The sequence below is a fragment of the Platalea leucorodia genome, assembly GCF_965183815.1.
Source record: "Platalea leucorodia genome assembly, chromosome: 11".
Classification (NCBI taxonomy): Eukaryota; Metazoa; Chordata; class Aves; order Pelecaniformes; family Threskiornithidae; genus Platalea; species Platalea leucorodia.
In genome coordinates this window covers 15,581,049-15,696,970 of record NC_138833.1, presented here as the reverse complement: position 1 = coordinate 15,696,970, position 115,922 = coordinate 15,581,049, and the positions used below count along the sequence as shown (strand labels likewise).

Here is a 115,922-nt window from a genome sequence, read left to right as displayed (position 1 = left end):
TCCAGTGGAAGTAGAAATTAGATCCTCGGGTATTTTCACATCAGTTTAAGGGTGCTATATGGGTTGTTATGAACATTTTATTCAGTGTTTTCCTTCTTATTAGGGTAGAATTTAGTCATTCATAAATTGCTTGATAGACACAATTTGAGTATCATTCAGTGATAAAACGCTGTCCTCTTTGCACTGCCCTCAGGCCCTTCATGAAAGATTTTATTTTTACACTGTGAAAAAAATACCTGATAAACCTTGGAAGTTCAATCAATGACTACATTTGTCAGAGAGGTCTGCGAAAGGCTTGCTAAGCTAAAGCTTCTTTGTTTTTCAGAGTTTAAGGTAGAATTCAGCCGCTCTATAGATGGATGGGTTTTTCTATGTGACAGCCTAAAAATCTCTCCCCATACAACTCTGCTTGCTAGAGCAGGGGCATCTCTCTTGGTTGAATACACCTCACCTTGACAAGTTGCTCAGCATATCATTGTGCACTTTCTGCTTTATTCCTGACAGGCATAGCTTGGCTTTTGAAGTGATTTCATGACATTCATGTGGCACTTATGACCCCCTAAACCAGCAGCATCTTCTTGTAGAACCAACCAAATGTTTGTGGAGTCCCCAGCATGACTGCTTGACTGCTGGCCCCTCTGTTATTTGGTAGTTACGCGGGCTACCTCTCCATTTCGAGCCAGAATATGTTTCACTGCATGATTAACTATTCAACAAGGATATGTGACCTGTAACTGGGAAAGTGCTGGGAATTAGAGTTTTCACTCATCCATCAGTCATGCCTAATTTACCGTCTAGAAAGGGCACGTTTGGAAACGCTAATCCAGTACATTGGTGGAATGGCGTCTGAAGAAGACGAAGCTAACAGTCAGACATTTTTTGGCTGAAGGCATAGATTAAAAGGGCATCTGAAGTCTGGGAAGGTAATTATTTGGTACGAGTACAAATTATTAAGCTGCAAGAAGTTTTAATAAGGGTTTGTTTGGCAGGTCCCTACTTCATATAGAAAGCTCTTGAGAAAAGTATTAAGTGAAATTCTGTTGCATTCACATGCCTTTGGGTGAAGGGAGGTCTGTAATACATTTATATTACAAAGACGCCTCTCCTCATATTCCTGCATAACGCAGAGCTGACCTTTATCAATAGCCAGTTCTCAGTGGAGTCCACGCGGTGCCCGTTCCCCTCCCCGGTCCCTTCTCCTGACGCCTGAGTCCCTGGACGTCCCCCGGAGCCAGACCGTGTGCCAGAGCTGGGCACGGCGCAGCTACGAGCAAGGGGGGACCCGGAGCAAGGCAGCCAAGTGGCAGAGGGGACTCATAGCTAACCAGCCCGAAGACGTCCTTCCTTTATACGCGAGAAAGTGCAGCTCCCCATATTGCTCACTGAAGTAGCAAACTCCTATATGATGAAAAGTTCATTTTGAAGTAACATTCATCAAGTTCAGAAATACTTCTTGCAGCTTGCTTACCCAGAGGTTCCAGATGGATGACCTCTCTGAAAGAGCTTTTATTGCACTGACATCTAACGTAGCAAACATGAAATTTCAAACTCCAGTTAATTTTATCACCTGAGAATTTAAATACTTCTATCATTAAGGCAAGGAAAATATTTTTATAGTCCCTCTGTTTCAACTCACGGTGGTTACCCAAGGCACAAGATCTTTCTCTTTCAGTGTAGCTGCTGTTGGAAATATTTTAAATTAATGTACATAGATGTTTCATAGGATGCACTTTTTAATCCATAAAAGCACCCATATTTAATTTTTAAAAAGAAAGTGGGAATCTAAGTTCCTTGGCTGCAGAGCGGAACAATCAATAACACCCTTTTAGACCATTTGAGAACAGTTTAATACAGACATTTGACATTTAAAAGTAGCCTTAAGCACCAAACTAAATGTTACCTTGTGGGTTGGGTTTCAGATTCAGTGGCTCACGGTTTGTCTTTGAAACTCATTTGTTATGAATATTCAGTTGTATGTTCTAAGGCTGGTTGTTCCTCTTAGTATTTGTGATTGGAAACGGTCCCTGGAAGCGATGCTGATCACATGAATTCAAAATTCTTGTGGGAGTAAAGACTCCAAGCAATGTTTCATGGCATTTGTGCACTTTCCCCTCCCAGTAGTCAGCATTTCTCAGAGTATAACCTCTTTTCCTTTCTTACATTAATCAGTAGTCCTTGACAGTTTCATCTTAATTTCCATTTCCATTGCTTAAATGAGTCCTTTCTGGTGCCTTCCTAACCTAATGGGATTCATGTACAACAGATTTGTAAGGGTTTCAGTTTATTTCTTTACTTAATAGTTAAAAAAATCCAAAATATCCAAAACCCCAACATCCTGTGAAAACAGTTAATTTTGAAACTCATTCTTTGGATTAAGTCCAGGCAAATCTCAACCCTATGGCAGATATAACTGCAGGTTTCCAAAGGATTACTTAATTTATAAGCTTTGCAGGATCTCTCAGATCTCAGTTATTATTTTGGCTTTTGAAAGTTCTTTGGCGGATGCCCAAGTGTTGGGAGCTCCCATTCTGAATTCTGTTGAATTCGGTTTTTTGTCTAAGTAATTTCTAAAAAGTTTATCTCGTGGATCTAAGCGTCCCACAGAGAAAAATCCAGCTGAAATCATTAGGATAATGAAAGAAATCTCGTTGGTGCAGTAGAATTTTTTGTTCTGTAATCACCTTCAGGTGGAGCAGACTGCTGCCTCCCAAGGCTTTCTAGCTTTGTAGGATTGCTACGGAGAAAACTGTAAGCAAGAAGCTGTACTGTGCAAGGTCAGTTCTATCTGTGTTTCTCTTAAACACTGTGCAGCAGACGCAGATTCCCAGTAAGGACCAAGGTAAATCCTTTGTCTTTGTAAAATATATTCACAGGGTAAAAAGCAGCAGGGCCTGACCCAAAATGCAGCTTATTCTTATGTTCTGGCAAATACCTATGAGATGATTTCTACACATTATTCTAATCCTTGCTCATCAGACCAGCCATTTACCAGAACTTCATAGGGCTGGGGTTTTGCAACCCACTGAACAGCAAGGATAAATCCATACCTCACAAACATCGCAGACTAAACACAAGATAAGAGCCGGCGGATGGATTTCCCAAGGGGGAACACCGGGAAGCAATGACCAGCGTGGTCAGCTCATGTCGGAGCACAGCAGCAGCCTGCTCTTGATAACGGGCAACTTCAAGGAAGGCTGTGGAGAAGGACAAGGCAGCTCGTCGGGGTTCATGGAAAGCTCACAAAATGTTCCATCATACTGTGTACAAACAAAACACAGTCTTTTTATATTCCCTGCTTCCTACCAATGTTGCTGAAAAATGAATTGGCTCCGTGTTCACCCCATTCTCAGTCCCACTTTCCATCTCAGGCGGCAGAGCAAACAGATGAGCAAGTGCCTGTTAGCTTGGGTCTAATCCTACTCCCAGCCTCTAATCCCCAGACTGAGACTAACCCAATGACGAGCCCGGACAGCACAAAGTGGGCAGGTGGGGACCCTGCCACCGCCGGGGCCATCCTGCTGCCCGGCCACCGCCAGCTGCCGCACTGGATGAGATGCTTGGTTCCTTTTCATCTCACCCGTGAGGTTGCAAGCCTGGAATATATTGACCTGATGCAAGGAGCTGGTCTGTTTGCTTTGGGGGTGCATGACCTCCTCCTGATGGCTTCAGCTGCCGCCCTGGCGCTGACAGCGAGGGCAGGATTAACCCCGGCTCTTCCTCTACATGAGCTGTAACCTCTTCGCAGGCACGGCAATGTGACTGATGAGCAGCAGTTGAGAAAATAAGAAGAAATATTAGCATAATATTGTAAGCAGAAGATGAGATTACAAGTGATCTGCTTTTTCTGTAAGGCTAATTGTTCCCATTATGGGATTAAATTGATTGATTTCCCGTCAGAAACGGTGCCTGGAAGAACAAAGTCAAAACCTCTGGTATAATGTGAGTCACTTCACCGAGCAGCTAAACACTGGGCTTTTGTATTTTTTTCTTGTGAAATCATGACAGATGTCAGCTGTTGGTATATTCTGCAAACAAATTTGGTACATTTTTAGTATCATTATTTCATACAGTAAAAACCAAGCAATTGTACCTATTCAGCAGAGGAGGTCCCCAGCCTTTCTTCAGGATTTCAGGGTTTATCACCCTAACTCTTGACTCCGTTGATAGCGATGCTTCCTTTTTTGGGTGTTGTACAGCTCCAGAATGCAGACAACTGGAGAAAATTAAGCTGAATGTTCCCAATTTATGCAGGTCAAGGAAAGTTTGCCTTTTATCGTTCAGAGATAAGTGCAGCAAACTAACTGTTCTTGAAAGGCTGAGTTCCACAGATGCCAGTATTAAGCCTCAGTAATCACCAAGGTTTCTGTAGGTGGGTTTCATCGAAGCTTCCCCATTCATTTCAGAATGTCCCACAGCCTTACACTGATAGGGACAGAGGGACAAACAGTATGCTAAAAAATGGGGGGATAAGCCTTGTGATATCTTATCCCTGTGCATTCTGCCAGAATTCATTCAGCCCAATTCATCAGCTGCTGTCTCGCCCCATGCTAAGGCATTCACGCTGTGCCGAGGGTACCCGATACGCTGCCCCAGGGAGAATCCAGGGAGAAGTTCTCATCCAGTGTCAAAGGCTGCACTCTGCAACGTGTAAACTGCATTCATGGCAAGGGCAAAGCAATGCCGATAAAATTGCTTAGGGCGCGAGGACAGGACGTAAGGCACGCCGTTCAGCTCAGTACTTAGCGTAGATGCTTTCTCCGTCCACTCAGGCTGTTCTTCATTTACAGGACCTTTGCAGAAGTTATCTGTAGAGGCACAAGCATCTTCACACCACAGGTGAAAACCACTAATACACAGTCAATCACAACGTCACTTTTTATTGCCTTGGGGGAACTGAAGGAAACATCCCCTAGAATTAAATGGAAAATGCAGAGCATACTTGGTGGTGTTTATCCTGGATGTGAGAGGCGTGTTTAACAATTTGAACTCTCCCAATTTCCTGAGTTCATCGGATTGCTGGAGGAGGATTTCCAAAAATCTTCTGAAAAATATTTTGCTTGAACTTTGAGGTAAAATGCTACGAGGTCCTCAAGCTAGACAGCAGAATAAGCATTCATCATCCATGAGCATTAAATGAAGAAACTCAGTAACAGTAACACTACATGAAGAAACTCCCCACTGATATCATGGGCTTTAGCTGAGCCCTGACTTTTTCGTTATTGTAAAGAGACAAACGGACTAAGCCCTCCTCTCACTACCAGGCCTTGCAGGCCAGAATTAAGACACTTTGGTATTCAAATCCTGCCATTTCTGGGAATTAATCTCTGGGCACCAAGCGAGACCAAAAGCAGTCAAATAACGTGCAAATATAATTTTCAAGATTGCTGTAAAATTTCAAGATTGGTCTTTTGAATTACTGTGTCTCTTATTTCTCTCTTAATATCCCCCAAATTCATATTTGTGCACCCAGATTACACAAATGTAACAGCACAAATTCTGAAACCCTGAATACAGGCAGTAACTTTACTGAGTGGGCAAAAAATAAAAGTAATAGCCAATATTTGTATTCTAGCACATAAGCAGGAATTCATAAATGCTTGCAGGAATGTAACATATCAACCTCCTTAAACAGCCGTATCCTGTTTCTTTTGTTTCCTTCTCTGCTTTTGCAGTGACTGTTGCTACAACACCATCCATCACAGCTCCTTTCATCTGTCAGGTCCACCAGCGGCCCGCCTACAGCTCCGTACCTGCTCCCTCAGGTCTGAGCTGTCTGGATTTCCCCTGTGTTTGTCATTTTAGGGTGTAGATGCCCATCCTTTTCAGCTGGAGCTGTGTGGGCGATGAAGTTATCCCCTCCGGTTCCTCAGCACCCTTCCCGTACCTGCTCAGCTGGTTGCATGAATAGGTTTCAGTCAAACAAGATCAGGTTTTGTCGTAGGGCATTCTTACTGGGGACTGAAATGGTGGTTAAGATGGGCATGGTCTAGAGACCGAGAACATGATGGCTGCAGCCAGAGGGCAATGCACATCGACATCCCTGTTCAGAGAAGTTCAAGCACATCTTCATCCATCCCTTTCCTCTGGTATCATTAGGGTCTTGACACATAATTAGGTGGCTAATAAGCTGCAGGCTCCTGCCACTGAAGATGGTGATCTTCTCCTCTGATCTCTTCAGAGCATTGTGCTGGGTTACCTTCTGGAGCATATGCCTTGAAGAAACTAATTCTGCACAAATGGTAATTTAATTTTCTTTTTCCCCTTATTCCAAGCATGAAGTTACTCGGATGTGGAAAAGCTGAGCCTGAAAGAAAGTTTAAAGTATTTTGAAGGATTTGTCATTACTCAGAGAAATAGTTCTGACATTTACTGGAGCGCAAGGAAGTGGAGAGAAAGAAATGTGTTACTCAGAAACTGCCTCGGCCAGGCCAAAGTTCTGCTTTCGGCTGCATCTGGGCAACTCATTTAGGTTGACAGAGCTGCGTTGCATGATTTGGAGTAGAATTTGCCCTCAGAGTTTAAATAAAACAAATGATATTTAAGAACCTGAAAGGCTGTTTTAGGTGATATTGTACAAAAACGTGTCTAACAGCATTGAAAACTTTGATCCAATATTCAGTGACGTCAATAGAAAAGCTCCCACCAGTGATGGTGGGAATGTCATTTCTATGAGCAGCTTGGCCGTTATCCCGAGTGTTTAGTGGGCGTTAGGATAATCAGCGATTCCACCTAATAAAGGGTCTGATCTCACTATTTCTTTTTTAACACATGCAGCCCCTTATGTTCTTCAGCCTTTTTCAGGCTTTCTTAGGAAAGAGTATGACCTGGCTATGGAGAAAAGATGCCTTACGTTCTGAAAAAGTAACAAAAAACACTTAAAATTCAAGGAGCATGGAAAGTAATGTTACGAACATTTGAAGTATTTGTCTGCTTCAAGCACAGTACTACATTATGGTAATGAATCTATATCTGAACTTTATTATTAAGAAAATAACTCCCATCTGCTTCTCTAACCGAGGTATTTAAAGGCCTTTTGCAAACATTATCTCCAAATTTGTCCTCACAGACAGGATAAATAATGTTTCTAACAAATGAGTGAGACTGTGGCATCAAATGGTTAAATAACCAGTTCCAAGACAAACAGGCAGCTTGTGCTAGAAATCGTACCCGATCTTCTAATTCACTCTCCTGTGGTTTAAGCAAAAGATGGATGTGTCGGAAAAACCCATGCGGGACTGAGGGTTCTCTTCTGTCCCATCGTTTGCCCCGAGGTCCCACCTGGATACGCCGACAGTTAGCAGGGGAAGCTAACGGGGTCCCACCAAAAGGAAACAATTGCATCTTTTAAAGATATCATACAAAGTAACACTTGGTTGCCAAAGAATGTGGTATTTTTATGGATGTTTAGGAATGTAAGGTGAGGTGTCACAAGATCAAACAAATCCTAGCAATTCTGGGGGCTCATAAAATGTGCAGGAAGGATGATTTGTTCAGCCTTTTTAATTCCTCTGTGACTCTTTGAAGATTTAATATGGTTTTTTGGTTGGCTTTAAACCTTAATGGTGCTCTAAAGCTCGTTATTTTTTCTCAGCAGCAGTAGTGTCAATCTGTTGATGGTTCTGCTGAGTGTGGCCAGTGGCTGCTCCCAGGCCGGCTGCCCCTGCCGTGCGGCTGCACAGCACCCTGGCACTGCCTCTGCTTGCCTGCTTTCAGAACAACTCCTCAGGCCCAAGCTGCGTAATTTTTTTTTAGTTTGCCCCAAGAACCATTCACTGCTGCTTTCAATATCTTAATTTCAGCCCTACTTTTAAAGCAATCAGCGTCACTGCCGAGGGAGAGAGAATACAAATACTTGGCACAGGTTGATATTTACTTTTCTGTTTTCATGGATGCAGAGTCAATTGTGCCTGTTCGGAATGTCTCGGGAGAAGCATGAATAGTTTAAACATGTGTTCAAGGAAGCTTTTTAGTTTATGGATCCCCAGGTATTTTTCCAAGTTGTGCTTTTGTAGAATTTCTTAAATAGGTGTACTATTGTTCTTCTAAAAGAGACTGAAAAAATAATTCTGGAGAGAAGAATAGACCATACTTTAGACCATACTTTGTGAAGGAAATGAAATTGCTGAGTTAGTGCTAGGGGCAGCCCAGCACCACTCCAGCCCCTCGCCCACCTTCCCGGGGCTCCCACGCGTGGCCCCTGCGCCCGGCTCCCGTGGGAGGCACAGCCTGGCCACGCGGCGGCCATGGGGAGCATCCACCTGGGACAGCATGGCCAAACTCTTCACGCCTTTCAGGTATGTGTCAAGTGAGTACTTCTCAAATCCTCTTCACCAGAGGTCAATGTAACCTTCTGGGGGAAATAAAAATTCATTGGATTTCTTGTGTAGCATTGGAGCAATGGTTTTAATTTACAGCCAAACAAAGAGGTTACTTTGGGGGTTGTTTTTCCCCCTCTTTCACTTGTATGCAGAAACATGTGTGTATGGGTTTGGGTGGGTTTTGGCAGCAGTTTCGCACATTGCTTTGGGATGCCTCCAGTGGTCGGTGGCCCAAAGGTGGCGAAGCAGCAGAGTAAGGAATGGGGAGCGCTGCGATGCACCCTGCCCAGGAACGGCTGCTTCTGGCCCTGCTCCACTCATCCCCAATGGATGCTCATCATGAAGGCTTGATTAGAGAAAGATTTTACAGTTACACTGTTGGCTAACTCAGTCTGGGAGTGTAGTGCAGATGTAGCTGTGGGAGCCCAGGCTGTGGCTTTTGTATGTGCTACAAGCTTTACCTACACTCGCCTTTCAGAAACACGCTCGTTAGCTAATGCTGGCCAGCATGCACTAACAAAGCACCTTGAAGAATCACAGGGCATGTGAGGCTGGACTGGAGCTCCAGAGGTCAACGGACCCGAGCTCCAGCTCAAAGCAGGGCCATCTCTGTAGTTAGATCCCCTTTCCGAGTCAGATGGGGTCTGATGAGCTGAAGAAGGAGAGATGTGTAGTGCTCTTGAAATGCCACAGAAACCTCAAGCGTATTGATGGCTCCTGAACGAAAGCTGGGAAGGAGCAGGCACGTAGCTGAGTTCAACAGCAGAGAGGTTTCTCCGCATCTCACAGTCACTGAGCATCAACTGCTGATGACTCATTTGGAAATGATTTGTTGGCAGCGTGTCCCCATCCAGCACGCAGCCTCCATCCAACTGTTCCTGCAGACCCCCGTGCTGTACACGCCGTGTCCGTGCTGTTGGGCAGGGATGAAATCCAGCTGACAACAACAGATACCAGGGGAAAAAAATCCCTAAGAGTTTCTGATCCTGTAAGGGATTTGACAAAGGAAATAGTGGAAGTCCTTTTGCTGAACCTGGCAAAAAAAGTTTGGACAGTGCTGTCAGGAAAATATTCTTCACTGAATGAGTGAGGCAGCTTATTAGGTCTTTTCTCTATTTCTGTGACTATGAAGACAGAATTAATGAGTAAGAGGCCGTTACGGCCAGTGTCCAACTGAATAGTTACAACATGCTTAGGGAAGCACACTTTTTCTTTCCTTTTGGACAATCAAACATGGTATTTTTAGCCCCAGACAGAGCTTTCTGCTCTGTAATGATGTAAGGTTCCTGTTAGCTCATCAGATTGGGTTGCCCACTGCAAAAAGCTAAAAAGAGACGAAATTGCACACCCCATTAGGTCTGAGCATCAGCTCGAGGCGGGACGACGGGGAGAGACTTTCCGCTGCTGAATCGCACCCAAGCGGTGGAGCGGGCAGGATGCAGAAGCCCAAACAAACCGCAAAGCCTGATTCTGGTTTGAACTGAGCTCTTGTTAATTTATCTCCATTTATGGAGCTATTTTATGTCAGACAGAATATTATGCTACTTTACCGCGGCTTCATTTGAGACAAAATATGTGATGACCTAAACAAGTACCAAAATCCACAAATTATACCCAGGTGGCAAATTTATTGTTCGTGTTTTTAAAAGCCTTTTTTATATAATCCTCCTCGTGGGCGGCTAATCAGCGAGGCTGGATCTCTGGCTGGTGTCAGTCTGCGTAGCTGTATCCAAGTGTATCATCTCTGCTGCTTTATGCCAGCTAACAGTTTGCCTCATATATTTTCATGTTCTTACACTGAGAAAACTCTTAACTTAGTTGTGATGCAGAAAAAAAGGGCTTAACAAAGCCAGAATGGTTGTTGTAAGTGGTAAAGAAATATCTTAATTTTGTAGGGGTGTTGGTTTGTGACAGGGGCAAGGAGGCTGTCCAGATCGGAGCTGGCTGGGGGCACAGCAGTCCCCGGTGGCTTTTCGGTGGCCGAGACCTTCCAGACCACAGCGGCTCCGGTCCTGCAGCTGCTCAGCAGAGCCTCGTCCGTGGCTGGAGTGGATCCAGCCCTTCGCGTCTCCCCTCTCCCGCATCCCAGCATCTCGCTGCTTTGGACACGGTTCCTCTGTAGCTGGAGGTCTCTGCTTCTCCCAGCTCGCACCCCCAGGGTTGTGTAACTCCGCTATAAAGCGTTCTCAGGAGAGTTTTTTTCTGTCTCCTGTTTTTTCCTCTCGTAGGCAGTCAAATCACATTCACCTAAAGCTTTCTATGCAAGAAACTAAAGTAATTTCCTTTGAACATTCATTTGAGGCTTATTAGTTTATAAAGAAATCTGGTTCTCTTCCATCGCCCTTCCCAGGCACTTCCTCCACATTCCTGGCCTGCCTGTCAGTAGGAAACGCAGGTGCCTTAACCTTCGGCTGCTGGCACCCGTCACCGTGGGAGAACAAAAGTGCGAAGCCGTGTGCCTGAAATCCTCAGCCTGATGATTTCCTAAATCCTTCCAGCATGGAAATTTTGCAGCTCCTACTGATAGATCCTTAGCACTCTCAAAAAAAAGTTTTCCCAGAAATCTATAAAATATATAGGGTCAACTCCTCACGGTCTGTGAATCAGTGTAGCCTTGGGGACTTGAACGAATGGCTGCTGTGCCCTGTCATGCATGGGGATGCTTCCACGGTGCTCTGTATAAAACTTGGGCTTTCCTTGTTGGGCGCGTGGTCCCTCCTCGGCCGACCCACTCACTGAAAGCAACGGGAGACTTTGGGTGGATGGATGCGGACAGACACGAGTTCCAGGTGATATGTCACGCATAGATGCTCAAAAATGATTTCTGGGTGTAGAAAAGGCCTTTCTGGCTCATTGGAGGTGCCTGAAGGGGAAGTTTCTGAGTGAGGCTGGAGCCTAAACGGGATTTACTTTTGCTGAATGCACTAAGGGGCCCCTAAACATTTTGTGTATTGGCTCTGATCCAACCCACGTGAGCCTTCCCGTCAATGTGGCTTTTCGGAGCAGGCCAGAAGAAGGAATGGATTGCTTGTGATATTTCCCAGGCATTTGCTTTATAGGCACTGAAGACAAAATGTATTTGGTTTCTAATGAAAGAGGGATGTTTCTAAACATAATGAAGTTCTAGCCTTTGTTTTGCTTTTCCTAGCCCACCATTATGTGACACATAAAACCACCCCATTTGTTTTCCATTGCCTGTAAGTAAATTCCCCCACAAGACCACCACTGAGCAGATACTATCGAGGAGGCCAGCCCTGCTCCCACAGTCCCGTCTCCCCGGCCCCATCTCACCTCACCGCAGAGCGTTAACCACTGGGTGATGCTGGGTACGTTCATGCAGCACCCGCCCCGTGCAAGCACGGTGTGTGCTTCCTAGCATGGTGTAGCCCATACAGGCACAAGGCTCATCTCTGTCATGAACGTGTCACTGTTGTGCCACAGCACATGTCTGGTCCTAATTTCCACGGGCCTTTTTCAGCCAGATACGCCCCGTACTCCATCCTGCAGTACGGCTGGACCAATAAATGCATTTAATATTTTTGAGTGAGTGCAAACGCCTGTGCTTTGTTGAGAACGGTGCCCTGTCTCTTCCAGAAGTAAAAACACACCTGTGTCATAAAACATGATCGTAGTGAATAAAATCGTGTGGTGGATGTGAGTAGGATATTGTGGTTTTGGCCTTTTGGTGTAAGGAGAAGTTTCTGTGGCAGTAATTTCTGTTTCTATAGCATCGTCCATCTGCGGGTCCACCAGCAGAGCTGTTTTGGCACCAGGGCAGCTCTGTGGCTCCTGGCTGGTGGCTCCCCTGACCCCCCTGGTGTGTCCCTTTGAGCTGGCCTTGGCCCTGCTCTGTCCTCCTGCCCTCCTGCAACTGCAGGTGGGGGTAAAACCAGCCAGCATGACCTGGCACCGGGTAGGAGCTGATATATCCCCCTTCTTGGTATTGCCAGGGCTAATGGATGGGGGCTGGAAATCTTGCTGTGAGTTGGAGTGAGGGAAGAGCTTTTTTTTAGGTTGCAAAGCTGAGACATGCAGAAATGAAGTGACCTTACAGAGCCCTGTGGGAACAAAAGCACAGTCCGTGTCTTTCAAATTGCAATCCCATGAATTCATACAAACGCAGCCTTTCTGCTCCCCTCTGGCTGGCTGTAGGTGCACCCCGGTCGCTCGGGGAGCCGGCACCGCTCCTGGAGGAGCAGCAGCATGGGAGCAGCGGGCAGCAGAAGCCAGCCTGGGGCTGTCACGCCTGGAGGGGCCCGCGGCTCCTCTCCCCGGCACTCGCTGCTCTCCCGGTTGGGTATTTTGAAAGCATGTGGAGAATCAAGCACGCCACAGTGGATGTTTTCCACGTGAAGTCTGCTTGCCAGAGCTTATGGGCTGCGCTGGGTCTTCATTTCCTTCAGTGTCTGGAAGTCACGTTAGGAGCACCTGCTTCTCTTCATGGACAATAACTAACACACAGTCCTATATTTCTTCTGCATTTAATGAAGAATTTACTCCCTAAAGGACTCAGTACAAAATTCCTGTGTTGTTAAAGATGTGCCAACATTTCCTTCACAAATCTTTGGTTCCCACCGAAGTTAGTGGAAAGACGTCTTTTAACTTGCTGTGGCTGGGTTGGGGCCCTAAATTGAGTTCACTTCAGGATAACCCTGAGGAAACCTGTTGTTTTCCAAATGTGGAAGAAATCATGTATTCCACTTGCTGTGATTGCCAAGGAAAAAAATATAAAGATTTATTTTTTAGCTTTAGGCTTCTTGCTTTTATGCTCTAGGACCACGTGCTCACGAGTGCACGTATGCTGATCTACGCCGTTAGTATAATGCTAGTATTAATTACAACGTGACCAGAAAAATAATTTCATCCTGTTAAGAAAATATGTTCCCACAACTCTCAGTGTATCTTGTGTATCTTGAGTTGAACTCAGCCAATCTTGATTAGTTTGAGTTTGACTACTGAATATGCTGTTGTAATTGAATTCAGGGCAGCAGTAATGCTTTACAGAATCTGGGTTTCTAATTAATTTGAATAAATGTTTCATTAAAGTGAATGGATCTTCTGCTTGGATGTATCAGCTCTTCCTTGTCACAGTGCTTAGTGAAGGAGAATATAAAGCTGCTGAAATCCAACATACATTTGCAATTAATGCCACAGATAACTTCTTGTGAATGTGACATTTTTCAGGATACTCTCTCTGCAATCAGTTTATAAACCAACTAATTTATAAATCAGCTTATTAGTAATCAGAGGTGAAATCTTTGGATGAGGGACACGTAATGAATGTCAGCTTCTCCTGTGCTGAGCATCAGCCAATTCCACACGTGAAGAAAACCAACCTCCCTTCAGCCTTCCCCATTTCAGAACAACAGCAGTAATCCATTCTCCTTGACTTATTAAAATGACAGAGGGGGACAGCCCTGAGTTGACAGTTGAGTATCTGCATGGTCTGGGTTGGCAATCAGTGCAGCCCCGGGTATCGCAGGCTGGGACCCGAGAGCATCTGCTCCGGTCCTGGCTCTGCTGGTGCGGGAGCCGCACGAGCCCCGCACTCCTCCGGTCCTCCTGTAAACCAGGGAAATGTCTCCGGCTTTTGCTGGAAAACACTTGGAGATCCACAGGGAGGGAGCAGCATCTTAGACTGTTGCTATTGCTCTGGGCATAAAAACCCTCTGAAATAGCCTCTTTCTTTTGGAGTCTGCCCCCCCCAATAAACTGCAGTATTCTGGATTATTAGCTCATTTAGAAACTCCAAAAGACACTATGCTTCAGAGAAGTTTTAAAATAAATTGTTTTTTTTTTTTTTTTAAATAGGCTCTGAGGTTCATAAGGATTTGCTCTTTACTTATTCCTTGAGCCCAACCTACAGTTTTTTGCCCTTTTTCTATGTGACAGTAGCCAAAACAGCCATTACAAATCTCAGACTGAAGCGTTTTGTGAGCCAATGTCTGCTTTTACAGCAGAAGGCAAGCGAGGGTTACCATTGGGGTTGTTTATATGGAATCACATTAATTAATTGCTGAAGATATGCTTTGGGTTTACATCAGTTCATTGTTATTGGGCTGTGCTCATCCTGGCTAAACACGGTTTGCTTTCAGCTGCTGCCCTCTCCTTCCCTTCCAGCTGTTCGCGTCGCCGTGCCCCGGCGTGAAATACATGGAGGCGTTTTAGCCAGAAACCCCAAATTCCTGTCACCACCTTCACGGTGGTTGCAGCTGTGAGTCCTGGCTTGGGAGAACAACTCCAAGAGGCTGGAGCCAGCGGTGCCGGCCACGGCTGCCCAAACTCCGGGGAGCAGCGCGGGGAGCAGCTCCCCTGCTGCCCTTCCCTGCGGCTGGAAAGTGCCATTCAAATTAGTTACTCACACAACTACTGTAAGCAGCTCGCTCAGGCTCTGTTTGCTTTAAAGTCTGGAGATTGTCTCTGCAAATGAAGCTTTTCCAATTTGTCTCAGCTAAGCTTCTGGCCCCATGCGTTGATTGACTCGTTGCTAATTATCTATTTGGGGAAAACAGCAGCAGTGCTTAAATGTGGATTATAACTGGCAAAGACAGCACAGGAGTCTGGATTCTTGACTGTATCCATTTTACCCAGAAACTCTGACACGGCAGAGAGGGCAGGCCTGGCCAAGCACCACGATCAGTGAAGATGTCCATTTGCGTGGAAAACAAGCAGGTGTCTAAAAGGAGCCCGCTGGGTGCACCAACGGGGACGGGATGGGCTGGGGAAGGCAGAGGTGCAGCCAGCCCCGGCTGCTTGCCGTGAGAGAGCAGGGAAACATGCCCTCCCTCGTCACCGCTCCCCTCCAGGGTTAGCATCTCGTGTCTGAACGGCGTTTGGTTACCAGCTCCACTGCAAACATCCCCTTCTACAAACAGCTCTATGTAGCCGGGCTGCTCCGTGTTGTGCCAAGTGCAGGGTGGTAGGGCAGGAGCTGGGCCAGATCACAGCCCTTTGCCCTGCCTCCTCCTCCTCCTCCCTGTCCCTGTGGGACACAGGGCTTCTTCCTCATCCTCATCCTCATCCTCATCCTCTGCAGGAGCAGGGCGAGGGCTCCCTTGCCTCACCTCTGCACCCTGGTAATTCCCAGCGGCTCTTCTTGGGGCCGCTCCCTGCCTCATTTTGCAAACTTCTCTTTCATCAAGTCAGGAGGATTTACAGAGGCAGAAATGCACTCGACTCTCCCTCTAGACTCAACACCACACAGAATTCGGAGGGCTGGGGCCATATTTCTGGTCTCTGAGGTAGACAGCAGATGTGAGCGGGGACTGCAAGCTCTCCTGATAATTTAGCGTAATAATGCTGTTAGTAAGGGCCAAATTGCTAACTTGATTGTGAATGAAACTAATTACCCTGCCAGAGCATTGCCACGAATACTTTAAGACCAATGAAAACAGACTGGCCCAGAATGAAATCCACTCATTGTATCAAAATGACCATAACATCTTGTGCATATTTATTGCCAAGTATGTTGGCTTTTGGGTTATTTGACAAAATACGGCCTCAGCTGCTCTCTTCTGTTTGGCACCGTGTCAGGAGACCATGGAAAACAGGGAATCCTACTCCACAGGCTTTTAGGAAGGAGGTGAAAAAAGGAAAAGAAAGTCAACATAGGGTATCTTTTACAACAATGTCTTAATTACGCAAGCGAGCAATTTGATGGGTTTTGTGTGATTTTTATTTCCTGGCTACAAAGACAGGACTTTTTTTGTGGGGGAGGGTGTTCATAAAGCCTCTCCGCTATTTATCCCTTTGACCTCTGCATTACCCCAGCTGTGGCCGGGATGACAGATGTACATCCATGCACTCGGAGTAGTGAGGTTAAAAGAAAAAGTGACTCATCCAGTATGAAACCCCCAGGAAAAAAAAAAATCCCTTTGGGTGGAGAGAGGTGTTAGACCAGCAGCTTAACGGCCACTCGCCGCCTTCTCGCTGGACTGACTTACGGGTTAGTCCTGTACAACCACAGCTGCTTTGGGGGGACTTTCTGGACTAACTCCTTAGAAGCACGGGTGCTCGGGCGCGGGGTTTGTCTGGCCGTAGGTGTCAGCATCTGCATGTAGGTCACCCAGGAATAGCCTTTCTCCAGTGTAAGGGGGGAACAGAAAAACCCTCCAGTCTTCAGTGCCCTTATCAAAAGGCAATGCAGTAGGTGCTGTCCTGGCTTCTGCCAAGGGCAGGCAGCCTCTTTATCGGAGCTGGTGAAGACACAAAGCTAAAAGAGGCTGCAAATATATTAGAGAGCAACATCTGACATAGGTGAGATCCAGCTCAGTGGGGACACATACCAAGTAGAGAAACCGCATAGCTGCAAAGCGAGGAACAACCAGTCACTTCTGTTGAGAATGGGGGCGGAGGCAAATAAATCACCGGCTCCAGATGAGTCCCGCTGGGACACACAGCACCACGCTGGAGCACAAGCAGGAGAGCTTTATGCGAGACGAATGAAGGAACCCTTCTGCTGTGCCTGCTGCGGGACAGGCCCCAGGTGGTGTGGCTGTGCATCGTGCTCCAGCGTCCTTTTCTGCAGCAGAGCCATGAAGTAAATGACCTTTCTTCAACAATTCCACTTTTTGGCATGCTGAGTGTGATCTCGCAATGTTGGTGGGTTGTAACTGAGGTTCGAAATCAGACTTTTCCCCCTTGTGCTTTTGATTTTAAAAAAATCTCCCTTTATTTAAGGAGCAAATGTGGCATTTACAGATCTCTGTGTGTAAATCAGAGCTTTACTATAACCACTCTGAGGACAGCTTCATCCTGTGGGTCACAGTCCTGTGCTGGGAATGTGTCATGTAATAACCCATCCGCAAAGATTCCCATGGTGGAGGAAGCAGCTAGAACCACGTAACTATCCCAGGGCAGGGATCTGGAGAACTTTTGATGCTGTTAATGGACTGGAAACAGAGCTCTAACAATACAGCTGACCACCATCACTCATCCCCGGTTTACACCCTTTAACTCCATTGATTTCTGAGCTGCACTGATGTCTGGCAGTTCTCAGCTGCCTTAGCAGTCTGGGGTGACTTTGGGCTTCAGAGCCGCACGGGCTCTGCCTTTCTGCTTCAGCTTGGTGTCTGGATGTTACCACCATCATGTTGGATTTCTCTCAAGTGGAGCCTCTAATTTGTTGCTCTGTTTGCTCCAACACTTCCAGAAGTACTTGCCTGCCCACGTGCTTGGATCCCCTTGGCGGTCATGGGGCCCTCCATCCCCGGACAGAGGGGAAATTGCATGATCGTATGGAAAATACCAATAATGTTGTTGAGTTTTGTTGCCATGGGAATGGGAGCTCAAGCCAGAAATAAGGCACATCAGATGGCGGAAGGCTGCCTGTTGTGGAGGATGCCCAGAGTTCTGTCTTTAAACAATGACATAGCAAAAGAATGAGGCACAAAAGGCCAAGAGCTGCTCTGCGGGTTAGTCTTCCATTTCTTTTGACCTTTAACTATAAATTGTCCCTCTTATGACTGTCTCATAATATAATCTTATATTGTACATGATTTTTCAGGCACTTGCATTAATAAATGGGATTATGTATTCCCCCCTTTCTCTCTTTGTGTGACTTTCTGTAAGTAAAATACTTCATCGAGAAATGAAAGACTCTATTCACCTTCAGCCCACATAAATATCTTATGCTCACATACAAATGCATGAGACCTTCTGCGGTCTGTACCCAGATGTTAGATGTAATGGCTGTTCATCTTTCAGTCTTATCACTAGGTTGCTTTTATTTAGGAATGAGTAGGATTCAAAGAGCTGAACACTTCTGTGGTTAGTGAGCACATCTGCAGCTATAAAAACGCCAGGCCATGGAGGAGTAGGAAGGTCAAACTGCCCCACACGTGTCCTGCAGACAGCAGGACCTGCCGAGCTCCCCGGTGCTGATGGAGGTGCTGTAAATAGCCGGGGCTGGTTCCCACCGATGCGGGCAGAACGGAGCTCAGCACCACACCTAGCTCCAGCCCCAACTTCCTCTGTCCCCAAAGTCCTTTCCAACCAGCATCTACTGGGATCTGCCCTGTACTGATGTATAGCTGGCCTGATGTGATTAGAGCCAAACTATGGACTTCTGCAGCTTTGCAGTGAAGCCATGGCAAGGAGCCAGCTCCCATCATTTCTTCTTTGGGTCATTTCCACCTGCACAAACACAGGGCAGGCGAGTGCAAGGCAGTGATGCTCCAGTTTGGCCACCGCCCCACCTGCATCAAGGCACCGAAAACACCCAGTGAGAAGTGGGGTCCCAATAGCCCCTGCGGACACTCAAAATTAACTGTTCCTTCAAAGCTGGTGGGAATTCGGTCTTCTGCTGGCTTACAACATCCACATCTGTGATGCATCACCGAAACGCACAGCCAAACATCATATCAACAGAGGAGGAGGACTAAAGAGCTTGAGCTAGCGTGGAGGAGCAATTTTCACATGGCAGGGTGGGGTGATCACGCCACGACTCCCTCGGCTTTGAGCCGGAGGCCCATGACGGCGGCGCTGAGCAAGACCTCGGCTGGCTGAGTCAGCCTTATCGGCCGGGGCCGTGCAGGAGGGAGCGGGGTTATGGATGGGCTGTCAGGCCCTCCTGGCGGGGCCTGCCTTTATTAGGCAGCGTCACAGCTGCTGGCCACTTCCCACAGGAGTTTTAAAAATGCTTTTAAAAAATCTTGTAGGGAGGGTGTACTAACGCTGTACTGCAGAGAGAACCAGACCCAGCTGACAGGAGTGTCTGCTCAGGACGGGCTAAATTCCTGCTGTATTTTTAACATATTCATTGCCCTTTGCACTACGTGCCTGTGTTAGCTTTCAGGAGTTGTGTTAAATTTCTTTTTTACATTCTCTCAAGAAGGATTTCAGCCCCGGCTCCTCTGCCCTCTCCCAAGGGGTGAAGGTTACATGTGGAGTGTGTGTGTGTGTTGGGCTCTGCTTGTGCCAAGCAAGCAGCCGAGGGTGGCCACGCTCCGGGCAGCCACAGGGAGGGGAGGGAAGGTCTGACCCAGGGCGGTGGGCAGTGGGTCCCCCCGGCTCAGCCGTGCTCCAGGATGCACGCAGAGGGTTTGCAGGTGACTCCATCCCTTCTCCCTCTGCATGATTCCTCTCTGCTTCCTTCACACCCTCCTCCTGCAGCCACCCCAAAACCAAGGCCAGGAGGGCACAGGGCACTGCCGCGGTGGCTCTGAGCCCTTTGCTGGCGATGGCTCCATCGGGGTCGCCAGGCGTGCGCAGGCCACGCTGCACAGCTGTACAGAGCTGGGACCAGCAGCGCCTGGCCGCAGGGAGAGGAGCTGGTGCTCATCTCACTGTCGAAAGAGGGGCAGGAATGCAGGGTAAAGTCCAAGCAGTAATACGGTGAACTTTGGTGTCAATTCACTTTGCCTTCCTTGAGAAAGTGTCTCTAAGACCATGCAAAGAAATAGTCCTGCTGTGTCTCAATTGCTTTTTCAGCCAGTGGAGTCTGTGATGCAACTCCTGGCTGGCCAGGTCAGATGCAGAGCAGCTAACGTTGGCTTCCCGCTCACCTGAGTTCCCACCCAGCAAGTGACTGTGCCAATTTAAGTAAATTAATTTAGAAACAGGCCCTTTCAGGCCACACAGTTTCTGTAGGTCCCTGGCGGGGGGAGTGCCAAAGGGGAGCTCAGTCTTTCCTGCTCGCTCGTTTCCCGGCAGCCCTGGCGAAGCGCTGACAAAGGCTGCATTTAGCAGGAGCTGCGGCAGCGGCTGATGCCATCTGGACATTGCTCTGCTTGTGCCAGTGATGCACAGAGGCCGTCACAAACCATCTTCCCTTCCTAGCCAGCTTGGGCTCCTGCACTGACAGCCTGGCGGGGGCAGATTTCCCCTTCAGCTGAATCAGATTAATCCAAAGTAATTCGGTCGAGATGAGGAGAGTAACTGTGGCATTACCCATCCCGGGGTGACCGCGAGCCTATTGATCCCACTAATTCTGTGTTTGGCTATCAAGCTGCTGAGTCTGTATTTGGGTACATTTAATGTTTTTAAAGACCAGGTCAGGATCCTTGGGTTTTGCAGAACATACTTCCATTCTTTTACTTTAAAAGAAGCATGGTACACATCCTAAATACAGAAATACCCATTGTTTTCCAGTTGGGTTATAACAGAACCGTTGGAGCCATTAAATTTACTTTCTGAAGTTTGTGCCAGAGTTACTTCGTTAGTACCCAAAATATGGTATGGTAGAAGCTGGTATCATGTTAAAAATTATTTGTGTGATGCATAGTGAAATATATTGCTTACATATGTAGCCACAACATGTTGGCAAAATGTGAATTTATATTTAAGCTTGATGGGAGGTAACAAGTAGTTGTATATTATCCAGTTCTGCCTCCTTGACTAGCCGAGACTCTTCCCTTCGGGGACAGTAACTGTTTCAGCATGGCCATGCTGAGCCAGCACAACTGTTGGGGAGGAATGGATTTGTTCCGAGCACCTACAGCAAGAAAAATGCTCATTATTTCAATGTTCAGTTTCAGCTGTGGAAGTTTTTAGATTGGAAATGGATGCATAGAAATGTAGAGGTAGACAAGGCATCCAGTCCCTCACCCTGCTCCAGAGGGTGAAAGATCTGGTTGATCAGGGATCTGGTTGATCCTGCTCTTTCCTGAAGATGCCAGCCCAAGCTCCTGTGAAAGCTGGCTGGCAGACTGCCCGTCCTGCCCGCAGACCTGCTTGCGGGAGTTGCAGCCCCAGCAGCTTGATAATAAAATAATAATTTCAACCTTCATTTCTTCCGCTGCAAATTAAACCTGATGCTATTTATGCCCCCCCCCCCCCCCCCCCAGCCTTGTGAGGGGAGCCCTTCAGCCCAAGCCTTTGCTCTCCCCCGATGCCCGGCTGTGTGCAGCTCGCCGGGGCAGCCGAGCCCCCCCGCGTCCGTGACCGCCGCGGCCCCTCTGGGTCGCCGCCGGCCGCCGGCCGCCCTGCGGTGAGGGGCCGGGGCCGCCGCCCGCCCCGCGGCCCGAGCTCGGCGTGCTCCCTCCCGGCCGCTCCGGGAATCGCAGCCTGGCAGCCGCCGCAGCATCCCGGGCCGGGCCGGGCCCGCCTCCCGGCGGGCAGCAGCCCCTGGCTCTGCCCGCACAGCCCGGAGGGCACCGGCAGCCAAAGCAGCGGGCTTCAGAATGGCCTTGACTGAAGCATCGCTGCTCTCCAGGGGCCGAAGCATCCTCTCGCCCCTCTCGGGCATCGCTGCTCGCCAGGGGCCAAAGCATCCTCTCGCCCCTCTCAGGCATCGCTGCTCGCCAGGGGCCGAAGCATCCTCTCGCCCCTCTCAGGCATCGCTGCTCGCCAGGGGCCGAAGCATCCTCTCGCCCCTCTCAGGCATCGCTGCTCGCCAGGGGCCAAAGCATCCTCTCGCCCCTCTCGGGCATCGCTGCTCGCCAGGGGCCGAAGCATCCTCTCGCCCCTCTCGGGCATCGCTGCTCGCCAGGGGCCGAAGCATCCTCTCGCCCCTCTCGGGCATCGCTGCTCGCCAAGGGCCGAAGCATCCTCTCGCCCCTCTCGGGCATCGCTGCTCGCCAGGGGCCGAAGCATCCTCTCGCCCCTCTCAGGCATCGCTGCTCGCCAGGGGCCGAAGCATCCTCTCGCCCCTCTCGGGCATCGCTGCTTGCCAGGGGCCGAAGCATCCTCTCGCCCCTCTCGGGCATCGCTGCTCGCCAGGGGCCGAAGCATCCTCTCGCCCCTCTCGGGCATCGCTGCTCGCCAAGGGCCGAAGCATCCTCTCGCCCCTCTCGGGCATCGCTGCTCGCCAAGGGCCGAAGCATCCTCTCGCCCCTCTCGGGCATCGCTGCTCGCCAGGGGCCGAAGCATCCTCTCGCCCCTCTCGGGCATCGCTGCTTGCCAAGGGCCGAAGCATCCTCTCGCCCCTCTCGGGCATCGCTGCTCGCTATGGGTGGGTGCTCACCGAGGTGCTCTGTGGCTTGTCTGAGGTCATTAATTGTAAGGGAGGACAAACCTGACTTGGAATTTAGTGAATTAGTCAGAGGACGTGGCCTGCCGGAGGGAAAAGGGAGGGCAACGGGGAGCAGCAGGAGGTAGGGTGGTTCTCCGGCGCGTGTGGTGTCCTGTAGCAGCGTGAATATGTTTTTCAGTAACCCTGGCTACGGTGAGAGCTAATGGGTCCCCAGAAGAACGTAAAGCTGAGCTGTTCGTGGCCCTGGGGGTGAAGATTAGTGCCAGCTTTTACTGAGATGCAGTTCAGCGAGGTACAACTAATGAGGAGCTAATAAAGTATTAGGAACCACATTTAATTCTGCATCATGAAAAAAGAGGTGTTTTTGCCCTCCTGGGAGAGGGCTGGTAGGCTGCCTTGGCCAGAAGCCAGGGCCTGGGGGGAGAACAGCTGTAACACCTTCCTCCACAGGAGCAAACGCAGCCGGAGCCCTTGGCCAGCAGTGACGTTTTAAGGACATTTCCCAGGGGTCCTGCTGAGACCTGGGCGGCAACGCGGGGCCAGCGCTACGCTGAGCTCGCATTAGAAACTACAGCACTGCCTTGAGGTGGCTGCCATGAAATAAACAGGTAATACTGCCACAGCAAGGCATGAAAAGTCGCTTTGCCCAGCCAAACGGCTCTAAGGGAACTTTCCAATAGCCCGAGAGCATCCTTTAATTTCCTGCAGCAAAATGATCCCTAAAAGTGATGTGGGAAGGGCAGATCCCAGCATGCAAGGCCCTGCCGCGAGTCAGGCAGCCGTGGCCGCGTTCCCGGGGCTGCCCTTCGCTGCCGGCTGCCCATCCGGCAGCGTGCGTGCTGGCGCGTAAAACCACAGCTGCAAAGCTGTGCCACAGGCTGCACCCTTCAAGAAAACCTAACGCAAATACTAGGTTTGCCCAGGGTGATTTGTTTAATTTTCGGCTTCTCAAAATCATTACAGGGAGAGCATGTTAGGCCACAATACCAGGGTCTGATCCACAGCTCATTAAAAATAGCTTCGTTTCACAGGGCTTGAAACTTTGCTAATTAAAGAACAGTCATTCTCCTGAAATTAGTAGGGTTTTACAATTTATACTAGCTGAAGGTTTGTCTGTAGGGCCAAAATTATTTTTCTCATGATAAGTTTCCACTGTCACACCCATACATGCAATAGACGCCATATTCGGCAGACTGGAAAGGTGAATGAAGATTTATTTTACAGTATTTTAATGTGTTTCTTGAATTAGAAATGAGAAAATGTAATTTCATTTTCTTTTGAATTTCCATCCAGCCCTAGAGAAAAAAAAGCCAAGGGACATTTTTTATGTTTACAGTAGATATTGTTACTTAGCCTCTTAGTTGCATTCATACACATTTTCCAAACATGTTATTTTTCTGCGTTAACCATGGAGCTTAAATCTTAAATCATTAACTAGAATGCCTCAGCTCAGTAATTGCTAAATAGAGCTGAAGTAAGACATATGTAACAAAGAGCAGACTAGGAAATAAACACACACAGTTATATCATCACAATTATATCAGAAGTTACAAAAATGCCTATAAAGAACCCTTGAATCTGCTCAAATGTCAGAAATTGTTAAATGGATATACTCTTTACAGCTATGGAATTACATTTCTTGCAGTTGCAGTTTAAACCCTTTGCCTGTTTACTTTCTTTCTCTTTTTGTTGAGGATTTTATAATACAAGGGAAGAACACACCCCATCCTGATTTAAGCTCTTTGGTTTACTCGAACATGCTTAGAAAACGAGGAGCTGAATGGTGCTTCCACCACACACCATTTGCCGTAGAACCAGGCACCACGGGGGAAGGCTCTGCCTCCCGCACTTCCCCTGGATCACTCCAGAAACGAACCGCCTTGTGTGTCCTGTCACAGCCAGAGCAGGGACAAGTATTCGCTCTGAAATAACCCGAGCAAGTGCACGGTGCGAATTTACATATGGAACTGGAGCATGGGTATATGTAGAAGATGTGCTTTTCCCTTCCAGCAGCTGAAGTCAAAGGAATTCCCTGCCTTATTTAATACCTCTACATGAATGTCCATGCTCAGGCATTCACTGTTTACTTATGCTGAGTATACAGTGCACACACTGTACTTCTTCTTCTGCCTGGGAAGGAATAAAGATCTACTGTTCAAGTCAGCCAAATATTTTTAAAATCAAGTGATGTGCCAGAAAGGATTTGTGGAACTCCACAAGTTAACAATTCCACTGCTGCATTTTGCTGTGCAGATGTTGCTGCCCAGAGGAAGGATCAGGACTCACAATGTCAGCGTTGCCCTGCTTCAACACTGAAGTGGGAATTCAGAAAAGACCTTTTGCTGGAGCAGCTCCTGATCGGACAGCAGAGGAGAGACCTCTGGGAAGAGGACTGACCCTAGCACCTTCTGGCCTGGGAGGCTGCACATGAGCCACGAAGGAGACGGAACACAAATGAAGGGATGTCACATGTGAGAATGATGAGAAGCTGAAGGACTCAGTGCTCTGCAGATGGAGGAAAGATACGTTCCCTTTGCTTGCTTATTGCTGGCAGGCCTGGAGATCGTGGGTGAACGTTGCTCCGTCAGAGTGGAACTTACTTACACCTGTGATCAATCAAATATAGGAAGGATGCTGTCATCCTCCCTAGGGTTTTAATTCTGAGACCTGAGATTTCAGAATCTCAGCACAAAGCTAACGAGTCCCCTGCATGAGCATTTTTCATCAGCTGGGTTTCCCTTCTAAGGTGTCTGTAAAATATGTTGCGTGCGAAGCAGGGATGTGACAAGCCAGCACAGGCTGACGTGGAATGAGTAAGGACACAGAGCTGATAGTCAGCACTGGCGCTAGTCAGCAGTGAAACCCAGAGCCTGCTAGCAGCGTTTGGCTGGGCTGCTCTCTCTAGTACGAAAAGAGAGATGTGGTGACCTTTTCCTCATTTATGGAATCTCTTCTGGATAAATATATCTCAGTTCCATGCAGAAACCCACACACATAGAAGGAGCTATGCCCGGGAGATGATAGCCACCTAAAGCACAGTGACTGCAAATTATCCGCTCTCTGGAGAGAAATGTTTCGTACTGATATGACTTCAGCCTGGCTCAATATGTCGTTTTTAAGGTCTGGCTTTTCATCCACTAATTAGCAGCTTAAATAAAATACAGGTTGAGATTTTTTTTTTTTTCCCCATGATCTTGTAATGTCTTTTACCCACATTTCTTAACTACATCTTTCCCTAAACCTAAAAGGAATAATGTGACCGGCTGGCCTTTCCTATTTCTGGATTTGATTTATGCTGGAGTCCGTGAAAGAATGACTCACAGAGCCTGCTTTACATTGGCCGCTCAATCTTCCACAAAATCTGTGTTAAACTCCAGGGCATGCAGGGAGGAAGGTCTGCAGAGCGCAGCGCGGGATGAGCCAAGTCCTCTTCCACGCTCCCTCTTGGACTTTCTCTATTCTGTGTCAAAATGTGCTTCTCCTCCACAAACCTCTACATTAAAGGTGTGGCACGGCTAAATCTCTGGCAGGTTGCTTGCTGAGCTTCAGCCGGGGTGGTCTGGTTGCCTTACATCAAAGCCTTTGTTTCCTTCAGTGGTTAACAGTGAAAATTACTGCTATGCGGTGAACATAGAGGTCAGATGGGCAACGCGCAGCAGCTGCGTGCTTGCCAGCTGCCCAGGTACATTCCACATCGCTTACACCCCAGGGTGCAGTGACACGGGGAGATGGGAATGTGTCTTTCTGCCACAGCTGGGGCTGCTGCTGAACCTTCCTGCAGCTATCGGCATCTTCCCGTGGGCTCCCACGTCTTGCGGTATTCTCCCCTTAGTTCAAACAGGGAACACAGGGTGATTCATCGTTCCTGCTAGCCAAGTTTACAGAAGAGCTTACTCATTTGCTGAGGAGGGGGCCAAACTTTGATTAAAAAGCATAAAACATGGATATGATTTTAAAAAAGTTTCAGCCTGGACAGGCCCTCCTATGCATGTAAACAATCGGGGCTGCAGTTGCTCGGTGCTTTCACAGAGCTGCCCGCCTTAAGTGCCCACAGACAGATTTTGGAGCAGAATATCAACATCATTTATAAAAGCTGTCTCACTCCCTGCAAGCCCCTCCAATGCCTAGCAAGGGCTACGATTTGCATCCCTGCATCCCCTGGTTCTTTTGGGCATCCCTGGACAATTTGGAAAATCTAATTAAAACATGGGCAGTGTCTTTTTAAATAAGATAAGAAGGGAAGAGTATGTGTCTTTTCCCTTCCCTGTAGTCAGACACCTCTAATTCTGTATGGGTCCACGCAAACAGTTTTAAATAAGCTAGTCAGGCAACTGCTAGTTATTTCTATGTTTGCAGATGTTTAAATGACCTTGTGAACGTGCAGCTGGGCACGGTTCAGAGCGCTGCCAGACCAGCCTCGGCTGTACCATAATTACGTTAAATAGGAACATGGGCTGTCGGATTCCTCCCCGGGCTCGTCTTCCCGATGGTCCCGGTGTATCCAGCTTTAGTTTCCCAAAACTGGCACAGAGACAGCTGGAGCTACCGCTCTGTATGACAGACCTTTTCCATCTGCACACTCTGTGTTTATCTCACGTTAACTCTCGTCTAGCTTTTCTGCAGCAGAATTTAACAAATAAATCCCATCCTTTAATTTCTCTTGGTTGCACTTTGGTGTCCTCAAGGGGTGCAATCTTGAATAACACTGACTGCTGCCTGCAGCTTCCCCAGTCCGCTCAGCTCGGAAATTTTACGCCGGTCTGTTCGTAGCGAGGTGTGTATGTCCGGCCGTGTAGACTTTTTCCCGTGTTTGGCCAATGCCGCATCTTAGTCACACCTTTTCCTGGTGATGGACCATGTTTCTCTAATGCTCAGGGGTTCTGATTCAGGGTGGCTTCCTGACAAATGCTCAGGAATTTTGATATTAGCAAGCGCTCCATGATTTTGCTGTCAGCTGGGTACCAGACAGTGACTGAGTAAAACCAGTGCTGAGCCCACAGTGCAGGAGACTCATTCGAGTCCTGTACCCACCCGCTCCCTCACTTCAGAAGTCCCCCCGCTTCTGCCCATCATCAACAACGGGGTTTGTATTTCCTTTGGTGCACCAAATTCTCAGCTTGTAAGATCCATCTGTGCACACACTAAAGGAAGACTAATAATTAGATGATACTTCAGCAGACACCACTTCCGTAGCGTAGGATGATCTTCTAGCTATGGTAGAAGTAAAGACACTGGTCAGACTTTTGGCTGAATTTTTGAACAGCACAGAAAGGATGTTGGCATGCCTTGTTTTTTGGCTTCCATTCTTGCTCTTCTAGGATCTGCTGTGATTATTTTTTCATTTGTAAAAAACAAGAGAAGAACAACAGACACACAGCTAAATTTAGAATTATTCGTGTACGAGGTCTTTTTACATATGTGCTTTTTAGCCACAGTTTTAGGGAGAAACCTGAGCTACACTGAGGTCAGAAAGAGTTCTGTCATCCAGACATATCCCTGCCTCCTCCGTTCTGACTCAATGCATCGTTTTATGGGAAATACTATACTGCACTACACAAGTACTCTTAGATAGTTTTAGTATTTCCTCTGCTAAGGTCTTGGACAAAAACCTTGTAATAGGAGAGACGAGGGGGCATCCAAAAATACTTGTGTGTGCATCTGGCAGCCAAGCTCTCTGCAAAGGGATTTTGACTCCACTTTTAAGGAAGGTAAGGGCTTGAAACACTCACAGGATGCTTGATTCTCCTGGTTTTAAACCAGATCTCCATGTCATAGCTCTTTAGGTGCCAGCTGGGGTTGTGCTGAAGGGACATCAACTTGGACTGGTAGAATCAGATGTTAAAAAACCACCTCCAGCCACTGCCCCCTCCTCTCCCTGGACCATGGCTTAGTGAGCAGTGTCTCCTCCTCCTTCTCTTCTACCAGAAATCTTCGTTCCAGGGGCAGAAGCAAAGGAGCTGTTTTTAACCTGAGACATGCTCCTGGTGCCAGCCAGGGCCACTCTGCAAGCTCAGCAGCTTCATGTAAAAGAATTTCAAAGCCAATATAGCTAAAGCAAAACTAGTACTTTATAAGGATAACACTTAATATAGTATTTAGAAACCTTAAACAGTCAAGGCTCTTTGCGCTAATACTACATCGTATGGTCTGTATATACAGCCAAAAGGACTGCACAGCTGGTTATTCACATGAGCAAAGACAGAGTCATGTGTTCTTATGTTCCCTCTACAAGCGCGCTTTTAGTCCTTTCCACTAAAACACAGAAAAAAAATTCTCCATAACATAAGAGCAAAAAGACTATCATAAAAATAGCTTAAAAAAGCAGCACCAGAACTGAGTAAGAACTGGTTCTGGATCACATAATTGTCTCTGAAGACTAACGTTGTTTTTACTGTCTCTAAAATGTACTAATATCTTTAGTGCTGTCACAGACTTACAGATTGCTTCTTTCATTGACAGTAATGCAATTTTTCCTAAATAAAAGGTGGACATTAACTTCACCCAAATAAATGTTCATGTACAAACTCTATGTATGTACAGCATATGGAGCTCTGTTAGGATATTCTGGTGCCAGGACAGCAGGACCCTTTTATTATGGTTTACGATATTAGCAGTTGCTAAAAGCTTCAGTGAAATTGCACCCTTATGTTAGATATTTATTTCCCTATTTTCCACTTTCTTTATGGATTCTGATATGGTGAGTCATCTCCCAAAACCTTGCTTTTTCAGTCACATTTCGCTAGATCTCTGTTCAGTGAATGGACTTGTGATGGTGGGGCGAATCTGGAAAACAAGAGGTAGCTTTTTCTTGGTGTCTTGTATGGTCCGATTCGGTTTCTGACTCTAGTATTGAAAAGATGTTATTTTTGGCTAAGGTAATCATTACGATGATTGGTAATGATGACAGTCGCTCTGAATGGGTGTGAATACTCATTTGGGTAGGGGAAAGAAAGTAAATTAGACGTTCCCGGTGAGCTGGGGAAATTATCTTCTCTGGCTTTGTTTCAGCTCCGTCCATGCCTCAGTTGTTGAGTCCGTCCTGGCTCAGAAGTGTGCCGTGACGCCACGAGCCGCAGCGGGGGCTCCTTGGCGGGGCCCAGGCCGCCCGTGCCGACACGGAGACCGGCCGTTCCGCCTTGGCCCGTCACAGCCTGCTCGTCTGTGCTGGTCACGTTCTGGTACGGAGATCATCTTCTCATTTCCCTATTAAATGTAATTTTCCTTCTCCTTATGAGACTACCAGCTGCCTAAGGCTTATGAGGATATGTTGGGCCATGGAGATACCCCAACTCATGACGGCTCGGTGGCAGCGCAGGCGGTGGCTGCAGGAACAGCGAGCCCGCAGGGAAGGCTTTCGGAGTTGGGCAGGCAGTTTTTAGAAAGCAAGCAGGATTTACAGGCGGTGTTTAATTTCTCTGTGGAACCCGCTTTTAACCGGAGACCACCCGGGTCCCAGGCCAGGCCTGGCCCGGCGGCCGCGCCTCAAGGGCCTGAGGTGATCGCGGGCGGGGCGGGAGGGGGCTGAGGGGCTGTGCGCCGCTACTCGCGGCATTACGGCAGGAGGGGCGGGGCTGTGGGCGGGGCTTCAAACGTGGCGGCGCCTCAATAGGAGCGGCGGCGGGGGCGGGGCGGGCGGCGGCGCGGCTGGAAGGGCCGGGGCGGTTCTAGAAGCGCGGCGAGAGGCGCTGCCTGCTGCCGGGTGAGCGGGGCGGGGGGCGCGGGCGGGCGCCGGCGCCTCCGGGCTGGCAGGCGGCGGCGCGGCAGCAGGTGAAGCCGCCCCCCGGCGCTGAGGGGCCGTGGGGTGGCGGCGGCGGCAGCAGCTCGCCCCGGGTGGACGAGCCGCGCCCGCTGCCGCAGCCCCCTCAGGGCTCGCAGCCCCCCGGGGCTCCCGGGAGTCCCTCCGGGGGGCCCGGCGCGGCAGCGGGCAGCCGCCTGCGGCGCTCCCGAGGGACGGCGGGAGGAGAGCGGCGGGAGCGGGGCGGCCCGGGGGTCAGGGCGGGTGCGGGTTTGGGCAGCCGGCTGGGAGCCGGCTGGAAACGGGGATCCAGCTTCGCAGTGCCGCGGTTCGGATGCTCGGGCGGCCCCGAAGGACGCGGTGTCCGCGGGTCCGGGCGGCTGCCCCGGGGCAGCACCCGCAGCTGAGCGCCTCCTTACGGGGTCAGCAAATGGCAGCCTCCGGCCCCTGCCCGGCCTCCCTGCCGCTGGCCTCTGCCGGGGAATTGCAGCTGGGCTGGGGGAAAAAAAAAAGCCGAAAATGACACTTCAAAAAAAAAAAATCACTGTTTTTTGTAAACATGTTAGAAGTGTCATCATTACAACAAAACCCGTGGAAGGGCTGATTCCTCTTTTCCTTGCCCTTTGGCTTCAGATAGGACTGGCATTACCACTTAGAAAGGTTACTGTGTGTCAGCTGCGTTAACTGGCTGTACGTGCGCTTCCAGCCTGCCGTAGGCTCAAGACAGAGCGAATGATGTCTTAAGCTTCATAAAAGTGTTCAAAACCCACTTGTTCTACTCCTGTCTCATTTTGTTTTAACCTGAGATTTGTTTTCCAAAAAATGCTTGTCCTTATTTTTGTCAAAGCACAGGGACGTGCAGCTGAGCTGTGGATAAGCCTGGAGAGCACAGGCAGTCGTGCCTGACTGGTACGATGCGGTAATCAAAGCCTTGGTGGAAAAGGGTTGTGCAAACGCAGTGGAGGGCAGGCTGGTGTGAAAGCTAAAGGCACTGCCTAGGGTGTTCTCACAGCTCAGCTGGGGGACAGTGACTTGCTGTGTTGTAGTAATGCAAAACATGCTTTTGACCAGACAGGAATAATTTTATTTCAAGCAGCAAAGAATGTCCTTATAATCTGGGAGCAAGGAGGAAAGAGGATGTGTAAATAAAGACTATGTTTGGAGCTGTCTGGCTTTGTGGTGTTTGGTATTCCTAGCCAGTAATCATCTCTGTTCCTCAATAATAAGTACTGAAGGTAGGGTTTCCCAGAAGACGCTTTTGTAACAAAACCTCTTGCCCCTTAATTTTATAGGTGCTCTGTGAGGGTGAAGCTGAGCTGAAAGGCCACCACAGCTGTCTTCATCAGGGTAATACTTCAGCTTTCTGGCTTTAAGGACCTAGGCAATAATCCCACAGGTATGTTGTGAATATATATAGCAACCAATAACTGCCAGTTATATTTTACAGGCAAAATGTTATTCTACAGTTGTAAATTGGCATTGCTGTGACACTAACAGACAAGAATTTTGCTTCTTGCTTATGCCATAATTTCTTGAGATCCATTTTTTTTTAATGTAGCTCTTCCCAGTGCAGGAAGTATGAACCCAGAGTATTATTATGTATTTCAAAGACAGTAACAGCAGAGGGAGCATGATTTACCATTTAGTATAAGAAGTTTTTCATTCTAGGTTTAAGTCAGGAATCCGGTCTGCTTATGATTTCCATGCTGTGCATATTGGCAAACTTCCAAAGAAGCAAGCTGTAAACATAGATATTTTTCCTATGACTACTTCTGATTTTTATGTATGATTTTCTGTATGTCTGAGAAGTGAGAATGCGGACTATGGTAGGGGCATGTTCAAGGGTGATCTTAGAATAGAATCAACCCCCACACCTCTGAGACAATGTCTGATTTTAATTAAGTTGCTGATATTAATTGAAAGAAGCAGTTCACTGATGGTAGACCATTTTTATATAAAAGCCACCTTCTTTCTGAACAGGAAGTTTTTTTGATACTGTACGAGCATATGGAAGGTTATGTTAAATATCATGATATACTAAAATTATGGGCTTTGCACAGTAAAATGCGGTCTGAATTTTAATGCTGAAAAATAAGCTTTAGTGGAAAAAGAGCATGCAATCTTGCTGTCTTCACTAACCATGGGACTTGACTCCAGTCTGCTTCATATGGGATGAACTTGCAGATGCTGCAGAGTAAGATGCAAGCAGATTTGCTGTGCCTTAGCATGAATTTTTTGCCTGCTGGAGTGTGGAAGAAGTATTCTTTGCTATGGTTTAAAAAAAAGCTGTTGGGAGCTAATCAAAATGCTTATAGTTTCTAAGGTTATTATAATGAAGGATAACATGAGCCATTCTATATTAGCAGAAATGCATGCAGTTTTGCGTGAATGTACTGTATCCTTGTTAATGCATGCAAATGAACAGCTTTTCCTCCTTTTCTTTTGGCTTGCCTTGAAAAATACAAGGCATTCATGTTGCATTATTTGCTAGTAAATTATAATTGTTTTCAGATGCACATTAAGCCCTTTGGCAAGGAAGGTAGTGGTGTTGGCATAAGCTGTTCTGAGCAGTAAATGCAACGTGTACTGGAGGAAGGAGCTAGGAAGCAGATAAAGAGAACTCACTTGTGAGGAGGCACCTAATGTTGAAATGGAGCAATGCCTTTCGTGTCTCCCTGGGTGTGATGGAGATACTTGTAGCAAGGTAACTAACTGCATGCTGCACTGTCATGAATTCTGCCGTGAGGTTCAAGATATGGCAGTGTGGTCTGGGTGGGGCGCTGACAGGCGTTTGAATCCAAAGTTCTTTGGGCCAGAGGAGTGGTTGAACATTGGACCATCTGAGTTCATGTGGATTATGAATTTTGGCCCTGAATTACTTGTTTCAAGGTCCTCAGCCAATGGTGAAGGTTTGCTTTCTTAGGATAAAATTAATGTGTTTCCTTACTATTTAATCATTCTGAAATAATTTTATAGCTGCTATAATGTACCAGGCATCTCCTGGCTAATGTGTCAGGCTAATCTACAAGACTTGAAATACTGGTACAAGCTGGATGTTTTTTATGGCTGCTTTTCTTATAGAGGTATTGCGAGAAGCTCTTCCTTGGCAACATCCTGAAAATCTGTTTACAGTTCAGCCCATCTTTGCACTCTAAATAAGTATGTTAAGCAATCTTGCAGTTTTTTGTTTGTACTATTTTCCACTTAAATATAATTAGCCTTATCTACAGCCGTCAATACTGATAGCAAGCTGCTGCCTGCTTTCCAAGCGCCATTGTTTGTGGCGGGGAAAGGGAATGAAGCCAGCTGCACAGCCAGTTCAGTACTTCTTGCTGTATCTGCAAGCAATAAGACAGTGGGTGGAAGGCACTGGCATTTGGAGAAACCCCAAACAAACCTGTTTCATCCAGCAGTCCAACCTCCAGTTGCTGTTCGAGGGTGGACCGTTCTTCAGCGCCTGGCATGTGGGCCTCAACTGTATGTGCACCAAGAACCCACCTGTGGCCTGAGGTGACTTTGAAGTAGTGATTTGCTTGTTAGATTTCACCATGATATTTTAAATGTAGATACAGTGTGGAAGCAGCTATTTTAGCAGTGATTTTCTAGGTGTCTTTAATAGCATAGGCAAGCACAGAAGAGGACCCTTATTTGTGTCATCAGCTTGTAAGTTGTGGCGTTGTGATGGTTCAGAAAAATGGTATATTAGTCAGATTTTGGCATACCTAGTTATGATACTTTGTCTCACAAACTTTATTCCCCTGTAGGAAAGTGTGGGTATAGGTCTGTAAGAATGGAACCAAACCAGGGAATAGTCTGTCCTAATTGCTTGGAAGAAACCATTGCTGTATGCTCGGGGGGGGAACCAAATGAAAAACCTGGAAGAAATAGAAAACTAGATCTGTTAGGAGTAATTAAAATTTGTCATGAAGGAAACACGTTGCAGTGAATGTCTGATGACCTAAGATACTGACAGAGCAGTGACTTCAGCTGTGATCTGTGCTCAGTATTGATAACATTCGGAAGCAGTGAGTTGACAGTTTGCTGACTAGTGATGGTACGCAGGTTTTTGACTGTAATTTCGTATGGATCAATGCAGTATGGCACACTTAGTGCTTTCTCTTCACTTTTGAGCTGCTATACCTGTTTTAGCTGTTATCCAACTGCATCACTATCTTGAATGTGAACTACCTTGAAGTGGCTATGAGGTAATGTCATCTGAGTTTTGTGGACTGGAGACTGAAATATAGACTTAAAAAGAAATGCATTCACAGGGGCTGAAATTAACCCTGTGAAACTTTTTCCCCCTGCCTAGTCCTTCGAAAGAGAGATGACTTTGCCAGTAGCAGTTTGGAGCAGCTAAATCACACCCCAGTTCCATACCTCCCCTGGAGAAGGCTGATGGCAAAGGGAGTGCTCTCATGTCTAAGTGGTGGAGTGGAAGAATACTGTGGGGTTTTATTCTGGAGTTCATGTGATCAAAATGAGAGTTCACAATACAGGAAGAGTCACGCTCTGGCCTGATTTGCCAAAATAAGCAACAATAAAGGGTGTGACTTTTAGTCCTTAAGTTATATGGACTGGTCTTATGTCGGTTCCACTTAGTTTAATTCTTCTACATAAGAAGTCTGTACAAATTTGGAGCCTGGATGAAGGACTCCCTTTTCTTAGTCCCTGTTTTTTAGTTAGGCTGTCAGGCAATTGAAGGGTTTCTTCTGACTTGTTTTGTTCTTCTGAGCACAGCCTTATCTGGGAATGAAAACTGACATCAGGAGCAAACGATCAGCCATGAGACAGTGCAACTCTCATCTCCAGTTACCTATCGTGTGTGCTACTACTATTACATTTTTTTAAAAAAAGCTGCAGAATGCATATCAAGTTCCCTTATACACCATTGTGCCAACTGAATGGTACTTGCTGAGGCTCTTTTGTGGGGTGAAGGGGGACAGAGGGGTTCATGTTTTTTTTAATCCCTCTAGCTTCAGCATAGTGGGTGGATGTGCTGCCTCCTGCCTAAAGGAAGGCTCTGCAAGGGTCATGCTCTTGTTCTGTGGCGTACAAAGGAGACTGCAACCTATCAGTTTGATCAGAAGTGGGAGCCCTAAAGGAAGTAGATGAGTAATAGGTATTTGTTTCTTCTTCTGACCTGAAAAAAGTCTTCCCTTAGGCTTGTGTGGGAGCTGGCTTGAATCCCCCGTGACGGGATATGAAATTCAGAGTGGGTGAGAAACTGATAACCCCGGTCGATGTGCAGTAACTTTTCTTTTATAGGTCAGGTCCATGTTTTTATATCTTCTTGATTAAGAATTTTTAGAAAGCTTATTAAATAAAGAATTCAGTCTAACTTGCGGAGAAGAATTCCATCTTGGTCTATTTTGTCTAGAAGAACCTTTTTTATCCCTTCTGCCAGTGCTCTCTGAAGTCTGACAGTACTCTTTCCAGTGGGAGCAATGATTCACTGAGGTATTACACTCCTAAAGAAGGGTTTGTACAATATCCATTTTGTTGGCTGGCTGGGCACGTTTAAGGGAAGGAAAGGAGCAAAACATTAAGTATCTGTTACTTTATGCAGAGTAGTTTAGCTCTATCAGTGTTGCTGGAACAGCTTCTTGCTACAGTGAGAACAGTCCCTCAGGTAAGGCAGTTGTGTAAGTGCTCATCTGTGAGGAACCCGTGGCTTCAGGATCCCTGTGCCGATGGCACTCAAGGCAGCCTGACCGGCCAGGGCAGTGCGGCCAGGGCAGTGCGGCCAGGGCAGTGCGGCCAGGGCAGTGCGGCCAGGGCAGTACGCTTGTTGTCCTGGGCCGTCTTACAGCCCTAGCTCGGGGCAGCCTGAACTGCCTGCTTGGCTCCTGCATGGGGGGTTCTTGTAGCCCAAGGCTGAGCTGAGCTCAGTGGCTCTGCTCAAGCCTTCTCAGTTTGTTGCAGAGGACTGTTGTAGTTCTCACTTAAGTAAAAGGAGATCCTAAATTCACCTGTCCAGCATGATGTCTTTGCCATTTGAAGATGCTGTTGAAAAAAAGCCAGGAACATAGGCAGTATTTGTCCTACACAGACTTCTTATCTGGCATTTCTATGCAACTAAGTTCTTCCCTTCTCTTTTGAATAAAACTCATTATAAACCTTTGTCTCGATTTAGTTGTTGAGGTAGGAGGTGCTAATGTCCCTTCTGCCTCTGGTACCCTCTTTGTTGGCAGATGGTTTAGCTGTGGTGGGGTGGACATGCATACGTGTGTGTATGCACACATGCTCATGCTGTCCAAGAATGTGGTTATAACATTATGCTCAGCCTCCTGTAATTCATTATTTGTGCTGGTTTTCTGAGTAACAGCTGTGAAAAGAATGTGTACAAACAATTTGAAAACCCTGCAGCCAGGTGTCCTGCTTGTTCAAGCAAGAGCCGATTTCTCTGTTTACTGAGGTTTCTGTTTATTGACTCAAGTAAATCTGAGTAGGATGGCAAAGCTGTTAAAGATCTGCTATAAAGACAAGCTGCTAGCTGTAGCAAGTGTTCTTCTTGGCAGATATCCTCAGCCATGAGAGAACATGGTGCGGAGGTGCAGGGCGGAGAATGTAGAGCTGTGTTGTTTTAACTGGAAAATTCCCTTGTAATTGTTTTGCCAGGCTTTGTGTAGTGCATCCAAAAAACCACTCCATGAAATGATGACAGACTATGCAGGTGGACAGTTGTGCCTTAATATATCCAAATTAATGTACTTCCCAAGTGCTCTTGACTTGCTGTGCTTTCTGCTACATCACTTATTGTGGCTTTTAGTATTGGCAGACCTCTGCATGGTACCATTCATTCAGCTTTACTCAGTTCTCAGATTACCCATGTACTAGTTCTGGACTAACTTAAACAAGCAGTTTGGGAATATGTGGTTTGCAGGGGGGTGAGAAACAGAAGAGGGAAAAGCAAAGACCTATTATGATGCTGTGAGACGTTTTCCTGCTTACTCATGCTTGCAAACTGTTGTGGTAAATGTTTCTGATTCCTCATGGAGTCTTTTAAAGCAATGAAAAGAATAATTTAAAAACATCTTGCCATGTGATAATACATAGCAGAGAACAAAGCTATTTCTCATGTTCTTCGTGATGGTAGTGTCACTGACAGTGTGTTTGGTGTTTGTCCATGGCACCGGTGAGCTCAGCTGAGGGTGAGGGTTTCTGTCGTGCTGTGGGCTTGAAAAACTCTGCTCAGGCTCGCTTTCCCTTCCATGCCCTCGGTGGGCTGTGCTCTTAGAAATCTAACAGTCTGCTTTCAGCCTCTGTCTTGAGGGGCTGGGTTTCTAAGCTGGCCCAGCCTTTGAAATACAGAAGTCATAAGGGCTGTGCCCAGAGGCCAATATGCTGGGATGATGCATCTTGAATAAGCAGAGTTGGAAATTTCACTTTCAACTTTTCCAACCATTGCTGCCACTTTCACGCTACAAAAAGCTATACTTCTCTATTTGGCTTTCTCACTATTTGTATTTCTGGACAGTTTTTATATAACTGAGTTTCACAGCATGCTACAAGTCTGACCATTTAATTTAGACTTTTATTATTATTGGAATATAATATATACTTTGCATACTCTCCTATTTTCCAGCTATAATTATGCATGACGTGGAAGGCATTGAGCTGCCTTTGCAGAAGATCTTGTTCTCGCTGTCTCTGTGGACAAATATATTGCTTCCATTAATTCTGTCATGTGGGCCTTCCATGGACTGCAGTGTCTTCCATGTAAATCCCAAAGAGTATACCATATAGCATTTGATACTGTTAAGGGACAGCTCCTGTGGTTAAAGACAACTGTTTTTAAACTTTACTGATTAGAATTCAGTCTTTCAAGGACATAAGTAATTTTCATGAGGGTGAAATGACTGAAGATGAAGATTAATGCTTTGGGGGTTTTTTGTCACAAATAAGTTAATAATTTTTACTCCTCCTTTTGCTTTTAATTTGTTACAGGTTTGAGCTATCTGGAAGATGAAGCCCTGGCTGCAGTTGGTGTTCTTTACCTGTATTTTTTTGATCTGGCACACGGAAGCAGAGTTCTTCACCTCCATAGGTATGGAAAGAACCAATGCATGATGTTGTGATGTAGGTAATGTGGTTGCCAAAACCGTTGAAGTTTACAGTTGAAGCATATGGCTTTCTTCGTATGGCCCTATCAAACACTGTCCGTGTTAGGAAAAGCAACTCTTCTGCATCCTTGATGCTGTTCTGCATTGCAAGTCTTGCATCAGTGCAATTTGTTTGCAGTTGGGTTAACTTAGCACATTGTGACCAACAGGATACAAGTTTCTCTGGGGACTGTCAGTAAAATAAGACAGTGCCTGTGTTTTGTTAAGAATTGTGCACCTGTTGTCATCTTGAACACAGCACAAACCCTGTGCTAAAAAGCTTAGTCCTGAACTTGACTGATGAATATGTGAAATTTTCTTTCACAGAACCTGAAATCTCCTGTCTTCTCAAAAAGATGGGATTAGATGTCAGAAGGAAAAATTAATATCCCCTTTACCTGATGTGTGTTTTGTAAAACCTGAGTAAATCCTGAAGAATTCACATTGTTATAAATCCTGAAAATAGATTCATTTTTATGACAATTTAGTTCTTGTGTTCTAATAGCTGCGATACAACCATGTGTGATTGTGGTAGACCCTAAAAATAAGGACAAACTGAGTTTTCTGCTGTGACTTGGTCTGACTTTTTCTGGTGAAATAGTGTGGGGAATTTACCCCCATAAGGATAACAGACTGATTAACTACAACTGGCTGTTCTCCAGAATATGCTTTGAGCTCAGTGGAGCTATGTTTCTGAATGGTAAAACTCAAAACTCCTGGTGGTTTATTTTGCACCACTGTGTGGAACTGCTCAGCCAGAGCAAGGCAGAGTGGTGTTTCACTACCAACCCCCAGCACATGCTCCTGGGCTCTGGACTTGGCTAAACAGTATTTAACTATGTCTGTGTTACTTGGTTCTATTTTTTCCTAAGATAAGCAACTTTTTGTACAAAGTTACTATAAAGGATCACCTTTTCTTTACACTTACTTATTCCTGAACCTTTCCGAACTCTGAAAATAGCACAGCCTGCTGACTTCCATCTGCTTAATCATGCCTCATTAATAATTACTTTGGAATGCTGAAACTAAAGCTGTGGCTGCATTTACAAATCTCATCTGGTCTTTTAGCGTTTGGTCTTTGAAAAGCAAAGTTTGTCATAGCAATTAGGATTGACATGCTAGCAATTTCCACTAATGCTAATCAGGAGAGAGTATGTGTGTCTAGAAACATTAGCCTGAAATTCCTCTGCACTTAATATTAGGTTGTGTTTCCACAGTTACCCATATTGAAAAGCTGTAATTTTAAGTGATGCCAATGGTTAGACTAATAATTTATTAGTGTGACCTAATCTGTATCCATATGTAGAACAGATGCTTTGGCAACTATTTGAATCTTTTATTGCTTTCGCTCAATAACTGTATTAATGTCAAACCTTTCTTTTGATTGTCTTGCATACAATTGTAATACTAAAAGTAATTCAGAGGCAGCGGAAGGGTCACAGCAAAGCTACATGAGCCATTGAAGTTGGGATTTTAAAAGCCCCTTGAAGCATTTGAATGCCAGACCTGTATGTATAATAGCTTTTGTGGTTTACAGGCATTGAAGTGTGCACCCTTAATTTGTCTGTTCTTTGTGGTGGTTTTAATAGCCCTAGAGCATCTAAGGTCTGTCTTCTGTGCTGCTGGAAATCGTTACTTTTTTTAGGTCTGATTAACATTTGCTTGTACTCTGTTTTTAGGTCAAATGACGGACCTGATTTATGCGGAGAAAGACCTGGTACAGTCTTTAAAGGAATATATCCGAGCAGAAGAGAACAAGCTCTCTCAGATTAAAAGGTAGGGGGAGAGGTTTGCATAATGAAGGGTGACAAAATAGCTCATCTGTGTTCAATTACACGACACCTTTCTGTCACCACTCTTTGCTGCTGGATCTTGTTAGTATTTCCTCAGTAGGTAATCACAGTGAGACCATAGGTACTAACTTGGTTGTAATTTATTCCCATAAACCTGCAGAGAGGGGGCCCTGCTTCAGATATTGTTTAGACTTCGCTTGTTTAGAAACTGTTGTCTGCTGGGCTCTTCCCACTTTTCCCTGTCCTTGTACCATCACGGTGCTCCTGGGGAGAAGACACTACTCATGTCAGAGGAGCCTTGTCCATGCGAGTTAAATGCCTGTGGGTGCCAGTGCTCTGTGCTACCTGTTGTTTCACAGTGTCAGCACTGCTTACAATGGCAAGTGTGCTGGTTGTGTTGTTTAGGGGAGCACACACCGAATCCCTGGCTTCCTTCCCGTGTTGGCTTTGCTCTCAGGGACAGCCCTCCTGCCTTGTTCTCTTCAGGCGCAGACCTGGCTACAGCACATCTCGGACATTATCCTATTTGCTTAGATGACTTGAAAGGCTCTTGCTGACAACTGGTATTTTCTGTGTCCCTTAGGAAAACTGTTAATACTTATGTAGCTGAAAGTGATATCTAACGGGGCGTGACGCTAGAACAGGTCCAGGTTCAGAAGAGCTGAGTGCCTCTAAATGGAGCCATGCTTTCCAAAGGTTTTCTAAACTCCAGGCTATATGTGGCAGTTTGATCTCCCTTTGGGGGTGTAGGGTGGGGACGGGGCAATGGAGTAAGTGAAATGAGATGAATTCCTTGTCACTTGTGTACACAAATGTTCCTTTCTTGAAAAGCTGCCCTTCTGAGGAAAAGCAGTCTCCCCTTCGAGTGTTGTTAGAGAATGTCAATTCAATCTATGTATAAACTGGTCTTTTTTTCAGAAAAAGAAGTCTCTTCATGAGATATGTTTGTTTCAAAAGCACATTGTGATGTGAATAGAGAGACTAGAACTTGACAGTATTTACTTCTTTGCAAAATAAATATTAGAAATAATGGAAGTCTAAATGAAAAAGAGAGTGCAGGTGAGACTGGTCTTAATATATGTTGTTAATCTGATATCCCTGCACAGGATCTTCGGAAAAAACATCTTTTGTTCTGTTGTAACATCACAGTCTAGAAAAGAAGCCAGGTAGTCTGACTATTTACCAGTGTTTATGTAAAATTGTTTGTGACCATAGTTCATTCAGGCTTACTGAGTTTGAGATTAGAGGCTCAAAGGGGGTCTCTTATTTTCAGTTATTAGCTTATCTCAGCAGAGTGTTTTCCTATTGAGTACTGAGAGGGCAGCACACAGCTGGGCCAGATGTTTGTGTTAAGGGATAATATGAAGAGCAACAGAAGAAATTGTCACTGTAGCATCAGCAATGTAGTTGGCAGTTCAAATGTACTAAACACAGAGGGTGAAGTTTCCCACTACTGCTTTGAAGCTGACCAACAGTGCAATCTAAGTGACTGACAGCACTGCCGCTGTACTGTCCGAGGGTTTCCAGTCTGAAAATCAAAGCTTACGGTTTAGTTTCCATAAGGCTAAAAAGCTCTTGAGGTTTTATTCTTGTGTTTTTACTAAATAGGTAGGTGACACTCACAGTGATGGTGTGTGATACCTCATTTTTTTCTGAAGTGCAGTGTGCTGAAAATTGATGGCTAAGACTCATTGCAGTGAGATGCATGCTCACTGTAGCAAGGTTTAAAATAGTAAGCAGGGAAATAAATTCCTTTTAAAAGAAAAAGACTATTGTAATTAAAAAGATCAGTTGTACTTCACGTTATCCTTGTGAAGCTGAAGGCTTGAAAGCTGGTTATGATGGTGAAAGCAGCAATAAATTGATTCTAGCTGTGTAATTAGGATGACTTAAGAAGGAAGACATGCATTCATAAATTGTTCTCAGACTGAGGCACACACTTCTTGTTCCAGCTGGGCTGAAAAAATGGATGCACTGACTAGTAAATCAGCCTCTGATCCAGAAGGGTATCTGGCACATCCTGTAAATGCATATAAGCTGGTGAAGCGTTTAAATACTGACTGGCTGGAATTGGAAAACCTGGTTCTTCAGGATACAACAAATGGTAAGTAGTTACAGGGGAGAAGATATCAGTAGGAGGTAGCCTTATGACGCAGTTGCTTATCCTCCTTGTATTCTGGAAAGCTGCAAACTCAGCTGTGGCTTAAATATTATTGCCAAGTTTGTTTGGAACTTAAACTAATGACTGGCCTCCTGTTTACTGGTTACCTAAGTGAGTGAAACTTGCCACTGAAACACATCTGTCAAGGGTCAAAGAAGCTGTTATCTGTCTTAGGCCTGTTAACATTTTGTTTGGCTTGTGCTGTTTCAGGCAAAGGGGAGAATAGGATATACTAAAGTGGTCAGCTGTATTGGCAACTCTTGTTTTATGCCTAGTCTTGAGCTTTATGTTCCTTCTATATAAAGACTTGCTCATCTGCTTTCCCAGTCTGCCGCTTTTCTTGGTGATCACTGTTTTTTGACCATGTTCATGAGTAGATAAGATTTAAGAATCAAAACATGAGACCTGTACTGAATTGGGGAAGGAATTCGGATCAGCCCCAGCATTAACAGTTGGCAGATGTTGTAGTCAGTCTTATAACAGGATAATATACAATTACTATCTGTGAATCTATCCTTCTAGTATCAAATGTTTCCAGTACTAATCTTTGCTTTTGCATCATATTGTCAAAGTGTCTGCCTGAATTTTCTTCCATAGCTTTTTTTTTATGCAGGTTTATTTTTACTGGACTCCTTAAAAGTAAGGGAGAAGAGACTATGTTTTTCAGGCAGAACACTGCATGGTTTCCCTTTCTACTCTGCATATGCTAAAGTTTAGGTACTTGGAAGTTTGTTTTCCAGCCAAGATTTTTATTGCCTTTTGGAATAGTCATCCTAGATGGAAATAAAATACTCAACTCTATTGAGTACTTCTGTCATTAATTCTTTTTCTAAAGGCTTCCAGTTCTGCTTGCTGCATGACTAGAAATGGCTGGGTTGTTTTCCTTCAGTTGATTGCCCCCACTTCTGCCCAACCAACCTGCTGTACAGCCTTGATACATTTATGTAGTGCATTTAATTTTATTTCTAAATGTCACCTGTTTTTACTTGTCAGGTTTAAAAGCCTCTCGCTGAGTAAGGCCCTACCCCTACTTAGGGGATCCTGGGTCAGGGTCTCTGTCTCTTGAGCTGAGATTTGAAAAGCTCTCATGGCTTTACAGGTTGGAGTAGAGAGTCTGAAATCATTGTCCAGTACTGTGATCTGCAGTTGTCTCTGGATATTGCAAGAGAACTGATGAAAGCTACTATGTTTTCATGCTAGAAGGAGACGTTACAGGAGAATGAAGATCATTAGATTCATGTTGTACTTTAGTAATTGTGTGGCACAAGAAAACGGAGGGGTTTAGTTATTTATCCTTTATCTCTTGCTTGTGAGCTGTATTTCTTAAAATGAGACAAAAAATAATGGTTTTGTAACTTGACAGCCTAATAAGAGGCTTTAAACCTGGATTATTTGAATCTCAATTCCCAAAACAAAGCAGATGTTTCCTCTTTCGTGTTGATCTAGTCCTGATATTTATTTAAACTCTGGAAGTAACATCTTTCCCTTTTACTGCAAAGGCTTTATTGCAAATCTTACAATTCAGCGTCAGTTTTTTCCAACTGAAGAAGATGAGACTGGAGCTGCAAAGGCTTTGATGCGCCTGCAGGACACCTACAAACTGGATCCTGAAACTCTCTCTCGAGGAAACTTACCAGGTAGGTGCAGAGAGGTCTCCCCTGCTTTAAAAGGAACGAACTAGTAACATCCTTAACCTCTCTCCAAAAGTCATTTTTCAGTAGTGAGGAAGAACCATGGTGGTGAAAGTCCACGTGGCTTAGATGCTTGCAGACGTATCTACTTCAGCACTTTGAGAACAACCTTCAGGTTGTTCCCACCTGAGCCAAGGCGCCATGGTCTGCAGTGACTAGCTCAAGTAGCATCTTTTTAATTAGCATTACTTTAAAAGAAAAAGCTGATTTTTATAATTGCTATACCAGAACAACAAAGGACGACATAATTTCTTGTGCTGGTTGCTGTGTAGGCAAATACCACAGGTACTTCCTGTCCCCAGTAACTTATGAACCGAGGGAAGGAGCTGCTCCATAATTCATTGCCCTGATGGCTCTTACAAAGCTTGGCTCTGTTCTTGTTTGCTACGGTCTTCCAGTGAGGCTTTGGTTGAATCACTTTGCTCCTGTTCTTTCTGTGAAATGGGGACTAACAGTTTTTACCACAGAGAGATGTTTTTGGTAAGTACCTAAGTATGTTGGGATGCTTCTGTGTTTTGGCAGCTGAGTCCTGATAAATGTTTTTTGCTGCTGCTTATGAGAGACCTACTGAAACAGGTTATGGTTGCTAGCAACACACTGTTTACAAACTGGTTAGGCTTCATTAGAGTGTGGGTAGATGAGTTGACAAAGCAGTTTTAGTTAATGTAGGTTATTAACAATGAACTTTAAAATTAAACCATATCTATGCATCTGCTGAGCTGGAGCAACTGGAAATCTGCACAGTTACTGTCAAAATGATACCCAGTTTGTCTGAATAGCAATCAGCTTGCTTATGCACAAATATACGTCTCCAGTAAAGAGCAAACAAGCTAGGTCTGCATATAGTCAGGCTTCTCTGATCATCTAACAGTGTTAATTTGTAGGTTCAGTAAAATCTGTTAAGCTGTTAGTCTGCTCTGCCTTTGCCTACAACAGAAAACAAATAGCTTAACACTAATTTCTGTTAAACTTCTCTTGGTTTCCAAAGGAATTAATGCCACAGAATTATGATAGAATATAATCTTTAATTCTGAAGGTTATAAATTTGGTACATAACCTAAAATATTGTCAAAGCATTGTCTTTTAGAAGCCTGTTTGGATGATAAAAGTGTATTTACAGATATTCCTCAATGTGCACCATGTATTTGAAGGCAAAGATGCTTCTGTGTGGATTGCTTAAACTATCTTTTTGTTTTTAGGAACAAAATATAGATCCTATTTGACAGTAGGTGACTGCTTTGGTATGGGGAAAACTGCTTACAATGATGGAGACTACTATCACACAGTACTCTGGATGGAACAAGCCTTAAAACAACACGATGAGGGGGAGGATACAACAGTCAGCAAAGTGGAGATCCTAGATTACCTCAGCTATGCTGTTTTCCAGTTTGGGGATTTACACAGAGCCATGGAGCTTACCAGACGTCTGATATCCCTTGGTAAGAACAAAAAAACCTACTATTCTAGCGTTGGGGAGTGTTGCCAGCAACAAGGCCAAGAACAGTCATGGCCCATACATATTGGTGAGCTGACTGGAGGGATATCCTGCCAGATGACTTGTAATAAACATAGGTCCTCGGGAAAAAAAAAAAGTCTACTTATACATGAAGTATCTTTAACAAGCTACCTTATAGTCCATGCTGTTATTACCCAAAGACCAAACGTGTGTCTGACTGCAGTACCTGTGTGCTTTGCTTCAGTGTACTGAGATGTTGTGTTTGGTAACGGTTAAAGCCTGGGTTGTCTCAAGTGGCAATCAAAGCTACCACAGATTTAGGTAGAGTGATGTATCTTCTGTGAAGTCCTACTGACTTCACGTATTCCTCTTTCTTCCTCAGTGCAGGTACTCTTTGATGCCAGAAGAACGCTTTGCCTGAGATCTTAAAGTATTTATTTCTGAATATTCAGAACAGATTGAGTTTCTTAAAACCTCTTTATCTCTAGTCTGTTTGTAGTTTTCTCTTGAGTAAGCAACTAAGCATTGCTTCCTATACAAGTTTGCCTACTTCCTGCATTGGAAGGGTTTATCCTCTCCAATTAAAATTAACATCTACTGTGTTATGTATTTGTATGTTTTTTTAATCATCTGTGTTTCTTAATTTAGATGTTAACTGCATCCTGAGAGCGGGTGAAGCCTTTCTATTGGAAAATATGTATCAGTCTAATTTCTGCGGACACTGGAATTCATAGATTAAAATTTACAAGAATATGACTATGTATTGAATCTGTCTCCCTCTGCAATAATAGGGTTTAGCACTGACAGAATACAAATCCTTATCAGCACCAAACAGTGGAACAGCCTTGGCAGTCCCCTCTGGGAGCAGCACCTTCCTCTGCTCTGGGCTCAACTTCCTTATCTGGCTGCTATTAGCCTATGCTGTAATGAGTGGTTACTTTTGTGGCCTTCTGAGTGAATTAAATAGCATAAACAGAATAAGCTTGGGAAGGTCAGAAGGGAAAGAAACTGTTCTAGGTGCTAGTGTCCAGAAGGACTTCATGGTGAACAGGGAATTGTTCCTTCTTAGTTATGCTGGGTAAAGATCTATCGATGTTGATTGATTCATACCAACATCATTAATAAATCACTAATGATAGGTCTAATGATGCTAGTGATCCAGGATCTCTCTCATATAAACCTGTTACAAACATCTAGAAATGGATGCTGTAGGTGGGCTTTAAAGCATGCTTATGCAGTGCAGATGAGAAACATTGTGGAGAGGAGGGGTGCAACAAGTAGACTAGCTTGATCTCTGCTGATGAGCTCTATGATCTGCTTATCTTCGGTAGAACTGGGCAGAAAAATTGAGAGAAAAGGAGGGATGTGAAGACCAAAAACTCCTACTCTTTTTTTCATGAAATACAAGTTTTGTGATAGGTCCTTCCAGAAATGATTCTTACACAGACTATGCCTATCTTCCCTCTGCAAAGACAGAAGCTTCCCAGCACTGGTTTTCAGTGCAGACTGGAGCCAATGCCTTTGGTTGCCTGATAATGCTTTAAGAAGGGGAGAATTATTGCTGTCTTGATATGAAGACTTGTTTGTATTAAGAGTTCCTGAGACTGTGTAAATCACTGGTTCTGTCTGTTTTTCTCCCAATTAAGACAGTACTCATGAGAGAGCAGGCAGTAATCTGCGGTACTTTGAGAAGTTGCTGGAGAAGGAGAGGGAGGAGAAGTCAAACAAGACCATGACAACGACAGAACCAGTGGTGCAGAGTGGTGCCTATGAGAGGCCTCTTGACTACTTGCCAGAGCGTGATATCTATGAGGCCCTTTGCAGAGGTGAAGGGGTAAAAATGGTAAGAGAAAGGCAAGAATTCCCTGACTATGCTGCCTTTGCGTAAAGGTGATCAAGCTTGGTGGGACATGTGAAGTTTTTCTTTCTGTGAAGCTGTTGTTTTTTTTTTTTTTGAGGAAAAAATTAAATGTAGTTCTGTCCAGGCTGAGATTTTTACCTTATGTCTTGGCCTCTATATTTAGCTGTTAGTCCTAGACAGAAAAACAGCTCTCAACTGCTCCTCTTGATTGTTGAAAGATTGTTGAAAATTGATTTTCCTCACTCTGTCTACTCAGCCATTTCAAATGCCAGCTGTACAGATATACTAGGAGTTTTTTTCCACTGGGAGCTGGTTATGCATTGCCATGCTTAACGGAATCACATTATTCCTTCCCTTTTGCATCTTAAAGACTTGTCCTTCTGGGGTGACTATTCTGACCAACCAGTCTCCAGTACCTCTCAACAAACATGGCTTTAACTCTCAGTACAGGAAAAGGAATCAATTTATTCCATCTGCATAGCCTTAATTATAAGAATCAGACTTTTTTACAGCTTGCTGTTTGTGTAGTTATTTGCTTAATCTGTAACCTCTTATGATTTAATTCTACCAAAGGTTAGCGTTTCAGATGTTGCTCAATGGTATCTTGGATGGCATATGTTGTTTTTTATTTGCAGTAAATTGCAGAATTGTTCATGCTTATCTCTTAAATTTGCTCGTCAGCTGATGGCTTTTACAGTGTTTGTGGAATGAAGCTCATTTTCTTTTGTCTTGCCTGTTTTAAATTCATGAGAAGTGGTTAAGCAAACAATGTTTTCTTTGGCATTTTGTTTCAGACGCCTCGAAGACAGAAAAGGCTGTTTTGTAGGTACCATGATGGAAACAGAAACCCTCATCTGCTCATAGCACCCTTTAAGGAGGAAGATGAATGGGATAGCCCTCATATTGTGCGATACTATGATGTCATGTCTGATGAAGAAATTGAGAAAATTAAACAACTAGCTAAGCCAAGGGTAAGTTTCCCCTCTTCCATCTCATTAATGACTGCGAATTCCATGCTTTAATCTCTGTTAGCAAAGACTAGGCAAAGGATTTGAAAGATCTGGCTTCATACTACAGATGATACACTGCAGCTGTGAGCCTAAGGGGAATGATTTCGAAAATGCCTGGTGATGTAGGACCATAAAGCCTAGGCTTCTGAAGGTATTTATGCATTGTTGCATTTAATTATGCAAAGTTCTTGGTAAACAGCTTAGAAACTTTTTAGGAAGCTAGGGACTAGACCTGAAAAGGTAGATGACTGACTGGCTTACAGTGATAGGAGTAGGTGTCCAATATACCTTAAGTCTGCCTTTTGAAATGGAGCCAAACTTCAAAAAAAAATTAAAAAAGCCCAAATCCCAACAAGTGGGAAGAAATAAGGGGTTTGGTTTTTTTAAGTTGTGCTAGAAGAATATCTAGAGGTTTGTTTTTTTTGCTTTGGGTAACCTGGAATCCACTGCTTCTGTTTTAAACCATAGTCTAGACCTGCACAGAGGCAGGCACTTTAGATGCCATGGCGCATCCATGAGCAGAACTGTGGTGTTCTCCTGAAGCCACACACGGCTCACTGGGAATAATGTGATACAGTTAGCAGAGTGAAAAAATCATTTGTGCTTTTAATTAATTCCCACTCCAGGACTTGGGAAGGACGGAGTACTTGTAAGGATGAATGCACAATGCAGTCATTCTCCCAGAGCACTTTAGATCTGACTTTTCCACGTAAATAGCTGTCTGTTGGGCAGCAGAGAAACAGATGCGACAGCTTCAGTATGCTAAGTGTAGATCCAGCTCAAAGGCAGCAGCTTTGAGTGGGAACCCCAGTTCTGGTGCAAAACCTGTTACCCATGGTGTGAATTCTAGTGACTCTGCATGCAATAAAAAAGCAGCTACCGAATGTAAAGCTAGTAATTATCTTGTCTGATTTTTCTGGAGGTGGAATTTCCTGTCTGTTTCCTTTCTGGCAAAAAAAGTATGGTAGTGTGAGGTCAGTAGCAGATGCTACACCTTACTTTTCTGTCAGGTCTGACAAGCATGTAAAACTAAACGCTTCTATTTTTACAGATGAATGGTTCATTTTAGCATTCTTCTAGCTACTGCTATGAAACATGGTACTAAAATTCCAGTCAAGAGTAACCCTTCTGTATGCATTTCTAAATGTAAACATAAATGGTTAGAAACAGTTTGAGAAACTGATGCTTCCTGAGAACATTAATAATTTGGGATGTTTGTGAAGCTGGACTTCTATGACTACCAGCCAGCTATGGGAGTGTTGGCAGAACACTCCTGTCTCGGAGAGGACTCTCGCCTCCATAAATGGAGACTTTTTTCCTATTACATCATACTATAAAACTTCAGGAGCTTCAGATAAAATGGAAGCATTCAAATAGAGTGTATCACTTAATCCATTTTATCAAATTAAGCACACATCCTAAATAAGGCAGTTATTAATTTTTTTGTTTGGTTTTCCCTTTTTGTTCAAAGCTTTATGGAAAGTCTTAAGTCTTGCTCACTGAGTTTTGCTTATATTACTAATGTCAGAGGAGTTCTTCATCTAATCTGTGTTGTGTAGAACTGGGATCAGTCCCTGTGAGTAGGTAAATATTGTAGTCTTAAGATTCAGGTGAAAGTTTTCAATTAAAAAAGAAAAGCAACCTTTTTCTTATAACTTGTTTTTTCTAAATCTGTCTATAGCTCAGTTGCAGGAGTAGCTTTAAATTCTGCAGTACTACTGAAAGAATGGAAAATGCAAGTCCTGCAATGAGATGGTCCTTAATAAATGTAACTTAATTTCAGCCAGGAAATTTTAGTTAGTAATCATGGAAGCTTTCAGACCGAACTCTGAAGTAGTATGTTAGTTTTGGGCTCAGAAAGATGAGCACTTCCTTTGTTCTAAAATGCATTTGCAAGAAACTTCTACTTTTGGGTCCAAGTGCTTTAACATCATCTGCAGTTTACACTTGCCAATATTTTTTGTTTTGTAGAGAAACAACATCTGTACATGATTGAGAGTAGCTGTATTCAAGTTGGTTTTCATGCTTGTTTTGCAAAAATGTAATCATTTTTACTCCATTTCCAAAAAGTAGTTTCAACTTTTCAGGCAATATATGAGAGCTGACTGGGAAGGGTCAAGAAAATTCATAACTATTGGTGTGGATAGCATTGGGACAGATCTGCCATGAAAGTATGAGAACCTTATTCCCAAAAACTCTGGGTGTTACCTGCAATACAGGCATGCCTGAACAGGCAGAAGTATGGCATGGAGGGGGACACATGAATATCTTTGAACTCAGTGCTATAGGATTTCACAAATACACAGAATTTCAGAAGGAAAAGCCAATGGAGTGCATGCTAAACTAAACACAGACTCGAAGAGGAAGACTGGATGAAGCCTCTGACCAATCCAGTGTTATGATGATTCTTCAAAGCCCAGCAAATGCCTATTGTAAGGCTGCTTTCTCCACCCTGAGAGAGGAAGCCTCACATTTATCAGTTGATTATACCAAGTGAGGTATAGATTGTACGTCTTAAATGAAGAAGTCTGCCTATCAGAAAGAGAAGTGTTCTGTTGTCATACAGAGGAGATACGGAATAATATGAATGTAGTCAGGCTTATTTTAGTTCAGATTTATTTAGATCAAATGCTAGACGCAGAAATCAATCAAGCATATACAAGCTTGAAAATGGCAGTGGAATGAAAAGTTTGGGAAGCTAAATTATATCCTAAAAGCTATGCTCCATTATACAAGTGAAGAACAACATTCAGTCAGCCTGGCTTTTCTGTTATGATTTATGCAGGAGAAATCTGGAACAAAATAACAGTGACTCAGAATTACAGGAACAGCTGTGCCAAGAACTCTTGTATAGGGACAAGACAGCTGACATGGATTGTAAAGCTGGCTGGAGACTTATTTGAGGAAAAATGAAGGAAATAATGACTGCATGCTCTGAAGAAAATGCAAATAAAAAGGCTTTCTGTGACCTATAATTAAGTGGAAGGAAGGAGGCATGACTTAAAGTGTTTGTGGTTTGCAGGAGTTAAATTTAAATGTGGTCTGAGTTTACAGTCAAAGAAAGGAGTGTCCCAGTTCTTGTTCTCAGCTGCAAGTATAAAACCAAAGTGACCTGTTGTGTTATGCTAGCCATAGTCTATCGTTTTGACACCACAGCAAATCTGATCAGTTTTGCCAAGTTCCAAATCTTTCCTACAAATATGGTGATATGGCCTAATGGTGAGGATGTATTACTTGCTGTTTAAAATGTGTGGGTGAGCTGCGCTTTTGCAGAGTTACCTTCATAATGCAGTAACATTATCTCAAACTGTCTCTGTGAATTAGATGTTCCAGGCGTCTTCCAACTGGGAAATCTGAGCACGGTAATGTTGAGAGTTACCCTCAAGGGTTTTCTGCCATTGTGGATTTGCCTGCCCCATGACTTGTAACTCACTCCATAGAAGTTTTCACTTGTTATTTTTCAGCTAAGAATGAGGTTGTCTGGGGTTTTTTTTTTTTTTTTTTTCAGTCAACACAAGGAGCAGGCTGATTAAATTTATGGAGTATCCAATGATTTTCTCTTGCCAAGAACTTGGGCTTCATATGTTGTTAACTTTTGTTGTTGTTCTCTCTTGCTAATATTGACTCCAGCTGTTTTAAAAAGTACCTTCAAAACCTGTTCAGCAAGCAGTACTTGTGGATTTAATGAATATCATGGCTTGGGCAGTCAGGCAAATACTTTTTGCAGGATCAAATGCAGGTGATGGGTTGCACTTGTGTTCTGCATGTATTGTTCTAGCGTGAAATTGGAACCAGCTCGACGTTGGAGCTATAACTTTCATCCAGTGATATACTGAAGTTGGACAAATCAGGTATTGATTTTGGTTAAGATGAGAATTTTTTTCTAACCTGTAGTTGATGCGTTTCTTCCCCCTTGGGATTTTTTTTGACACAGCTGGCACGCGCCACAGTACGTGATCCCAAAACTGGTGTCCTTACAGTGGCTAGCTACAGGGTATCAAAAAGGTAAGCAGAGAAGAGTTTAGCTTTAAGGTTTTTGTGCTTAACAGCTGTCATCTGCTACCTGCAGCTGAAAACTTGAAGTGCTTTGCATGTAGCAAAAGCTTGCACAACAAATGCATGGTAAATGGCTCTTTTAGCCATCTGACTACAGGCTACCTGCCTTGGGAAATGGGTTTTTGTGGTTGGTATTCCAAACTAACATGTTTCAATCCTTCCCTTTTCCTAGCTCATGGTTGGAAGAAGATGATGATCCTGTTGTGGCCAAGGTGAATCAACGAATGCAGCAGATCACAGGGTTAACAGTGAAAACAGCTGAACTATTGCAGGTTGGTACACTTCTCTTGTCAGACTTCACCCTGTTAAAATTAGCTGCTGGTCAGGGTGATCGGGTGCTTATGCAGATATAAACATAGGCTGGCTCTTATCCAGTCCCTCTTAGGGGTTCTGTTGTCTGCTGACTAAGCACATGGAGTAGGTAAGGTGTTTATGGTGTGTGGGATGTTCCCAGCTGCTGCTAGCTGTAGGGACCTGGCAGGTAGATGTTTTCCCTTTGTATGCCAGGCAGAGACGGGTGGAGATATCAAATAGAAGATTACTTTGTGCAGGAATCTGTGACTTACCGGTTTGTTTTGAGGGAAATGCCTGCCACTTATTTTCAAGTCTGCAAAAGCTGAACCTCCTTCCTAGCGGAACCTTTCAGAGACCCAAATATTTTTCATAGTCCTGCTATATTCTCATATAACGTCTGATCTTTGGCTGTCTGTTGGGGAGAGGAAGGAGAGTAGGAGTGGTACAGCACTGCCAGAATAGCTGTACCTTAGCCTGTTTACTGCTTCTCTTCCTCCATGCTCCTTGAATTCCTGTTTTAGAGCCTGATTGAAGTGCTGTTGATTACTGGCTATCTGCAGAAACCAGGTAATTGTGTAGTGATGTGGGGGGCATGTTAAATGCAGCCTGAGAGTAACTAAATCATAAATTATATGATCTTCAGATAAAGTAAGCAAAGTGGTGCTTTTAAGCTACTTTGAGCCTTCTGTGTTATTGGATGGGCATGTGTATGTAATGGATCATACATGTGTGACACAATCTAATTCTAGGCTGTGTATCTCCTAGTTTGGACACACTTACTAGGGAAATACATGCACTCAGCTCCCTCCTCTTCGGAGTAGGGAGCAAGAGAGTGGTAAAACTATTGCTGCACATTCATGTTAAACGTGCTGTTGTAGTGATAACTAAAGAGTGCTGCCATTGAAAAACATTTGGTACCGAGAAATATTCTCAGTGAAACCCTTAAACTAGAAAGGGAAAGAGCACTTAAGTTGTTTCTCATCTGTGTACCGCGTTTCTGGCAAACTAAACAGAAATTAAGTGTGCTATAGATAACAATCTTGTCACAAAGCGCTGTTTCTGAAAGCATGTTTTGGATCTCTTGAGAGCAAACGCTATCTTCTGCAGCAGTTACTTGCAGTTCAATGGATGTTTTTGCTTCCTTCTTCCATGCTGTAGGTTGCCAACTATGGAATGGGAGGGCAGTATGAGCCACACTTTGATTTCTCTAGGGTAAGATCACACTTTCGGTTATTTTAATGGGGCAGGGAGGGGGGAACAGTTTGTTTTGAGAGAAAACTGTCGAAATGGTTTTCTGTTAAAACAATGTATAGCCCTGCTGCATGGATGGATTATGACTTTTGAAAAGCCTTTGCTCTGCCTTCACTGATGCTGAAAGTTCAAGAGAACATTGAACAAATCTGCCTGCTTATCTTTGTCACCTTGGTTCCTTGCACAGTGTAGAGATATTAAGATAGTCATGGAGCACTTGAACGTGCTCTTTCCATTGCTCTATTCGGAAACTGAGGTCTGCAAGCCCTGGGTTGTGAGTCCACGTTGTTCCATTAGGCTTCCGAGTTCAGCAAGGTTGTCCGAGTCCTCCTTTGGTGGATATTTTAAAGCACTTTGCAGGAGCTGGCTGAGGAGGAGACATCCTCCTACCTCCCTTCAGAAAAGTAGCCATTATGGAAATCTTCATGTCCTTCTGGCAAAACCCTTAGTGTGGCTGCAGCTATAGGGTCTGAAAAGGGTTTGTCAGGTTGATGTTCAGGAGGTCAGTGCCACAGCGAGCAGATGAACTTGCAGCTGGTCGGTGCCAGATCCGCAGTAGGCACTAGAGGGCTCTACCTGGCAGATAACAGCTCTGGTTTGCTGCAAGTTGGGGGGAGAAAAGAACAGAAATTCTTAATTGTTACCCTAGAACAGTTTATGAACATGCTAGTCATACTGAAGAGCTATGGCGACTGGTCATTTCAAATATAAAATCCATCTGATGCCTTCGTTTCCAGTAGAACTGTGGCATTTCAGTGGAATCTGGCTTAATTCAGGCTGTCCCAAGTGGTTTTACCTGGTAGAAGGATTGCTGCAGCCAGAACGCAACCCGATAATTGAGTGCAGAATTAAAGCCGCCCAGCTTAGCACTGTTTAAAAAAAATAAAAATAAAAAAAATCTTGAACTACAACACTGTGGAAGCTCATATTCGTTAGCTTTGGCCTGTTGAGAGAATTTTCCTGTTAACTTTAAGACTGCTTTGTTTCCTGAGTCAAGCAAATGCTCTTATTCTCTTCAAAGCCCTTGAACTCAAGGACCTCAGCCATCAAATTGGCCGGTGTGGACTCTACTGTTGGATTAGGCAGCTAGGGCAGAGCTGCACTTGGAACATAACCTTGGCTGCAGTCATCAGTTAAGGCAAGGCAATCGCAGAATTTGCCATAGTTTTGGACTGGTCCTCCAGGCTCTCTGTGCATCACAGATTTCTGTGTTGAAATACAGAGATACTGCTGTGTCTCCCCATCTCCTGATCAGCCTTGCAGCTTTTTGTTCCCCTTGCAGTTCTCAAATAGGGACATGTTAATAGTTGCATATGACAATTTTGAGGTTTTATTGGCTGCTCAAAAGTTAAGAGGAAATCTTTTGATATTGAAGTTCAGAAATGCATGGCTGGACCTGTATTTGGCAGCAGTGGCAGAAACCAGGGAATCCCCTATATCTCAATGCTCTTATGTTGGCTCTTAGATGGAACTTGCATATGCAGATGCAAAAGTCTTTTTTTTTTTTTTTTTTTATGAACCTATTTCAGGAAAGACCTTTTATTTCTTGAAATATACTTCAAGCAGACTGAACTCTTAACATCTTAAAGATGGTGGCTGTGGCTTTCTGTGCTGTTTGTTTTTTCTAGTACTGATTTCTGGTTCTCTTTAAATGTACAAGATTATTGTTTTTTGTGTTGAAGAGTGCACCTTAATGTCTCCTGGCTGAAATGACTTTTAATTGCCTTTTTTTGAGGGGAGGAGAGACATTTTGGTATTCTAGATGTTCTTTCCGCTTCTAAACTGGCACCAACGTGATCTCATGCTTCAACAAACGAAACTCAGTGTTTCCTACAGAGTAAAGACAATTTGATCTTTTTGATGTGGTCCTTAATCCTAGACAGGCAACCACCTGAAAGAAGTTCATTATTGCTATTTTGCAATTTTGCCTACTGGCAAAAAATGCATTTTATCTTCTCATGACAGTATTTCTTTGAGTCGCTACTACATTTACGAGACTCTAGTGTGATCCCTAAAGCCCACTGAAGATGAGGTTTTTTTCATATTCACCTCAGTTGTTGACTTTGGATCAGTGTCCAGTACAGTAACGGCCTGTTTTAACTTTAACTTTACTTGAATAACATCTGTGCCACAGGCCCTGGAAACATTGCTTCTACTCTGCCCTAAGAATTGCTTCAGTGCTACTTATCCTTATAGCATCTGAGCGCTACGTGCATGCATTTATGCACCCTGGCTGCAATTTGTAATGGCTTTAATGTTGCCCTGTATCAATTGTCCCCTTTTTATTCCAACTCTTTTTAAATTGGGCTTAAGGATCTCTCTGCAGAGCTACACATATGTAACACTAGTGTGAGCCTGTGTGGAACTTGGGTTAAAGTTGTTGTCTGTTACAGCGACCCTTTGACAGCACACTCAAATCGGAAGGAAATAGGCTAGCGACGTTTCTTAACTATGTAAGTACCTCTGTTTGTCTGCTGTCTGTGAGCTTGAAGTTTGCAGTTATTCTCATTTAATTTTATAGAAAGATGAGCCAGATGCTTTCAAGCGGTTAGGGACTGGAAATCGCGTGGCCACTTTTTTAAACTATGTAAGTATAATGATCCTTTATGCATTGAGTGTAACTTCAGCAGCATCTTGTTTACAGCTTGTGCAGTTGGTTATTTGTAGAGATTCCCTGGCATCTGGAAGTAGGGACTTCATTATTCTTGCAGCATCAGGTGCTGTCCCATCTGAGTTGATAGTATTCCGGTGGTATTTAACCTCAGAGCAGAAAATTTGAATACAGGGCCCAGCTTCCCCTTTTGGCCACTCTACTATGAAATCTTTGGACTTCGTTGTATTCCTGTTGGTGGGAGAGGAGAATCTGGCTTATTTCTCAAAGGCGGGTGCTTGGGGTACTCATGTGGTATGCTGTTTGAGAACTTGACTATCAGCCATTTGCTGTGAGACAGTCATGTTCTTCCACCACTGTTTGACAGCACTTGATGTTGTGGGCTGTCGGCCTCCATTTTAGCTGTTTGTCAAAGCTAGGGTTACTCTGGCATAGCTGTCGCTTCAGCAAATGGAGGAGACGTAGCTAATAAACTCAGTGCAACTGGGTTACAAATGCAGAATTGAAAAGATTCATTAGTTGCATGCATTATACAGCCTGCAGACCATGTACACTGGAATCATAACTGCCACTGATACTAGTGGCCTAATGTTTTCACAGTAGTCTTCTGACAGTATTTTATCAACCTATACTTACTGTACCAGTAATCAGGATCTACTACGTCTAACTTTTGAGTGATAACTTCAAATTTAAAATTCTGTGATGAAATATTTATGGCTGAGCTGGTATTTTAAGTGTGAAATGCAGCTCAAAACAGAACCAGAAATACTTTCAACTTGATATGGCAGGGGAGGAAATAATCTCTGAAACAAGAATGAAAATAAGATAAGTAGCTGTGAAATAATCTGCTGCTAAGAGGCTTTAATTTTAAATTGTCTCTATCTGTATTTTGTTTACTTCTCAGACTTTTGGACAAGCCTTCATTTAGAGTGAATGATATGTACCTTATTGTCTGCCAGTTGTACATGGTCAAAGGTGATTTACCCTTGTATGTCTGACGTACACCGTATCATACACGTGCCAACACCCTTACTAAAAAGAGTGGTTGTCTTGCTAAGATGTAGGTATTAACTTGCAAAGTTGCATGCACGTGCTTTCTAGTTGGAAGGGGCAAAAACCTGTGCACCTATGGCATCTTATGCCCTTTTATTGTAGGTACCAAGCAGGAGGACACCAGAGTGGTAATAACATCTGCTTTAAACAGAAATCCAAGTTACAATAGAGAACGTGGGGACCTGGCGAGTGCATTAATAGTAGTTCTGCTGTTTAGATTTGGTGGGAGCTGAATCCGACTCATTTGTTTCTTTTAATTAGAATATGATCAAAAACTCACTGAAATGAGTGGAACGATTTTCTGTTTTTAATGGGAGTATTTCCAGGAACTTCAGTGGGTTTTGTATCACGTCTAGAATTTATAGTGAATCCATCATTACTGATGAATTCAATAGGGTTAAATTCATTCCAGTGTAGAAGGGCGAAGCATAAAGGTATATGCTTTTCTTTTGAGTTGCATAGCTGTAGGTATTAAAGCTCAAGATGCAGAAAGCGCTTGCAGTGGCATAACATCAGTGGTGAACAACATAGAAACAGTGCAGAAAGTGAGGTTTTCTAATAGTTTGTATAGTTTTTGAAGCGGTTGACCAAGATGCATAAACTAAATTATGAAAATCGGTTCCAAAGACATGGTTTCAATTTATGAGGAAACGTGGTTAAACGCACTTACTTGTTTTCCTAATTGGATCATAAACTGGAATGAAATTCTTGAAACTGATTTGCTCTGAAGTCCTCTCCCTTGTTGTAGAGTACTAGCGTATTAACACTGCAGGTACACAACTCTCTATGGCTAACTGCTTGTGCAATAGATTACGTATAGTCTAGATGAAGTGCTGAACAAAAGCCTTTAGCTGAAATAAAAGCCTTCAATAGCAGGTACTGTTACTTTTGCAGTTCGTGCTGGTTGAAGTGCATCCTTTCCTCATCAGTGCCTCTCAGAGGTGCAAGTAGCAATCTCTGTTAGGGCTTGGGGCACTTTAGTTTGTGGGACTGCATGTACAAAAAGCATTGTAAATGGACAGAGTTTGCGGACTTTGTTTTCTCAGATGAGTGATGTAGAAGCTGGAGGAGCTACAGTTTTCCCAGATTTTGGGGCAGCAATATGGCCCAAGAAGGTAAATTCTATTTGATTTCTCCTCTCCTGTTGCTGTCTCTTCCTTAGTACAGTCCTGCATCCATTTAAAAGTCAGCTAACGTGACAAAGTGCTGTTCACTGCAACTTGATCGACAGGCTGCTGTGTATCAAGGCAGTTGTAGCTGATCTTGTAGACTGCAGGGCTGCTTCCTTTGTTTTACAATGTATAATGTGAACAGTTTCTGTGTAAAGCTGTAATTAACAAAAAACCCCTTGTGTTCAGGTAGAACTCCTCTCTACTCTGAATGTGGCTGAATTAATAGAGTGGGACTAAGGGGGTTTTTTGTATGCCATCAGTGGTGGCCTATGTTAAAGTGCTTCATAAGAGCCTGCAGCTGAATTCATAGGTGTTTTTCCCCCTCCTTACTGTAACCTGAATAATTATATTGACTAGGTTCTGACTAATCCAGATCTGATTTCACTTTTCAGGGAACAGCAGTGTTTTGGTACAATCTTTTCAGAAGTGGCGAGGGTGATTACAGAACAAGGCATGCAGCTTGTCCAGTACTAGTAGGGTGTAAATGGGGTAAGTAATACTCCTTTAGGAACAAAACCTGAAGGAAGGCCTATGTGTATGCAAAGCTGGTGATATACTGAGCCCTTGTAACAGCATTTAATAACCCGGGGGTTGCCATTTTAACTACTGGAGTCATTTGGCCATAATGAAAACTGGAGCCATCAACAGCATGTAGTATTAAGCAGCTACATTGTTCAGCTGTAGCTTTTCTAGTGAGTTTATTTTGTGTTAAGGACAGCACAAAATGTCTAAGAATGTCACTGGATTTGCATAATGTATCAGCATCAGGACAACTTGAATTATCGCTTGACTAGAATCAGGTCTGTTCCTGCAAAGACTTGTGCATACTTTTAACTGCAAAAGGAGGAGAGCTCCTTGTAAGGTAAATGTGAATGTCTGGACACTGGGAATTTCTGCTAACTGCTGAAAGCTTCCCAAGCTTCATGTCATCCATTCCCATACCCACCTCCCCCAGCCTCCAAGGTATTCCCCTGGAGTGCCAGAGCATACTGATCTATAAGTGATCCCAGACCCAGAATACGCTGCTTTGTTACTGTTGGCCCCAGAATTGTGCAATTGGAAAGATCCTTTCTTCCCCACTCCTTTGCATCTTCCTATGTCTTTCCCATTGGATGGGTAAAGTAGTATAAGTAGGGATCCTCAGACTGAGAGATGAGATTTTACTTGAAGTAACCATCTGGGTTGCGGTGATACACACACTGGGTACATGGTGGTAACTAATTTCACATCCTTGTTCCACAGTTTCAAACAAATGGTTTCACGAAAGAGGAAACGAGTTCTTAAGACCTTGTGGGAGAACAGAGGTTGACTGAAACCCAACCTGCTGCAGGCCTTTGTTTCTCTGTCTCCTTTTCTACTGTTGTTTGTTCCAGTTCATTTCTAAGAAATGATCCATCTTTTTCTCAAAGAGTCCTGGCACTTTACCAAAAAAGGACAACAAAATATGTAACACCTGTGAAAGAAAGTAAATGGCATTGTACACATACTTGTGTTTTGGTTGCTGTTATTTCCATGTTCCCCCTGCCATCCTCCTTTGACCTGCCTTCTGCCCTCCCAACTTCCCCTGTACTAGTGGTGCAAACAGTGCTGTGGGCGATTCAGTACCTTTGGGTGCCTGGTCTTGTGCCTTTTGTACCTCAGAAGATTTAGATGTTAAATATTTCTTTGAACCAAAGGGGTTTTTTTTAAAGTTTTGTGTACATGTTGATTTTATTGTATTTCTATGGATCACAAGTTTTGAAACAAAAATAAATGTTCTTTCCATAAAGTGATTCTCTATTTTGTGTCCTTAATAGGTATATCAGTGCTTGGTTTTAGGGAGCAGTGGGCCTTTACTTTTTCCTTTATTGAGGGCCTGTTGCTCTGTGGCCCTCTTTCTGTAGAAAATATGTCCATGGTTTTGGACAGTGTTTTATTTAAGGCTCCAGCACCTTCTGCTGAAGCTGGAAAGGTTTAATTTGTGTATTGAAACTGGGAGCAGGCAGGCTGCACATTTTGGGCCAATGGCAACTGTGATCTCCGTTTTATTACACTTATGAGAAGCCTTTCTCTGTGATAACTTTTCTCTTGTGGGGTACTATCTGTTTTTGATGCAAGCAGTTATAAAAATCTGAAGCCTTTCAAGACTTTCAACAGTCTTGACAATTCTTGATTCTAAAAGTAGGCATCTCTGCTGATGAAACACTGCATTTTTACTGCAGGAACACCTGATCCAGCAGAGCTCAACACCTATTGAAGTCAGCAGGACGGCTTGCAAGCAAATCTTAATCTACTTTTGTAGACTGGAGCAGGGTTTTGTCTTGCCCTTCAGGCAGGCTGGGAATAATCAATGCCCTTCAAACACAAGGATTCAGAGTCTCCTTTGCCTTTTTGCTTTGTTAGCATGTGTGTAATGGCCACAAGCCAACGCATGGAGGACAGTGTTGTCCACAATAGAAAGGAAATCCCATTTCTGACTTATAATTCAGAAGAAATGACAGTTGATTGCTTAAAAAAAAAAAAAAGAGCGAAGTTGTGGAGAAATAGGCAGATGTTCCAGAAATGTAGAAACTTGCTGTTGGTACCAGGCTGTTTTATCGATATGCCACTGCAGGGTGGATGGACTGCAGATCTCTCACTGGCCATTTCTGGTATGGGCATGACTTCATGGGAATATGGATGACTGCAGGTGAACTTAAAGCCAAAAATGGTAATGGCTTTACAACTGGAAGTTACTGCTTAAAGACTAGCTTGGGCAATTGTTAATATACCAACATATGAAAACGGCCTCAGAAAGTGAAAGAAATTTCAATGACACTGAAACATCCAGTTGCAGTCATGATTGCCATGTGACAGACATTGGTTTCCTTTCGTACTTCTCCGTTGCCCTGTGTTGTGCAAAGACTGAATGAGCTAGAGTGAGGTAATGCTTAAAACAACTGTCGGGCAGGATCAGAAGCAATGCACCTGCTGTCCTCCTAGGAGAGACTTGTGGAACAGAAGGGGTTTACATGGTGGGTATAACAGATGACATCCATTTATTGTATTGGTAATAAATTGTGACTTAGCAATATATGTTCATGTGCCCCTGAATTTTACATGTGAGGAATTTAAGAACTTAATGGTTATTGCTTTGTTTAGTCATTTAGATGCAGCATGTAAGTACATGTATTCACTAGAGTGTTAATTTTTCTGTTAACCGTACACAACTGGTAGAGAGAGGTCTTTGCCCAGGCAGAGATGTGTTGAGTTAATGACACTGAAATGAGAAGAGTATCTAGTCTTGTAAATAAGCTTTTTGTGAACAGTTATAGCAGGTAGCTATAGGAATTGCAAGATTTTCGCCTAAAAGCTTTAATGACCTAGCACAGCATAGCTCGATAGTTGCTCTCCAGCCTCTCACAGTGCTGCTTCACTTGCCATGAATGTTGTGGTTGTTGGCTGGCTGTTCAGAATATTTCATTGCTGACCTCTAGTTTTCTTAGTAAAATCTCTCAGCACAGCATAAACTTAGGAAATCAGTTTTGCTTTATAACAAAGCATTCAACATATGGCAGCCTCAGAGATGTGAAGAAGAACTGATGAGGAGCCAAACCCACAATCTCTGGTTGGAACACTTTGGATTTCAGGGGGAGGAAGAGGAATCTACTTAGACTTTCTGTCAGTGTGGTATGTTGACAGATAAAGTTCACATCAGGACTCTGGCCAAAAATCTGCACATCCCACTTCTGAAATAGTGTAGTTGGCTGGGAAATACCATTGTTAACTGTATTATACTGAACTTTTTAAGCTAATTTTACTCGTTTGTTTTCTCTGGGGAAAAACTCTATCCTATTCTGAGTTGCTTTCCACCTTGCTTCAGTCTGTCCATTGAAGTAGGATGTGATGAGTGGATGCAGAACTGCTCAAATGCTAAGCTTGCTTTTGTGCTGTGCGCAGGATTTGCTTACTGCTAAGCTGATCTGAAGAATAATAGCTGTTTTAGAGAAAACGGTGTATGTGACTCATGGGCATTCCGTAACCTCCCAGGCATATTTGTGTAGTCTGGCAGATTATGTTGCTTGTTCTGTCTCCTATCATTCTAGAAGATGAACAGAATATGGCAATTATCCTAAAATTAAGCCTAAGGGATAGTTTTTAGACCTAAAAGAGGAGATTCATATGCTGGAATAAATAAGCCTTCCTCCATCTAGGCATAGGGAGCTTCTGCCTATGTATCACTGGTATGGTAAGTACTTAAGTCGTGTTTAGACTGAAGTGGTTTTTCTCCTGACGTACTGCTGACTCTTCTTTATTTCACAGCATTTAAGTACTTTGTACAGATATTTATACACACTACAAAGGCTTACTGTGGACAAGTGGCTGCCAGACACTTTGAAGTGCTTTGGGAACCTTTCAGGTCACATCTGTTAGCGTTAGCTTGCTGATGTGGTCTTTAAGGCGCTGCTCTACATAACAGGTACTGATGAAAGCAGATACCATGTGAACTGTCATGGAAAGATGGTCTCTTATCGTGGCTTATGTAGTCATAAGAAGAACAACCACCCCCAGCCCGTGCCAGTAATCCACATCCAGTTTGAGCGTGTGGTTTCTTAACTCCTGGCCTGAATGCTACTGTGTGGACATAGGCTGTGTCACTGAGCAATTATGCAGCCCTCCAGCTGGGTTAGGAAATCACCTAAAGCATCAATGTTCAGCTGTGTAGGCTCAGTGAAGTACTTACCTTTTCTGCATTAGAAGTTACTTCTCTTTCCTGTTACAGTGGAAAAACATGTGAAAATCATCTATCTAATCACTTCAGAGGGGGAAAACTGGCAGCCAGCCCAAAATGCGTAGTGTGAGCGGAGAAAGGGTTTGGCTGTGATGGACAAGGGAAGCCGTGCAAGCTATGGCAGAGAGAAATGGGGGTGTTCTGTGGGGAGGGGGACCGTACTTGTATAATACAAGAGTTGTGTACCTCAGCTGAGCTATAAAATCTCTAATGTGAGAAGAGAAAGGGTCTTTTTTCAATGATGCCAAGTTTTATTTGAGATGAGGATGGGGGTTGTGTGTGTGTAAAGGGCAGCCTAGGATATAGCTGCCCCCCTAGCCTCTTCCTTTTGTTCTTCCTTTAAGCAGTGGTGATGCTGGGGTACAGGTCAGCATAGTGTGTGCTCCTTCCTTTCTGAATGAGAGGAATCCCTGTCAGGGACTCTGAAAAGTGCCAAAACCTGACACCTGTGAGCTCTAGGTGATGGGAATTTAAAGATACCAATTTCACATGTTTAGTCCTGAATCTGTCTCATCCTGCAGGGAAAAGACTACATAGACTGTGTGTGGTGAGGATGTGTTTATTTAACCAGAGGTCAGCGCTTGTCCTCTGTAGTGATTCTGATAATCCCTTCCTAAATGCTCATGTGGTTACTCCTCTGTGCTGCCCTTTGGGGATGGTTGCCTCCTGTCCCTCTGAGGGGAAGGTGAACCAGAAAAGGAGGATGGTTCCAGTTAAGTGCTTCCAGACCAGTGCAGCCCCAGGAACCCTTACGTTTGATCTGATTCCAGCTTCTCTGACTCCTGTCTTGGCCTTCCTTCTCCTTCTCGTCTACAACATCGCCTTACCTCTGGAGAGGCATCTGCGTGGCACTGCCAGCAGCACAAGGGCAAAGGTGGATACCTAATCCTCCGCATACCTTGCGGTGATAGGCAGCGCCCAGGTCAGGAGTTTTCTGGGGACTGTCGTGGGACGCGCTGCCCAGAAAGCGAGCATGTTGTTCTGGTGTCTTTGGACAGGAGTGTGACGATCATATGAAATAATAGTAATGCTAGGACGTGGTTAACCCACGGGTACCTTGCACCTCGGTGATGTATGCGGGTGGCTGGCTGATGGCTCTCGCATCCCATAACAAACAATAGGTTTTCAATGATTGTAGGGTAACCCCTGCTTGGCTACAAGTTTTGATCATCCATAGCTGGGAAGCGCTCAGGTGTTTACCTGCTGTGTGAAGAGAGTGAGTAAAGCACATTAAGAAAGAAGAATGAAAGTGAGAATCTTCGTAACGAGCATGGGAGAGATGCTGGATATCTTGGACTGCCTGAAGACACCCAGCGCTTTGCACATACCTTCTGAGATGCTTGTGCAGGCAAGAGGAGAATCTCTCCTACCCTCTGCAGTGCCGCTTAGAAGCTGACCTTTCAGCAAAGCCAGGCAGTCCACATCCCATCACTTACCTCTGCTTACTGTTTTGCACACAGAATCGCCTCAAAGACAGGCTTTGTTTGCAAAGCCCTGGGAGAAACGGCCTCCCAGGCGTTCTCCAGCTTTCAGAGACAGCCTTTGGCTCGAGCATGCACTTTGGGACGTTTCTTCTGAAATTTCTAGTGAGTCCTTGAAAGAAAGTCAAGGATAAAACCAAGTTGTTCACCTGATGTTAAGCATCAACTGGGTCAAAACTCATTACACAGCTGAAGAATTATTTTTCCTTGAAATCTGGTTTTCTGCTATGCTCCAAGGGCTCACAACTGCATCAGCAACTTATATGGGAAACCAGGGTTCCGGTGACCCGAGTCCTTGCAGCGTGTTGCTGTGTGTGGGCAGGCGTAACCAGAGCACAAACCAGCACCCAGCTCTCTGGGAGGAAGGAGCGTGGTTGCAGTTTTAGCCTCCAGCTGCTGGGGCAGGTGGGCAGCAGCAGCAGCAGGGATGTGATATCGGCTGCAGCACGGGGGTGGGCAGCCCCATGGCCACAGCTCACATCTCTGATTAAACTCTTGCCCCCAGTGTTCTCTGCTGTGAATCTTCATGCAGCCCAGATACTGAAAACAAAGCTGTGTGGGGCTGTTTGCTAGCAAATGAGATCATGGGTGAAGCTGTTTTGCAACATGTTTTGAGCTAGAAATACACTTTGCCAGGTGTTTCGGGTCAAGATGTGGGTCGGAAATGGCAGACCTGAGTGTGCCCTCAGTGTAACCCGGCGTGTTTCTAACTCCCTTGTTTGTTCTGGGGCACCTCTGAGTCAAATTTATGAAATGATCCTGTTTTTACCCTCCTGTGACCTGAAAAGGGCAGAGCGCTGCCCCTTCCCTCGAGCTGCGATAAAGGACAGGCTTCAGGTGGGGCTGTGCTGCTGGCTTGGCTGAGCTCTCGCTCAGAAGGTCCTCCTGCTTCCCGGTGCTTCTGCTCCCAGGAGATGAAGACAACCAGAGGAATTTCACTGCACTGGCATTTTGGTATGCTTTTATTGAAAAAATAGAATAGCCAAACATAGGAGGGGTCACCTCTTTGACCCCACGCTGGGGGGGTGGTTTCTTGCTGCATCAGGCCCCTACCTGCAAAATAGGGCCTGGATTCAAATATGCCCTTTCAGCCTCCAGTGTGGAGGTGAGAGCCCTGCAACATCTGAAGCCTGATGGTGATGTAAAATAATATAGGAGCGAGCTGAACAAACACCAACAGCCCCTTGTGGGGCTGCTAATCTTTTCAGGCCTTGGGGCACTTTGTCATTCCTTATAGCTGCAGTGCTATTGCTGTTGGTGTCTGTAGTCTGTATCTGCAAAGATGATGGAAGATTGGATGTACAATACTGCACAACCAGACTACCAGACAACAGACCTCGTGGGACCTGATGAACTTTTTGAATCTTCTCTGCTTGTCTGGGCCGGGGTGGAGTGACTCACGCAGCCCTGGTCTCCCGCGGTTCAGCAGACCTCTACCCGTGTCCGGCTGTAGACTGGGACAGAGCCTCCGAGTGACTCAGCACCTGGAAGAGGAGCTGGAGTAGTGGCTGATGCTGGCACTTACCCTGTCTTCTGGAGAAGATGAGTTGAGCCCGTGGGACTGCTTGTTCCTTTGGCTGTGGAGCACTTGCCTGTGATTTCGTTGGAGCATGGCAGCCGCACTCAGCTGGTGAGCATCAAACACCTGCGGTCCGGGTGCTCAGCTGCCCACGGGGCATTGCTGAGCCCCTGCAGGGGCTGCTGCACCTCAGGCGTGCTGGCAGCGAGATCTCTCCCAGGTCCTACCACAATATAATGTTTTCACTTGGTTCTGCATTGCTTTCCTCTGCTTTAATGTTCTTGAATGAAGGCAGACAAATGAAACATTTCTGACTCAGTGAGGTATATGAATTTGTAAGCGCTAATACCACATGGCAGCCTTAGGCTGTCACTTCCTAAAAAGTGTTAATTTATTCATGCTCTCTGGTCTCGCTTTACCTCCACACATGTATTTTGGTGGGAGGAATACTGTAAAATGTGCAACACGCCTGTGTCAGTGGGAGGGAGGGAGGTGATGGCTGTGGCTGTCCCCTGCCTGCTACAGCCCTCGCCCTGGGAGAAGCGCGGGCCGCACGTGGCTGCGGGATGTGACCCTGTCAATAACGAGCCAAGTCTGACTCTTGCAGGTGTCCTCCTTTACCATGCAAAGGTTTCATCTGCTTCCAGCATGGCTTTCCCCAGTTCCTCCAGCTGGGAACACGTGTTCTTTCTCTGGACAAGCTGGTCGCAGTTGGATCCCAGCTTCTCTGCAGCTCAGCCTCTCACGTGGGCTGCTCCGGCTCTGGGTTAGGAGGGAGGGAGCTGTTTCAAATTAGCAGACAAAGCCGCTGGGGTCATTGAGCTCTTATTCACGTAGTTTTACCCTTGCCAAAATAAATTATGGAAATCTCCTACTGAGTCCATCGGCCCAGCCAAGGCTCTGCTTGCTGACCAAACTCCCCCATGAACTCTGCTTGAAAAATCCGCACGCTTGCCCATGCAGCTGGATCCTGCTCATGCCCCTGGGGCAGGGAGCACCCTGGCTTGTGCACATGGCAGGGGGCAAGGGCCTGCTGGGTGCTCCTGGCTCAGCGCAGCCCCTTAGCGACAGCGCTGGGTTCGCAGGAGCCGGTGAAGGGCACTAGCGGGTCTGGGAGGGCTGGTGCTCAGCGCAGAGGACGCGGACATTAAGGGAACTGGTCTCGTATAGCACAGGGCGCAGCTGAGCAGAGCAGCGAGTCAGCAGGAGCAACATCGCTGCTGATGTCTCCCAATGGCCATCACAGTTCATGTTTTTTTGTCGAAGGTGCAGGCGTTGGGTTCGCTGTTCCCGTGGGATGCTGAGTCCTGCAGGCAGTTGGGCGGGCTGCCCTGTGCCCCCGGCCATGCACCTTCCCCATGCTCGCTCCCAAAGCTGCCGAAGACGCAGCCGAGCTGCTTTTCCATGGTTTGAAAAGGCACCCTAAGGAGGAAGGCTGCCAGAGGCGACGGGCCGCGGGCTCTCCTGTGTGTAAGTGCATTGCCAGAGTATTTTTGGCGTTTGGGGCTGTGAGCAGAGGAGGGCAGAAAGGCGGGGGGCTGCGTGGGTGGGAGCTCGCCCCGGGGAGCTGCGAGGCGGCTTCGCGTCCCCGGCAGGAAGAGATCTCATGCTCCTGCTGCGGGGGAGACCTCCGTAAGATCGTCAGCTTTCACATGCAAACAGCACGGATGAAAGTCTGCATTTTACTCTCATTTGGGGCAACATTATGGACGCCAAATAAGCAACAGAGTGCATCAATGGGGCACAAGCACCTGTTGGATTTATCTGAAAAAAATTTTTAAGAACGTTAATGAGAATTGCTCCTGTAAATAAGGAGAGGCTGAGAAAGCATTGGTACAAAGGCTCGAAACCTTTTCTTATTTGACCAGGTCTTTTAACAATAGCAATAGTTTCTGTTTAACTGAGTCTGCTCAGCTCAGAATGAAATATCTGTCTCTCTGTGGAAAACGTTATATTTGAAAGGCCGTATCTTGCTACCTATCTGTTTAACATAGTTTTAGTATAATTCACATCCAGTAGAGTTTTACTTGCCATCCCTGGGGACTGGGAGGATACAGGGGAGCTCAGGGACACTGCGTATGTAGAGAAGAGCCATCCAGGTACGGCAGCGTGGTCTGATATGCTTTTGGGCACTGTCGCTGGGTGGAAATGTCCTACTATGTCGTATTCAAGCAAGAAAGACTTTATACATCATGTCAATCATTAAAAAGAAATCATTTCTGCATTAACATGTTGCATAGAAATTCAGATTGCTCAATGACTCAGAATTGTAACTGAGTAAGACTGGAGCATCTAAATTGTTACGTGCTCCCATCTTTGAATGCTCCTTCCCGGAAGAGCTCACTGGCGACTGCATTGCCCGTGAGAGAAAAGCAGCCGGGGCCCCCGGCACTTTTAGTCAGAAGCTTTGTACAGGTTGTATCGCTGTGGTTTTTCATCTGTGTGTTTTGCTCTGAGTAAATGATAACTTGGATTTTCTAGATAACTAGCATGGTTTTACTCACAGGAAAGAGGAAATGGCAAGCTGTAGTTGATTTCGAAGTGGTACACAAGAAGCATTTGTACAACTTTGGGTGCATTTAAGGGTGGAGGACATCAGCCGAAGGCTGTAGGCTGTGCTCGCCCCACCTGCCTCCTTGGCGAGTAGAGCAGAGCCGCGTCTTATAGCCCTGGGTAAGCTAAGAGCAGCACGCCGTGCGTGTGCAGCCCCTGGGCTGCTGGGGACTGACCGGGCACCCCTCGCCGGCACTTCCCGGGGAGGGAGCTGGTGCCAGCGGGTGCTTTTACATGAGTTCAGAGTAATATTTCCATCCTTATTAGTTTTGATTTGACCCGATAGCCACAGACAGCAAAACCAAAGGCTGGGGCAGCATGCTGGTCCCCAGCTGCATCTAATGAGCAACAGGGTGACGGCAGGGGTCGGTGGCAGGAGCGGTACCAGGTGCGCAACAGCGCGGTTAATCCTTTAACAGCTCGCTGGGAGACTTGAGGAGTGCAAGAGCAGCATTAACTGACGATGTGGGGATGGTCTGCTTCTGTGAGATAGACTTCTGCTTCGAGCCACTAGATCTTACTGTCAAATCTTTTTTTTTTTTTTTTTTAAACAAGTAAGATGAGTAAAAATGTTCGTAGCTGAATAGCTGTCCAAAAGCAAGTGAAAGCGTCACGGAGAATCACCCCTGTGAGTACCAGACCTTTGGTTCTGCAATTATTCAGTTAGGAGAATAAGTCGGCACGTGCTCACCCGACTCTCCGTTCCCCATTGCCTGTGCCGGCCTCAACGGCTGCTGCCAGCGCCGGTTGTGCTTGTCCCCTCTTGGGCTCCGAGCTACTACAGCCGATTTTGTTTCTAGCGATTTAGTGAGCCGCTTGCAAAAGCAGGGGGAGAGAAAGCGTTTAAATTATGACACTGATTCTGCAAATAAAAACAAGAAATCCAGGGCCTGACAGCAGCATTTCCCTTCTCGGTTGAAACACAGAAGGGGGGAGCTGTAAGACACAGCCTTGACAAACAGAGGTGGTGTTCAAGGTATTTGCACGCCCAGCTTACCCAAAATATGCAGCCAGGCCATTCAAGTGGAATGATGCTGGCCTTTGCAGTGCACCAGCATCAGGAATCAAACTGTACCCAGTTCTTACCAGATGCTCTCTGAAACACTGGGACACAAGCCCACCCCAGTGCCTTCAGCAGTGGGATTTCTCTTGTTGGGAATCCATGTTATTTTTGTCCTATTCAGTCCTTACCCTGCAAACCCTTGTGAACTTGCCAAACCGATGAGCAGATCCAAGGTTTGCATAAGTGTTTGCATGATGAAGTTTTGCCTTTGTTGGTCAATAAAAGAACTGGAGAACAATTAGGAGGAAATGATTTAATGATTAAAAGCCATTTTTAGCTCATACCTGGGAAACCACAAACTTGAAGCTTCACACAGATCAGAAGCTGCTTACTAACCATCTTGCAATCAGTGCCTCTTTTTTCACACTTGACATTCAGCTCCTGCCAAGGCACTGCTCTGTCTGTGGTTGCACTTTCATGTCTTTCAGAAACAGCAGCGCCAAGTTCAGAAAGTCAGAAGCATGTCTTATACTCAATTGGGAGGCTGGATTTTAAAACCCCAAGCCTGTTGAACCCCACTCCCTGCTGCCTGGAGCAGGGCTGGTGCTCCTGGGCGTTCTCCTCTTCCCTCAGCTCTCCTGGTTATTTTAGTACGAGGTATGGCTTCCCTTTCCAGCACTGCCTGGCTTGTGCCAGCCTGGTGGGATGCTGCCGGGGGGGAATCGTCTCACCTAGGGCCCACTGCCTCCTTACAGCCAGAGGAGGAAAGCGGGCACTGCTGGGCATGGGGCGGGTGTGCGTCTGCCATTGGAGGTGGCCATGTCCTGGCAATGTCTGCCTCTCTCTTGGCTACAGAGGAGTCTGGGCAACAAGTCCTGGAGCCAGCGCATTGGCTTCAGAGTCAAGGCATGGATTCAAGGCTGAGATGGGGGCAGAGCTCCTGACTTGAATGGCAGGGCTCGCTCCCATTGCGTTTCTGGGAGCAATGGAACATCCCCATCACAGGAGGCGTCAGCTCTGCCATCGCTCGCTCCCTTGTCGCAGGCTTGCGACCCAGCTACGGCAGCTGGTGCCTCCCAGGGGCCTCTGAGCAGCTTCCAGCAGAGCAGACAACTCCCAGCTCTCGCTGGAGTCAACACCACAGGATGGGCTGAATCCAACCCTTCCTTGCGATAGAGAAGCTGTAGGAAACAGCAAATAACTTATAAAATACCCTTCCCTCTGTTGGATGAGAAATGACACCATCAGGCTGGGGTGAACAAGTGCATAATGTTCTACCTAACCTGTGAATAAATCATTTCCTCCATTTCCACGGCTATTCAGTGATAGCTGTCTGGTTTTTACTGAACTAGCACAAAAATTATCGCAAGAGCTGAAAACAGATAAAACGGGTGAGGAAGCTTTTTGTCTCTAAGAAATATTGCCTGAAGGCAGGTCAACGTGAGATGTGGTTGTTCACAACAACCACCAATAGGCACCATATGTTGTCTAAGAAACGCCCCAGCACAGGTCTTGGGCTTGATATACAGATATAGGCAACCGCATCTCCCAGCCATATCAGTTAAAGGTGGGAAAACTCAGTGTTTCTCGGTATCGGGATCCAGGTGTGCGGAGCCGAGTGTGCAAACAGAACGATTGGGGGGTTCGATAACTCCTGTGACCCAGCACCCAGCCCAGAGGGGCTGAGCAGCTTCACCGCACCGTTTGGAAGGAGTCAGAGGCTCAGTCCTGTAAATGCGCCCAGAGTTACCCCAGCAGTGCTGTGCTGAGTCCACTTTTCTTCTAAATATTTGCCAGATCAAATCCCTCATGTGTCTTAGAGCGCATAGATGGCCAAGAAATCTCTTTGCTCAAAATAAGGATTTATCCAACCATGCTAGTGTCATAAGAAAAACTTCCTGGGCTGTTAATACATAAAGTAACAACCCCTGTTAGCTGAACACTTGACCCATCTATCTTCTGTATGTAAAGTCACAACCAGTTTGCAATTTGGGTTTAATTCTTTGGGAAATTTTAATTTGGGAAATTCTTCAAAGCCAGCACTGTCAAACACTTCCCTTTGCCCAGGTTTGACTGCAGCCAGCTTTGAAGCAAGCCTTGCCCGTGGGATGTCCCCTTCTCGGGGCCCTCTGTAAGCACAAGTGCCACCGACCTGTGTTGGGGTGCCACGTAAACACAAGCACTGCTCAAAAGCCTTGCAGGGAGTGGCGAGGCTGATTGCATCCAGCTGGGTGAGATGTTGGCCGGAGCATTGGCTGCAGATTGCAGCTCAAATAATGTGAGAAAGAGCATTCAGTGCTTGGGAGGGAGGAATTAATAAAATAGTTCAGTTGGAAGGGACCTGCGGCAATCATCTAGTCCAACTGCCTGACCCCATCAGGGCTGAACTGCTTCCTAGAAACCAGCTTTCCTTTATTTAAAGTACTTTTATTTAACAACAACAAAAAAACTTTAAAATACACCAAGTTTCATTAAAAACGCATTCCTTGTTACTAAAATCCTGACTTCTTACCTGTGCCTGATGCTCATCCCTTAACTGCCTTTGCGGGGCCAGTGCAGTGCTCGGGAGTGGGAGCAGCGGGTCAATGTGCCGTGGTGCCCGTGAGCCACGGCCAGGGTAAAAGGACACGGTGACAGTTGTGACTTGCACAGCAGAACAAATGTTTTCCATAGGACAAGCCAAAGCATCCAATAATTACGCTCTGCCTACATGGTAAGTTGATGCAATATCCTTTTGGAGGGGGGAGGAATAGATATGACCTTGTCTCCTTGGCACGTTACCTGTAGTAAAGATAAGACATTTTGCCCACTTCTAGCAGCTTTTATAACTCACAGTAGGATTGCCCTGAGCTGGAAAGGCTGTGGGGTGTGATCTGAGCCATCCTACGGTGGAAACACACCTGAAACCTGCGTCGTTCAGCACATCAAAACAAGACAGATCCCAGTCTGACTTTTAACGTTTTCCCCTGAGAGCATCGCTGACCTTAAGCCCTGCCTGGTTTCGGTGTTCCTGGAATACAGGGGCAACGAGGACCTTGCAGTTGCGTTGGCTTGTTACCAACAAAATGCTGCTTCACGCTTCTGACAAAACTCAATCGTTAAGAGGCAAGGTGGCCCCGTGCAGCCAGGGCAAAGGGACGGCGGATGGTGTAGGAGATTTCTGTGGGGCTGCCGAGGCCGTGGCAGAGGAAACTCCGCTCTTTTCCAGGGGCTTAGTCCTGCCCTTTCCCAGCAGCTGCACTCCTGCTGTTTGCTGCAGGCCTGCAGCTGAATTTCTAAGCCTGGCTGAGATTTACATGTAGAAATTGATACTAAAATTCCATTAAAATGGAGTGGAAATTAAAATGGGATTTTACTATCAAGAGCTATTGTTTTGTTAGTGTAAAAGAGATCTGTGCCAGCTGCAAAACAGTGCTTGCAGAAACTTGGAACCAGCTACAATGCTTGTTAAAACCGTGTCTTAGAGTAGCGGTGTGTTATGGTAGAGCAGCCCTTGCTTCTGCGAGTGTCAGTCATGAGCAAAGCTTTTCACATGCTGTGCATTGCTTGTAGATGTGTAATTGCCCAATGTGCTGCACTATTAAATTCATCAACTAAACAGCTTTGCAAATAAATAATACTGACTATTGTGCAAATAGTCAGTACCTAACATTGCATTTTAATGCATTTTAAATAAAGAGATGCTATTGTAACTGGAAAGCTGCAGAAGCAGAAGAGCTGTTCTGCAGAACCAAGAAGCTCAGTGAGTAACAACTGGATAAAGGATGTTTCTGATGATTGATTTGAATCCTGGCAAGATCGCAGAACTGAAAACTCATTTGAACTTCTGGAAATTGCATTATACATTCTGCTGGATTGCCAGTCTGCAGACCAGACCTGATGCTACAGGACCAACCCCTCCCCTGTGTCAGCAGCCCGGCGGAGGACGAGGACCAGGTGGGCGCGGCAGCGTGGTTTGGGAAGGGGGTGGAAGGCAGGACCCATCCCTGGGATGCAGAATTCCTCATCCAGGGTTATCCATCCCCAACCTTTCAGCAGCACTGCATTCATCTCAGAAACTGAAGTAAGTTCATTTTAATTTCATTTTATGACACTTTTCCGGGAATGAAGACTGGACGGCACAGGAAGCTGAGGCACAGCAATGACCACTGCCTGTGCTCTCAGCTCCTGCTGCTCTTCAACCACAACCTTATCTCATGCTTCTATCTGAGGGAGGTCTCTCTGTGTATCACACCTCTTTCTTTTTTTTTTTATTTTCTAGCTAATAAGCCTTCCTTTATAACTTCTCAAAAGCTAAAATACTTTTTAAACCTCTCCCAGCATAGGCTGTGTTTTTAAGTAAATGATCACAAGTGACTCTGTTCTGTGTGGCATCTTGTCAACAAAACTGAAGCAAAACGGTAAGCTTATTTCCATGATATAATTTGGAGATTGCTAGATAGATCCAGTAGCCGCGTGGCCACTGGGAAAACGATTTGCACCTGTGGCTCTAGCTGTTGAATTTTTTCACAATTTATTTGAAATGTGCAACTTCTTGAAGGTAATATTTAAACTGAGGAAGAGCAACCATTATTTTGATACGTTTGAAATTGCAAGCAGGTGCTGTGGGGACTGTGGCTTTTCAAGGATAATGTGTCTGGATTTATTGGGAGTGGATGGAAGTTACCTGCGTCCGAAGGTGTGGGTTAGTGCTGACTTAGCAGCAAGTTCGGTAGGATGGGCCTCGTGCTTATCGGAGAGGGGGATTGCTGGCAGCCCAGGTCGGAGAGATAACGCAGATGATGCTTTTACAGATAGCTGAGGGGGAAGGAGGCAGGGACGGGACTTTCCCGTTATTTCTGTTTTATTTGTTTGCTCATGGTAGGTGGTTCAAACTGCACTCAGTCGAGGAGGTTGTTGCTGAGTTCTGTTCTCCACCAAAAGTTTAGACCCTGTCGTGAGGACAGAGTAGGAACATTTAATTGCAAGGAATAAAAATTAAAAAACCTTGCATGTGAAGTGTATCACAGATAAAATATGCTTCAAGACATGAGAGCCCAGTACTTGGGGAAGTTGTTAGAATGAAGATTGTGCTGCTGCCAAGAATATCAGATCCAGATTTCTTTTTTTTTTTTTTCCCATTGCCTTTGAGAATACTCAGAGCATTGTACTTAAAAAACCTCAAAGTCTGGATGAAGATTCAAATAACTTAAGAAAGTGTTTGTAGAGAATTGGGGTTGATTCAGGACTGTTTCTGACCAGAATTAGATTGGGTTTCTGTAGATCTCAAGGCTTTGGGAAATAAATTCTTTTATACCTTTTACGTGAGGTTACTGTTGATGGTAACCGTACTTCTAGTCTATGGATTACTGATGGGCCGTTAGCTCAAATGAATTATTTAATACTTGCCGTTTCTTCCACTGACTTTTTTTTTAATATGGTATTTTAAAATTATTTTTCCATTCTGTCCCGCAGTTAGTGCTATTATTTTTAGAGAAGGGTTTGGCTTCTTTTAATAAGAATATATTCTTTGTCCACTACAGCTCATGGCATTTGTGACTCAAGGATGTGGCTAACAGCTCTGTGTATCTTTTAAAAAAAAAAAAAAAAAAAAAAAAAGAAAACAGCTTAAATATTTCAGCTATGATAAACAGGTACTGTAACCTCAGTGTTTGTTGTATTTCCCCACTCTTTGATAAAGTCATGGGAAGAAATAATTTACATGTTGAAGTTATCTGACTGTGTTTCCTTTGGGTCAAATCCTGTGGGCTAGACTTGTGCGAGTCTTCTCTCTCATATAACCGAGAGCAGGAGGCTTCGACAAGCAATTTCAGATTGCTGAATGGTATCAATAATCATCCTAAATTATGCCTCTTCCTTTTTCTGTAGAAGCATTGACATTAAATATAAGTTGCATCAGAGTCTTTATTTTTAAAGACTTTGCCCAGCTTTTGTTGTTTTATCATGATACATACTCTGATGTCTTAAAAGATGCCGAGGCACTGTGGTAGTATTAATTTTTTGCTTATTTGCTAAGTTTTGCTTGGTTGTTTCACCCTGTAGAAGCATGAGGAGTAGCTGAGTATGGCTTTGATCTTGAGGAGTTTGTGGATGACTTGAGCCTTGTAGGACATGGCCATCTCCGCCCCAGCATCGGGAACGGTGAAGCTGTTGCAAACCTTCCCGTTACCCCATACGTGAGCTGTGCAGTTTAACTGGCACAAACTATGGGCAGGCTCAGAGGAAGTCTTTCTTACCTGGTTATCATTTACCTGATCTTTTGAGGCGATGTGAGAAAGCTTAAAGTAAAGGAAGGCCCAGTTGTCCTGCTAGTTGCCATGTTTTGCGATGTTCATCCAGCAAGCATTGGAAGTGCAGGAACTGAAGATTGATTTATAATTTGCACCCAAATTCTGATTCATCTATCAGAACAGAAACTTGTGATGTTGTTTGTTTCCAGTTAAAACCTCCTGCGATGTTTTCTGAATATGATATTCCAGTCTCGTTTCAGCTGCTGTTGCTTTGCTCGTGCTTGTAAGGGTTGGCAATGCAAGGCAGCGGCTGGCTGCGTGTGGACAGGGAGGGAAGTGCCGGGTCAATGCTCTGCTGTCCGCAGGCACCCGATGAGCGTGTTGGAGCTGGGGGGTGTGTGACAGTATGTCCTGTTCCCCCGGGACCCCAAACCAGTGTACCACAGCATGGCAAATGGGGGGTAGTAGGGGATATCAGCGGGGCTTCCATTTGAGTAATGGAAACTTCTCGCATGTGATCTGGAAACCTCTGGAAAGAAAGTGGTGATGAAACAGAATGTGAAACTGTTTGCAAGTAAGTGGAGAGATCACCTTACATTTCTCCTTTGCAATTCTGACAAGTATCTTATTAGTTTGCAAGTTGAGGTTAAGTTATTGAGTGTTTTATCTATAAGCAAGCCTTGTGTAATCAGCTGGGATTCAATTTTCCCTATCCAGAGTGGGGGAGCTCTTCTGTGCACTGTAGCCATGGTGGTCTAAAAGCAAAACTAAGGCCCAGTTTTCAGAAAGAGATAGTATTTTTTATTACACAAATAATTTGAGATCGTGGGGGAAGACAACTGGGTAAACAAACGTTGACTATCATGATCTGGACTTATCTTAGGTCCTGCCAGTGCTGGCAGAGGTGGCCTGGCCTTACTTGCTGCTGTGAAAGGAAAACGTGTGTGTACAGGAAACACATATGGGAAATGCTGTACATTCAAAATAAATGCATACATAAAGTTGGTGAGGGAAGTGCCACTACCTGCCTAATTTGAATGGTCAAGATTTGATTCTGAGTTGGTTTCCTTTTCTGCATTTGTTTGATGCAAGTTCTGCAAGTAGGTGTATTGAAAAGTAAATAGCCACACAGGGGTAACGACCTAGAGTTAAGAGTGGGTACAGTAGGAGTGAGAGTAGGTAGTTGGGTTTTTTTCCCCTCTTTAGGAACTTAAAATAACGAATGTGAATCATGCTGGGGGTGCTACAGGACTTTCTGATCAAGTCAATGAGATACCACAGTTTCCGAACCCAAGCATCATGTTCAGAATTTTAAAAGTTAAATTCAATTACATTAAAATTAATACCTTGGAGGAGCTGCTGGTGCAGGCTCGGCGCTCAGCAGAAAAACCCAAACGTATCTCAGCAAACCCAACCACAGGAGGTAATAAAAAGACATTTTCCATGAAGAACTCCTTAAAATCATGGACTCCTGCAGAATAAATGTCTTTCTGATGATAACATTACTCTTCTGTCAACCACCCCAGTTCATACACTGACTGGTGTAGTTGTCTCCGGTTTTGTGAGATTCTGCGAATACTGATCAGCCCTTAAGGTGTGTGTTTGGACAGGCCAGCTCCAGAAAATTTTGTGGTTTGATCTGTTTTTTCTCATAGGGTTAGACAGGACCACTTTTGTTCATCTCTAGGGTTTGCAAAGCTAAACTAAGTGCTCTTGAATTGCTTTCTGGTTTTTAAACTGAATTGTTCTTTGAAATGGCTGGGCTGGGCAGGTGATGGAGCTGCATCCCCTCAAGTAAAACCCTGGGACTAAGGTAAAATTACAGATAAGTTACATTAAACAGTGGCTTCAAGAATGAAAAATATTGGAAGATAGCCAGTTTAAAAGTGGTTTGTTTTAAGCCTGGTGCTTTTTAAAGTCTTCTGGAAGGTGAGGTGGAACTGAGTATATGAGCAAATTCAGGTATTACTCAGCAGCTGCTCTGAGTGGAAGGTTGGTAGTTGGTTGCATTTACTGTATGTGCTGTGCATAATTCAAGTAGAGTAATTCAGCAGGTTTGTTTCTTTGGGTAGGTCACATCCTTTCATGCGCAACCACAGAAACTCATCCTTTACCTGGTTGTTGGAATATGGCACTTCAGAACCCTGCTGCAATTCAAATCATGTTGGTACTTCAAATGTTTAGAGAGGCTTTGAGCTTTGTCAATTTATTATTTCATTTCAATTTGCAAAGATCACTGGGATGTGGGTATTTCCAAAGCGCTCATCTTGCATGGGGTGCAGAAAGATGCAGACAGCTAAACTGAGACCTGTACCACCCCATCTCTGCTGCTCTTTTAACCTGGAGATGCCTGATGGTTTGGGGCCTTCTGAGCATGCTAGAAAACTATTGATATTTGGAGTGAAGCATGAAAACAGGACAGTTTTTTTCTCCACGGGACTTATAAATGCTGTGTCTCTTTTTCCGTCTTACCACATTTTAGTCAGCTGCAAAAATCAGTTCTGACAGCCCGCTCTAGACTGAGTATTGGTTAGTGATTAAGGCATTACGAGAAATGGTGCAAACCTTCTGGTTTGTGTGTATATATGAATTATACCTGGTTTTATATGTGTGATAAATCCTACTTTCATGACAAGTGATTTCCATGATTGTTGGTGACTTCAGCACAAATCCTTGTCCAGAACCCATAGGTGCTAAGTAGGCTGTGAGTACGAGTGGTGAAGCGTGTTCAGTGGCAGCAAAGGTCTAAGCACCAAGATAAGATTTATCTTGCAAACAGGTATCTGCAGTATTTCTAAGTTAGAAGACCATTTGATGACTCCATCATGTTTTATCACACTAGTTTCAAATTCCTGTCTCAGCCTTTTGCTGGGCTTGGAAGAACTATGGATTTTTAACTGATACCAGCTAGATTCATGATGGTACATGACAATTGTCTTTTGGCTCACTTTTATGGCAAACTATCTTTCTGTCTGTATTTAGAGACGTCAGGGGTCTGGGTTCCCCCATCTTCTCTAAGTCTTGAGGACAGAACCCTTGAAATCTGTGGTGCCTGCGTATCCCACTATATCGCTGCTGCCTGTATGCATGGAAACAGGCGTCAGGCAAGCAACCCTTGGGAGACCCATCATCCGTGACCTCTTATGTCTGATACCTTGGTATTGTTATTGCAGACTGGGAGTACTGGTATTGCTATGACCAGAATTGCTCTTAACCACTAGTTTGCATTTCTTATAGAACTTTTTCCTTTTTATGTCTCTGCCTAAGACTTGACTGTTTTGCAAAGATAAAAATATGTATCAGAAAAGCGGCATCTGGCACTTGGTTTGTACTGATTTACGCAGAGGTATGCGAGGTCTCATGCAAGAAATATTACGCTCCATCTTTTTTAAAGCATGTGATTCAGTATCAGTTTGGATCTAGTCATAAACTGTATAAATGCTGTATACTGAAAAAATCTGAAAAATTCAAAGCAAAACCTATTCATTTTGCTGGGAGAAGATGCTGCGACCGAAGTGGCGGGCACATGAAACCTCAACATGTATTTGGTCAGGCTTACGTCAAAGCTCATCGTAAACCAGTAGAAATGAAAAGCAATGATTTTAGTGCTGGGGGGTTAAAGCCGATGGTGAGAATGGTGGGTGTCCTGTCTCTTCCCTCCCCGGGGGTTGCTCTGCAGGGTTGTGCTGGGTCCCATAAATCCCCACTGAACGTCCTGACCCTCGAGCCACCCTGCAGAAACCCTTTCCTGACCCCAGTCCCCAAAGCATTTGAATGGTCTCATGGTCTGTGGGTTCAGGGTTGGGTTTTCTTGCCCTTCATACAAAAAACCCACAAACTTCAAGCCTTACTATGTATCTCTGGTGACATAACAACATTTCATATTCAATAACCGTGCGTGACATAAATGACGATACTTAGCCATGCTTGTTACATAAGGTTTTAATTGCTGTGTACAGTTTTAATTCACTTACTTGCATTAACACTTAGACAAGACTCTGATTTGCAACAGCCATTTCTTCCCCCGCTTCCCACCCACCCTCCTCGCTGCCCAGCAGGCTCTTCCCTAGAGCAAGCCTTTGCCGTATTTCCACGGGTGAGGGCAGATGCATTTGCCATCTGGATACAAAGCCGACTCACTTGTCATGATCTTCCTGCACAACTCCTTCTGGTTGACCCATTTCAAGAATTCTTCCAGACTCTCTTTAAATTCTGAGAAATCTGTTTCTTCTATTTTTGAGCAGCTTTTGTCATTACATGATGATTTCTGAGAGAAAAGAGTAAATACTGATACATGAGTTACGGAGGAATTCCACCCAAATGCTGCACATTCTCCACAGCTTCCTCAGCTCACTGGGATGGCGGATGAAGCCAGCTAGCTGCCCTTCACCAGCCCCAAACCATTTCACCCAATTCTTACAAATCATTAGTCAAATAAGATCTTGCTATTTGTCTTTGACTTTCATGGTACTGCAGATTTTTCTGGGCTGTTTTTTGGGGCGGGGGAGTTATCTGCCAAACTGGAAGAAGGAAAGTCAGGTCAAAACATTTCTGTCATAATATCCAAATCCTGGGGACAGAGAGGGAGTGCGGGATGCACTGTGGGATCCCAGCAACATCACACCACGCTCGTTCTTAGCGCTGAGCAGAAGAGGCTCCAGTTGCAGTAGCGGGGAGCTCAGCATGCATTTGGTTAGGTGACAGATTGTAGACGTGGTTTCTTCTGCAGCCTGCAGTAATTAGCAAATTGATGCAAATCTGGTTTTCTCCCTAAAGCCTGCTTCTCTGTTCAAGGGAAATGTCTAAGCACAGTCATTGCTGCAAGTACAGCCACTGGCAGAACACATGCAAACCCCATTTTCTATTCCCTTATTTTTTCTGTCTTTCTCTCTTTTGTATTCAAAAGGCAGATTCCTTTCTCTGTAGTATTCCTGATCTGTATCTTTTCTGCTATTAATTGCCTTGTTCTTCCTGAAGGATAAGCTGTACAGGTCATTATTAATTGCACCTGATAAATAATCTTCATTACTGGATAATGAAGTGAATGATTACCCCAATCATTCATGGGTCTAAATGAATTATATTAATATAGTCCATATAAGAATGAATTTGTGCATGATAGACAGACTTCAAGACCCTTCCTTGAGGCTGCAGCTGGTCCAAAATTAAAAAGGAGGAACAACTTCTTTCTTTGCTAACAAATCTCAAAACTTTGAATTAGAATTTACCAAAAAGTGAGCAAGAAGTTAGGTGACAGGTGAAGTCTTGCTGAACAGCTTCCACTGATGTTTCTTTGGGGAAATGAACTTTCAGGGAAGCTTGGTGGTTTCTTTTAAATCATAATGACAGCTCCTTATATTTTTTCAGCATATCTATAGATTCAATTAAAGAATCATGTCTTATCCTCCATCCTACGCAAAAATGAAGGTGAAGGCGTTGGTGCAGTCCAGTGACTGCAGCAGCGTTGCCCAGCTGGAGAAGGGGCCGTGGCTTTCCAGCTGCTGGATTGCTTGGCATGGGTCTGAGTGAGCTAGCAGGCATTTGAACAGGTGTAAAAAACATGGATAAATGGATAACTACCAAAAGAATTTGAAACTCAAATCAAATAAGTAGTAAAAGCTTACCTTCAAAATGGAACAGTCTCTTTCTAATTTTTCCATATCTTTTTCAACTTTCCTGATACACTTACATGGGGGTATCTTTTTTAGTTCGTCAATAAATGTTTTGGCGTTACAATGTGCGCAACTTTCGTTCTAGGAAAAAAAGGGAAAGCAAATAGTGTTCTAGTTTACAAGCAGAAAGCTTTTCTTTCTCAGAAGAACTGTTGATAAATCATATTGAATATACCAACTGTTATTTTTCTCTGGAAATCTTAACTTCTTTTATCTGATTTCCTTTTTATGCCTTCTTTTAAGAAGTCATGTTATAAGTACATTCTTCACAACTATTATAACTATATAGGAAACAACAGCTTTTTACCTTTATGTGCAGCGGTTTGATGAAGTGCTCCTGAAAACGACAGAAATACGTTAGTTACAAATTGGAAATCATCTCAAAATGCAAATCTGGGGTGGGGGAAGTGGAAAATTATTTACCTTAATGTGCCCTTTTTCAGCTTCAAGTAAGCAAAGCATTTCGTCGATTATAGACGTGTTCTGCAGATGCAGCATTTTCTTCAGAGGCAGAAAGTAACTGGATACCCCAGAGCTAAACAGTAGCAACAACAAGTGAAGATGCATTTTGAAGGTGTTATATTTGGGAGCTCGACTCTTTTTATCTGAAATGGGCTTTGAATTTAAGCTCGTCTCTCTTGGTAGATACTAAGCACGCTTATATAGAGAAGTTGGGTAAGTGCAGGATATGACTACTCTCTTATCTCATTCATAAATCATTAAAATAGGAAAGCAACAACAGCTTGAGCGGTCGAATTAGTGGCGTATCTGATTTGAGAAACATTTATGATTAACGTTCTGGTAAACTTCCTAGAGCCTCTAACTCCAGAGCAACACTTCAATGCAAGCAAGAGCAATGTGCAAGGGCACTAATGATATACGAGATATTGTAAAAGAACGTACTAATATCTGAGGAAGTTATTCTACTTGTAGTAACACAGACATGGATCTGGTTGTTTCCCATCAGATGAGACTGTATCCTATATTGCTGTAAATTATTGCAGTTTAAAGATATCAGCACCTCTGGAGCTAATATCAGCCAAAGGTGGAGCCCATAGGACCTAATCAATCATCTACATCTCTACAGCGTGACTTGGGCAGGCATGTGGGTGCACAGACATGTATAACAACCTGGCAAAACTGACGACTTTTCTATGGCAAATATATTTTCTTTGACCTGAAAAGAAAACAAAAGGTTGTTTGTTCATTGTAATTAGTAAGTGTGAGGGCTGGATCTTACCCTGACATAATTAATTTTTATGACAGTGCTGTGCAAATCTTCAATCTCAGCTGTCAGCTGCAGCTTCTGATTCTCAGGGGAAATGTTCGTCGCTTCGTTAGTGATACTTGGGCCCTTATGTAGCACTTCACAAAGGTAATTAGGTGCTTTGTGTTATATGCGTGTGGGAACATGTAAGTGAGGGGGGAGAAGGGCTGAAACGACAGCGGAGCATTGTACAGCAGCGCGGTCAGGGGGTGCTTTAGGGTGGGACCCTGGCATGGCCGCAGGAGGGGAGCCAGGTTTTCCCTGGCTTTTGGAGGACTGCAACTCTCCTCGACGTGATCAGCTAAGAGCAGAGTAAACACACGAGGGAGCTCACTTCCAGATAACTCTATTTGAAGAGTGAAATTGCCAGAGCGATTGCAGAGCCAGGGCTTAGATAACTCCTAAGATAATGCAGCTCTAAAGAAAAAAAGTCTGATTTGTGCCATGATGGGTGGCAATTAATATTACAGTTGATAAAAGGAGTGTCATCAAGGGAGCTCTCAGTGAGGAATTATTTCTGGCCACCAAGAAATCACTAAGCGGCACCACTAGTGCCAACCGCACCTGGCAGCGTAGCGGGAGGTTTTGTAACCTGCCCTGGGAATGCCCGTGCAGCCCGTGCTGCCTCACTGTGCCGTTTGCTTGATAACAGCTCTGACTCCAGCAGAGAGCTGTAAGGAAGTCCTTTTATAGTGCCAGAAGAAATACGGTTGGCAAGTGCTATTTGGAAAGGGTTAGCGAAGAGCCAGACTCTCAGCTGGAGCACATCAGCACAGAGCTTTGCAAATATCCCTGTCAACCTGTGCCAGCTGAGGGTCTGGACTAAATATTTCCCATATGGTCCAGTTTCTATTCTAAATCTATATTTGATTTTTAGATAGGGTATTTCACAGAAAATGTCTGACGAAGTGCAGAAGTGGCAGATGGGTTTTACCAGATTTGATTAGGGAAATCTTTGCTGTTGAGTCAGGGATACGTTTCACTTTGGATAGTCTTCTAAATGTCATATGAAAATTTGAGAGTGGATAATGTTTTAAGTTCTTTGTCTAGATATGTTTTGGGCTGTCCCTATTAGAAAATACAAGTCTGCATGTAAACCATGGCCATGTTATTCATTGTTCATTTAATTTCTTCAGTTTGCAGAGCAGGTATTTCCATTTTCCAGTGCTATGTGAAAGGTTCTTGTAGCAACAACCACATGGGAAATGATTGTCATGGCTGCACTTTCTAGCCCTGCTTCAATTCACCTCTCCAATGAAAGGTCTGAACCATCCTCTCAAGGGGCAAAATTTTAGTATCAAACTGCTCTTGGTTGTCTGGTGTCCAGGCCCCCTCATTTCCCAACTAAGCTGTTAGAAGACCAAGTAGCTTTTGGCATCTACAAGCTGTTTTCAACCAACAACCTCAGGTAGAGTTGATTAAAACGAGTCACTAAAATGAATGTTTAAATGTGCTGAACTGGCACGCTGAAAGATGTAAAAAACCAACAAAGGTATCTCTGTACTTTCTCCCATGTAAACTTCAGTATCTCTTGGTACCTCTAGGGAGTCTGTTCTGCTCCTCCCCTCTGGAGGTGGGAGAGGGGAGGGCAGGACAGTCTGTCTCCTTTACCTTCTCCCACTTCTGTCTGAATCATTTGGACCAGGGGAAGGTGCTGACAAGAGGTTCAACCACCATCTTATTCTGTACGAGGGTTTAATAACCAGATCCACATATGCAAACCACTATGTAGGCTGCACGTTCATCTAAGCCATTAGGCAAATAGTGACACCTACTAAATCCATTTATTGAATTGTTTTCACACCAAATACCATTTGGAACAATAATTTTAATACTCACCCACTTGGAAAATATACCCTAGCTTAATGTCACTTAGTTTTAAAACTGTTGGAGAGAAGTAGCAAGATACTATTGATAGGCTCAAGTTTAAAGAAAGCAGCTCCCTGTGCCGTGCTCGGGATGGATCTCTCAGCGAGGCAGCAGGGGCCAGATGTAGGTACCGCGTCCTCGCGCCCGTGCGCTGACTCCTGCTCACAGCCAGCATCTTCTTAGGGGCTTTAGGCCTGATACGGTTGCAGCCACGCTGTTTTGCTTTTAGCTTTCTCTGTAATGAGAGGCAAGAATCTGCTGTACTTTATTAAACCCTTTTGATCTGTAGCCTTTTGGTAACAAAAAGATGTTTTATAACAAAGATGATATAATCAGGACTGCTCACATTTGTAACCAGCTGAAGACTTTCCAAGGGTGTTGGCAGAGGGAGTTTTGAGAAGCTGGGATAAGCATGAAAGCACACAAAATTCTCCAAAATAGTGAAAAATAATGAACATTAAAGACTGGGAGTTTGTACAAAGAGGGGGGACGTTCATCCGTTGGTCTAGCTGGGGTGCTGCAGGTGAACCTGAGGCACACAAGCCCTTTTTCAGGCTCTTTCTGAAAACAGCTAGTCTGAAATCTTCCTTCACCTTTCTGTAACACTTGAGCTCTTTGGGGTAATACTGAGAAAAGTTGATTAAAAGCCTGAGTGAGTAACAAACTGGCAGCAGTCCTTCTCCTCCTGTCTCCTCTGGCTGATGCCGTCGGTCCAGCGGTGATGGAGGGACATGCAGCGAGCAAGGGCTGCCACCTAGAGAACAGCCTCTGCTAGTGGTGCAGACAGATCTTGATTTTCTCGTTTTCAGAGTAGAAACACTTGCCAAACCTCACACATCCTGAGTGTCTGCGGTAACTGGAGCAAGGTGAGCTGCCTGCTCTGTGATTTGCCCCAGCTTAAGAGCCTGAAGAGTTGCCTGGATGAGATGACCTGGTTTATAGTGATTGATAGTTTAATTTGTATACAGAGAGCATTTTAACGAGTGATAGAGAAGGTAGTGTCTGAGGGTAAGTGTATCTGCCGTTCCCCAAGCGCCCGGCAGTGATGACGGCAGGTTCAGCCTGCTCTAAGGGAACTATTTTCCAGCCTTTCTTTCCCACCATGAACAATGGTCCACAGCACCTCCCGGTAGTCCTGGCCCGCTCCTTTATCTTCCTTTCAGAAGATTTGTGCTAACAAACGTAAAACTTTCTTTGGAAGCAAACCGAGCCTTTTGCCATGCGTTCCCCTTGCATCCCACAGGGTCGTGGCCCCTTTCCTCCTTGGAAGGTTGTAACTGTTCTTCTCTTTTGCACCCAATTCCAAACAAGAGAGCAGCTTTGGATGCAGTATGTTGGATTGTGATCCAGCTCTCCAAAGAGCTTTCAGCCTTTGAGCTGGAGGCCATTGGCTGCCCTTCAAGACCAGCTCGCTGTATGCCAGTCTTGAGGAGATGGGGCTAGACCATCCCCGCGGGTCTCTCACGAGACTGTCCTAGCAGGCAATGCGGGCACCGTCCCAAAGCACAGATATACCCGGTGTCACCCTCCTTCTGCCCTCTCACCCGTTGAGCTGCTTTGACCTAAAGCCACTAAAAATGTTGAACCTCCTTTTCTATGTGCTCTGTATTTTTGTAGGTATTGGTTAATGCTTTATTCTTGGCTATTTTGGGGAGGCAGGGTGATGATGACTGAAGCTACCGTTGGGGTTTTTTTTCCCTCCCTGTTCATATGATGACTACTGTGTCTGCCTTCCCCCACCCTCACAAAACTCCTCCACAGCTGTTATTAAAAATATTAGCTAATTCTTCAGACATTAGTTGCCTTAAGGAATCCCTGTATATTCCAGTACGGATTTCCCTGCCTCTTCAAGCTGCCCTTTCCTGCAGGCAGTGTGGTGTTCGGGGGATCCCACAGGCACACCACGCCTTCCACAAGCACTGTTGTCTGCTAAATTCTCCGTGAATCATGGTGTTTAGGGAAATTTTTTCAGGTGCTCAGTGATGCCTGCAAAAGTAGATAAAAACAATGGGCTGGGCTGGGATTGCTTCCTGAAGGTGAAATTCCAGTGGGACAATCCCCTTGGAGGGGAAGGTGTGCGCCCGATGACCCCGATGGTCCATGGGGATGCAGGTGCAGCTGCAGGCTAGCGCTGCTCCCTCATCCCAGCCCCAAATAGGATTTTTATGGCTGTTTGCTAAATGTTTGCTTTCTTCTCTATGGGTGAATCTTCCTGAAATCAGAATATCTGAATGGGTGGAAAAGTAGAGATGCTTCAGTGAAATGTTTGCCATGAAGTGAGAGCAAAGAAACAAAAGCCTGACTCGTTATTTAAGTGCTACTTCTACCCAAATTTGAAAGCATAAGTGGTCTTAGGTGGTATCTGGACCTCATGGTGATGCTCTACACAGGGCTATCAATCATCTATAGAGTATATAATCAACTTCTGTATTTCTGAGTAGAAACCCCCCTGAAACTGTCAAAACTAGAAGACTCCAATGCAATCGATCTAACTGTTTTTAGATAGAATATTCCTTAAATCACCATAAAACATCACAAAACAAAAAATTATAAGAGTTACACCTTTGTGCAAGAGATGTATTTTGCATAGATTCTGTTAGAGTTTGGTTACATTTCAGAGTTCTGCATACAAATTTCCCAAATATTTAACTGTAAAAAATGTATATGTCATGTATTGGCAGCACACAGCTGTAAGAACAGTCGTGTTTCCACAATTTGCACTTCACATTTTTTACATTTTAAAATGATTGTCACTGCGTTCATAGCATAGTAATATTCTTCAGGTAATATAAGTACTTAAGCATAATTTTAAAGTAACAGTTGCATCCTTTTACAAGACTCTCCTCTGAAAATGCCCCTAATCTCCTAAAGAGATGTGAAACTGCTCTGAAGGCATCTGGAAACTTCAGCTGCAGGAACAAAATGCTGAAATTGCCAGAGTGCAACAACATTAAAGCATAGTGTATGAAGACTTCATCCGGTCGAAAATAAATGGAATATGATACGTATCAGGCTCTTAGTCATCAGGTTTTATTTACGCAGTTTATCCCTGTGGAGCACTCATAAGACTGAGTGAAAGTCATTTTTACATTCACGCACTCTAAGTGAGTATGAGCGATGCCTTAAGTTTGCAAGCAGTCTTTCCAAGGGTTTGCTGAGGTTTGATGTCTTTGAGAGCTGCCTTTTGTCATGTTTGGTGGCAGCTCAGGGGACCCAAGGCCAGCAGCCGTCCAGCTATGCCGCAGGCTGCATCCTGGCCCCGGGGCTGGTCCTGGGGGTTGAGATGGAGGTGAAGGTGCTGAGCAGCATCTCCAGTCTGGCACCGATGGCTCCCATCCCCCGGGGTGGTTTTGTCCCAGCTTTGAGAGCACTCGGGCGCTGCAGAGCCGAGCCCCGTGGCTGTGGCTTGGGCTAGTGTGCTAGAGAAATAGTGTGACTGCAAACCCCAAACTGGATCCGCAGAGCTCCTCCTCACACACCATTAAATAGCAGTTTCCTAAAGTAAATAATTATTGCATTTCTTTGTTGTAAAAATAAATATCTTGAAGTTTCTACAAATAAATAGAATAAATAAATATGAATAGATATATGAATAAATAATAGCTCCCAATAGCCTTGCTCATTGGAGTAAGGATACGCAAATGAGGATATGCAAAGCTCAGGTCTCCTGGCAGGCTGGACCAGGGGCGCTTCAAACTTCTTTGAAGACTACACTGTTTCATGCGAAACAGCATTGTGATTCAGAAACCTTAATAAATATTCCAAATTACTGAAAAAATCCTCCTCTTCCTCTGGCTCCCAGTCCTGTTCCTAGGGGGCAGACAGAAAGGAGAAGAGTTAAAAGAACAGAATCTGGATACATAAATTGCATTCTGTTCCCTGACTGTAGTTTTTTTCTTAATAATTAATTTTAAGACCACGAAGGCTCTGAGGAAGACAATGGGGTGGGACAGCAAGTTGTATCTAGCACAGACGTCTTGCGGCGAGAGCAGCCTCTGCCCCTGGGGCGGGGGCAGCAGCCGGGGGCTCCGGTCCCCATCTGCACCAGGGCATCTCCGCCAAATGAGGGACTTTCTCTTAGCAAGGAGGCATCGGGAAGAGGCGAGCACAGCAGAGCAGAGGAGGCACCAGGGCCATGGCCAAGTGATAGCTGCTGGCTGGAAACTGCTCCCATCAGCCACCCAACTGGGAGGCAGCCGCGTGCTTTAGTCAGGCACTTGTTCTCAGTGCAATCAGGACAAACACCAGATGTCTTTTATAGTCATCTAAACAACATAAAATAGCAAGCAGAAAATCCAACCCAAACGTACCATCCACCTGAGGCATGGCTTTACAGCATCCCAGATTTTCTGCAGCTTCTGGGCTATTAGTTTTTCCTTCGAACTCTCTTTGCTGCTTTTTAGGGCTTCAATAGATCCTTCCATATAGGCGGTTATGTTCCCTCCTGCCTTCATCATGTTGTTCTGGAATAACAAAGTTTAGTCATCTCTCTCTTTTCTGTACTGTATTGCTGGCAGGTTGTATCACATTAATGTAATTAAAATGCCTACTACAAGAAATAATGTTGCGTAATAATTTGAGGACAGTATTTTATAGTAACTTTGGGCACCTTAGAGTAGGAAACCAACTCTGCAACCCAGTGCTTTCTGCCTACTGAAGGCTGATGTGACCTTCAAAAGCTGCAGAGCGAGACTGTGGAGGTGAACCCGGGCAGGATCAGGCACCTTTTGCTTTTTAATTACCTCCTCAGCAGCACTCAGGCACAGGAAGGCAGCGATGCTGAGGAGCAGCTCCAACCTCCAACCCTGCTACCTGCTCTTTGCCTCTCCTGAGCTTCCCCCATGAAGTACACTGCCGATGCCGTTGTTGGCATTGGTCTCTAACAATGTGGGTATTTCTTTCCAGAAAAGGCAGTGGGGACAGCCTGTCCCCCTGCTTTCCAATGGCAGGAATGCATCTGCCTCCACCTGACTTCAGAAGGTGGTCAGTTCTGACTATCTACTCCATGAAAAGAAAGATAACCAGCGCTGGCTGGAAGCAAGCTTTTATCCACCGCTGTACTGAAGGCAGTAGCCCTGAGCGCTGTTTTTTCAGGGAGATAACTTTGCATTGATAACTATAGAGGGAGGAGGATTTGTCCTGGGGGAGCCGGCCCTTGCACATCACCTCTCAGCACACACAAGCTCAGTTCCCTCCAGCACAGCGCTCCCATGAATGACTTGGTTGCCATCTAAGACCTATCTTAAGAGCATAAAAGCTTGCAGACACCCTGAACGTGACAATTAGCTGCTTTCCCCTTCCGTCTCAAAAAGCGCACTAGCCACACCACAAGCACACAACATTGCAACGTAAGCTAGAAAGTGATCTTACCAGAGGCGTGATTTCGCTGCTGCCCTGAAAGAGATAGATTGATAAAAATCACATTAGCAGGCTCTCCACTAGCACAAAAAGTCAGATGTGGGGCACAAAGAAAATGGAACAACCTTAGAGTTTAGTGTCCGAATGTCGCTGAGGGTTTCCTGGATGAGGAAGCTGGCAGCGCAGCCCGTTCCCGCGGTGGCTGGCACGGGGGACGCGACGCACAGCGCTCCGCAGGACAGCAAAACCCCGATCAGGTGCAGCATCATGGTGAAGGTTCTGCGCTCCCCTCCTTGGACTGGGTATGGCTGGCTCCCAGCTTCCTCTTATATGTGCTCTCTTGCAAGGAAATGATTAATAACTGACCACAAATATGCCTAAACTGAATGCGAGTAGTCACCTGTAGAATGGAAGCTGTTAGTTTCTTATCTGATTGAGGAAACTACGTGTTTCTAAAATAAGGGTTCCCTCATAAGTTCAGTAGGAGCTACGTAATTCAAATGTTTGAGCCCATTCCGATTTTAGATGCTGAAGCATTTCTATGTATTGATATTGTCTAAAGACTGGTGCAAGATAAACCAGAACTACCTAAACGTCTCTCAGATCTTTATATTCACATTGACTTGACTTAATATTGCAACTACACTAAATAATACTCTGATCTTTTTTAGTTAATGCTCCTGCCTTGTTCTGTGTGGTTGTCATAAGGAACTCCATGAATAACTCAGTGGTACCATGCTGACATATAAATGACAAATTCAAGAGCCCTCCTGAGACCTTGCAGTGCCTGCATGAGCCTGGTGGCGTGCCGGGGAGAGGGACTGGCCAAGGGTTGCTGCGGCAGCTCAGCATCTTGGTGGGGGCAGAAAAGCTGCTCCTTCACTGCTGTTTAAGGAGAATTTGCCCAGTTTCTGTGCTCTCCTGAGGAGGCTGAAACCATTTGGCCGGTATCTCCATATACTTCATCTGCAGGAAGTTTGGGTGATGGGGATTGACAATGATTCTGGCAGAATTGCTCCTCAAGCTGAGGGTGGGCTCTGGGGTGGCCGTGGTGGGTCCTGGGCGTGCAGAGCCCTCTCCTGCCCCCCCGGCCCTGCAGAGCCTGCTGGGGAGCAGAGCGGGGCTGCCCTTGGCCTCTGCCCTTGCTCCACAGCTCCTCTGTGCTCGCACCAAGAGGAATGAAAACTGTGCCAGGATTACACCCGCAGGACATTGCTTCTTCACTGTCCAAAAATTCAGAATTTTTTGTTTACATGTTTTTGCTGTAATTTAAATGTTGCTATTTCAATACTGCAGGAGTTTTACTATCTAATTAACATTGTTTAATGTGTGTTAGGTTTTCCTACCCTTAAAAAAATCAAGTGGTACATGGCTATAGTTACTGTTTTGCTTGAGGTGCTCCATCTCCCCTAAGGCGAAGGCTGGTGAGCCACACACCAATGTGCCATACAACCTGATGAAAGCCCAGATGCTGCTTTTCCTATGCCCATGCATTTTCCTACCGGTCCCCGAGTTGATGTTTCACAGAACACGTATTGTAACTCCAGCGGTTTCCCTGCATGCTATTAGTTACATCAGAAGCCACTGTTGTGTTAGCTACAAACCAGGTCTTGGAGATGCTGCTGGGCACCTCCCTCCCCTGAGGACCCGTCTTGTTCAGTTCTTTGTTTTCAGTCATTTCGCTAATTGTTTGGTGAGTAAGGCATCTTCCCTGCCGTTCCCCACAGCTCAGCATTTAGGAGCCTTTGCCGGATGAACTGCCCTGGAAGCAGAAGCCAGGTGCCGAGCAGACCATGCTCCCTTGCCTGTGTGCCCCGACTCTGCTGGTGCAGGAACTGGGGTAGGTTTCCTGCCTTGCTGGAGTCACCCCGATATTCCCAATGTTTCCCTGTAATCAGCAGATCGGTTTTACTCCAGAGTTGAGGTTAAACCACTGTGTGGTTTAACCCACATGGTGGGGCAGCATCCAGAGGAATGCTGTCTTTGCCTTGTGCCATCAAGGGATCTGCATCAATTCAGCCAGATGGCAGGTGAGCAGTGGTACCAGTCACCATGGTGCACAGCTGGTCTCTTTTAAGAAAACCCTGTTCTTCTGATTTTAATGAGTTCAGGAACAGTGTGGACCTTTCCAGTGACACCGTGCATTACACACCCGGGGAAGCAGAATTGCACCTGAGACTCAGATGCTCGCCCCTGTCTCTGCTGCCTTCATAGGGAATGGGTGGTCCAGGACTTTGCACATCCCTGGCACTGCTGTGGCTGCTGGAAATAAAACGGAATACAGTATGATTTAAAGGGAAGCAATGGAGCGTATGTACCACGTGGATGAGTGTACGTTCTGGTACCATATACTGTAGCCAGGTTCAAATCGCAGGGAAGAATTTCTTCCCTTGGGGTAGAAATTAGGGCTGCAACTAAACTTACCGGTGAGCATCAGGGATTTTGCTTTTATCTCAAAACTGGCTAAAGAAATGAGAGTCCCTGCAGAGAGGGCAGAAGGGAAAGGTGTGGGCAGGACTGACTTTTACTGCTGGAAAAAACAGAACTGTGAAGCTGGGACTCCACCTTGTTCTCTTTATTCTTTTTATAGCCACTAATGACATGCAAATACATTCTTAGATTGCAGCCAGGGTGGAAAAAAAGAGCTGATAAAATCAGAAAGGAAGATGGAACTTGCGGTATACTCGTGTACGTACACTGATCAGTTGGTCTTTCACGCACTGACTCATTTGTAAATATTCACTCAGAAACGAAACCGCCCTGACCACTCTGCTCCTGTCATGGTAGGATCAGCGTTGACCTTTCTTTCCTGTTCTGCGCTTAGGGGATAGCTTCTGCGGGATGCTGAGATGGCAGGAGGGAGTTTCCAGCAAGGGCTCATGCAGCAGCACCTCCATCCAACTCCGCCTCCACCAAAAAATCTGAGGAGGATTTGCTCTAATGAGATGTAAATCGCTGATATGATTTCACTCCTAGGGAGAGCCGTCTGAAACACCCATACCCTACTCAGACACAGAATTAAATTAATGAGCAGAAAATGGCCTAGCCCATTAGGAATTAACTGAAAGCTTAACAGAAAATTAACTGAGAAACTGAAAAGATAACAGAAAATTAACTGAAAGCTAACAGAAATTTTAACTTTTCTAAGCCTGGAGAGATGATGGGCTTCATTTTTATGAGCTGTGCTCTGTATAACTAGAGTAGAAATCCTAGTGAGAAGTCTGAGTATAGTGATGGTGCAGATACTGTTCCTTCTGAGCGGAATTCACTCCCTGTGAAGGATTTGCTGGAGAACTTCTGGATCACCACCACATAAGTGATCAGTATATGATCATCACCACATATAAACACTTGAATGGAAATTCAGCCAGCTGGAGCACCTCTTGTGAGGCTTCTTGTCACGTCAGTGGGAAAGGAGACATTTTTGGAAGTAATTTTGCTGATTAAAATTATCTTCTTGCTCTCATTCCTCTATGAAAAGATTGATCATCACCCCTTTCACTCTTCTGAATATCCTCTTCACACTTGTGTCAAGTTCATGTCTATGCTTTCTTGTGCAACCTTGAAATGTTTTTTTTTCTCACTAAATGTTTGCTCCTGCCACATTTCCAGCTGGCAGTTGCATTCGTACATCTCTGAGCAGACCAAACCATCAGGCTTCTCAGACATGATGGGCTCCTTCTTTGAAGGCCCCTCCTTGGCCCTTCTCTGTATCTCTTCCAGTTTGAGTTAATCATCTGGAACATGGGAGGCTGAAATGCTTTACAACATTCTTTGCACAGAGGCATCAGTGCCTTCTTGTCTCGGTCCTGGAAGGAGTTAAGCAGTATTATATCTCTGTGGTCTGCCTCTGCAGAAGGAAGGAAACCATGCTTCTCTATGGGGTGCAGCGTAATTTTAAATGCTGTTCAGAAACAGTAGAAACTGAAATCGTCGTCGCTGGTGACTGTGCTCAGTCGGGGCATCTGCAGCAGATGTGCAGCTCCACTCCCCAGCCCAAGGACATTCCTTTTGCGTTTCGTGCTCTGGCTGTGGTCGCTGGTCCATGGCCAGCTGTCTGGACAGTGGGCTGACATCTTTGGAAAGTGTCCCTTGGAGCATGGGTCCAAGTCAGGCTAATGGAAGAGCAGAGGCTGCGCGTTTTGAAATAGGCTCTGGGCACAGAAAGACTTCTTATTTAATCAAAAGGTATTCCCCATGGTTTGTATGATTTACCCTGTAGCTACTTAAAAGAAAAAGCCTGTGAGTCACAGAGGCCTGCCCTTCCTTTGCAGGACCAGGGGAGAATTGTACAGACTAATGAAATCAGAAATGAGTCCAAAGCCAACTCATTCTGCACATCTCAGCCTCCTGACCCCCTGCCCTCCGTTGCAATCCCTTTGTCTTTTGAGGCTTTGCCAGGGTCTCTCTATCTGATGGGGGGTTAGCGGGTCTGGAAGCTTTAGGACTCACAGATGTTTTTGTAGCTACCCAACTTTGGGAAAACCTCCCAGCTCACTCAGAGGGATATTGTCCTGGACATCCACAACAAGTTCCTTACCTTTCAGGCAAAATTTGAGATGAGATAAGTTCTGGATTTCAGTGTTAAATTCTAAGAAATGAGATGCCTGTTTTGTCAGAAGAGATTTCACAGGCAGCCTCCGCACCTCTCCAGCCCCAGTGGCAGCAGGTTGGTACACGTGGGCCAACATACATTATTGTATGCACGCTTCGCCCTCCAGCCCTGACAGTAGAGAAAATAAAATAGTCTTCCCTATTTTTTGAAAGAAATTGTGTCTACAATTTCTTTTATCTTCCCATCCATGGAGACTAATTGCAAGACATCTCTGGGCTTGAGTTTATGGTGTAAATGGCATTCAAGCTCTCCAAGGACCCTGTGTGCACCCTGGGAGCAGCCATAGCCCCGCATCTCTTGCATCTTTAAGCTGGTGCCTATCGCATATGTGCAGTGGCTTTGGCAGTTGTTGGTAAGCATCCAAAGAAGGCTGGCAATGTTTCACAGTGATTCATTGCCTTCACAGTCACCCGTCTGAAACCAAGCGAGTCTGAGAGAAACAGAGATGATCAATCCAAACAATCTGTAATGGGAGTTTTCAAGCCCCACCCACTGACCAGCTGAAATTTGGTTCCAGCGAGGGGGCGGCCAGAAAGGGAGACCTGATTTTTCAGTTGCAAAAACACCACTTACAAATGAGAAAAAAAAAAATGTAATCCAAAGCATGTAAAAGTGGGATCGTGTTCTGCAGAAACTAGAAACACTTTGTGAATCCTGACAAGTGACTAAATGAGAACCGAAGATGAAAAAGGAAGTAAAATAACAACAGAAAATGAGTAATCAAATATTTCAAAAAAGAAAACAGGGGAATTACCCTTGCAGAGTATTAACCCAGATTTAGCCGCTGATTGCAACTTGATGGAGTTGAGGCTGCCTTCATCTGGCCATGACGGCATCACCGTCCCCTGTACATGGCTGATCAGGAGGGTGATGCCACGGCTGATCTCCATCCTTCTCATCCTTAGGGCTAAGAAATGACGGCAACAGAAGCGGACCTCAAACAGGAGGGGAAGGATGGAGCACGGGAGCAGCATTTCTGTATCCAAGCTGCTTTCTGTTAGCTCTGCCCTGGCATAAGTGAGGGGGAGCCTCTGGCAGGGAGCTTGCCTGCAGGCTGGGGCAGCACCTCCTTCAGGCGATGCTGGGTGATCTGGCTCCCTTATGGCTGCCCCGCCACATGCCCCCATGCAGGAGGAGCTCTTCCAGAGCCATCCGCAGCCTGGAAAGTGGGGCTCTAGGAGAGGAACCCCTGGACCAAGGAGCAAACCATGGTCTCGAGGTGCTGGTGTCTGTGCAAGAATGGGGTGTGTTGTGTGTCCCATGTGCTCCCGGAGCCTGATGCATCTCGGCAAACCTTCCCCCAGCCCTGCATGTGGTGCTGGCATAGGACAACTGCCACCATTAAGGGCAGCCAGAAGACTGTGGCTGGTCCTACATGGGGTGGATGGGATTCTCCCACCCTTGGAGGGCTCATCGTGGAGCCCATGGGCATGGGCAGGTGTAGGCATGGAGTATGCAACTTGAAGAGGTTGAGCAGACTGGGGGATCTGCTCTCCTGCCACCACGGTGGGGATACAGGTTTTACTGAGAATGATTTCTTACTTATCAAATGGGGAATACTAAATATAACTCACACCTACAACTTCTAAAAGTAGAATGTGCCTCTGTAAAACAGACCTTCCCCCGCTGCGCCACCGTCTCACATGTCTCATCCCCACCTGGGTCTCGCGGAGCTGCGTGGGGCTCCTGCTCTTCCTGCCGGTGATGTAAGAAATGGAACAATCATTTTTTAATAAAAAATCTACTTCCTATATGAACAAGTCTGCATTAGCCCTTGAGAGTCAAAGTCGCGTCTTAACTAAGATTTTAAGGCATGTGTGTTTTATTGTGTTATGATGATGCAAGATTCTTATCAGCGCTGTTAAAGCAGTGACGAAGCAGCCATGGCTGCTCAGGCAACCGTGCTCAGCATGCTAGTGCAGTCATGCCGGTGATAAGACTGTTCCCGCCTGCTTGAAACTGGGCATTCCCTTCACTCCTCTTTGCACTGCCGTTTTCCGGTCAGCTTAATGATGTTCAGGTTATTTAGGAGCCCATGTGGGATCAGAGATGACAGTAGGGCTCTTGGAAACCCCAGCAAAATGGACTTTTCCCTCGCCTGGACACGACAGCAAGAAGGAAGGGCTGTGCCGTGCCAGAGCGCGTTGCAGGGTGCTGCCTGTACCAGGGCTGGGAGGTTCCATCCGGAGCTGGGACCCTGCTGCCTGCGCCCCGCTGCCTGCACCCCGCTGCCTGCACCCTGCAAGGCACCGGGGCTGCCGGCCCACCACTATTTTACTTCCCCCAGCAGTCTGCTGCCCTGGGCAACAGCTCGGCTGCATTTGCCTACAGTCAGCCCAGTGTTGACTTTGAGTTATTAACGCTTCATTTTTCCCTCTTGTCTGTTTGTCAGAGTTTCCTGGACTGCTGTGCCAAGAATGCTGAGCCTGATTAATGTTTTCTACTTAAAACCCTGACATTCTTCTCTTTTTCATATACCTGAGATTCCATGACTTCCCATTTGTCCAAAGGGTGAATTTAAAATGTAACGTAAAATATTTAAATGTAATTTAAAATAATGTATGTGAAAAATTAAACACCTTATTGCTAATTAATAAAAACTTTGAAATTCAATGGCAGTAGGAGTCTCTTCAGGGTGGTTCTTATTATTACTTATTAACTATTGCAGCACTGAACAAGACTGTGCTCAGGACCAGAGATTTTCTTGACTCTGTTTAACCTGAGGGAGTCCATCTGGACATTTGCTGTCCATTTCAGATTCACAGTTTGGTTTTATTTACAGGTTTCCTATGAGAATTCAACATAAACTGATGCACCGATGTCCTTTCCCGCAGAGCCTGGGCGGTTTGTGGTACCCGGGGATGGTCAGGGCACTTGCCCCTTCCAGGGCTGGCGGCTGCATCCCCACTGCGGGGGCTTTTGGGGCTGCTCCTCCTGCAGCAGGGGATGAAGTCCGCCTGTCTGACCTGGTTGGGCTCTGCCATTTGCACAGGGGAGATGCGGTCTGAATGCAAAACACGGCTCCTTTTTGTTTGATCATTGGAAATGTGTGTCTCTGAAAAATGGGGTGTGCTCCATCAGTGCTTGCCACGGTGGCTGCGTGTCTCTGGCTCTTTGGGCACCCATTCCTGCCCCAGCTGGGCTGTCCCCTCCATCCCTATCCTCTCTAAGAACACAGATGCTTCTCAAGTTTTCTGCACTGGGAGCTTCCCGTGCCAGGGAAGGGGAGGGGATGCTTCTCGGCTGCGGCAAGTGAAAGCTCTTCTGCTTTCACTGCACTGCGAACATGGCAGGGACACGGTGCAGCCAGGAATGAGCCACTGTGGCAGGCAAGAGGGCAGCTCATCTTAAAAGCTTAAGCACGGCGTGACTCAGTAAAGCTGAGCTCGGGGCCAGGCTGGAGTACAAGGGCTGCGGGTCCTCGGGAAGGTGCCTGGATGGGGTGAGGGCAGATGCCAGGGGCTCACCCTGAGCAGGGTGCATCTCCCCCATCCCTGGCGGCATCCACATGTCCATTTCCATCCTGGAAATCATTCTCAGCTCCCCTGAACAGCTCTGAAACCGCTCACCCTTCACAAACAAAGGTCACTTAATTCCGGAAAAAAAATTGTTTATTTTTGTAAAGGTCCATTTGCATTCATGGAAGGTTACAAACATTTAGTAATGGATACATCAGTGTAGGCAGCACATGGCATGCGTCCTTACAAACCACCACGAGCAGTAACATTCCTCTTGCATATTATTTTATTAAATATTAACTTTCAGAATCTAAATGGATAGTTTTAGAAGGGTATGCACTTTCTGAGTACCTCCCATAGCTATGGATACTTAACAATTTGAAAAACAAGTATTGCCTGATTCAGCTCAGTAAAACTCAGCTCACATGAGATGTGGAAACACCTCATATCAGCTGAATACACCTTAAGGAAAAGCAAACAAGATCGTCAGAGCCCTGTTTGCTTTTGTATTATCCAGAATTTTGTTGTATTAGGGTGACATGGCTCTGCTTAGTCAATAAGAAAACATGTAGTGGCTGAAGTTATCCGCTGGATCCGAATGCCTGGGGGGGAGCAGAGATGGGAGCTCACAGCTGAAGTGAATCTTCTCCAGCTCCAGGGCTGGTCTGGGGGCCGAGAGGGAGGCAAAGGTGCTGGGTGGCACCTGTGGCTCCCGTCCCCATCCCCCAGGGTGGCTTTGTCCCAGCTTTGAGAGCACTCGGGTGCTGCAGAGCCGAGCCCCGTGGCTGTGGCTTGGGCTAGTGTGCTAGAGAAATAGTGTGACTGCAAACCCCAAACTGGATCCGCAGAGCTCCTCCTCACACACCATTAAATAGCAGTTTCCTAAAGTAAATACTTAAATACAGCATCATCACAATAAATATCTCAAAGTACCCATAAACAAATTAAATAAATGGAATAAATAAATAAATAGATAAATAAATTACTCTTCATGAATCAGTATGACATAAGTTAAAATATTAAAACTATATATAACATTTAAATATTATTTTAAATACCTGTCTTTTAACAGAGCAGCATGTTTCAATCATTATAGAGAATACATCTGCTGTCATAACATCACTTTTTATACATATATATATATTTATAAAACATATATATATATATGTACACACTGTATATCTCTCTATATAAATATCCTATGGCCATATTCCTGAGAATAAGTTAATAATTGAATCACATTTTGGTTGGAGTAGAGTTCAGGTTCTTCATTTCTTCTTGGGTTTGTTGTAGTTGTTCTGTTTAGGCATTTTGAATTTTCTCAGAGAGCAGTCTCAAGAATTGGTTCAGTGTCTCCAGGAACACACTACTCGTTACTTGTACAGTCTTACATTCCTTATCAAGATCCTTAAAAAAAATAAGAGAACATAATTCAGCCATGTAACTTGAATATCATATTTAAGTCTATGTTATTTGATACATCCATTTTCTAAAGAATACTAACATCGGGGGCTATAATATCCCGCAGTGTGTTTTGGAGAGCTCGTGAGCTGGGCTCTGGAAACTCGGGGGCAGCGTGACGATGTGCGGGTGACAGCTATCAGCCCGGTGGCACGCAGACGATGCCCTGAGACCCATTGCTGCCACAGCTTCCGCTCAGATATGGTTGTTTTTCATATTATTATCTTTCTTGCAGTTGAGATTACTTGGGGAAAGGTGACAGCACATGGCTCCTTAAGGGAAGTGCTTCAGGGAAGCTTTCTTAATTATATTAATTTTCAGAAGAGATTTCTAGTGCCCATTGCAGCCAAATCAGTGCCTGTCTCAGCTGCCGTGTCCCGTTATTGAACAGCCTTTGCTGAATATTGTGCTATTGAATACCACAAAGTCAAACTTACTTCAGGGAGGATGTTCTCGTAGGTGTTAACTCTGATCAGTTTTCTGGAGATGGATGTGCTTGGCTTGTCAAGAGCTGCCAAGGTGCTAGCAAAGGTTTTCAGGTGGCTGCGCATACATCTTTCCACCTGCAAGGACAGCAAAGAGTTATTTCAACAGTTGTGTGATATGTTGGTACCACATAAATAATGCATCATATCTCAGGAATTTAGATACCCATGAAAAATAATAACCTACAGGAATTAAGAGCTGCATTTTCAAACACAGCCCCTGATTTTGTATTTAGCAATTTACCGGACACCAAATTTAGGAAACCATGGTACAATCTATAATTTTCATTTAAAGACATGCCAGGGACAAAAAAACTCCCACTGCCTTCAGTGGAAGTTGCAGGTGCCCCTAGAAACTGGACATGTAAAATCTACAGGTGTCCAACACCGGAGGTATTTGTTCCTTGAGTGAAAGGAAGGTCAGCCCTGCACTAGAGCTTCGTTTCTTGCTATTGTGTCTCCACTGAAACTAGATCAGAATTGTCTTAATGAAATACAAGTAATTATTGCTGCTGGTGTGAATTTTCAACTTTTCTCCCTGAAAGTAAGAGGAGCTGATGCTGTTTATCTCCTGTTCACTTTTAATGGGAGATGGGCTCCTACTTTTCACTTGTACTGCTCAGGTCCTTCAAGAAAAACTCATTTTTTTCCACTGGATTTCAGCAAAATACAGTTCAGTGAAATTAATGCGTCTGTATGGGATACAGACCACTTCGTAGTTTTGGATTGTTCTAAAACTAAGGGTTTAGAGTGAATTTTGGAGGCTATCGAGAAGATGCCAATGCACATGTAAGACCTATACCTACTGAGATAGTCACCTGAAGGATATTAGCATTGGCAACAGCTTTCTGTAGGTTCTTGCAATAACTTTGCATTTCCCTGCATTTCTAGAGCTATCTTAGTGCTATCAAAGTTCCGAAGTGGAAAAGAAAGTTGGAGATTTGAGACAATAATTTTAAATAGAAGAAAAGTATGCAGTTTCTTACTGTAGCATTCACAGTTTCAACGCTGGGAACCTGCAGAAGAGAAAATGAAGTTAGCAACTTGAAAAACAAAATTTGGAATAGAAAGGCAGCCAGGTGAAAGCCATTACAAATAAAGGAACTTACTTCACTTAAATCTAGTTTCCTCATGTCTTGAAGAACTTCTCGAATGATCAATCCTACCAAAACCCTGGAGTGCTCCTCCTGTGGCAAGCTTCTCGTGGCACTGGTGGGTCCGTTTGCCTGCAGCGGTGCTGAGCTGCAGAGCACCCCGAGACTCAGCAAAGCCATGACCTGGACCAGCATTGTGAAGTCAGCTCTGCACTTCAGCTGGGTGAACTGTGTGTGGCTCTGCCTTGGGTTCCTCTTATACACAGAGTGCTGGAGGAAATGATTAATATCTCACCACAAACATGCTCTTGCTAAAGGGGAGGCGGGGAAGATTTACCTGAAAATGGAATCTGCTGGTTATTCAAATGAGTAAGAGTCTACGTACTTTCTACCTCAAGAGCAATTTTATGGACTCTATACCTGAAGCCCATTGCAGTATGTACTCCCAAGGCGAGCTATACGACTCTTCAGTGTGGATAAAGTGCAGACAGATATCTGTATCCATGTCTGAAGATATTAGGGTATGTATCCATAGAGTATACAAAGACATATATAGACAAGTGTACACACAAATGTAGATGCTGGAGAACTAAATCTTGGTTTCTATTAATTCTTCAGCACTTCCAAAAACTTGGAGGTCATTTAAAGAAACTGTACAGACTCCCCCAGAAAACGTAGGGTTATAGTGCTCAACACTGTAATACTTACATCTTCTTAAGATTTATATTAAAACTACCATAACTATTCTGTACAGTTTCGATAGGGAATTCTGTGGCTAAATTCAGGAAATATATTGCAACTTGACTCTGAGTCAGGCCAGAGGTGCCAAGGTGTTGGGGCTCTTAGGAAAGGCATCGTAGCCTCAGGGTATGTTTCCCCGCTGTCTGAGAAAAACAAAACTTGAATAGCAACTGAGAAAGTCTGCAATCAAATTTCATTTAATACCAGTAGAGCTGCCAATGCACAGGACAAGCTAATTATGAATATCAAGCGGAGAAATTTGGTAAAGAATGATTCAGAAGCCTGCTGGGCTTTGAATATAAAAAAAAATCAGATTTCATAAGAACAGCTGTCCCCTAGGCTGGCATTAGAGGAAGATCAGCCACGGATGCTGGAGTCCTGACAAAGAGGTGTTAGATCAGCTTTACCCTGGACAGGGCGGCTGTGGCATCTTGCACTGCTTTTGTCTTGGGCTACAAGTGAGGATGGGAACAAAGCACTAGTTTTCCATGTTTTATTTAAAGTCTGAAAATCTATTTTCCATATCAGAGAGTTATCGGGATATTTATTACCTTCTGGGCTATTGAGAATGCACTTGTGGGTGCTGGATGCGGTCATAAACATCTCCTGGGAAGGCAAAGAAATCCCCTACTCAGTATTTTCCCTGTGCCTAGCCCACTTTCAAAACAAGTAGGAGTAGCATACACTCTGTCATCCAGAAATTTTGTTAGGGTATACTTTGCTCTTTAATCCAATATTGCTAATGAAAATCCTGACTAATGCTGGACCCACACCAGATCCCTACAGCCGGGGCTAGGCATAACCTTGCAAGCTGATGGTGAATTGTTGCTCACCTGCTCTTTTGAGCAGTGATACACCTAATACAGTAATTTCAGTTATTTTCCTCTAGTTTGCTTATGAAAATATGCTGTAGTCTTGAGCAAAAATTTCAATAAATGTTTTTCTGCTAACCAAAGTAGAAGTCCAAAGAGCAAACTATTTTTTCCAAATATTACATTTGACATGATCTGCTTTGCTCTTTGGTTGTTGTTGCTTTCTGGAAACTGAAAGATGTTTTAAAATCAGGTTGCCTCTTGAGCAGGCTGTGGTGTTATCCTGGCTGGACCGTAGTCAAGGGGATCTTCAGGGAGGACAACCCTCCCTTAGCCTACGTGCAGGTGCTTTATTAACCTACATGTCAGGGAACTGGATGCTCCCTCTCATTTTAGCTCCTGTGGTATTGGATAAGTTCAAGTAAGTCACACATAGTTTTGCATTTTTCTATCTCTAGGATGTATTTGGTTAAACTCACTGAATACATTCACCTCCTGAAATGTTGACTCTACTATAACAATCTGCTTTTCTCCTGTTGTAATATGAAAGAGATTGCACTGTGACAAGCACTTTGTAGATGACACTGTGAGTTTGCACAGTCTTTAAAAAATGTAAAGTTAGAGGGGTAAAGAGAACGCAGATCTCCTAAGCTAATGTATTATCAAGTCACATCATCAGTAAGCTTTCTTCCAGCCACCTCAGTGTTCCACCATATCTATATGTTTCATCTAAGGGGTAGTTTCCAGCTATGAGCTATAGTTTCCTCATCATTTCACTAATATTTCAGCCGTGCTTAATAATTCCTTCCACATTCCTGCAGTAATCTATGACACTTCTCTGGTAATTCCCAACATTTTTAGTGCAGCTGTCAGGGTCATGCATATTTCGGGATGAATTTTTTAGCATTCTGGACATACTTTCATGCCAAGGCAGGGGACCCAGTGTGCAGGCGAGGGCTGAAGACCTGCTGAAAGCTTAGGCAGGAGGGAGAGACTGTGCAGAGAGAGATGAGTGGTCCAGGAGGAAAACCAACAGGTGTAAAACATATTAGTAAGAATACTTCAAACACAGCAAGTGATTTACAACAGGCCAGCATAAAGCAGTTACTCACACCGTCCTGCAATCAAGACACTTGCCAGGAAAAACATAAGCCAGTGTTAAACTCTGGGATGATAATCTGAGATAAATGCCAGGACTATGACTTGTATGATTACTTTATTGGATTCAGTCTAGATTGTTAGAGTAAGCAAATAGCTGTGCTGAGGAGGTTATGGAAAAACAGTGTCGCCGTCTGGTGTCAGCATCACCGCTCTGAGGAAGTGCTTCATCGGGGAAAGGCTTTTGCATTACAGGAGTGAGACACTTATGTTTCCAGGGATGTGCAGGACAGAGTAAGTATCTGTCATGTCTTACATCTCCACAGCCTCATAGTATGTCCCAACAGGAGTTTGCACATTTATAAAACATGCAGCAGGGTAAAAAAAAGAAAAGGAAAAAAAAAAGAAAAAAAACTGCACCAGGAAAACACTGCTGATGTTTGTGATCCTTTGGTGCTGTTTTGTGTCTGTGTTTTGGCCATTTGCCTCTCTAAGTGTCACACTTTATGCCTTGTCTTCCCAAGAGCACATCACACTCAAATCTGATAAGGATTGTCCCTGTTTTATGATTCAAATAGTTCATTATTACTTTTTTATTTATATCTGGGCCAGGAAACCATCCTGTCAGAAGACAATGTCTTCAGATATTTCAACCTTTCAGTCTTCAGCCTGGCATGTCAGGCTCTGCCAGGAGCCCAGCAACACCTTCCCCTTCACCCACGAGGGCAGTCAGTCTGTCGAAGAACAGTTTAACTGTGAAGAACAGATTGTGTCACCCCAAATCCATACTGACTATTTTAAAACTCATTAATCACCTTATTTTGTAGTAGAAGAGACTGAGAGAGAATTGGTTCCCAGATCTTCCTGCAGCTCAAGCTGGGCTGGTTGCTCTATAAGCTCCTCAGCTTTCTTCTGACCCTGGGCTGTGTTTACCTTTCTCCACTCCCAGAAATTCCCACAGTTCTCTGTGTTTTCCAGGGCTGTTGGCAGTCATCCACGGTCATGCTGCAGAGAGCCTTAGGAGCTTGAAAATTAATTGCATCATGTCCTGCAGACTCAGCTATGGCTATCTTATTTAAATATTATCTCATGTTCTTTTTATAAAGACAACTAGTGTGTTTTGTTGACCAGATCTCCTACATACATCCTGATTTACAGAATCTTTGCTCCAAATTTCTGCAATAGATGAGTAATAACAGCTGTGTGTTGGTGGCAAAGGAGGAGCCTCAAAAAGATAACCCAGTTACAGAGGGTTACTTGGTCAGCATATAGGTTATCCTCTAAAAATACATCTCAGAGTTTGGCCTATTCGATGTGTAGTATCTGTAGTTAAAGAAAATCTCCCCAAAGCCTTAAACTTCAAACTGCAATAGCATTTTGTAAAACTGTGAGCTGTGCCAAATTTTGCAACACATGAAACTACAAATTCCTTATAAAATTATGTACAAGTCTGTTCTAAGAAACCTGCAAAAACCCTTTCTAGGAAACAGCATACCTGTGGCAAGTTGTCAGTATTGACCTATATTGGAGAGTGGTGTAAAGGAAGATTTATGCATAGTCATCGGTGGCAATTACGTCAGCCTATATGCTTTTTCTGTACGCTCCGTCAGAGGTATGTGGAGATGTGCAAAGACAGAGAGGCTCTTCTGGTCCTGCAGAACAGTGCTGGAAGGCACGGGGGAAGGACGGATGCCCTCTGTTATGACTCCAAACAGAATCTCATGTTAATGAGATGAAATTAATTTCTCTGAACGTAGCACACTAGCCTTGTGCTGTTAGTATAGTAAATACTGAAAAAATCCAGATGTTTCAGTACGTATGCCAAGTTGCAAGTGAGCCCACCTCCACAGCTGTCGTCATTGCTGTTCACTACATGCAATCATGTAGGAAAGTGTTTGATTTCTTCTGTAGCGATGGGGTGGTTGGAAACTAGATGGCAAAACACAGGTGAATCAACGGTCTGCTGTAGTACTGCAAGACACTGAATTACTCTGACACTCAGCTTCCCATTAAGCTGAGCTGAAGTTTTAATTGATTTTTGGGATGCCCACTCTCTGGAGCTTCTGCAAAAGGGAAAATTTCTTCCATGCTCAGTAATCTCGATTTATTTATTCTTCCAGTGACTTATTTTGACATGGGTATATGTTTACAAACATATAATGTTTTCTCCTGGAACTATTGAGACTTACTATTGGGTGATCTTGATTAAACAATCCTGTTAATTATGTTTAATTAACCAAACTCCTGAGGGAATAAAAGAGTAACAGAAATATTCATGTCAGAAAGTTAATTTATCTTACATGGGGTTTATTTCCAGTCTCCTACGGAAGCTTTACAGATGCTTTGTCATAAAAACCACAAGTACAGATAGCAAGTGCTTTTCTGTACTCTTAGTAACTCCATTGAGAGGTCTAATCAAGACATGAAAAATGCAACGATTTGATGAGTGCTTTAACTGCTGACTCTGGTGTGCACAGAAATTCTTGTCTCTGTGAAATGGACCTCTGAAAAAGTTCTGAGTTGTGTGAAGGTTTCCAGGTTTAAGCAGATGTAATGTCATGGATTTTGTCAGCCTGATGCGAAAATGTAAAGATCGAGTCTTCTACTGGGCTTCAGCTGTGTTTGCTGTCCAATCATCAACTGCATTCAGACAAGTTTAGGCAAGTTTATTCAGACAGTAAAAATATAAGCCATAACATCAGGTGTGGGTCTGGGTCTTCCCAATGCCCGGCAGAGCCTGGGGTCTGTCCTCCCGTGCACATAACCTTGCATCCCATTGGGATCCCATTGCTCTGGAGTTGAGCTCAGGACAGGCACGCCTTGTTCTTGTGCGATTCTCCCACGTGGCCAAGAAGTACCTCAAGGTATTTTGTGATAATCTGTGCAGTGACTGGAAGAACTCATTTATTATCTCTGCTTTTCTTGATTTTTTTCTTTTTTTTTTTAATTCACTATAAAATTGGTGCATTTGGTAGTGGCTGTACACAGAAAGGGAAGTACAATGAGGGCTTATGTTTATAAATGCCTTCATGACATGAGCTTGAGATGGCTGCACTGGCATTACGTCAATGAGAGACATTATCAATAGCACTGGAGGGGAAAAATGAGCCCATAATCACTATCAGTCCACAAACACAAATCAGAGAAGGTCCATGAACTAGACCTAGAAGGACTTAAGTACAGCAAGTAGTTTGGGATATTTTACATAATAAATGCAAAACAGAATTCCAGTTATTGATGACAGTCTGATGGTCGTCAGACCACTGTCAACGATGAGTGTAGAAATCAGTCTTTTTTCTTCCAAATCCATTGTGATTTGGAAGGCAGCCTTCGGCACGCTGGCACACTGGTGGCGGTGGGAAGGGACTGGAAACTCCTCATTCCCGGTGGTGGTGAGCTGATGACGCTGAGCAGACATCAAGTTGTAGCTGGTGGTTTCTGTTTCGGAGGAAGGATGCCGCCTATGCACAGTAACTGCAGAGAGAATGGAAATTTAGTTTTTACAAGTACTTGTGGATTTATATATGAATATCTGTCATGAAATGATCCTTCAAACGCCGAGAAAGGAACTATCAGCATAAAGTCACAGGTGCTGATGGGGCCCTCGTAGCCAAGGGTTTTACCTGGGCATTTTTTACAGGTTTATAATAGTCTGGGATACAAGTGACCTGATAATAGATTACACGAATCTGACCTCCTCTTCTTCTGTTGTCTGTGTAATGAATCCTTTTACCACTTTTTATACCTTATTGCTAATAAGACCAAAGTTGAACACTCAGAAGCTTATCTTAAGGGCCTTTTCCAACCTAAATGATTCTACGATTTCTAAGTGAGGAAATGCTAAAATGAAGTTTGCTTATGTGGCCATAAGTTGGTCTCCTTCCTTACATTGTGCTTTCAAACTTTCTTTAGTTATATTTTGTATATCTTTTCCCCTGAAAAATTTGTTCGGTGCCTACTTTGCTCAGGGTGGACCTTTCTTGGACTGCAGCAGTTGCCTTGTTTTAGCATTTTCTAACTTCTGAGTGGCTGCTTTCCAACCATAATAATCCTTTCAGGCAGTTTTTCCCTACCTAATTTTGAGGGTTTCTTTTCAAGTAAAAGGAAAATCAAAATTCCAAGCAAGGTACCTTGTGGAGTCTCAGTGACACCAGCATGGTTAGGAACTCAGTGACCTGCACTATATAAGGCCATAGAGATTTCAAACAAAAGGTCATTTTTATGTTTTCGGTCTTACTAAGCAACTTCTTTACTTAGTCCTATTTTTAGAAACTACTGAACTGACATCTTCAAGATAAGCAGCTAGTCAGCGTGGAAAATTTTGACCTGGTAATTAAACATTGGCAAGTCTGTTGGCAAAGGAAAATGACAGGCAGTGTGTGAGGCTCCCCGATAAAAGGGAAAAGGTGCATCTTCAGAAAGGGCGTTATGAGAAAGCACCACATCCCACTTGGTAAAACCAGTGGGATTCAGCGCAATGGAAAAAATACCTGCAGCTGTGTGGGAGCTGGTGATGCACCCCAGGACACCCAGCACCTGATGAGCTCCGGCAGCGCTGGCTTCGTGCCAGCTCCCCATCCCTCCCTGCTTTTGGCCATTTTTTTGTATCATAAGCTATACTTATTCTTTATCCACCTTTTTCATGGAAATCCCTAGCAAAATCACAATAACTCTCTCACAGGTATTCTTCTTGCTTATAGGCAGTCTTCAGAGAAGGACAAAGATCTTCCAACCTGGTTTTCCCTGGTTTATTCAAATTATGGGCATTTAGTTATCAATTCCAGCTTTGTGTGCTGGTCAGTATATGATGAATGTCCATTTTGCTTTAACATCTTCCTTTTCCTCACTGCTAGGAAAAAGAAATTACATTTGTCTGGTTCAGGTGGCTAATTGAAAAGCAGCGTAAGTAATATTGGAGAAATCACCATGGTTCTACCACTGTTTTGTTTTGTAGTTGGCCAAAACCATGGGTGAAACTGAAAACAGAAGATCCTGTGAGATGGCAAAACCTAACCTTACCCCTCGAGACATGTTTCGTCATCCCATCTGGAGTGAGACGGTGACCAGCTGTGCTCCAGCTACTGCATGGCTGCAGGCAGGACTTTCTAAGGCAGAAGGTTTTCCATGATCCACAGTGTCTTAATGACAAAAACGCCGAGAGTCAAAGGTTAAAGAGCCTTGGATGAAGTTTGTGGAGCAGTGTCTCAAAGCAATCTGCCACTCCCCAGCAGCTGCAAGAGACCCTGTCTGCAAGTTTAATCACATCCTTTGGAAGTTTCTGACGTTTCCAAATCAGCTGAGAGGAACATCAATGTTTAGAATTGCTGTGCTATTTTTTAAAAAAAAAAAAAAAAGAGACTGTTTATCTCTCACCCATTTTAAACAACCAGATTTTTTTCTCTATGCCTCCTAGATTGCTTTCCCCACAGAGCTATGGAGATGCTGCAAGCAGACTGACGGCAACAGCACAGGGCTGAGAAATCAAATATATGTCAGAGTCAGGTTACTCAGAGGAGAAAGAAAGGTGAGATTTCAGGTGGCTGTGAGGATTTCAGTCTGGTTTTCTCTACCTGGGTGCTGAGAAATAGGTTTCTAAATCTCATTTGATCATCTAATAAACGACTGCATTTCAATACTTCTCACCCTTGGGAAAAGAGAAGTAGGTTCTGGGAGTAAGTGTGTTATTTTAAAGCAACCAGCAGACAGCGCCTTTATCACCGTTAGCCAGAAGTGTCACAGGCAGCACAACATCCCTTCTGCTTCAGCGCTGCTGGCTGGCAGCTCCAGCTGCTCCCGCTCTCCTCCTCTGTAAGAGGGAGGGAAACATTGCTCCCCAGGGAACGGCTTGCCCTGGCTTAGGAGAAGATCTTGAGGTCCCTCGTGCACTTAAAGGCAACTGCTTTAGCATTCAAGAGGAGTTTTCAAAATACAGATGTAAATGGAAAGTCAAAGCCTTCTATGGATTTCTTAGACCTTCTGATTTTCACACTTGTGTCATCGGTCCTCAGCACTGCGACATTTCACGTGTGTTCAACCATCAAACCAGGTGCTCAGCTGAGGCGTGTTTCTGCTTCTTGACTAGGAAAGTCTGAAAAACCGGTGTCAAAAGCTACATCACAATATTGACGTGTATGCATATAGGCACATGAAAACAGAAATACTGCCTGAAACCCTCAGTACCACATGGGGGAAAGACCTAAAGCCAGAATTCACCTGTTTGAGTTTCTGCTTTTCTCTCATAGAAAGTATACAAAAATAATTTGTGTTTTTTCCTATTTTATCCATTTTTCATTCGCTAACCAACTTCCTCCTTTTGGTCCCACAGCCATTATTTCAAACTCTGCTCAAATCAGCCTGAAGCTGTATTGCTAATTCCTCTTTTAAGAAAATTGTCACGAAAGCATGTGTGAATAAGCACCGCACCATGGAATAATTTGGGTAACTGCTGAAGACTAAGAAATAGGAGGATATACGAGCATAATTTTGAGGTTTCTTACAACCCCACAGTCACTTCAGTGTCACCTTAGATGTCAAAGTCTGCTGATGTTTCAGCTCTCTGAACCCAGTGTTTTCAGAAACAATTACTACTGCTTCTGTAGGAGTCTCCAGTGTGGGATGTATAACCGAGACAGTTTCTGAAAAATTACCCTTTGTACTAAAATTGACATGAGCAACATTTGAGTGCCTGCAACGTCACTTTCCCCGAGAACATTGCGGTATTTATGTTTATGGATTTGCAGGTGGAAAGACAGGTTGTGAAAATGTGAGCATGGATTTTGGAACCCTCCATAAAATGGCTGTTTTGTTTTAAATTTTTTAATGATGGGCTAGTGGCTCACATCTTACCAACTTCCAGCCTGGTGTGATTTTCTGGCTAGTTGTAACTTTGCTATTTGGCAGCACCATCCCTTGTTTCTGTTACCACCACAGCAGTGACCTGAGTTGAGTTACCACCTCTCCTGTTGGGTATAAAAAGTTTAGGTCAATGGAAATATTCCTAGTGTCATTAATGAAGTAAATTCATTTTCTGTTGTACATAGCGAATGTATTCGCTTCTTGCATATCCTTCAATGTAAATGCCTAAATATCATTAATGGGTATGTGACGGCTCTCAGCTTTTGAGCCATTAGAACAAGCTAACACTACCGAAGAATGTAAGACCTGATGTACTGGTCTGTCATTGCCCAGTGTCCTATCAGCAGCAGTGGCTATCTAAGGAAATGGTTTGGGACACAGACTGTATGGAAGGGTCTTGCCCTACCATGTCTTCCTGACACCTGACCCTTGGCAATATAGGAAATCTCTGAGACAAATGATCCCCCTTGTTGAATTTAACGCTACAAACAGTGTTATCATCCGTGAATTTGTGTGACTTTTTTTTGAACTTACATATAGATTTTCTTTCCATTATACTCCACAGCAATTAACCTTGTGGTTTAACTAAGTTTTAAGTAAGAATGTACATTTTCCTTTTTTTCCAAGTTGCTGCCTGACAACCTCATTGAATGCCTTTCCGTTTTCTGTATTTAGAGAAGTAATGAATCATCACTTACAATTTACCTTCTGCTTGCCCTCCTGATTGCAAAGCCCAGGGTCTCCCTTTTCGCCACTCCTCTTCCTAATGTCTCCTGCTCAGAAAGCTCCTCTGTGCCCCCAGTCTCCTCTGCACCCTCTTGTACTCTGCGGTGCCCTTTCGGAGATGGAGCAATCAATCAGACCCATAAACAGTATTTAAGATACAGCCACCACACACAATGCCTTTTTTCTATTTTATACTCCAGTCACTTCCAAACAATTTAGAATATTTTATTAGCCTTTCCCACAGCCTTTCCCACAACTGAGCTGATGCTGTTGAGGACTGTCCACAGTGATCCTGGGCTGAGTAAGACTCATGTAGAGCCCTTTGCTATTTTTAGTGAAGTTTTGTTTCCCACGTGTATGTCTGTGCTTACCAACACTGAAATTTCTGTCCAGTTTTCTTGCCCAGTCACTTAGCATTGTGAAATCCTACTAGGACGTCTCATACTCAGCTTCAGAGAGTACTTGGCATCACTCCATGCTTTCTCACATTCCATCCACCTCGTTTTCCAGAGGACATTAAGCAATGCAGGTACTGTTAATTCTGGCTTTAAATCCTGCTGATGACACATGCTCTTGTGAGTAATTCCTCTGAATTAATTGGTTTATGCAATGGCATTTTCCCTTTGACTGAAGTGATCCAAGCCCCTTAACGCTTTGATTTTATTTATGTCCCCTTTTTTGCACATTCAGTTCTGCATCCATGCATTCAGACTAGGATTCATTTTTATTACATCCATTTTATTAAACCATACAGTGTATTTTACTCCCTTGTGAGATATATTCTTTGATTCAAAGTATTAATGAAAGATTTACTATTCCACAGCCACGTTTGCTGTTACCTTGGTAAACAGTGATCTATTCTTTCCATGTGGCACAAATGGGCTCTGCGCTGATGCTCCTACACTACTTCTAAAGTGCCTGCCACTTTCAGGGTCAGGTCTGATATTCATACCTCTTTTATAGAATCACAGAATCATTTAGGTTGGAAAAGACCTTTAAGATCATCAGCTCCAACCATTAACCCAGCACTGCCAAGTCCACCACTAAACCATGTCCCTAAGCACCACATCCACACATCTTTTAAATAGCTCCAGGGATGGAGACTCAACCACTGCCCTGGGCAGCCTGTTCCAATGCTTGACAACACTTTCTGTGAAGAAATTTTTCCTAATATCCAATCTAAACCTCCCCTGGCACAACTTGAGGCTGTTTTCTCTTGTCCTATCACTTGTCCTTGGAAGAAGAGACCGATCCCCACCTCGCTACAGCCTTCTTTCAGGCAGTTGTAGAGAGCAATAAGGTCTCCCCTCAGCCTCCTCCAGGCTAAACAACCCCAGTTCCCTCAGCCGCTCCTCATAAGACGTGTTCTAGACCCTTCACCAACTTCGTTGCCCTCCTCTGGCCACGCTCCAGCACCTCCATGTCCTTCTTGTAGTGAGGGGCCCAAAACTGAACACAGGATTTGAGGTGCGACTTTACCAGGGCCAAGTACAGGGGGATGATCACTGCCCTGGTCCTGCTGGCCACACTACTCCTGATACAAGCCAGGATGCCATTGGCCCTCTTGGCCACCTGAGCACACTGCTGGCTCATTGATCAACCCCCCCAGGTCCTTTTCCACCAGGCAGCTCTCCAGCCACTCCTCCCCCAGCCTGTAGCGTTGCCTGGGGTTGTTGTGACCCAAGTGCAGGACCCGGCACTGAGCCTTGTTGAACCTCATACAGTTGGCCCCGGCCCAACGATCCAGCCTGGCCAGGTCCCTCTGCAGAGCCTTCCTATCCTCCAGCAGGTCAACACTCCCGCCCAACTTGGTGTCGTCTGCAAACTTACTGAGGGTGCACTCAATCCCCTTATCTTTCATTTTGAAGCATTTTCTAAATACTTAACCTTGCTATTATAAAAATTACATGACCTATCCATTCTATCTATCTTTTAATTAAACCAAGACAAATAGGCAGCTGGCAGTTGCTCATGGGAAGACGGCAAATGATACCAAAAGCCCTGGTGGACTGGCTTAAATAGCTTGTTGTCTGCAACACAAATGCTTGTTTAAAAGATGCTCCATTTCAGTACAACCTAAGTATATAAAATCATAAATAAATGTGTGAGATATAGATAGTAATAAGTCGTATAAAAGGCATTTCAGCCTGTGCTCTCAGTGGGCTATTTCTGCAGCTCTTTCACTTCTGTTGCTTTTACTGGCATTGGCTCCATCCCCAGCGCCGTGTGTCTGTCTGCATGAGCTTCTGACAGCAGATGGCAGCTTCCTCAAAACCAGAGGGGCAAAAGGGATTGCTACAGGAGAAAATAAAGCAGAAAGCTCATTGCCCTGCCAGTCTGCTGCTGTTGACAAGGTCACATCGTTGATCAGTGGCAAAATTCACCCATGAGGGCATTCCTCTCCTTACCTAGGTTGGGAAGCAGAGTGCCTTGTTTCTCTATGCAGCATTTACAGCTTGAAAGGAGCCTGGTTGCTTTTTGAATAATATGATCAACACTTCACTGAATCGTCGGCGTGAACAGTCTGTTGCTTTACAGTCCCTGCACAACCTCACTGCCTGCACAACGCTGCAATACTGCTGTTAGCAGGTTTGCATCAGCTTCCCATTCACCCTCCTCCTGACATTCATCCATGGGCTGGGGAAGAAGGGAAAGGGAAGCATATGTAGTTTTACAGTTAGTATAAAGCCATTATGCTCCAGTGAATCTTCCACCCAAAACCGGTGTCAAAATTATTTAATATATGTACATTATCTTTTAAAAGCCACTTAAAGTTGAGGAATTCCCATAAAAATACTGTGAAAAGATGGCACTTTCATATGCGCTAAGGTATTGGCTTTGTCATTTATTCACTTTAGAGGTGTGGCTCATTAGCCACAAGCCGAATCACAATATCTGTATCTCTCCATTATCTAAATCCGCAGAGAAGAGTGCTTGTCTAATGAAAGTGCAAAGGTCATTACAATGTATATTTGTATTTATACAAAGGGGTTGATGCTTTACTCCCAGTCTGATGGAGAGGTAGTATAATTTCCTTCACCAGAATTAATCCTTACTGACCACAAGATAAGTGTGACCAGAGCTTGCTCCTGTTTGTTGACAGGATCCTTTTGGATTCAAGCTGTAAGTACGTCCTCTAAGCCAGAAGAGATTAAGCTGAATATCTGTTGTTTGCCTTATGTGATTTCAGCATAGCTGGCATGAAGTGTTACGAGATTAAATGAGTTCTGTCCAACTTGGATACCTTAATTTGTTCCATAACAACCATAACAGAACTACTCGTTTTCTCATTTCTTACTGTAATGTAGGTAGAGCAGGACTGGGATTTGTTTGTTCTCAAAAAGCTCTTGTAAGTCTTTGCTTTGTTTTTGCAGCTGGAGCCTGTGACTGGGGCAGCAGCAGAGCAGCAGTGGCACCCGCGCTCTCCTTGCGTAACCCAGCCAGAAGTAGTTCAGAGAGTTCATGACGATGAATGGATGGTAACGGAAACCAAATGAATAAAGTAGGGCATTATACCATTTCTAATCTAGTGACTTCTGGTATTTTTTTATCCTCAAAATGAAATATTCTATTTTTCCTATTTTGCATAGGCAATCAACTGATTTTTCCTGTGAATAGTTAAGAAGAGGTTTTGTCTTCAGCCTTTTTCTTATAGCCAGGAAGATTTTTGGCACTAAGGTAACTCGTCTCAGCTAACAGTCATGCATAGGTTAAATCTGATGAAATGAATGAGACATATTAAAAATTTGCACTTGGTAAATTGCTTCAGAGTCCAAGAATTATAATTTGTGTGTGTGTGTATATATATGCATTTATCAAATGAAATGTCTTTACTGGGAAAGTTTAACAGATAAAAGCCAGTTAATTAGTGCTATTACAGTATCATGTGGGGCCCTCGTTATGCCAAGTGCCTAGAGTCAAACATTAAGAGGCGGCTCTTGCTACAGAAATTTTTTAACTGTCGGAGTCCTGAGAGCACTAACAGGCTTTGATGGTCCTGACCAGCCTCACCTGGGCTCCTACCCACACCCTTCCCAGGAGCCCATTTAAGCTCAGTCCCAGGGGTCTTTATTCCTGCCTTATGTTGCAGGAATGCTGGTCTCCAGCTCAGTCATAGCCATGCCTGTGCTTGGCCATGGGACCTGTTGATTTGGACCCCAACCTGTGGATTGACTTCCTGACCTTGGACCTACCTCATCACCACACAGTTACCTGGTGGTCTGGGCTCTTGTCTGATCCCCAGCTGCCACCCTGAGGCCTGTCCTGCTTGCTGTGCTTGGATACCATGGGACTGCAGCTGGGGTGGTGAGGTTGGATGTGTTACTGTGCTTGGCTCCTGGCTCCCTATATCTTAGGAGCAGTCAGCCCTTGCTGCACCCTGACTGTGACTGTGCAC

The 115,922-nt window shown here is 44.7% G+C and overlaps 2 protein-coding genes across 6 annotated transcripts; one reads left to right on the top strand and one right to left on the bottom strand.

The window, feature by feature from the left end:
• Window positions 1-29,859: 29,859 nt before the first annotated feature.
• Window positions 29,860-60,169, top strand: P4HA2 (prolyl 4-hydroxylase subunit alpha 2). Of its 5 annotated transcripts, none has more exons than XM_082324413.1 (17): window positions 29,860-29,929; window positions 31,258-31,361; window positions 37,916-38,015; window positions 39,750-39,846; window positions 41,816-41,967; window positions 43,524-43,661; window positions 44,915-45,154; window positions 46,818-47,014; window positions 47,827-48,003; window positions 51,977-52,047; window positions 52,271-52,370; window positions 53,551-53,604; window positions 56,037-56,096; window positions 56,165-56,230; window positions 58,354-58,422; window positions 58,872-58,968; window positions 59,722-60,169. In XM_082324413.1, exons 3-17 carry the CDS (start codon window positions 37,934-37,936, stop codon window positions 59,790-59,792), a joined length of 1,671 nt encoding a protein of 556 aa, XP_082180539.1. In that variant the 5' UTR covers window positions 29,860-29,929; window positions 31,258-31,361; window positions 37,916-37,933; the 3' UTR covers window positions 59,793-60,169. The 5 variants fall into 5 exon arrangements, with proteins under 5 accessions (XP_082180539.1, XP_082180536.1, XP_082180535.1 ...); XM_082324410.1 differs by lacking the exon at window positions 56,165-56,230 and adding an exon at window positions 33,376-33,475; XM_082324409.1 differs by lacking the exon at window positions 56,165-56,230.
• Window positions 60,170-80,081: 19,912 nt separating this feature from the next.
• Window positions 80,082-82,176, bottom strand: LOC309596222 (uncharacterized protein; the record flags this gene model as incomplete). Its single annotated transcript, XM_082324064.1, has 4 exons — window positions 82,111-82,176; window positions 81,995-82,024; window positions 81,640-81,768; window positions 80,082-80,282 (listed from the first exon to the last, which is right to left on the bottom strand). The coding sequence occupies exons 1-4, from the start codon at window positions 82,147-82,149 to the stop codon at window positions 80,082-80,084; spliced, it is 399 nt and encodes a 132-aa protein (XP_082180190.1). The 5' UTR covers window positions 82,150-82,176.
• Window positions 82,177-115,922: the final 33,746 nt, after the last annotated feature.

Bases quoted from the DNA above. Each gene is read 5' to 3' on its own strand.
- P4HA2 (XM_082324413.1), top strand. From the start codon at position 37,934: ATGAAGCCCTGGCTGCAGTTGGTGTTCTTTACCTGTATTTTTTTGATC. The intron at 48,004-51,976 runs GTAAGTTTCCCC...TTTTTGACACAG, and splicing joins AACAACTAGCTAAGCCAAGG to CTGGCACGCGCCACAGTACG. The intron at 56,231-58,353 runs GTAAGTATAATG...TTGTTTTCTCAG, and splicing joins TGGCCACTTTTTTAAACTAT to ATGAGTGATGTAGAAGCTGG.